The sequence below is a fragment of the Pieris napi genome, chromosome 21 (assembly GCF_905475465.1).
Source record: "Pieris napi chromosome 21, ilPieNapi1.2, whole genome shotgun sequence".
Lineage (NCBI taxonomy): Eukaryota > Metazoa > Arthropoda > Insecta > Lepidoptera > Pieridae > Pieris > Pieris napi.
In genome coordinates this window covers 3,517,321-3,661,499 of record NC_062254.1, presented here as the reverse complement: position 1 = coordinate 3,661,499, position 144,179 = coordinate 3,517,321, and the positions used below count along the sequence as shown (strand labels likewise).

Here is a 144,179-nt window from a genome sequence, read left to right as displayed (position 1 = left end):
GGTGTGTATAAATGTTAATTTTTGTAGTAATCTTTTAGTCCATTGCAATTTGAGAACCTAACTGAACATTTGTTAGAGGACGTAATTTTATTTATGGAACATGTAGGGGGGGTCAATACAAGCTTAACCTCAAGTTTGTGGGGTTGCTTGTCCCCTGGCCGCCATCTTGGATAAAGGGGTGCAAAAAACACGTTTTTGGCTATATCTCCTAAACTATCCATCGTACATAAAATTTGGAAAGACACATTTTGTAGCAAATCACTGTGCCTACAATTATGTCTCTGTAACTTTTTATCATAAATCCAACATTCAAAAAGTTATAAGTAAAAAGTAAGCAAATGTAACATTTCAATGGACTATTTGTACAGACGAAATATCAACCATCCACAAGTTTGTGGTACCTACTCGTAGACAGCAACATCACCAGCCTAAAACTAATCGCTGGCAGAATTTAACTACGATGATTTTTCTTTATCAAATTATATCATAGTAAATATTTAATACATATTTGCGGCGATTATACCCGGGTGCATCTATGCGAATATCCGGTTCCACTCGTTTGGCGGCACATTAATTACCCGGCCACTTAAACCGTATGGTGCCACAAGCCGACTGCTTATAATGGACGAGAAAGCTATTATCAATTTGCTATTTTCATATTTCAATGTACTTATAAAAGGGATAAAAACTGAATATATAATTTATTATTTCTCTAAGGGTAAGTATCAGAATAGAGACTTAATGCTAAGTATGACTGTCATATGACTTCCTAAGAGCAGTGTTAGGCTCAAGCTTAAGGTTGTGTGTTTGAATCATGGCTGAGGTTAAATCAATGGTTTTATTTCTTTTTGCGCAATAAACACTTGCTAGAGTGCGAAGGAAAACACCCTGTTACCTAATTATTTAAATTTCATTTTATTGGCTAAAAATTTAGTAATCGAATACTCGTTTAATAATAATAATTTGTTTTCTCCCATATAACATTTACAATTTTGTTAATGTTATATGTTTTATTCGACGACTCATTGGTCTAGTAGTTAGTACCCCTGACTGCGAATCCATGGGTCCCGGGTTCGATCCCCGGCTGAGACGAACATCGATGTGATGAGCATTTGGTGTTGTGCTTAGGTCTTGGGTGTTTAAATATGTATTTATATGTCTATCTATCTATAATATGTATGTATATCCGTTGCCCACCCATAACACCCATTACACCATTTATTATTACCCATAACACAAGCTTCCCCAGCTTAGCATCGGACTAGGTCAATTGGTGTGAATTGTCTTGAAAAAAAAACATTTACAACAAACAATAAGATTACAGTTGAGAAGGTATTGGGGGACTGGTTTCCAAACTAGGTAAGAACCTGTGATATAGATTACCAAGCTTCCATTCCACAGCAAAGTCATATTGAGTGGTAACAAAAAGTACATACATATGTGGGTAGGCAAACAAATTTAACGTTTTAAATAAGGAAAGAAAAACAAAACAAAACTGTCAAATAGTTAGAAGTTAGTAGAAATAAAGTTGTATGGGTGTATGTGAGGGTGTGTTAGGTATGTGATAGTGGGAGTGGGATATTAACAATTATTTAACTTTACACTTAGTATGCAGTGTGTTATCTTCTAGTAAATGATGTAGATTTAATTCATACAATTAATTTACTTTTCTTAAAAATATAATTACTCTCTTGTGAGATCTAGTTCAAATATTGTTTTGAATCACATGATAAACGCGATGAATTGTAAACCTTCCTTTTTGAAGTCGATTTAAAAAAAATCCACGTGTTATAGGACGCGTTTATTAAGCAAACAATATATCGAGTTAATAAATTTCACTTAACAATGTTACATCATCAGATATAGTAAGACGTGCATCATTTCGCATAGAACAAATCGTTTATAATCAAGGTTCTGATTCGTGACGTCATCAACAACTGTCTGTGGCCCGACACGTAATTTCCCGGGCGTCAATTGTCAAGACGAGTCGCGGTCGAGGGGCCTACTGTCAAGACCTTGATAGCGCTCTGTTATTAACATAAATTCTGGCTTAAATACTATCAGAGAACTAAGCAATGAGACCACTAAATATCAATCCAGTCATTTTATTATTCATATGGCAATTTCGCTGCAAAGTTTAAGCTGATACAAATTCATCTACACTCATACATTCACAATAAAGCGTATATTCGTAACGTTATGTATGTGTGAGTAGCTTATTCAGACAGATAGGTACACCAAAGGATGTGAATTGCCACACTGCTTGCAATTTCCACCCTCGGCCTACGACTTATTGATTCATACAACTTCGACCCAACAGTCTCCTTTTTCACCTTATAAACTCCATTTATTGTTAAATCGGCACGTACCAATCAATCAATCAAAATCATTTATTCATATAGGTATAGGTATGTTAACTAAAGCTGGCGGCTTCAACACATTTACACTTTGTGCTTTGGTAGTGTCTGTGAATAAGCGCGAGACGTGATGTCAAACTGAAATACATTCATAAATACATCATGAATAGACTGTCCGTCGTGTATGAGTGGACTAAAATGTATAGCATGGCAAAAAAATCATATTTTGAAACATACTGTTTGTGAAATTGCATTAGTGTGAGTACTGTGAACCCGCCAGCTTTCGATAACCGACCTATAACACAATGTACACTTATGAACGCCATAAAAGAAATACATACTAAATGCTCTAACTTTACATTTACTGCCAGTTCTCAAATCAAGGGCGTAGAACGAAAGAATTTATGTACCAGGAATGTATATTGTTAAGAGAACTATTCAGTGTATATCCTGTACGAAACACTAAGTCATTTTCCTTAATAGCATAACGTCGTTTGAGTAAGATGAAAGGCCGCGCAGCATAACTAAGGTGGTAGCTTTAACCGGGTAACTGGCGGATAATCAATTATCTGTTGACCGGCTGCATCCGGCTGGGACGAAACTATGATGGAACAGATAACTCGGAAATCTCATATAGCTTGTTCTATTGTGTATTCATTTCATTTTTGATTAAATCTATATAAGTTGATACAGCAATAATTAGCTAGTGTCTATTACAATGAATGCCTCCGTAGCTTAGTGGTTAATTTAGTTGACGTGTAACTGGATACCCAGGGTTCGATTCATAGCGATCAAAATTAAGATATAGAAAGCCTTTATATGTAAACTTTCTCAGAAATGCCACCTACATAAATCATCATTATTATTGCAGATTAATTAAATTCAAGGTTTCCATGAAGGAAATCTCGTTCCTTTTCCTTAAATAGTACATTAAATAGGTATTGCAGGACAACAGCCGAACGCAACTAATAATAATACCTAAATAATAATATCCTCAAAAGCATATCTTCGAAGGAAATAAGCAAAATGAAAAAACGCACACACACACTTTCACATTGCATACTGCCACACACACCTCAACCAGCAAATTATTAAAACATTGTATTTGTCAGTACTTAATCTTTGTCGTATAAGGTGTAACCCGTCTTTAATTTAAACATTGTAAATATATAACCTATAACAAAGTTATTGGTTATAAACAAAATTAATAAATAAACGACAAACCATTTTTAAAGACCAAATCCTATACATCAAGTTCAAATAGTTGGCCAATCCCGAGACACTAATATATTGGCAAACTTAGGGCTTCGAGGCGGGCAATCACGATAAAACAACCACAGAAACTGACACCAACAAATCTCTTGCCCCTTATCTTTCAATCCGAGCCCGTAGGAATTTAACCCGAATGATTTCCGTGTCATTAACCCTCGCCCTCACTAAGCAAGACAGACAACATCAGATTTAGATCGCTATCGAGAAATTCTTGCAACTCAAAGATCAACCCAACACTGAAATCGAGTTATCAACCACGGACGCGAAGAAATCGTGCTATCTCTCAGTAATGCAGGCTTAAAGGCTCCAATCAAACTAAATAAAGCCTTTTAATCGCGTTTCCATTGTGTATCTACATCTGTGGAGTTTCGTGAGTGGGATTACTCTTCAGACTACTTACTGTCTCGTTACCTCAAATGACTCCAAATGTGAGATTGCTTAATCTGCACTATCGTTACAATCTATTTAGCTTTTCTTGGTCGTTTGTTTAATGTGTTTGAAGTAGTATTTTGAAAACTGTAGTTTTGGGTGGTCTTCTCAACATTAAACCATTAAGCCAAACAGTAAAAAGAAACATATAAATAATGTTTTAATATTCGGTTGATTTTTTTTTATAAAAATTAAGATCAAGCATTTTAAGAGAACTAAAAGTGAAACTTCTTTGGCGCATGAGGGTAATTTTTACGTAAACGTCACGAAGATGTGCAGCGTTTTCGTCGAAGAAAAGGGAGAGAGCTATTGAGACCGATTGAGAGAGAGTGAGAAGGGCGAATTACCTTATAGAAATTATATTTTTAAAATTAAAATTTCGTGAAGAGAATTTATGAAATATTAGTATTTTAAAGTTTATGCAAAATAATTTATTGAAATCTCAAATGACGACGAATTGTAAATTAAAATGTCACGTGTTTTTACTATCGAAGAAATAAATTAAACAAATTAAATTTATAATTTGTATTAATTTTCAACACTTAATATTTTAATGACAATTAGTTTGCCAAAGAAGTTTTACTTCTGACATGTGTACTTTGAACGCACGCACTTCTTTTTTATAATTTATTTTGATTTATTTTAATTTCTTGACGTTAGTTTACAATAGGAATGAGTTGACCGGTTGCTTTAATTAAATAATTAATAATATATTTCTCGCGTTGACTAAAGTCAAATAACTAAAGTGTTATTTAGTCAAATGTTCCATTTTCAAATGCCATAAGGTGTTGGCCATAATATTACAGCTAATGTATAAGTTCGTTCAGTTATAACTGTGCAATACTCCGTTTCACAAAAAACTAATACCGTATTATCTGATTGCGACAGTTTTCTTACAAGGCGTATCTAAAGAACTCATCTTTATGGATCAAGCTCCGAAGAACTAGACAGAAAACGTAAAAATAAGTAACATCTCGACGCTTACTTAACAGATTGAGACAAAACAAAGTAAGATTTTTATTCTTGAAATTTGTATAATAACTGCCAAGATTTTTTTGCATGAAACTTTTGTATAAAACTATTACAACTTTATCTCTTATATTTACATAGATTACTTTTATCGCATTCACTGTTTATAAGTATACTAGCTGACCCGCTAAACGTTGTTTTGCCATGTATATTATGTCTAGGAAACATTTTTTTAGTTCAATAAAAAGAACTATCTGCAATAACAAAAATTTGGGTTGATCGTAGAGGGGTGAAAATTAGGGGTTGTATGTACTTCTGTATGCTGTATCATAAAAAAACTGTCTACAAAAATTAAAAATAACATTTTTAGGTGGACACTCCTTATCACTAATATCACTTAGGGGTTTGAAATATAGATAGTCGCCGATTCTCAGACTTACTGAATATGCATAAAAAATTTCATAAGAATCGGTCGAGCCGTTTCAGAGGAGTATGGGAACGAACATTGTGACACGAGAATTTTATATATTAGATATATTTACTAACAAATATTTTAAATCTTATAATAGAGAATTACACTAATTGCATCTGGACTTTATACTCAAAACAATTAATTATTGTTACTGCCAACGTTCCTATTTATCTTAAGTTCCCCGCTTCATTTACACATCTATTCATAAATACACTTCAAGCATTTATTAAGCTTTGTAATATGAATTTATTAATATAAAAGTGCATATCCATTATAATACTTTCAATTAGAATCACTGTATAATATTAATTATAACTTTGTTTAATTACTCGCAGTTTGAAAGAGGTTCTACACATTAATTATCTCTGGCCGTCTTAAAACTGACACGAGCTTAACAAATATCGAAGCGGTCTCTGTAAGGATTCTCTGCCGGGGTTAGTGCTTAGTCATTGCAGAAAACAAAAGACAACTTCGAACACCAAAACAATTAAGGCAACTTATGAGAAATTTAGTTAGAAAGCTTAGAAGCCGTATGCCTGATATTTCACGTCGGCAATCCTTTAAGCAAAACTATATGACGTATTTTTATTCCATGAATAAAATTTTATATTTTGTTGTTGTGGCCGTTTTTTGAAGTATTGTATGTACATAAATAATAGCATATTAAATCATTGCTTGGTTAAGCGTGTATGGAGAACTGAAAAACTTTAAATTGTTTTTCTGAATGTCGTTTACAATGAATAATTAATTACCAAGAATTTATAAGATTTCCTTTGACTAATATTTCATATTTTATATAGTAAATATTGTCATATGTATGTATTGAAGCGTGAGCAGTGTTGGCCTAGTGACTTCAGCGTGCGACACTCATACCTGAAGTCGTAGGTTCGATCCCCGGCTGTGCACCAATGGACTTTCTTTCTATGTGCGAATTTAACATGAAAGTCGGTGAAGGAAAACATTGTGAGGAAACCGACATGTCTTAAACCCAAGAAGTCGACGGGGTATGTCAGGCACTGGAGGCTGATCATCTACTTGCCTATTAGATTTAAAAAAATGATCATGAAACAGATTTAGAAATCTGAGGCCAAGACTTAAAGAGGTTGTAGCGCCTAAAAGCAATAAACCTATTGTGGAGAAAGCTTTTACTCGGTTTTAATCCTTAAATAATATCCTTTACATATACCATATAACAGCCTTCTAATATTATTCTCATCCATCATTAAACTAACACGTATATTAAAAAAGTCGGTGAAAATCGCTCTTTGGAAAGTTAAACCGCGGATCAAAGTTTTCTCGTGGGACATGAAACTTGACTCGAATGATAAGATTAAAATATTACATCGGCTACAGAAACTTCCTCTGGTATCGTTTGACACAGTTACACTGCAGAGGCTAATATTAAACTATAATATTAAATAAATAATTTATAAGGCTTAAACGTTTTCTATTATTATTATTATATTATAACATCAATTTATCATTGTCAAACTATTAAAAAAACAAGATATTCGTAAGTGCTATGAAAACAGTACACATGACGTCTAACACAGAATTTCATAGATCTATGGAATAACTTTATCAGTAAATAACTATTAGTAACTTTATCAGCCCTGCGATTCTGTAACTCACTTCACGAACTCACACAGCGGTTTTCGCATCAGCGGTCGCTCTCAAATCAGTCGTGAAGCAGTCATTTTATGATTTGGCATTCTGATAAACAATAAACTACAAGCTCCCACCTTTTCAGAATGCCAAATCATAAAATGACTGCTTCACGACTGATTTGAGAGCGACCGCCGATGCGAAAACCGCTGTGTGAGTTCGTGAAGTGAGTTACAGAATCGCAGGGCAGTAAGTAAAGTATAAAGATTTTATAACTTTAAACTCTCGTAATACATTAAGTGTTATACCAGATGAACAGCCCTGCGATTCTGTAACTCACTTTTCGAACTCACACAGCGGTTTTCGCATCGGCGGTCGCTCCCAAATCAGTTGTGAAGCAGTCATTTTATGATTTGGCATTCTGAAAAGGTGGGAGCTTGTAGTTTATTGTTTACAGAATCGCAGGGCTGTTACCAAATAAATATACATATAAATAATATAAACATGGGTGATATAAAGATCGCAAATAAATAGTCACTTTTTAAACTTCACTGTCGTACGATCAGTGCACCATCTTACCTCACTATTACTATTGTAATGTTAGTTTGTTTTTATAATTGTTAAAACACAAGTAGCAAAAACCGACACATAACTGTCAAATTGGTAGCACTAAGGTATAACTGCTAAGATAGTTGTATAAAATGAAATTTTTTACACAGCTTTTCTTTAATAAATTTCTTAAATTTATTTTATATTGCAGAGAGCAAGAGCCTCTGGGATTTTATTAAATAAGAGTATCCCTTTTACCAAAAAAGAATTACTAACTTTAGATAGTCTAGTACGGGGAAATTGCAGCCTGCGTTTGTTCCGAGTATTAACATTGTGCGTATGTTCTATTCTAGTAAACTTATCACTATTTTTGTATACATACATAATAATTGCGAAGAAAGGTAAGTATATTAATTTCCTTGAATTTAACTCCCAGAGATTCCCTACATTTTAAATTATAGATTGCACGAGTAGCCCATCTATATAGATGGTAATAAATAAATAAAATCTTTTTGTAAAATAGTTTTGACGCGTACACTTAAAAACCATGTAAAATTGGAGGTTAACATAGTATATTAGAGGAATAATAGAACTAATTTGGCCGAGTGGAAGAGATGAGCATAGAAAGCTGAGCAGCGGCCCCCAGGCGTCATCTAATGAGCATCCTGAACCTCACAATGTACCGAGATGATATTCCTCGGTACCCGCCGTCTATTATAATATTGCGAACGCCTCTGGCGCACTTGCAAGCCTTTTCTACTATGTTTCGCAATATTCGTGGGTAAAAGTTAACTACTAATTCCTAAGCAAGCCCTCTTAAATCATTCGGGATTCAGCGAAATAACGCGCGATATATTACATAATGGCTTTATTCAGTGTTTAGTTTGGAGCACCTTGTTTGGAATACCTAACATTCTAACACGGATACATGTTATTTCCAAAGTTTAGTTGCCTTTATACGAATATTGCTTGTGCATTATATCTAAATCTTGTATCTTCAGTACAGCGTACTTAATTTGACAGTAATGGACAATTAAAAGTGATTTTATACAATAATCTTAATATGTACAATTTTTTTATCACAAGTAGTACATATTATGGAGCAGTGTTGGCCTAGTAGCTTCAGCATGCGACTCTCATCCCTGAGGGCATAGGTTCCATCCCCGATCCACCAATAGACTTTCTTTGTGCGCATTTAACATTCGCTCGAACGGTGAAGGAAAACATCGTGAAGAAACCAACATTTCTTAGACCCAAAAAGTCGACGGCGTGTGTCACACTGGAGGCTAATCACCTACTTGCCTATTAGATTTAAAAATGATCATGAGATCATAAATCTGAGGCCAAGACCTAAAAGAGGTTTATTATTTGATTATACTAATAAATAGTATTTGTTTTTAATTTTGTTTCTAAATTGGTTGTTACATATCCATTGCACTCCTTTTGCCCCGCATACCCAATACTAGTACCCCTCTTACGCAACTACGTTATATAAGGAAACGGACAACAGAGACCAGAAGCTTTTGATCGGATATCTCATATCGGACCGGTCAATTCTCATCTAGTTAAGTTTATAATATAGATTATTTGTCGTGCACCTAATATCGGGCCGATTAAATACATAGTTGTATTTAGTTAAGTCATTATTGTAAAAGTAATAATTAATTAAAGTAATTTCAACACATTTTGGTTTTTTTTGGGATTCACCGCTAGCCCTCACTTAATTTGGTTGTAAATCTTTTGACGGCATTGTCTTTATATATAAAAACCCAAATAAATAAAAGATTCAATTGGTATTGGATATGCTTTATTGCGTCTTTCAATTTAAAAACACACTATTCTATATATAATCTTAATAAAATGCTTACCACCATTAAGTATATATTTTGAGAAATGGTAGCTGTGTCCCTGCATCTCCATACATTCAGTGAATACCAGTGCTTCACCTAAATCCGACCTAATCTCGGCTTACGAGAGATCTCAGGAATCGTTACCTCTACCGTGATAACGTTTTCCATTTACTGTATTTTATACGTATTATAAAAGGTATTTATAAAATACATTTGCCAATGTTTTTAATGCTTATAAAAGTGTAATAGTTTCTTTAATTAAAAAATAACCAGCGGTACAACCTTAGTCTTGATCATATATATGTTTTGTAGTGTATTAATTGTTCTTAATAGGCATGTTGGTGATGACCGTTCTGTGCCTGAATTGATTTATTTGGCCTAAGGCCGGTTTGATCACGATGTTTTCCTTCACTGTCGAGTGAGTGTTAAATCAGCCTAGAAAAAACGTCTATGCACCGTCGAACCTACGGATTCAGAATCACACGCTCAAGCTATTAGGTAATTTACTAATTACTCACTTTAATAATTACTTATAAGATACATATCTCTGAACTCCTTTAAAAATATATTGGATAGTTTCTCCAAATCTCAAAATACACGCGCATCAGCTTATTAAGCTGCTAGTGTGTTTATATACATAATAGTAATACATATACTATTGTGGGACTGTCCAGCACTGTGTCTAAATGGTCAATGCACCTGGCATATAGCCTGGTGGATGCGATTCCCGATAGACTTTTTATGTGTGCAAGTATTTGTTGTGGGATTCGAGGTCGCAGCAGTGCCGTAATTATGTCATTATAGTTTGACAGTCCCTTGATACTTGATAAATTAAAAATGTATAATTTATTTGAATCAATCAAATAACGCTCAGCAAGTTCGCATAACCGCTATTGCCACAGATTTATTATTTTTATTGCAATAACAATTTTTAAAGATCAATCGTTTCTTTAGTTTTCAGTAAAAATATTAATGTTAAATGTATATATGTATAATGTATATATGTATAATGTATATATGTATAATGTATATATGTATAATATATATATAATATGTCTTATGTAGTTGCGTCCATCAAAACAAAGAATAAACACGTTACGGAAGAAAATTGTCAATTTGAAATGTGAATGTAAAAAGTAATTGTATCGGAGTATTGGAAATCCAGGATTCGACACGGCTCCACATTTTCCATCTTGCAACTTGATGGAGAAATAAGCTCTTGAAAGACAAATAACTTCACAATATTGTTAGAAAAATTCAGACATAATTCAATTAAAAATGTTTTGTTAAGTATGGTTTTAAATATACATTAAAAGATTTTTTGTTTCGAATTGCAGCTTCATGAAATCGCGATTCGATTCCTAAGCTCAGGTCCTTGCTTGTGCTTTATTCAAGAAGTTTTAAGTTTGAATCCCGAGGAAACAAAAATTAAAATATGTATGCTCCCGACGTAACAATTATTGTTTCAGAAGAATACAAAGAAATAGGCCATGCTTTTTCAGTCGTTACTATAAAACGATATATATTGCTTCATTCGAAGCTTTCATAAAAGTTCTGAAGACAACTTTCAAGGATTATTACTTTAAATCAATAATTCAACGTTGGATTCCATTCTCTATAAAATTGTCCGGGAAGCCAATAAGACTATCGAAAACAAAAAGTTTTCTAACTTTGTTCCGAGTGTCAACTAAACTTCCACAAACGAGAAAAGGGAACATGAAAAATATTTTTGCCCTGTGATTACACCAGACATATACGAGTGATTCAATTGAAACATATTGAAAGGAGTCTCAAGCAAAATTTTAACAGTTAAACGTGCCTTGTATAATAATATAATAATAATAAAATCTTTATTTATTTCTCACAAAAACTTAGCACATAAACAAGTGACAGTTATTATAAATAAATAATTGTCTTACTTCTGTTTAGGGAAAAAGCTAGTTTGTGTGAGACTGATGCGTGCTAAAGGTAAGAGTACCTGTGTTACAGGTCATCAGGCCTCCACCACTTCGGATCGACAGAAGGTCTTATACAATACAATACAATATATAGTAGAGAAAAATCTAGTGAGAATAAGCAATCATTATTGCAATACTTATAGGAATACATTTATAATACGTGTATATGTTGTATAATTGAATAGTTACTGTCTAAAAACAAATGAATAGCCACTTGAAATGATAATTCCTTTCGTTAAAAACACTGTCGTTTAGTTTACGGACAACTCATGAGGAGAAATAAGAAATATCTACTAATGTAACATCGTGTAATTGTTTGTCTTTATAGTATACTAGCAGACCGGCCAAGCGTTGCTGTGGCTAAGGTTTTAGTTATATTACATAGTTACCTATTCAAGGGAAACGGTAGGAGAACACCAGTCATGGGGACCACCATGCTTTTTTGGTGGTAATGCCATTAAATTGTAGCTTATTTGAAACGTTGGTACTTTCAACACAGCGCCATCTGTTAGAATTGTGACTATCAGATAATTAACAAATATTTTGCAATAAAATAATATCGCGGGTATAAATTGAGATGTAAGCTAGTTCTTTTAAGTTAGATCAAACTGCACACGGTGTGCAAATTTGATTGAAATCGGTTCGGTAGTTTAGGAGTCCATAGCGGACAAACAACGTGACACGTAATTTATATATATTAAGATAACTAATTGCATTGCGGTCACAATTAATTTAATACAGATAGCTTACGTATTCTTGTTTCGGATAAGTAAGCAAGTATGAATTCCAGACTAAAATAATAATGTTGACATAGCATTAGCGCGTCTGTACGCTTAGGGTGAGATTCAAAGTCGAGACATAGCGCTAAGCAAAAAGTATTTATGTCAAAAACGTATTGACTTTGCCATAAATATTACAACAATACTTTGGCAGTTATGTTGTAGCTGTGAGATAAACGTTTAATGACATAAACAAATTTTGTATATTTATAAGATATTCCTAATAAATTATTTGATGTGTTTAAATAAATTATACAATGTAAGTCTTCTTGAGAATTTCTCAGGCTAGTAATTAGCTACTTATAGTTGAATTACGCTACATTTAACGTCTGTACGCTTATGGTGAGATTCAAAGTCGAGACATAGCGCTAATAGACCACAAGCCCATGAACAAAAAATACCTGTGAAATGACCCAACGTGAATTACGCTTAGAAGGCTGTTACTATATCTGAAAATAGCTCTGAGCACTATGCCGTCATTTCTGAGCGGTACATGTGAGTACGTGAGTGAATGGACTTTCTCAGGTACAATGGGGGAATTTCGACTAATTATTAATGTACGGCTTTGTTATAAGTGTATAGATGATTAAAAATAAATGTCAAAAAACCTAGTGCCGTACAAAAGTGATGGTGCCGGAAGTCGGTGCAAATTTTTAATTCGACGACAGTTGCAGAAGCAATATAGGTCATTTATTACTGTACGGCATTTGTGTGATTCCTTTTGGACACATATACAGATACTTTACCTGTAAACGCCGTACATATTCCCAGCGGAGCGGTCGATAGCCAAGGTTCGCAACATATGTCTGATTAGCATATAGGTGATGATGATATGAATCAACATAAAATTAAATGATTTTGAGAGTACTTCACAAATAGATAACATTTTCCAGCATGCCGTACATTTTTTGTGGAACACATAGGTGTATGGGGTAAATTACTTTTCTCAGAAAAGAGTCATTTTCCGGTGACTTTTATCTGTACGGCAATAACACAGGTTATTAATACTTTAGACAATCTTCAATAAAAGATAAATGCCGTACACTTTCGATAGTCCGCTACCACCGCCTACCAATACAGGGCGTCCCAAAGTTATGGGAAATGAAGGGAAAGTACCTTAAATATCGTAGATAGGGTATTTTACTAAAAGAAGACTTTAAGTTATTTTTAAAAGTTATTAATTCTGCATTCAAAGATTTTTAAAAAATTACTTGCCTCGTCTGGGCATCGAACTGACTTAAATGTAAAAAAAAACACCCCTACTTTTATGATGCCAATCGAAAGAATGGCCAAAAACTAATAACTCTTCTTAAGTAACATAGTATTTTAAAAGAAAGGAACAGCGTGAATATATCTTTTTAATCAAATTAAAAACATTATCTATCGTATTCGGCCTAAAAAAATCCCCTACGAGTCTGTTACTTTAGAAAAGTTATTAGGTTTTGGCCATTCTTTCGATTGGCATCATAAAAGTAGGGGTGTTTTTTTTTTAATTTAAGCCAGTTCGATTTCCAGACGAGGCAAGTAGTTTTAAAAAAATCTTTGAATGCAGAATTACTAACTTTTATAAATAACATAAAGTCTTCTTTTAGTAAAATACCCTATCTGCGATATTTAAGGTACTTTCCCTTCATGTCTCATAACTTTGGGACGCCCTGTATTATATATATTTTTGTTAAAAATATTTTTCCTTTACCTCTCTGCTGGTACGATAAGGCTGTAAATATACTTTACAGCCTTATGGTAGTATACTCAGATATGTACAGTTATTAATGACCTTAAGGGACACCTCAAACGTCGTCGAAGTTTTTATCAGCTGTAAAGAATAATCTGGAGTAAAATGTACGGCATCTGGTTTTTTTTGTTTATTTATATTTGTTACATATAAAATAACAATAATCTTTGAAAATATTACTCCCCATATTACTCTAGGAGCATTTGAAAAGTCATCTAAATTTCGGAAATTTCATATATTTTTTATCATAATATTTTTATTTGTTACCATTTATAATGAACGGCTATAATGTACAACGGTAATATTTAGTAACATTATGTAAAAAAACAAGTTGCCGTACATTATTCTCTGATCTTACAGCAGTAAGAACTTGGTAAATCCTGAAATTTCGATAAATATTTAATTACACAAATATTAACTATAATATTTGGACGGCATAATTATAAAACATTATTGTCCGTGTTAAATAATATTTTGAACATGTTGCCGTACATTTTACAATGACCTTAGGGTATATGGGTGTAGGGGTAGGGTTCCGACCCTTGGCTTTCGACCGCTCCGCTGGAAATATGTACGGCGTTTACGGGTAAAGTATCTGTATATGTGTCCAAAAGGAATGACACAAATGCCGTACAGTAATAAATGACCTATATTGCTTCTGCAACTGTCGTCGAATTAAAAATTTGCACCGACTTCCGGCACCATCACTTTTGTACGGCACTAGGTTTTTCGACATTTATTTTTAATCATCTATACACTTATAACAAAGCCGTACATTAATAATTAGTCGAAATTCCCCCATTGTACATGAGAAAGTCCATTCACTCACGTACTCACATGTACCGCTCAGAAATGACGGCATAGTGCTCAGAGCTATTTTCAGATATAGTAACAGCCTTCTAAGCGTAATTCAGGTTGGGTCATTTCACAGGTATTTTTTGTTCATGGGCTTGTGGTCTATAAGCGAAAAGTATTTATGTCAAAAACGTATTGACTTTGACATAAATATTACAACAATACTTTGGCAGTTATGTTGTAGCTGCGAGATAAACGTTTAATGACATAAACAAACTTCAAAACCTTTGTAATTCGTAATCTAAGTCTGAAACCTGGGAACGCTTGATTGTATTGTACAGGCTGTGAGTCGCTTTCACGCCGGGTCTAAGCGGGACCATTTCATGAACTAATCCGCTCCAGAGAGGCATTAGCGAAGCCGAGCCAATGCATTGTCATGCTCTTATTCTGACGCTTTTAGACTTTACAGTTTAAGATACTTTACGATGCCGATAATATAAGGAAAGAGTTTAGCAAAGTTTGATTAGCAATGAAGTTTAGCTTACGAAACATCGACCCTTTTGTTAAATTTAAAAACTATATTTTTTTTTAAAGACAATTCACACCAATTGACCTAGTCCCATGGTAAGCTGGTGAAGCTTGTGTTATGGGTACTAGGCAACGGATATACATACATATTATAAATAGATAGACATATAAATACATATTTAAACGCCCAAGACCTAAGCACAACACCAAATGCTCATCACATCGATGTTCGTCTCAGCCGGGGATCGAACCCGGGACCCATGGATTCGCAGTCAGGGGTACTAACCACTAGACCAATGAGTCGTCAAATAAAATAATGCATGAGAAATTATTACATGTAGCGGAACATTTGGATTTGAGAATTTATGGTAATAAAATATTTATTTTTGTTATAACTTTAAAAAAAATTAAACAGAACATGTTTAGTATATTAAGTTTTGAATGTCGATGTAAAAAATAATATAATTTGTATTTATTGCATTTCAAAGTTCTTCTTATTTTAAAGTTATGAACTTAAGTTCATCTTGGGGACAGAGTCGAGATTTAATAAAAAGCTTACTTCCGTATGTCTGAATACGTTTTTGAGTGAAAGGAATCAAACTTAGTCCTAGATTTTGACTATATTTTATCTATGTACTTCTTAACCAAACGAAATACTGTTATCAATATTATAAAATATAAAGATACAATCTTTTATAACTATTAATAGAACTATATCTTGCATCTGAGTCGACAGAATGACAAGGTAGGTATTAAAAAATGTTTTCTTGATATTAATACTTTATCATTTTAGTTTATTTTGGGAGTGACATTCCCAATAAGAATCCCCAAGTCCAATTCCCAAGAAGAAGAAATTATGACATTTTAGGAGTTTTTTTTTTTGTATGACCCACAGATCATACATATATGACAGTATCTTTGCATAGCTCTATATAGCCCTTAGGCTGGGGTAGCAAGAGGCATAATCCCGCCTCTTGGCTCTGAAGTACGTACAGCGTTAGACAGTACAAAACTTTTACTCGGAAACACTTAGCTTAGTGAGGCTTATCCAACTTGTTTAATACTTTAGAACGCTTCAAATTGGACGAAAAGAGATTCATAGTAAATGTGTGAAGCCCCACTAAATGTAAAATGTAATTTATTTTGTTGATTCACAAGCTATCAGCTTCTTTAACACGATTCAATTATTGTTATACTGAAAAGCCAAGTTCTCTCTTGTTATGTGATGTAGCGACTAATTCATGTAGACGCTATCGAAATTAAGTTTTGTAAATTTATATCATATTCCTAATGAATTATTTAATGTGTTTAATTAAATTACACAATGTGAATCTTCTTGAGAATTTTTCAGGTTAGTAATTAGCTACTTATATATATAAATTACGCTACATTTATCCTAACATTAACATTTACTTTACTTTTTCTTTTAGTGTAGTATTGTATAATTCTAGTGTTACATGTAATGTTTTTTAATTTAGTTATGCAGTTCTTGTACTTAAGCTTTAGCAGGTACTACTTTTTATTTCTCCACACAAGGGTTGCCCGGCAAAAATCACTTCTTATCGGTAAGGGCGCCCGTTGCATATGTTTTTCAAACGAGCAGGGGCAACCATCGCAAGATATGTCCGGCGTCTTTGAGGGGGAAGTATGCTCTTTTCTAAACAATTTAATTTAAGTAACCTTTTTACCTAACAATCATTAATAAATAAATTTAAAGGAATTTAAAATATCCAATGCACTCCGGGAATTATAATGAGCCACGCACGATATCCATATTTATTTATATGCACAGTTTTAATTGTTTGCGAGGTTTGAAACTTGTATACAGACGCAATCATTATGAGCCATGTGCAATCCCTTAAAAGCCTCCATTGTCTAGGATAGATTGATACCCACTGCCCATTGCCCACATATTGAAAGTATGTTCATGTTTAATATGGAAAATAGCATGCTTTTTGCATATTAAAACAAAACATACATTTTTATTCGCGTCTCCTTTCTCCCATTGTGATCCATATATGCCTTGAGATAAAGTAAATACATTCCTACAGGATACAATTTTGTTTTTATTTTACTCTATTGTCAAAAGTGATTAAGCTTTATAGCACAGAGATTTATGCCCGTGCCCTTTAATTGGAACCCATTCAAAGCAGATATTGGTATAAATTGGAGTGGGTCATTTCAATTTTAGTGAAATATTGGGAAATACGAGATTAATTTGAAAACCAGAATTTGATTTCACTGGCTAACCTTGTCAGGACCAACAAATTTAAAATATGACTCGTTATATATGTGTGTTGTGTATGCTGTGAATGTGTTTTATGTGATACGTGATACTTTTAAGATAGATGCTTCATTTATTTTATTTATTCATATTAAAAAAAACAGTGGCGTAACAAGTACTTTCAAGCCATCGACTTTTTGGGTCTAAGGCAATCCGGATTCCTCACGATCTTTTTCGTCACCTTACTAGAGAATGTTAAATGCTCATATAGAAAGAAAGTCCATTGGTGCACAGCCGGACGAACCTTGGGAATGAGAGTCGCATGCTGAAGCCACTAGGCCAATACTGCGCTTTTTTTTAAATATCTATGTAATAAGAGGCTATAGAAGTATGAGTATTTCTGTCCACCAGGACCTTGAACAAAACTACTATTTCACAACGATGATATGGTCTTCAGGTAACACAAAATTGTAGGCACTACAAAGGAACACCAATCCATTGAGAATTACTACTGCTAAACTACTTAGCTGATGCAAAAAACATGATAAAAGCGAAGCGATTATTTTTCTATAGTTGCATATACAATTTAAACCTTCAGTCAATTAATGTAGGTTGGATGTTCCTGGTTACCTTCTATTTGTGTAATAAAAAAATATAGGTACATAATTACTTTTTTATTGCGCACGCGGAGCACGTCCGACGCTACCCATTGTACGCTGGTTATAAATACACTTTTAAGTATACCTACAAACGATCATAATTCACACTTTCGAATAGTTATAGTTATACCTTAATTTAAAATTTTGCTTTTATTGTGTGAATATATAATATATCGATACACGTAAGATATATAAGATATTATCCCATATATTAAAAAACTGTAATTTGAGACTTTAAAAACGTTGATTATACCTCCATTAACAATTGACTATTTCGTCCTAATGTATTTGAGGCAAAATATTTTTTATCTAAAAACATCTAGTTACCTGCCCTGCGATTCTGTAACTCACCTTTCGAACTCACACAGCGGTTTTCCCATCGGCGGTCGCTCTCAAATCAGTCGTGAAGCAGTCATTTTATGATTTGGCATTCTGAAAAGGTGGGAGCTTGTAGTTTATTGTTTATTAGAATGCCAAATCATAAAATGACTGCTTCACGACTGATTTGAGAGCGACCGCCGATGCGAAAACCGCTGTGTGAGTTCGAAAAGTGAGTTACAGAATCGCAGGGTTGGTAGCGTATAAGAAATTTGTGTCTTAATTTGGTAATATCTTAACGATTATTAGAATGCACGCATTATTCCTAGCTTCACACTAGACTACTCCTTATTTAGTACGAAAGCGTTGGTATTTTTAGTTTGCACGAACACTACGAGCGTTATCAATAACGTTTATGATAAGATTCCCTATTTCATAAGACCCACAATTCCCCAGTTCAGTCTGGAATGAAAGGCTTGTGATAGTGGTCTGAAGATGTAGCAATGTAGTATTGAGTTCACAATGGGGCCAATCACGCCACCAACTTCCAACGCCCCTGGAGGCACGTCCTCACTTCCGAGTTGAACCATAGTTGCGTTCCTAAGGTTGTTACAAACTTTGTCATTTTAGAAATGGGTAAATTATTTGATTTACTTTCGCTATCCTGATTGCTTTCAGTTTTGTTTACATACATTATATATTATTAAAATTATATATACGTATTACCTTCTGGTCTTAAGTGTGGGAATAAAACATATATATAATGTAATATGTAATATTTATATGTACGTCAATAAAATTATACGAATACTAGCTGATCCGGCAGACGTCGGTTTGCCATGTATATCATTTGTAATAAGAAATAGGGGTTGATCGTAGAGGGGTGAAAATTAGGGGTTGTATGTATTTTTTAATGTGGTATCATAAAAAAATAAAAAATAAAGAATTTATCTAAAAAATTAAAAAAAAAATTAAGGGGTGGACTACCCTTAAAATTTAGGGGGATGAAAAAAAGATGTTGTCCGATTCTCAGACATACCCAATATGCACACAAAATTTTATGAGAATCGGTCAAGCCGTTTCGGAGGAGTTTAACTACAAACACCGCGACACGAGAATTTTATATATTAGATGCTACTTTTAATTTTTGAGTTCGAAAATGTACCTCAATTACTAAGGATTGCTTCGAGCGTCAGTATAAGATAAATAATTCAGACAATACACAAGTAAATCTCAAGTGATATGTTTAAATATACGAAAGTGGATTCAACATAATGTCAAAACATTATAGAACAATGTTAATAAATATAACCTTATTTTAAGCTATTCACTAATAAAGTAGAAAATTAAACCATAATTATTGTATAGGTTAGATTGTAATTCATATAAAGTCGCACTCTATTTTGTGAACCTTAAAAAAAACATTGAAAGTTATTGCTTTTACCCTATTCCACAGGGGGTTTACCCCTTCTATAGGGGTGATATTTTCAAAAACCTTTCCTTTCAATAGGCCGAAATACATAAACAAGAACATGCCTTTCATAAATTATAATATAAAAGGAAACTTTCTATTAAGGGAACTTGCAAAACAGATGAAACGCAATTTATTTTTATAGTCTTTGTGTTATATTCAATAAAGAAGCTTAATTTTAGTTTGGTTTTATGTCAATATTTTATTAATTTACCATTTGCCAATTCTGTGTGAAACGTTGCGTCTTCATCAATATATTATAAATATATACAGAGTGGTCAAAAAGTCGTGGATCAAACGCAAATAGGGGATAGATGAGGTCATCAGCTGCAAAAAGTTGTTCTACGGGAGGTCTCTAAGCTCAACCCCTGCAGAGTTATAATTTATTTTGCGTTTTTATAAGAAAATTGACTTTTTTTACTAATTCTTATTAAAATTCGAAAAAAATCTACATTCTGTATCTTTTTCATAATATCCACTTGATTGGTACTGATGAGTTCTTGAGCTAGACATACTATTTTTAGTTGTTTATTGAGTGCATTGAAGACAATATTAAGTTATACGATATAAAAAATTTTCAAATCATAACTTTTTGTGTACATTTAAAAGGAATTCTGAAAAGGTATTATATCCCCTATTTGCGTTTGATCCACGACTTCTTGGCCACCCTGTACATTTACATTATAACCACATTACATGACTAGGTAAGCAAGGCACCTCGTTAGTACGTACATTGTCAAAGTATCGGCTAAATCTATAAGATAGTGCTAGCACAAAGTTAGCGCACGGGGTACAATCCAATGCTCTGTTGTAAATAGGTCGGCTACGTGCCTTCAATTTAACTTTATATTATATTGACATTGCAAACGTTTGAAATTTCGATAGAATGGATTAATCACCAAATTCTATATTCTATCCGTTCAGTTACAAGTATTTTTGATATCAATAAAACAGTCCTATAATAGCAATATAGAATACGTAATTATACATTTACGAATATACGAATCGAAAATTGAACTACGAGTCCCGTATGGCAAAAACGTATTGGTTTTTTATATGCAGCGGTTCGCGATAGGTGTTGACTTTAAATTTTAACGTTACAGTATAGGTATTGGTTAAAGTATAAGGGCCTCCCAATTTATATACATGCTATAGCTCGATTGAAAGACACTAGTGCGGCGAACCGATTCTCTTAATATTGCAATATTATCAAAGGGAGTGCGTTTTGTATCGTTTTTTTTTATATTACAGTAATGCAAATCTGGGAAATTCCGATATTAATTACAGCTTTTGTATCTATCTAACACACGTAACACAAATCTAAAAAGTCCCATTTATTCCGATCTTAATCACATACAGAGCACAAATCTCTTCCGTTTTTCCTAACGATAAGAACGTAGCCACATTACGGTCCGATTCACAATCGCATCGATTTTGGGCTGTCGTCGATTATATCGAGTAGATACACATGTCGGTAAACCGATATCGATAGCCAAATAAACTAGCAAACTATTGATTACCTGTCACCAGCAGAATGAGCGCGGTATCCACTAAGACTGGACAACGCAGGGCAATATTTGTTTTATCGTATTTGTGTGATCCAAATTGAAATAAGGTTACATTAAAGTTTTGTACAATGGGGAAGGCCTTTGCTCGTAGGCACAAAGAATCGGTTATCGTAGATTCAGAAAAAAAAATTATATAGGTATATGCATATTTTGTATTTCTGATATATAAATAAATAAAAAGATTTGTGTTACTAAAAATTAATAACCAAGTGGCGCTGTTCTCTTGGCTTCAGATCGCAGCCTTGCGATTCTGTAACTCACTTTTCGAACTCACACAGCGGTTTTCGTAGCGGCGGTCGCGCTCAAATCAATCGTGAAGCAGTCATTTTACGATTTGGCATTCTGATGAGGAGGGAGCTTGTAGTTTATTGTTTATACTTTGAGCTTGTAGTACCTATATTATGCTTCACGATTGATTCGATCGCCGCTGCGAAAACCGCAGTGTGAGTTCGAAAAGTGAGTTACAGAATCGCAAGGCTGTTGTTGGATTCATTATGACGTCTCCTTTCACCGTACAAGTGGCATTGGTACAAAGCCGGAGTTCGATAAACGAACACAGGGCTAAGGGGGAGAATGAGAATCGAGTCTTAGCGCGAAGAATGACTGGGAAGTCATAGACTCCCCGTATGTCATAATCCAATAACATTTTCGAAGTACGGGTCAAGTACAAGGTCAGACTTAGTGCTAAACCTCGTTTCTGATTCTTATTCCAAGACTCGCACGTTGGACCGCTGAATATTTATAAAAGTGCTTCTTACAGTGTTTTTGTAATAAAGTTTGCGTAAGCTGCACCTTCCTATTAAGTTGTGTTTTATATATAGACATTTAAAATACAATAGCTTTCAGTTAAAGACTCGTTTGTGAACAGGCTGTAATATGAAACTAATATTAGAATGAAAATGAAATAGAGTTAATGCTTTTGAATTAAATAGTTCGTTTTTTTTATTGTAATATTAAATCAAATCCAATATATTTAGCTAATGTTACGTTTACGAAACAAGTTTACAGCTCTACCCAAAAACATTTATAATTTGTAACATTTATAAGTTCCAAGTTCAAATTTTAGTCTGTGGTAATTGAAATAAAATTAAAAATGCGTTAAGCGTAGATAATTACAGAACACAAAAGATATTTGAGATGAAAGTTTTCCACAGTTTTTAATAAGAAGGCTATTCACTGCATACTTTCGCTCGGACTGGGGAGGGGTGAAAAGGACGCCTTATCGCAATAACTCGTGACACCAGAAAATTAAAAGTGCCCTGTCATGATTCGGCTATCTAAGGAAACAGGGTGACTGAGCTCTTATAAAGCTTAATTAATTGGCGTTTTGGCGCAGATGGACATCTTACACTAACTTTGCGGGCAAAGAAATGCAAGTCGATTGTCATACAGGCCGAAATTGAATGCATGTTTAACCACTCAAAACAATAATAATTATTTTACCAACACGTCTTGTTTTCAATAGAACCTGTGACCAGGTTTAGCAAGAGCCAGAAGACATTGGTTAGTTGAGAGCTCTACGCCGCTGAGGTGATAACTGATGTTTTGTCTTTATTTAGCTTAAGATAGTTCTGTTCTTATAATAATGCAGTAGAAATAAAGGCGTTTCGTTTAAATATTTTTATGTATGTATTAATACATGTTCATTGAATTTTATTAACTAAAAAGGCACTATCAGTTACTTTAGTTAGTAAGTAGAAAGAACATATGTTTATTTGTAAGTATTTTTCTGTAACCGCGTGAAAATGATCTTTTTCTTGCAGCTTAATTCCCTGGCGATGCGTATTTTATGGACTCTCAATAACTTTGTCTATTTTAAATAGTTCATACAGGTTGATCTTCTAACCCGTTTTGCATAGAATTTGAATATTACTTATATACATAAAAACATTGTAGTACTATTAGAATGCTGGCATTAGCAAAGATCGAAATAATACCGTCATACTTTCTGGTGTCACAATTTAATTTAAACATTATTATACGAGTATTATAAAAATATTAAACACCTTTAAGTGGAATCCGAATGCTTTAAGGTGGGAACTGACCAACGTAAAGGTGGGAACTGACCAACGTTACGAGGTGTAATGTAACATGTAATGTAATGTTACACAGCGAGCATTCGTGCCGTCAGTACGTCGTGTTACGGGGAAACCAGCGAGCAACGAGCCGCTCGTTGCTCGCTTTGATGCTCCACCTGGCTGTCGGTTTTTTGGCGAATCCTTTGAGTGTTACGCGGTTCGGTTAGTACGCTCTTTGTCAAAAGTCGTCCCGAGCGCACGCGCGTCGCGAGTAATCACACGTCAATCAATCAATCAATCAAACATGGAGTGGAACAAAGAAAAATCTCTGTATTTTTCTATACAATGGAAGAAAAGAGGAAGTGTTGTGGAAACCAGCTCATCAGAGCAAATAAATTCAACAGTTCTTCAAAATCTATCGGAGACATGCGTACAAAGTTTTTATACTGTCCAGTAATCATTTGGTTTTTCAAAGTTGCTATCAATGACAAACCACCACATACGCCTCTGTTTTTAAATTAGTTTGATCTCCAGTAACGTTTTTTCTTCTTCTTAATTTGGATGAAACAATAATTAAGTAGAATCAAAGATACCAACGCGTCCTCGCTGTCGGCCATCTCGTGAACACTGGCGGCGAAAGCGGAGCACAGACGTTTGACGAGCAGTTACCCCGATTTTAAAACACAGCGTAACATGCTCGATGCGTTAAGGTGGGAACTGACCAAAGTTACGATGTGTAATGTAGCATTCGCATCGAGCGTGTAACGCATCGAGCATGTTACGCTGTGTTTTAAAATCGGCGTAACATGCTCGTCAAACGTCTGTGCTCCGCTTTCGCTGCCAGTGTTCACGAGATGGCTGACAGCGAGTACGCTTTGGTATCTTTGATTCTACTTAATTATTGTTTCATCCAAATTAAGAAGAAGAAAAAACGTTACTGGACATTAAACTTATTTAAAAACAGAGGCGTATGTGGTGGTTTGTCATTGATAGCAACTTTGAAAAACCAAATGATTACTAGACAGTATAAAAACTTTGTACGCATGTCTCCGATCGATTTTGAAGAACTGTTGAATTTATTTGCTCTGGATGAGCTGGGTTCCACAACACTTCCTCTTCTCTGTATTTTATAGAAAAATATATATTTTTCTTTGTCCCACTCCATGTTTGATTGATTGATTGATTGACGTGTAATTACTCGCTACGCGCGTGCGCTCGGGACGACTTTTGACAAAGAGCGTACTGACCGAACCGCGTAACACTCAAAGGATTCGCCAAAAAACCGACAGCCGGGTGGAGCACTCAAAGCGAGCAACGAGCGGCTCGTTGCTCGCTGGTTTCCCCGTAACACGACGTACTGACTGCACGAATGCTCGCTGTGTAACATTACATTACATGTTACATTACACCTCGTAACTTTGGTCAGTTCCCACCTTTACACGCTAGATGTGAATGCTACATTACACATCGTAACTTTGGTCAGTGTTACACAGCGAGCATTCGTGCAATCAGTACGTCGTGTTACGAGGAAACCAGCGAGCAACGAGCCGCTCGTTGCTCGCTTTGAGTGCTCCACCCGGCTGTCGGTTTTTTGGCGAATCCTTTGACTGTTACGCGGTTCAGTAATTACGCGTCGCACGTCGCGAGTGATCATAATTATGATTTTCTATAAATTGTGTCTTTTTTAAGTACTTTTGGTCCAATTAAATTCAACAGTTCTACAAAATCGAGTCCTGCGTACAAGTTTTTATACTGTCAGTAATCATTTGGTTTTTAATATTGCAATCAATAACACACCATTTCATACGCCTGTGTTTTTTAAATAAGTTTTATGTCCAGTAACATTTTTTCTTCTTCTTAATTTGGATGAAAAAATAATTAAATAGAATTAAAGATATCAACATTATCACTATCACATCTCGTGAACACTGGCGGCGAAAGTGGAGCACAGAGTTTTAACGAGCATGTTACGCCGATTTTAGAACACAGCGTAACACGATCGATGCGAATGCTACATTACACCTCGTAACTTTGGTCAGTTCCCACCTTTAGAAACAGACCCGCGTATTTGCTTCTACGTGTCCTGGTATCATTAGGTACTTCATTCTATTATTATTGATACTATCTCTGGAACCATTTTCATAAATAAAATCATTAAATTGGAACGTACATAACTGGTGAGTCCCTTGTCCATTGAAAAGCGTACTTCTGCCACGGGATTTCGTACTAAAAAAAGATAATTTCTAAAAAATCTGTTATTGCGTCTTATAGCGGAGGTTGAAATCTACCACGAAAGCTTTTTGAAGGACTGGGCAGTGGGCACTCTCTTCTGACCCGTGAATTGAAAACCGATATACATAATAATTATTGTTAAATAAGATTATCATATTCCTTCTGTGTAATATATTATATAAAAATATACTTCACTGCGCCTATTACCAATAATTTGAACCATACAATATTAAGAAAATATTTCGATGTATGCAACACCAACTGTTTGAAATAATAATAATACTGTCATGGTCAAGCATGACAATGTCGCTGCCATCCGTCGAAATCTAGACTGGCAGTTGTCAGATTGGCGTGCCCATGTTTTTTTATTATTAATTGGAATTGGATTTTGTAAAAGGGTCATTAAAGTTATAAAAAATAAAACAAAACGCAAATTCCTTCAAATTAGCTAGTATACAGGTTATATAGTTATGCTTAATTTACCTTTAAAATCGAAAGTTTATCATGTAATGTGCTGTTAAGATATTAGTAAACAAAATGGAGCAACAATTCTCATTGTCTTGGAATAATTTTCACGGAAACTTGAGCAAGGGTTTCGCAGGACTGTTGGGTAATGGTGAATTCGTTGATGTGACGATTGCTGTTGACGGTCACTTGCTGCAAGCTCACAAAGTTATTCTGTCAATATGTTCACCTTACTTCAAGAAAATGTTTCAATTAAATCCATGTCAACATCCAATTGGTAAAGAGTTTTATTTATGTATTTTGGTTCGTAGGTACATTTTTTTATTGCATTAATTTTTGCAGTTTTTAAATTTTAATAATTGTTGTCAATTAATGTCCAGTCTTGGAAGTGTAGTATTATTATTTAGTTCCATTTATTACACTGTCAAGAATTCTTTTGAAATTAAGTTTAGCAGTTTCTATTAATAGATAGGCAGTAAGTATTACATTTAAAATACTAACAACAAAAATAATTTTCAGTTGTTTTGAGGGATGTCACACACAAAGCTATGAGAGATTTGTTACAATTTATGTATCATGGTGAAGTTAGTGTTAAGAGAGAAGATCTCACTAGTTTTATTGGGACAGCTGAAATTTTGCAAATCAAAGGATTAACCAATAAAGAGGTTAGTAGAATTGAAGTTTAACCAATAATTTTTTTGTTTAATAAAATTTCCGAGTTTAATAAACATTTGTTATTTGATTTTAGACTGAAGATGTTTTAGAGACTGACAAGGAACCTAAAACAAATTTAGATACTCATAATGATAATCCTAACTCCGAATCATGTGCCTCAGATATGTATGATTCATCTCCAAATGATACCCCAGAAACTTATGATATAGATATATTTAAACAAAGAAATTTACTTGGTAAACTGCAGCAAATCAGTGAATTAAAAAGAAAATCAGAAGAGCTTTTAAGAACAAACTATTATGGTGATATACTTAATGCAGAAAAGAGACAAAAGTTGAATGAAATCTCTACACGAAGTATAGCTTTTGAAAAGAATTTGAAAAAAATTTATGATGAGAATCCTGTTGACATAACCACTTCAATAAATCCAAATATACAAAGCCCAAATAAAAATACGATTGAACGAAATAATACTCAAAATGTTCCAGATAATTCTGTTGAGCTTAAGACTGAATGTGATGACAGTGATATTATAGTATCAGATCCAGCTGTTTGCACATCCCATGATACATCGGAAACAAAGAAAAACTTGATGATGCCATTAGACTTGCAGACACCACAAGACAGTAAGTATTTTTAAATCTGGTTAAAATGGCACATTTCAGGCCGATTTCATGTACATACATATCATTTCATGGGTTTCTGGGACTTTTAATTCTAATATTTATATTTTACCAAAACAAAATAATCATCTCTCTCTGCCCTTAACCCGTTACATGATATTAACTTATACATTTACTTTTCATCTTTATTGCTTCTGTAAATAGATTGTGTTGAAAATGCAATTAATTTTTTTCATTAAATGTGTTGCATTATTTTCTTTTTTGCAAATCTTTCATTGAAAACACGATGGCATTTTCAACATCATCAAATATTATTAATATAAAGTCATTTGAAAATGCCCATCGTGATTTCAGATTGTGCCGGTCTCAGTGCATTTTTTATGGATCTTAGACATTTAGTGAATGGGAAAGTATCAAAATCAATGGTAAAACCTGTTTATGAAGAGTATGCAAGGCCAGGGCTAGACCACCATCTTGTAACGATACCCCAAAAAGAAGATGGGAAGAAGAAATATCCACAGCGGTCTTGTCGTCTTTGTTGGCGTATAGGAAAACGTCGAGACACAAGATTCATGTGTAGTGCTTGTGAACTACCATTTTGTAAATCACCATGCTTTGAAATTCATATGAATGATGTTTATAAAGTATCAAAATTTCCAGGAGATTATTATGCTAATTGATGCAATTACTCATTAAATTTACTATTTTTTATAAGAGAAGCTTATTAACAAGTGTTACAAAAGCACATATAAAGAATCAAAGATTCAATATATTTGGGACCAAATTAAATCATAAATATATATTTTCATACAACCATTTATAAATTCATTTACAAAGTACATTATATACACATAAGATTAAGTACATATACATTAAATGTAAACCTATAAGCTATTTAAATAAGCTGTGATATAAGACGGCTTTTGTGTGCCAATATACATACATACCTTTTTAGTTGGTGCCATTCCTTTGCCATATTTTCATGAGACTTTCTTTTTGCTCATATTCTAGTCTTAATTTTTGTATCATATTTTTCTTGTATTATTCGACTATGTGTGAGTTGTGTGAGCCTATACATTTAGATCTCCAATTCGGATTATTTGGCAATTTGTGATTGCGTTTTAAAAAATAACATTCCATGAAATTAGTATTTTAAAAATTTATGTGAGCTAAGCTATTTGTGTGATTTTTATACTTTTTGATGTGTTTTATATCCATATTTTGATAAATAAAAAATTAAAGATATTTGAGTAATTTTTTTTAATCCTCAATTTATTCACGGTTCATATTTTTTTTTAAATCTGCTGCATGTTTATCTTACAGATGCATTATCTCTAGTAGTCAATGGATCTGACAGTCAACTTCCAGTGCGATATAAATACATTTACAGTAGAAAAGGACACAAACAATTAGTGCATATGAATTTTGTGTATACAAAACATTCAACGACTCATGGAAAAACTTCATGGAGATGTGTGCAATACTTTTCACTAAATAGATGTCCAGCTACAGTTGAAACTATAGATGCCATGATATATGCAGTGAATCATCATCATAACCATGAAGATTGTTACGAAAAACTCGTAAGAAATAATGTCTATGAAATGGATACTGCGAAATAGTAGTTTTGATACTTTTGTAGTTTTTTTTATTGTATTCGTACCATATTTAAAACATTGGTATTAAGAAAATATAACCTTTTTGTTTACATATAAAGCGAAACAAATAGAATAAGATTTTGAATTAGTTTTTTTATTAAAAACGTATACAGACTAAACATTAAAACTTCAATCTATTGTTTAATACAATTTTAAATGTGTAAAGTTCCTACTTTGATTCTAAGCTGTATATACTTACTATAAGAATAATGTATAACTTCAGGATCATATTATTTTTAACACAACTCGGAGCTAATTAGTGAAAACTAATTATGCTTGTTAATTTTTATTAAAAAAACCTATCTCCAAAGTATTATTTGTAATTCCAACATACTGTATAACAAGTTAAGAATATTGTATTACATTGTAAGTTAATTCTCTATACAGGTGTATTTAGTACTAGTCCATGCTGCATATCGAATTTGTTGCGTAGAATTACCTTGTTTGGCCAGTCCATAATATTTTTATAAAAATAGGTTATAATTCTAATCTACCAAATCTTCCATTACCGTCGTTATCAAATTAAAATACGGTTTATCAATCGTGACAAAGTCAAATATTCTTATTATTTTTGCTTGGATATTTCCTGGGACTACACCTGTATACCATTTCTAGTCTCAAACCTATTTGTTATATTATTTCCCACTAATTAAGTCTACTTATGTAAAATGAAACAATTGGATTTATATAAACATTGTTTTATTTACAGTAACAACATACAGTTCACTTTTTTAGTTTCTCTGGAACAATGGTAGTTGCCGCCTTTCTTTTCCTTGGTCTATGCTTTTTACTAAAACCAACACCTGTAAAAGTAAATGGCATAAGTTAAAAATGTAGACCACTTCACTAACGACTAATAAATTAATACAAGTAGCAAAAACAAATTCGGAATAAGTTAATCTTCCCCGGTTTAAGCGGCACTTCTCGATGGCGACCGTAAGTTAACTATTTACACTAAAGAACCCAATTAAGCTTAAACTCAAAATAACTTTATTCATATAGGTAAACAAGTACACTTATGAACGTCAACAGAAAAGATGTTAAATTTACATATAAGTTCGCAAGTCAAGGGCGTAGAGCGGGCGTAAACTCTCTGCAACTCTTTTTAAGCGCTAAGTTTTGAGTCATACAAATTGTTTGAACTGGAGAAAATCAATCCCAAGGATTAGGATCATTGAAATATTCATCAAATTCGATCGTTTCGTTTAACGAAAGCTTTGAATTTATTTAGTGATAATTCTCTAATTTCGCTTGGGAGAAAAATGAATACAATTTCCATATAAGGAGTAGTTTATCTTCTGGAGCCAGGGGTCTTAATTTATGAATTAAAATAAATAAAAATCACTTTATTTGACGAAAAAAACAATAACATTTTGTACTTACATTCTAAAGGTTATAAACATACAATATGCAACGAATCGTTGTGTTCTCACTATTAATTTTGGTTAATCTCGTACATAAAATAATTATATGTGCACTAGCGTTTAAACTAGGCCTAGCCTGTATCTTAAACGCTAGTTCCTTCCAGAACAAAGAAGAATGAATGACGCCTTTATTTCAAACAACAAAGTTCTTACACCTAATAACTAAATCTTAAGGTGGCGACTGAAATTGAATTTTCGCTTGCTGTGAGCACGTTACAAGTCGAATATTCGGGATGGTACACTCGGCTGTTGGTTTTTTGGCAATCTAGATTAGTCGGCAAATATAGTCAAAGCCATTCTCATAGTTTTTATATTGACCGATGATTTCTTGATTTCTTAGAATACATAACAAGTTCAATCTACCACTTTCATGTCTCATTCTGAATAAATGTATTGTCTATACACGCTTTCTCTTGCTTCTTAATTTTAATAACAGTAACCACCACAACGAGCAATTAATATTATATTTCCATATTTAATATTATAATTAATCGACTAATTTTTTTGACGACTCATTGGTCTAGTGGTTAGTACCCCTGACTGCGAATCCATGGGTCCCGGGTTCGATCCCCGGCTGAGACGAACATCGATGTGATGAGCATTTGGTGTTATGCTTAGGTCTTGGGTGTTTAAATATGTATTTATATGTCTATCTATCTATAATATGTATGTATATCCATAACACAAGCTTCACCAGCTTAGCATGGGACTAGGTCAATTGGTGTGAATTGTCTTTAAAAAAAAAAAAACTACTCAATCTTCTCGGTGTTTGCTTGTCTTCCGCCATAGGCCTCCTCCAGATTATTCCATAGTAATACGTCTCGGGCAGTTCTTCTCCATAGTGGGCCTGCTACTTTTTTAAGATCGTCTTCCCATCGGATCAATGGTCTTCCTCGGTTTCTTTTGCCTTGTCTTGGATACCATTCTATAATATCTTTGGTCCATTTACCTGTATTATCTCTTAGCGTATGGCCTGCCCATCGCCATTTTAATTGTTTCACACTGTATTCTATATTTTCTAGTGTCGGCCTATTTCTTATTTTCACTAGACTTACTCTTTCCCGTCTTTTGATTTTTAACATGCTTCGTTCAATCCCTTGCTGGCACACTCTCAATTTTTGTATATTTTTTTGTGCTATTGACCATGTTTGGCATCCGTAAGTCAGGCAAGGTTTAATGCATATATCAAAAACTTTGATTCTAAGTCTCTGAGGTATTTCGTCATTTTTCATAATACCTTTTAGGGACCAGTATCTTTTCCATGTACTTGCTACTCTTTGTTCTACTTCTTTATCCGTCATGTTCTTGGGGGATATAATTTGTCCTAGATATGTATATTCAGTTACGTATTCGATTACTTTTTGATCTACTTCTATCTTTTCATGCGCCCTGTTACTTATTATTTTAGTTTCATTTGTGTCTATTTTTAAGCCCACCACTGCACTTTCTTGGGCTAAATCTTGAAACATTTTTTGTAATGTTATCGGATCTTCAGCTGTTATGATTAGGTTAGCCGAAAATCTTAGGTGATGTAGACGTCGCCCATTGATGTTCATGCCTTGCGTGTCCCAATCTAATTTACGGAAGATTTGTTCCAACACTGCGGAAAATAGTTTCGGTGATAGTGGATCTCCTTGTCTCACACCTTTATTTACTTGGAATTCTTCCCCTACTCTTTCCAGTTTTACTTTTGCAGTAATATTTTTGTAGATTTGTTTAATAATATTTATATATTTGTTATTGATTCCCTGTTCTTTCAGTGCAATCCAGAGATATTCATGTTTGATCGAGTCCAATGCTTTCATGTAGTCTACGAAACCTATATAATATGGTTGGTTGTATTCGATACATTTTTCAACAAGTTGTTTTATTACATGTATGTGGTCTAATGATGAGAAGTTTTTTCGAAATCCAGCTTGTTCTCTTGGTTGTGATTCATTTAATTTATGTGTGATTCTACTCAGAATAATTTTTGAAAATATTTTATATAAGTTTGGCATTTGGTTGATTGGCCTGTAGTTTTCGATTAAATGTGTATCTCCTTTTTTATGTCTCAGCGTAATAGTACTCTTTGTCCATTGTTGTGGTATTTGTTCTGTCTCTATAATTTCGTTATATATTTTTGTTATTATTGGTAATATTTTTGGCATAGTTCCCTTAATTACTTTGTTATCTATGTTACCTTCCTCTGATGCATTAGAGTCTTTTTGTGTTTTTATAGCTTTCTCCACTTCACTTGGTAGTATTAGGGGTATTTGTTCTTCTTCCCGTTTGGTTTCATTTTGGTAGTATATTGTTTCTGTTTCTTGATCTTGATACAAGTTTTTAAAAAAATCCGTTGCGGTCTCTATTATGTTCCTTCTTACCGTATTGTACTTTCCAGTCTTTATGTTTTTTAATTTAGGGATCCATTTTTTTTCAAGTTTCAAAGTTTTCTGTGCGTTTTTCACACTTCCTGTTCTTTCTATGTGTTCTATTATAATAACCGAACTAATCTTTTTTTTATGTTTTCTAATGCTTTCACTTATTTTTTTACTTATGTCTTGTATTTCTTTATTGTAATTTTTGCGATCTAATAATAGCCCTTTCCTTATATTCAATAGCTTTATCGTTTCGTTACCAAGATTTCTTCTTTGTTTATGGTATTTTAAGTTATCCTGTAATTCTACTAGGTGTTTTTCTAATATATTGTATTTACTTTGTATATCTTCATTTTCATTGTTTTCTATTTCCGTTTTTAATTTCTCCCCAAAATCTTCTAATACATTTTCAGGAATGGAGAGTGGTATCTCCCAGTTTCTTAATTTTATGAAATGTCTTTTTTTCGTTGATTTTATAATCCCTCTTAGAATTCGATGATCTGAATTAAAATTAAAGGTATTTATTACATGTACATTTTTAAATACACGTGGTTTGTTTGTAAGAATGAAATCTATTTCGTTATAGGTTTTAGCATCAGGAGATACCCAAGTCCATTTTCTGTTTTTGTTTTTTTTAAATAAAGTGTTTGTAATAGTTAGATTAAATTCAAATGCAAAGTTTATTAATCTATTTCCATTCTCATTCCTTTTACCAAAGCTATGTGGGCCCATGATTCCTTTTTCTTTTTCAGTGTATTTTCCGAGTTGACTATTAAAATCTCCCATTATTATTAGATTACTATATTTAATATTTACTAATGTAGAGGTAAGTGTTTCGTAGAACAAATTTTTATCCTGTTCGTTTGTTAGTTCATGTGGTGCGTATATTTGGACTATTGTCCAGTCCTTTTTGTATCCTGGTAATTTTATAACTAATATAGCTATTCTATCGGAAATGCCTATAAATTGCTTAACTTTGTTTTTTAGTCCCATTTTTACTATAAACCCAACTCCATTCCTTCCCTTCCCCAAGCCCTTGTTAAAGTGTATATATCTATTATCAATTTCCTTTATGTATTCTTCTTCCCTTCTAGTTTCGCAAATTCCAATTATATCCCAGTTTATTTTTTCTACTGCTTGTTCTAGCTCTATAAGTCGCTCTGTTGATTTTAGGCTTCTGACATTAAGTGTGGCAATAAAGAGTTTTGAGTTTTGTTTTCTTCTTTTGTTTTTTCGTTTTTCAGTGGTTTTTTGTTTTTCCTTGACATCTTGATTTTTCTTGGTTTTTTGTTCTGGATCAAACAAGAAGGATAAAATTAACTATAAAAAAAATATATTGACGAATTTTCCACTAACAACTGTTACCGGGAAATATTTGATGTCTTTTGTCTTTTTAGAAATCAAAAATTATTGTGACTTGGTTGTCATATAAATGCCTTCAGAAATTTGTGTTTCATAGCTGTAATTAGTATGAGGTCCGGTATTTTGTATTAAGTTTGACACAAATTTAAGTTGTTGATACAAAGTTAACCGGGTCATCTAGTTATAATATAAAGCTAAGACAGCCATGATGCGATACAGTGCAACAAAACGTAATCTTTCCCTTCCATCGGCATCCGAAGTATTTATATAGCGATTAAGAGTGGCGGAGAGTTTATTGCCAGTTTGCCAGCATTTAATGTATATTTCTTTTTTGACGTTCATAAGTGTAAAATTCTCGTGTCACAATGTTAGTTACCATATTCCTCCGAAACGGCTTGACCGATTTTTATCAAATTTTATATATTTATAATGTGCCATTAAAAAATACATACAACCCTTAATTTTTACCCCTCTACATTCAACCCCTATTTTTTATTATAGTAGATAGTTATTTTTATTGAACTAAAAAAATGTTCCCTACAAATAATATACATGGAAAAACAACGTTTGCCGGGTCAGCTAGTATTTGTATAAATTTTAAGGATACATACGGATATCAACGTCTGGTTTCTCCTTAAGACCGAAAGATCTGGCGACTGCGTCCATATCCATACTAAGTAAGTTAAAAACATGTTTTAACTTTTTCACTTCAAATGCCCTTATGTACCCCTGAAATGCTTCCACCGCCATTTTGTGAAAATCTGGATCTTGTAATGCTTCGTTCAGCTGAAATCATTAAAAATTAGTTAATATATTTACAGTTTTCCTAGTAAGAATGAAAGACTACAAACATATAAAGTCCATAAACACCAGCGACAAGTACCAAGAAAATGGTTTTTTTTTTTGTGTCCAATTTACAATACACAATTTTTGAAGTGAAACTTGGGGGTTGGAAAAAAATTTAGTGTAACATTTTTTCGTTACGCGTCACATTTTTCCGTTACGCGCCATCTTTTGAAGTGAAACTTCTTTATCGACGTATGGGAGAAATTTTGTAGCAGGTTACGCGCCATGTTGCTTTTTGAAGTCAAACTTCTTTATCGGCGTTGGAAAAAAATTTACACACATTTGTCACATTTTTCGGTTACGCGCCATCTTTTTCTTGTCCCTACCACGGTTGATCCGAAGAGATTCGAAGCCATTAGTAACAAAAATATATAATTACGATAACAATGATAGTAATACTAATAATTCTATTACAATTAATGAAATTCTGCAATAATCTTAGTACTACATAGTAGTACAGTAATAAGTTAAAATGAAATAATTGTATTTGTATTCATGTCTATGATAATAAAAGCCTTTTGTTAAACTTTATCTAATTTAACTTTATTTAACCCATTTCTGTAAAGTTGCATATAGTAGATCATTTTTCGAAAATAAGGTCATAAAGAAGTTTCACTTCTTACGTGTGTACACCTAGTACACGCACACATTTTTATTTTTTTTCAACAAAAGTTATCAAACTGATATAACAACATCGCCTAAACAAAGAAACTCCCTATTTTATATTTCGTTAAACTCAAACTCAAAATATCTTTATTCATGTAGGTAAGAAAGTACACTTATGAATTGTCAGAAAGTTAAATTAATTGTAAATTTAGATTTACTACCAGTTCGTAAGTCAAGGGCGTAGAGCGGGTAAGAAGAACTGGCAAGAAACTTTCTGCCACTATTTTTAATCGCCAAGTATTGTCATACAAATTGTTTGAACTGGAGCAAATCAATCCCAAGGATTAGGTTCATTTAAGTATTCCTCAAATTTATAAAAAGCTTTATTTTTAAGTTGTAATGTGTCTAAATAAAAGATGGGATAAAAATACAAACCTTTGGTTGTAAATTACTAAATTTGTCCCATGTTTCGTATTTGTCTAAAAAGACTTTCGCTTCTTTGAGATATTCTATGAATTCTTTTTCCTCTGGTCTCAATAATAACACGGCTCGGCCTTCAGCGCCTAAACCTCTAGCTGTCCTTCCCACTCGGTGAATGTATTCCTAAAATATATACAATTTTCGTGGTCGTTGGTTCAATTCCCGGCTGGTAATTGTTTCGACAAAGTCAGATACTTTTCACCCTACTGGCTCAAAAGGAAAAAATACAGACATAAATTAGTTCACTAGCAATTTTCTAGAAATAAAAAACAGGAGCTTAAACAAGTTGCAGGAAACATTTTTTTTAATTTATTGTTTAACTAAATAACTAAATTAATTAAGGCATCAAAAACCCACTCAGTGGTTGAACGTTGGTCCTGAAGAGCCACTCAACACTACACATTCAATTAATACAAAAAATTACAGACTTAAGAAAATAATAATTGAATGAATACAAAAATAAATATACAGATTCAACAGAAAAAAATAAAAGTAACCATAATAATTACATAAGGATCAACAATAAAACATAACTTGCAATCTTTAAAATTATAAATGTTACGCAAGATTCCAATTTGAATTAAAAATATTTATGGATATATGTACATTGTTAAAAACTAAATTATAATCACTAGGTCAGTCAGGCCATAGAATAAAAAAGTAAAATGCCGGCAACGCACTCGTGAGCCCTCTGGCATTGAGATTTGAGAGTGTCTATGCGCGGCGGTATCACTTAACATCAGGTGAGCCCATTTGCTCCCTGTTCTATAAAAAAGAACATTTTTAATACTTTAATACTCACATTAGTATCAGCCGGAGGATCAAACTGGACTATCCAGTCAACAGCTGGTATATCTAGACCTCTGGCGGCCAAATCTGTGCAGAATAATGCCATTTTATCAGCACAGTAGAACTCCGAGATCACACTTGTCCTATCTGCTTGGTTCATTTTACCCTATAAATATTATCAATAAACGAAAGTGTATAATGTTTTAGTCAAAATTCATATGTGAATAACAAATCTATTCGGAATATTACAATCATAATTCTCTTCATGAAAGTATTTTTGATCATGTTTATTATTCATTACTAATACAGTTTTATTACGTATAAATGGCGCCAAATCGCGAAACGTTTTAACTGATTACCGCGCATGTGCATATACCACAGATAATTTCAAATTGCCGTATGCCATACATGCTATAAGCAAAATGTATTTATTTATTTATTAACAGTTAGTTGCATTACAATATATAATTTAACATAATTAAATTAAAAGGAGGGCAACTGACGGCCTTGTCGCTTTCAAGCGATCTCTTCCAGGCAGCCACTGTGAGAAAAAAAAAACAAACAAAAAAATAGGTAGTAGGTTGTCATCTCAGGAATAAAATTTTGTGTCGATTCTTTTTAAAATTACTTTTTATAATTTTACCTTTATGATGATTATAAGTTTATGTTTATTATAAACTATGGAATTTAACACAAAATTAACTTACATGTATACAAAGAACGGACATGTTGCAATATTTCGACAAGAAGTCATGATGAAACACAACCGATTTACAGCTTGAAAAAAACACCATTATTTTTTGATTTAGCGTCTTCTTCAACAATTTATGTAACCAATAAAGTCTATACTCTGTTTCACATATTGCATACCTGAAATTAACCAGTTTTCTTTACTAATCTAAATTTAAGTATTTTTATACACATACCTTGCCTGCCAATCTATATTTGTGAGAAACATAATTATACCAAATTCATGCAGTAGGTTTAGACAGATTTCTGAAGATTGGCCATTTTTTGTTTCTGATTGATAGATTGGGTGGGTAAAATCTATATGTAAAATTGTAAATAGCGTTAAGTAGTAATCTATCTCGCGAGATTCGTAACTGTCAAAACGGCATATGCCTTGCGCCACCATATTTGTTTGTTAATTCGTTTGTTGTTGAATGTATGCCGTTCAACCAATCAGCGTGCGAGGTGCGTTCCGTTTCACAATTTGACGGATTCACTTCGATAGATTACAATCTACCGAATAATAATACCATCAATTGTAAGCAGTATGTTGAGGTTCACAATCTTTCGACGGTTCACAATCTCGCGACATAGATTACAACCTAACGGTATTTACAATTTTACGGTAACATATACAACCGTCTATAATAATGTAACATCAGTCTTGCCAGGAGCAATACAAATGAGTAGAAAAATACTTTTGTATTATATATCTATATTGATATTTACTACAAATAACTGAAATAGATGCAGAAATTTGTCAACCCCCTATTATATAATAACCTACCCTTGTTTAAGTCCTTCTACTGTAGCCCTATCATTGTCTTCATCTGTGTTAATAGAGTAATAATCTTCTTTCATAGCAGATTTAATTAAGGCCTCAGTTGTATCAGACAGAGTAGCACTGAATAGCATAGTTTGTCTATTCTCTGAAATAAAATTTTGAAATTGTAATCTATGTTAATACTACAATGATTTTGAAAACCAAACATGTATATTAGCCCGTTGAGACAGATACATTAATTTATTTTTTCTTTTTCAATCTAAAATATTACTGTATTATAACACTATAACTTTAATTTAAAATGTCACACTACCTAGTGTAATACTAGTAATTTTCCTCCATATATCTCGCCATTTATTTATATGTCAAAAACATTTTAACATATTAATAAATAATACATGATGGGATTGGATTTTTATGTACCAAAAGTTGTTGCAACTCCTATCTTAAAAAGATTATTTACTCCAACATATAAATAAAACATCGCCTGCATATCCAAGTAAATACTTATGGAATATGTTTTTATGAAAATGTAATAATAATAATTTAAACTTACTCGGGAGTCTATTAATAATTTGTTTTAAATCCTCTTCAAAGCCATATTGAAATATCTTATCTGCCTCATCTAATATAAGACAGGAGACATTTTTATAATCAAATTCTTTTGTTCTCATGTGATCAAAGAGTCTACCCGGTGTAGCTACTACTATATGTACATCTGAAACACATCATTTTTACATCTTTAACCAAAAGTATTTACACAAAAAATAAAATAAAGATTTGGGAATCTTTAAAATTAAGAAAAGTGTTTTTGCTGCCTAAGTTCTCAGATTTTACATGTCTTGTTTATACTATTTAACTTAACTTAATATTATTATGTTTTTCTGTATGTACTTTAAATATAACTACTTACTGTCAGCTAAAAGTATGCTCTGTGCTTTTCTATTTTCTCCACCTATTATTAAGGCAGAAGTAATTCCTTCATGAAAACAGATAAGATCTTGTAAAACATTATATGTTTGTGTTGCCAATTCTCTAGTAGGTGATACAATAATACAGTAGGTTGATGGTGCTGAAAATTAAAAAAACAGATCTAATATATTTTTGTAAGTTAAGGAGCTTTTAAGTTTTATGTGCTAATCCTAGAAAGTACTGGTTTTAATTTAACTTTTTGTTTTCATTCACCATTGTTGGAGCGAATGATAAATGTGCACATAATAAAGTCCAATGGTGCACAGCCAGGGATCAAACCTACAACCTCACGGATGAGAAATGCTGAAGCCATTAGACCAACTGTGGTCGGCTTGCTTTTGATCCAACAAAACGGCAAGTGTCAGCGACAGGAGGCTGAGCACCTACTTGCCTATAAGACAAATGATCATGAAACAGACTTAGAAATCTGAGGCCTTAAAAGGTTGTAGCGCCACTGATGTATTTATAGTTCCGTTAACTTTTATATACACATTACCTTCATTTAAAAGCTTGGATACTAATTCCACAGCAGGAATTAGGAATGATAGAGTTTTCCCAGAACCAGTTTTCGCAGTTGCTACAATATCAGTTCCATCTAATGCTTTGGGTAAAACTTCAGCTTGAATTTCTGTCACATATTTAAAACCTACATTTTTAATAGCTTTATATGTTTCTTTGGTTAGATTTAATTCTTTAAACTTTGTATTTTTGTTTGGTTCACTCATTACGGAGCCAAGGTTATGTTTACCAAGAAATACAATATTTATTACATAAATCTGCCTATATAAGCAATGCTAAATAATACTTAATTTAAACATTAAAAATCTACAATTGGATCACTTTATTGAATTTCTTGAATAATTAATAAACAAAAACAATGTATCATGTATGTATAATTTTTAATTTTTTCGCCCATGGCGCAGGCTATAGTGTTTCGACCATACTAATATATATATTATGGCGCGTCTAAACGGGTCATGTTTTGCTGCAATTGATGGCTGCACTGTTGGCAACTAATTGTCCGGCCATTAGAAAAATATTTTAATGCAGCTGATGGCCGAACAATCTATGGCTGGGCAATGTGTTGCAATATGTCTGCAATAGTATGGCCCATGATGCAGACTCCTAAACGGGCTACACAAACCGGCAACAATGGCTGACGAAATCACACTTGTCCCAGCAGCTTATATTGTTTTAAAAAAGAAACAGAAAAGAAGAGATTGTGGATTCGACCTTATTAAATAGGCGTGAAACTGTAGACAATTTGAGTCTAGAAATAAGTCTTGATAATAAATTATTCAAGAACTAGAATGTCAAAAGCAGTAATTTTTACGTAGTAATCTAACGTCAAATACAGCTGATCGCAAAACACAGAATATAGCAACAGGCACACTTCACTCATAGCAAACGTCATGTCGCGTAGAAAAGGATACACTGTGCCATAACAAAGAGAGTGACTGAAACAACTATAGAACTGGCTGTGCAATATTGCAGTTGAATTCGATAGCCTAGCGATCGTCCGGCCACCCATTGGGGCAATATCGGCCATATATGGCTATACAAAACATGTTTGGCTATATGGCCGGGACATTACTGCAATATTGCATAGTGTGGCTGCTATTGTTTGCAATGTTGCCGGCCACAGTGTTGCAGCCATCAATTGCAGCAAAACATGGCCCGTTTAGACGCGCCATTATGCATAGATATAGTAGGTGATGAGCTTATTTAATTTTCTTTACATAGTTTAAAGTAATTGTCTATTGTCATTAACTTCAAACCTATGCTGGCTTTGTCTCGTTACTATATTCTACTAAATTTGTATGAAAACTTTTCGACACGAACTATCATTTCCATACAAATTTAGTTTTCGACTTTCTACATAGTTCACTACTGTTAAGGCATCTGTGATCTGGTTTAAGGCCCCAGGGCAAAAAAAAATAAAAAAAAAACAAACCTTTGCTTCAAACTTCAAAGTCAAGATCAAAATTCAAAGTTAAACCCTTGAAAAAACGCGGGAAACCTTCGAATTTGGCGGACGCGGTTTTTGTTTGAATTTGTTGTAAAATAATATTTTTAATCAATTAGGTGATCAGAATAGTTCAAACTTGTATATATTTGTAGTTTGTATTATTATTTATATTTTCTTCTACTTTCTTCGAGTTGGGGTAAGCTTTTCGGATTTTTATGAATGAGCCTCCGGACCCGGGGGGCACGGCGCCCCCCGCGGTTGCATTTATCACGATTTCTAATGAATCTGGTATGGATTCTGACTGCTCTTTGGTTTCTAAAAGGAAGCTGAAGCGCAGCCATCTCCACAAAGTTTGTAAGCATTGTAACAAAAAAAAACGAAAAAGTAGTACTGAAAGTAGTAAACACTCAGACTGTCAATGTAAAGATGTATTTCCTGAGAGCACTGTTAATTTGCCTGCTATTCCTTGCACTGATACTACTTCAATGCCTGTTCCTCCCACCAGCAATTCTCCTAAAACCCCCACACAAATTGGTAGGGCTTGTTATGATGCCAATGACCATGGCCCGTTTGTGGTACATGTGCAGAAAATACAACGTGATGATAATGATAGTACAACTTTACACCCAGTTGTGTTTGGCAGATTTTTAAAAAATTATCTTTTTAAAAATATTGTAAATGGAAGCTTAAAACGTATTGGTAGAAATAAAATGACACTATCTTTTCATAATTACACAGACGCTAACAGCTTTATCACTTCAAACTGCTTACCTGCTAACAACATGAAGGCTTTTATCCCAACTTTTAATATTACAAGGATGGGTTTAGTTAAGGGAGTCCCAACCGAGTGGTCTCCTGAGGATATTATGGAGAACACTAACGTACCCATTGGGTGTGGAGAAATTCTGAAACTCAGGCGACTTAACTATAAAGTCATGGTAAACAACACACCTACATGGAAACCTTCGCAAACAGTTGTGTTTACATTTGATGGACAAGTTTTGCCTAAACGTGTATTTATGTGTTACAACTCTATGCCCGTTAATTTATATATATATCCGACTATTCAATGTTTTAATTGCTGCCGCTTTGGGCACACTAAGGTCCAATGCAGATCAAAGCCTAGGTGTTACAAGTGTGGTCAGGGCCACACTGGAAATACTTGTAATGTGGAGGAAGACCACGGTTCTTGCTGCTCATGCTCTGGGCTGCACTTTGCTTCAAGCAAAAAGTGCCCAGAGTATGTGAGACAAACCAACATTAAACTATCAATGGCAGAGAATAGCCTGTCCTATGTTGAAGCATCAAAACTACATCCCCCCATATCTAAGTCATTTGCAGATATAGTATCCTCTATCCCAAATAAATCTCTTCCTGGTGGAAATACAGTTTTGCCTGGTTCACCACCTCCACGTACACTATCTTACAAAAAAACTTTTTTTACTAAACCTAGAACCCCTCCTCAACAAAGTAAAGGTTACGATCATGTTGCACATGAGTCTCTTGTAAGAGACTATAATATGCCAGAGCCATCTAATGGTTGTGCATATCCATCATCCTCTAATGTAAACTCACAGACAATAGCAGAGCTAATTACTACATTAATCAAATTACTTTCACAACCCAATTTATCTATACCGTCCCACGCTGCTAATTTAATTCATACCTACACTCATATTAATAATGGCCAACATGGACAGGCTAGTTCAATGGAACTGCCGCAGTATAATTAACAAAAAACATGAAATTATACATATTATAAATACTTTTAATCCTTTTATTTTTTCTCTATCTGAAACCTGGTTAAAGCCAGATCATGTATTTAAAATCCCTGGTTATTTATGCTTAAGAGAAGACAGGGCTGATGGGTATGGTGGTGTATGCCTGCTCATCAGAAACTCTAGCACCTTTTCTTCCTTCCCTCTTCCTTCACATAGTGACAGCTTTTCTATTATTGCAGCTATTGTTGATGATATCTGTTTTGTCTCTATCTATGTCCCTCACCCCTCCTTGAAAATTTTCAATGAAATTAAAAACTTAATTTCAGTGCTTCCTCAGCCTTTCATGATTCTGGGTGATTTTAACTCTCATCACACATCCTGGGGTAGCTCGGTTTCTAATAGTTATGGGTATGCATTATTGGATATCTTAGACATGTATAACCTGTGCATTTTAAACTCGGGTTCTCCTACTCGCCTCACAAAACCTGGTGAAGCAATTAGTGCCATTGACCTGTCCATTTGTACTCCCAATTTAGCATCTTCTCTATCTTGGTCTACTTTGTGTTCATCTTACAATAGTGATCATTATCCAATAATCATTTCATTTCCCTGTAAAAAAAATAGTAACATGTTTATTCATAACTCTCGCCTCAAACACAAAATCATTGACTCTAAATGGAGTCAATACACTTTATTAGTAGAAGAGAAAATTAATACTTGCTCAGAAATTAATGTCACAGATAGTAATTATTTCAAAACTGTTTTATTAGAATCAGCTGATAATGTTTTTCCAAAGAAAAAGCCGCGTAGTAATAAGTTGCCATCTCCACCATGGTGGGATGAAGAGTGTACCACAAGTATTAAAAAACGCAAGGCAGCTGAGCATAATTATCGCAATGATATGTCTATGGAAAACTACGAGACCTTAATGACTGTGATGAAAGAAGTTAAAAAGCTATTTAAAACAAAGAAATCTGAGGGGTGGAGGAAATATTGTAGCACCTTATCACCTGGAACACATTCAACTGTCATTTGGCGAAATATCAAAAGATTTAGGTCAGCTGTCAATCCTTCTAACACGTCGTTACTTCCTATAGAGTTAGCTGATCAATTCCTTGATCGCTTGGCTCCTCCTTCTGCTCCACTTAGAGATTTTATCCACTCTTCTAAACAAAATAACTCTGATGCCGCCCCTTCCTCTCTAAATCTACCTTTCACGTTAGTGGAATTAAAAGGTGTATTAAATTACGTCAGTGACAGTGCACCTGGGGAAGATGGGATCCCATATTCATTTCTGTCTCACCTTGGTGAAAATGGATTAAATTTCTTTTTAAATTTAATAAATAAAGTTCTATTGACAAATGACATACCGCCATCTTGGCGAAGTCAAATAGTGCTGCCATTTTTAAAACCGTCTAAGGTACGATCTGATATTAAATCATATCGTCCGATTGTCTTGTCATCGGTGATAACAAAAGTTGTTGAACATTTAATTAAAAATCGGCTTGAATGGTATATAGAAAATAACGAATATCTGTCCCCAACTCAGTTTGGATTTCGAAAAGGTAAAAGTGTATGTGACAATTTAGGCATATTAGTTACGGACATTCGTAATGCTTTCACAGATAAAAAGTCAGTAGTCGCTGCTTTCTTGGATATTAATTCGGCTTATGATAACGTTTTGTTACATATTCTTAAAAGTAAATTAAATAAATTAAAGGTTCCTTATTTTTTAACTAATTTCATTGTAAATCTTCTTTCGGAGAGGAAAATTATTTTAGATGTTGGCGGCCCTTATATGCCTAGTAGGTTGGTATGGAGGGGCTTGCCACAAGGGTCTGTTCTGAGCCCTTTATTGTACAATATTTATACATATGACCTAGAAGATTCAATTGGAGATTCAGTTAGTTTATTACAATATGCCGATGACTTAGTTATTTATGCCTCTGATATGTGTGTAAGTATTGCTGAACAACATGTTTCCTCTTCTTTATCTTTGCTAAAATCCTGGATGGATGCAAATGGCCTAGATCTGTCTCCCTCAAAAAGTTCCGTTGTACTTTTCACTAAATCCCGAACTCCTCCCTCACCTACTATAACATATGATCGTCATATATTACCCGTTTATAATCAAGTAAAGTTCTTAGGAGTTATACTTGATTCTAAACTAACAGGTCAACCACACTGCGAATTTGTAGTTGGTAAATGTGAGCGACACTTGAACATGCTGAGATGTCTCAGTGGAGTTTGGTGGGGTGCTCACCCAGCCACATTGAGGTTGGTGTATAATGCTGTTATTAGAAGTGTACTGGATTTTGGGACCTTTTTCTTAGATCCAGGTAATGTAGCTGGCTTTAGAAAACTAGACCTCATACAGTCTAGGGCTTTAAGGATTGTTTCAGGTGCCATGAAATCAAGCCCGGTTAATGCTTTGCAAATAGAATGTTGTGACCCTCCATTAAACTTAAGACGTCAATATCTGTCAGATAGATTCATTTTTAGAATTGTCCAGTTCCATCATCCCCTCATCTCCAAACTGGAGTCTCTTTCTCTAAAATTACCCTCTTCACATAAACCTATACCTTGTCTATTAAAAAGCTTCCTGAAATTCAAACAATTACAAGCCCCAACTCATTCCTTTAATGTACTTCCTCTATTTAGCTCTTCTTATGATTCTCTTCTTCTTTCTCCAGAGATTTGCTTTTCTCTTGGCATTGAAAAATCTGATTTTAATGCCAATGCAATTTTTAATTGCAATGTCAATAGCAAATGGCCTAACTGGCATCAAATGTACACAGATTCATCTAAACACTCCAATGGGTGTGTTGGTGTTGGAGTGTTTCACAAACAATACAACATAGTTCAGAAAATTAAATTACCTCCGGAATCATCGGTCTTTACCGGTGAATGTTTTGGACTACTAAAAGCTCTTGAATATGTGTTGTGTTTCAAACTCAATAAAACCGTTATATTTACCGATTCCTTAAGTGCTTTACAGAGCTTAGCAAAATTTTCACTAAAACTTAACCCATTTTTTCATGTAATATTTGAATGTAAGAGAAAGCTGTTACACTGCCAATTACACAACTATTTAGTTTCATTCTGTTGGATACCTAGTCACTGTGGTATCTCTGGAAATGTAAAAGCTGACAGTTTGGCTAACAGTGCTACTGAGACCGGTGACGTACACCCGTACAAGAATTTTGGCCATGATCTTGCTGCTTTGCCCGGCATATATCTCCACAAATCGTGGAATATGTGTTGGGAAGAGAAAGGCCGGATTAAGGGTCGTTTCTTGTATGCTATACAGTCTTCCGTTCCCAGGAAGCCATGGTTTGCCAAATTGTCGCTTGGTAAAACCACCACTTCTACTATAATCCGTATGCGTCTGGGACATAACAGCCTTCCAGTTCATTTGCACAAACTTGGTATCGTAACTAGTACCGCCTGTGAGTGTGGCGAGAGCTATTCTGACCTGAATCATGTTTTCTTTTCTTGTCCTAAATATGACCATTCTTCCTTATACACTTCTTTAGTATCTCTCTCTGTTCCCCTTCCTACCAATATTTCTTTACTTCTTCGAGATTTAAATCCCCTTGTATATAGTATTATAAGTATATTTATTGTAAATAATAACATTAAACTATAATTTTGATTAATTTTTCCCCTTATGTAACTATTCTGATTTTGTTGTAAATTTAATGCGTTTTCAATCATCTATGTTATGTCGCGATTAGTTTCCTTCGTTTTTTATTATTCATAAACTGTAAATAATTAAAACAGCGACTTATAAAAATCTTATACCTACTTGACACTGGCTAATGCACAAACCGTGCCAGAGCCATAAAGGAAAAAAAAAAAAAAAAAAAAAAAAAAGTTAAACCCACGTGTGACGTGAATATATCAACACGGTTATTGTTAACAATTTACAATACTTTTTTAATATATAGCACATGGTTATCTCTATTCCGTCTTTTAATTTCTTTAAGTGTGTAATCAATACAGATTTAAGATGCCCATGCCAGATAAAATCTTAATGAGGAAAATTAAAAAAAGGGAAAAGAAGAAGGTGAAACTTAATGCAAAAAAATCAAATAACGACATTACAAAAGGTAACCTAAGCAATAAGTATTATTTTTCGTCATAAAAATATTTTGTTATACCGATCAAGTAGACCTATATAAATATATAAATATTGTATGTAAATTATGCTTGCTATCTTGTAATTTAGTGGGGTTAGTGACCACACTTCTCAAGTTTTATTAAGAGTTATAAATTACTGTTTTTAGAAGTAATACCAGATGAATCACCTATTGAAGCCGTCAAAAGATCCTTGGAAACACCATCAAACAATTCTGAATCAATACCAAAAAGTAAGTGTGTAAAATGAAGCTGGTTAAACTTTTCATATATTAATATATTATATTTTTATAAATTCTGACTCTAAAATTAAAAGGAAATATAAGGGTTATGTAAAAACTTATTGAAGCAAGTACTCCTTGGAATTCTTTCCATAAAAACCTATATTATTATTCTTAGCAATATTATATTAAAATTATATAACCCTCTTTTAATTATTTGTTATAGAAAAAAAGAAAAATAAGCAAAAGGATGAAATTAAAACAGAAACAAATGAAGTAGAAATAAAAGAAGAACAGTCAGATATTGATTCAGACAATGAAGTTAATAATAGTGTAGGAAATGATGACAAGAAAAATGAGGAGAGTCAGTGTAAGTTTTACAACTTGTTTGTTGACTAAAAAGACTATTGTAAACACCATAGACAATATTGTATATGTTATTTTAATTCAATAACCTAACCATAATTTCAAGAAGCAAAACTGGTGGTGCAATGCCATCTCGCCTAGGCTTCTTTAGCATTCGTCTATTTGACTTGACTGTCTTTACATCCCACCAGTCTGTACAACATACCATACTTGTCGAAATGTTTTCTAAATGATAATTATAATTCTTAAATGATAAAAATACACCTGTTAAACAATTTTGGTTAATTACCTAATGAAAAATGGTTAACACTAAGTTGCATACCATTCCTGGAATACATTGTTAGAAATGTAAAAAAAAACTATAACTAAAAGAATTAAAATAAATACTAAACTAAACCACATTTAAGTTTTGTTGCACATGCAATTTGTATTTTATAAATAAATTAGTCCACTAATAATTTCAGTACCAGGCTCCAGCTTATGTTTGGGGATATTATCAGATCAAAAGTTTACATCCTTAGAGGATAAAGTTTGTGAACCAACACTTATGGGGATCAAAGATATGGGATTTACAACTATGACAGAAATTCAGGCTAAAGCAATTCCTCCGTTATTAGAAGGAAGAGATTTAGTAGGAGCGGCCAGAACAGGATCAGGAAAAACACTGGCATTCTTGATACCAGTAATTGAATTAATATACAAATTGAAGTTTAAACCCAGGAATGGTAAGACAGAAGACATTTCAGTTCTATTATAAACTTGCCTAGGATGTTTAATGCTAACATAAAAGTTGCCCATTGTTAGAAGACTTGGAATCAAAGATCAACCAGCAGATTCAGTTATGATAATACTTCTTAAAATGAAGTTTGTATATACTTATGATGATAAAAAGGCGAATGTGAAAAATTTACTCCATGCTCCCTCTATTGAAACAATAATATTTGCGCTTCCAGTCAACTGTTGAGGCACTTTTAGTATTGTTTTAATAGACAAGAGTTTGTCAGAGTCATTTTATGAACACAGAATGGATATCTGATTTTTCATTTTTTTAAATCGGACAGTTATTTTAGTTTCACTTTCTCAATGTAGTAATTTTTAAGGTACTGGAGTAATTATTTTATCACCAACAAGAGAGTTATCAATGCAAACTTTTGGTGTTCTAATGGAATTAATGAAATACCATCATCATACTTATGGTTTGGTTATGGGCGGAGCCAATAGAAGTACGGAAGCACAAAAACTTTCAAAGGGTAAAATTCTTACAATAGATGAACATTTTCACTGACATCAATATTTCCTAGAGAATTTCATAATTCATTATTAATACAATTCTTTTTGTATTTATTATTGTATACTGTATGTACTAGTGTGTTTAAAGAATATTATTTGTAACAAAATACATTGTTACACTTGTCTGTTTTATTTGGTGTTATTAAAAAAGTTGTCCATTTTGCCTCAGGTAGATCCTCCAATTATAATAATATTGTCTTGGCTTACGCAACTACACATATTTTACATATCTGTTAACGTTTTCTTTGTAATAAACATTATAACATAGTGTAATATTTATTATTATACTATGTTATAATGTTTTGAGTGCTTTTCACCAATTGACTCACTTGCTGTCCATTTCTCCATAATGTTATTAAGTGGCTTACAGTTAACCATATTCTAGAATGTTTATCTAAATACTAGTTTCGAGGAATGTCAAACTATTTTTTCTATTAAAGTTTGGGAACTGGATAAAATTGTGTCATGAGATACACATGTGAGTAATCATACAAATTTTTCAGGAATAAACATTTTGGTAGCAACACCTGGTAGATTATTGGATCATTTACAAAACACTCCTGACTTCTTGTACAAAAATTTGCAATGTCTTGTTATCGATGAAGCTGATAGAATACTTGAGATTGGATTTGAAGAGGAAGTTAAACAAATTATTAGACTTTTACCGAGTAAGTCATTTATATGTTTTTACTATGAATACAGATCACTTTGAAAAATTTATTGTTTTTCAAAAAGTGTTGCCCTGTATAAAATGTTATTTAATCTGGGTACATGTTAATATTTTAAAAGAAATATCAGAAGAAAATATTGAAATATACAATTTAGGTTCTCGAACATATAATACCAACATTTAAACAGTAACCAATTAATTATTATTATTGTTTTGTCACTAAATATTAAACAATTTAGAAGATTTTCACATGTAATATCTAATAGCAAAATTGAATTTAATTGAGTCTAATAACACAAACCATGTTTGTATTCTCATATCCCATAGGGACAATAAATAATTCAATCTAAGCGATTTTAGCTATGATTTCTTAACATAATAACTTGTCTTATGGCTATGTCTCCCTCTTACATTATACAAAAATTACTGTATAACCATAAATATTAAATATAGTACATATATACATAAATATTCGACGATAATCAATCGTTCTTAGTTATATAATAAGCTATTGGTTTAACTAATAATTTTTGTTAGAACGCCGTCAAACAATGCTGTTTAGTGCAACACAAACAAAGAAAACGGAAGCTCTGACAGCACTTGCTGTCAAACATGAGCCGGTGTACGTAGGAGTGGATGATCATAGGGAACAGGCCACTGTTGATTCATTAGAACAGGGGTAAGTCTAATAATCTATGAGATTAATTATTATTAGTATTTTTAGAAATGTACAAATCATTAAGAATGTTTTGTGTTTAATGTCTGTGTATTTAATTATCACAAACTGATGTTGATATTTATTATTGACTATAGAACCTACACAAATTGCAATTCTATTTAGGCTTTACAAATTCATAATTTCAAAAACCCGCCAAAATTTAACGTAAAATTGTAACTATAATTTAGTAATTATTCACAAGTTATTTTACCTATTAATAGCTTTTAAACCAGAATACTCTCAATAATACTTAATTTTTCATATTTTCAAATAACCCATTACATATTTAACATTTTAACCCGAACTTGTAATTTTTTTATTTATTATTTAGTTTATCTAAATATTATAAATATAAATTAAAAATATGCCAACATGCGCCACTCACTTCATTCTGTTAATTTTGTGTCACGGTGCGCGCGCATCGTAAAATTTCACTCTCATACATTTTTCATAACGCGCCTAAACAAGTATTACTTCAATTAGTGGGCAACTTCATTCTGTTAATTTTGTGTCACGGTGCGCGCCCATCGTAAAATTTCACTTTCATCAATTTTTCATAACGCGCCTAAAGAAGTATAACTTCAAAAAATATCCATGTAAAAAGCTAGTCTCAGTTAAGATAATATGCTATAGCAAAGTTGGCCTGAATTATAAAAACATACTAAATATTGATTCAACAAAATTTCAGTTACATAGTGTGTCCATCGGAGAGGCGTATGATGGTGCTGTTTACATTCTTAAAGAAGAATAGAAAGAAGAAGGTGATGGTATTCTTCTCCACCTGTATGGCTGTCAAGTACCATCACGAGCTGTTCAATTACATAGATTTACCTGTTCTGTCTATACATGTGAGTATTTTATAGAACAACTCCTCATTATGAAGTATTGATCAACGTATGTGTTGAAGTTTATAAGGTTAATTCATTTTCAAGCTTAATGCTGGTTCCATTGATGGTTAAAATTATTATTTGCATAATTAAAAAAATATATATTGTTTAAAGCGAGTTCTTCGTTCTCTGCGTAGTTAATACCTTTTGATTGGCTTTTTTGTGTTTGTGTTATTAATAATTGTGTACTTAGTAGGTAAATATATAAATATAAATGAAAAAAAACTTGTGGCACTCTGGGACTGCCGCGGTAAAGCTATAAAAATTGCAACGCAATTTTTATGAACTTACGCAATTATAATAATTATTTATTTATGCAGTATTTTTTTTCTTTGATATTAATTCAATCTACCACTCTACCAGACTCAGACTAACACGCCTATATAGTCTGTCTCACTTTAACGCGTACCGGCTGCACAGGTCGCGCTTACGCTACGTTACAGATCTAGTCAGAGACATGTGAATACGCAGTATGCGTTCTGTCCCACTCAAACGCACCTGCGCTATGTCACCGATCACGCCAGACCGATTTGAGACGCAGTATGCGTTCTATCCCGCTCTAACGCGTATTGGCCGCACCTATATTACGTCATCGTGTGTTAGTTTTTTATTTCCGTTACGGAATTCCTTGATTCGTTCGCCGCGTTCAAAACCCGCGATAAAAGATATACAATAGCTTAAAATTTCGAGAGAGTTATACGGCATGTCCGTTAAATTTTTATTATAAACAATTGTTCCAAAATCCTAATACTATGCTTGTGTGTGTTTTCCTCTCTTTCCCTCATATTGCGAGATTAAATAACCATCGTGTTTACTAATCACGATTTAATTTAAAAAAAATATTGCAGGGTAAACAACAGCAATCGAAGCGTACAACCACATTCTTCCAGTTTTGCAACGCGGAGACCGGTATTCTGCTGTGTACCGATGTCGCTGCTAGAGGACTGGATATTCCAGCCGTTGATTGGATCGTACAATACGACCCACCGGATGATCCTAAGGTATGCGAGGGGTTTAAAAAAAAGTTAGCAGCCGCCGTATAAAAACTAGTACAATTCTTATTTTTGATGACATCAGTAGGGAAATCTATACTCTGATTTTTAATTCCGTAGAATACTGACAGCTTTCATTTTTCGACATGTCAGAGATTACAAACCTTTTTGGCTGGGCACATTTTTCTATTTCAATACGAGTCATCATTTGACTCTATACAAACATTTTATTTGTGAGTAAGGTGCTCAACATTAAAAGTGGTTTTACGGTGACTGATAATTACGTCCCTTTTCATCACAAACAGTAAAAAACGCACAAAGACAACATTAAAAAAAAAAAACGTTTACTAAACCTGGAATTAGTAGGCAGTGATGCCAGCTAAAGAATAAAATAAAGTAATTAAAGTTAATTCGATATATTGTTCCTGATATTGAAATATTTGTTATTTTTGTATTAGGTCACTTGAGTAAGTAAATATTCAGATTCACCTTTGTGTAAGCAAAACATAAAAAATACGTAGCATTTTATTTTATTGCCCTAAAAGGGGTCAAATTTGTCAATGTAAAACAATAAACTACAAGATCCCTCCTTATCAAAATGCCAAATCGTAAAATGACGGCTTTACGACTGATTAGAGCACGACTGCCGCTGTGAGTTCGAAAAGTGAGTTACAGAATCGCAAGGCTGTAGTGATTCGAACGCACGAAGAATGATTTTTGTATATTAGTAATTCTTTTTATGCTATTTTTAAGGAATACATCCATCGCGTCGGTCGTACGGCCCGTGGTCTCGGTACGAGTGGGCACGCCCTCTTATTCCTTAGACCCGAAGAGTTGGGTTTCCTGCGTTTCTTGAAGCAGGCTAAGGTCACACTCAACGAGTTTGAGTTCTCCTGGAATAAAGTCGCTGATATACAGCTACAGGTAATATATATTTTTAAATAAATCTAGTTGGCGCTAATTACTAACAGTTTTTTGAAGTGAAACTTCTTTATCGACTGGCTTCATCAGGCTTACCGCAACGTACTGTTATTTATATTGGATAATTTTTTCACGTTATATTTAATAAATATTGCAGTATTTAATTTAGTTATAAATAGAAATTATGCTTTTAAATCATTATTATTTATGTCAAAAACCGTGTAGTGCGTTCATAAAATGTATAAAATTTATATTAATAACAAAAATATATAATAACGATAACAATGATAGTAATAATTGTATTACAATTAATGAAATTCTGTAATAATCTTGTTTTCATGTCTATAATAATAAAAGCCTTTTGTTAAACGTTATGTAATTTAACTTTATTTAACCAATTTCTGTAAAGTTGCATATTACAGTAGATCATTTTTCGAAAAATAAGGTTATAAAGAGGTTTCACTTCTTACGTGTGTAAAAAAAATGTGTGCACTAGACACGCACACATTTTTTTTAAATCGTATACAGGACAGGGTAATTTAAAGTAAGTCGGAGACAATAAATTATAAAACAATTATCAATTAAGAAAGTACTTATGTAACAATTTTTTTTTTCAGCTTGAGAAATTGATATCCAGAAATTACTTCCTGAATCAATCAGCGAAAGAAGCCTTCAAAAGCTACCTCCGAGCCTACGACTCGCATCACCTGAAAACAATTTTCGATATTGATACTATTGACTTGGCTAAAGTATCAAAATCGTTTGGTTTCACTGTTCCTCCCGCCGTTGAATTGAAAGTTGCCCCTAAGAGCGGACCGACGCATAAAAGGAAGGGCGGAGGCGGGTTTGGGTACTTTAAGAGTTTGAACGCTCCTGCCCATAAAAAGGACGAGAAAACTAAAATCTATAGGCAAAAGGGCAATAATAAACGACCCATACGTTGATTTTAAGTCATGTTCAAATATGTAATTGCTGTATGATATACATGTTCTTATGTGTAACTAATTTAAATATATAATTTACAAACAGCTCGACTTTTATTTACTTAATTTTAGTAGACGTTAAAAAGAAGTTTTTTTAAATATAACTAACTTTCCTCGATTCACAGAGAACAAAAATTATTTAATAAGAAACCAAGACTAAGTCGAAATTTAGCAGGAAATATTTCATTCGTATGTTGTTTGTACTACCCAGTCAGTTATTAGATAGCCTAACGTTAACAAACATAACAAGTAAGCTGATAAACTACTTTTATATGCATTTGTCGCGTTCCTAAACAAGACTGCTATGGTTACATTAATACAAACCACAGCGGTTTTCTAATGTAACATTGTAATTTTATTTAATGATCTGTGCAATAAATAAATAAAAAATGCAATCATGCATTTTATGAATAGAAAAATAAAACAGCAATTTAATTACAATATTTATTATTAGTATTTTCTTATAATTAGATGTAGCTTAACTTAAAATTAGAATAATCCAGTTATTTTCCTTTCTTATTCTTCTTCCTGTTATTTACTGATATCTGATGCTAAGAAAACATATTTTCAACAAATTATGTAACGCAATACTTTTTTTCATTCAAACGATTTCTTACTTAATAACTTAATTACTGTTGGTTAGATTTTAATGACCCTATTATAAAACGTGACGTTTTTACGGTATTTGTTACCACTGAAAATATTGTTAAAAGGTCAAACTCCGGTAGTCAGAAACGCTTCATTTCAAACTTTGTGAAGTTTCTGGTTTCTGTAGTTTTTGGTATTTGTGTTATCTGTTAAACACTACATCATTAATTATAATCTGTATTTTAATTTATATTCGTGTTTGCCGGTTTTAAAATTCAATCCATGTCTTTTTCTATAACTAGATCGGCCCAAGTTTGACTTGGAGCATTAAAATTTGACATAATTTAGAAGGGAGACTACTATATCTACATATTATATGGAAATAACATCGTAGTAACACAGTACTTAATTTATTATATGTCTGTAACAATTAATTTATCATTTAAATGTATAAGAAAGGATACGAAAGTCTACGTGAGGTTGTTCCAGAAATCCAAAAGCTCGGGCTGCCAATTTCAAGTCCAATTTCTTAATATTAAAAACTGTATTTAGTGAATGTTTATTGTAACATCTGAGGGACGATAAGTACGCCTTTCGAGCCAAGGTTTTCATAACTCCATTCTTTTGTATGAGATCTTCCAACTAAATAAAATATTAGTTGTTTGTAAAGTAGGTTTACGATCGAGATGTTTACGTGATAACGTCTTATTGGTGATATAAGTTTTTGGGAAGTAAGGAATTAATGAAGATAACAATTTTTTCAAATTTTAAATTACATCTATCGTTTTATTCACACTTTTGATGATAAATTTCGGGTGTAAAATGACAAGTTTACTTATTCGACTATGATATACATTTTTCTTCATACATTCACGGAATGACTGGCAGCGCTCGAGATGAGACGGGAGATCGGTCCGTCTCTCTCTCGTTATACCTGCGATCGCGCTCGTGAGGTTTTGGTGTGACACAAGTTTCTAAACATGTCACCCGACTAAAACGATTTTAAAGACGTTATCACGTCAAAAAAATATGTTTTTTCAAATTTTTAATAATTTATTTGTGAGTATTCGCCGACTTGCACTTTATATACAGGGTGGCCAAAAAGTCGTGGATCAAACGCAAAAAAGGGAAAGACGAAGTCATCAGCTGCACAAAATTGTTCTACGGGAGGTCTCTAAGCTCAACTCCTGCAGAGTTATAATTTATTTTGCGTTTTTATAAAAAATTCACTTTTTTTACTAATTCTTATTAAAAGTCGAAAATATCTACACCTGTATATTTTTCATAATATCCACTAGATTTGTACTGATGAGTTCTTGCGTTAGACATACTATTGTGTGTACTTGTTTATTGAGTGTATTAAAGATAATATTAAGTTATATGATATAATTTTTTTTCAAATCATAACTTTTTGTTTACTTCGGACCCCACTGTGAAAAAAATCACTCACCATTTTTTGAACCCCATTTTGAGGTGAATCAAATGTGTATTTATCCAAATAGATCTTTTCCTTTTCTAAATATTGAGTAAAAACTTCCTCTTCCGGTCGGAGTAGGATTACAGCATTTCCAGTGTTATTCAGACCTCTCGCTGTACGGCCTACTCTATGTATGTATTCCTAGAAAAAATAAATGTAGTTTGTAGCGTAGATTTTAGGATTTTATTGGGTACTAATTGTTATCGAAAATACACCAAAATACGCAGCGCGGGACACAAACGTTAACTGAATTACCAATCACGCGATCGACACGTAACTCTATATTATTATTCTATATATTATGTGCACATCTAAAATCTACGGCTGGTATTTTGGCTCTATATTTTTTTTTCAACAATCCGCTATATATATTTTTTAATTCTAGATCATTAACGCATCAAGCCGTATAATATGTATTATCTTTATAAATATAATTCTACTGTACTGTATGTAACTAAAATGCACATAAACGGCTGGACCGACTTGAATGAATTTTTTTGTATGGTACATATACTCTGTAGTCAGCACTTTCATACTTTGTTCAATATTCTTATCGCTTTAAACATCATGTAGGACAACGTCTGTCGGTCCGCTAGTATGTATTACCTTAACATCTGTGGGTGGGTCAAACTGAACAACCCAGTCAACTGCTGGAATATCCAATCCCCTTGCAGCTACATCAGTACATAATAAAACACCATTTTTCGCTTCGACGAAACTTTGAAATGCTTCCTTTCGTTGACATTGACTTAATTTACCCTAGAAATGCGAAACTAATGTTATTTTATCTATATATATATATATTACAAAACTACAGGTTTTGAAAATTAGGGTTATTAAATCAGAACCTGGAGGCCTCATAGCCTAGCGGTCTTATTAAGTGGCAGCTAGGTGAGGGGTACCAGGTTTGATTCCCGGTTCGAGGGAAAGTTTTAATTTAATTTAAATTTGTTCTCGGCCTTTAGGAGGGTTGTGCGGTACCGGGCGAGTGCCTAAACCGTACGTGGAGGACATGGTCGAATTTCTAAGGCAAAAAGCACGTTTAAAAAAATTATAAAAATCTTATACTTGACGCTGGCTAATGCACAAGCAGTGCCAGAGCCATAATAAAAAAAAATCAGAACCTAATTTTTTTTACCTCCAACAGCTTAATATTTACCGAAGTAAATTAGATCAAATCATAATATTTTTTTAATTATTGTCTTCTATTTTAAAATTTATAAGAAATCTGGACTTATAATAAATAGGTTATACAGAAATGAAGTCGTTTAACCCAAGTAAACATTTTAACTGAAGTAGACAATCAGTTCTTTAGATTGAGAATTCCAATTTGAAACAATTTTGTTTTGTCGAGAATCAAACCCAGTGCCATTTATTAAACACATTAAATACAACAAGGCATAACTCTTACTTACATGTATCCTTATAACGGGAGCTTTACAATACATAAAGAACTCATAATGAAAATCAACAGAATTACATGATGAAAAGAATACTAGTACTTTTAATTTCTTTGCTTTTTTCAACATTTTGTAAAGCCATGGTATTCTCTCTTCAACTGGACAAATGAAGTAACTGGAAATTAAATAATTAAATTTAAAAAAAAACAGTGGTGCTACAACCTTTTTAGGTCTGGGCCTCAGATTTTTTAATCTGTTTCATGATCATGTCTTATGGCGGTTTCCTCACGATGTTTTTTTTCACCATTCGAATGAATGTTAAATGCGCACATAAAAAGTCCATTGATGCACAGCCGGGGATTGAACCTTAGACCTCAGGGATGAGAGTCGCAAGCTGAAGCCGCTAGGCCAACACTGCTCTATAGGGAAATTAAATAGTATATAATAATTCAATATTTTCTATAATTTTATTTGTTTCAAATAAGCAAAACTATATTTTCAAGGCACTTAAGTCTTCTATTTCTTTTCTTACATGGATTAATTAAAGTATAAATGAAATAGTACCCTTGTTTGAGACCAACAACTGTAGATTGCTTTTCATCTGTGAGTGCAACTAACACTGGCTTTTCCTTTAAGGCAAGACGAGCCAAATTTTTTACTTTATCATCTATGGTAGCACTAAATAAACCAGTTTGTCTCTTTTCTGAAAATTAAATTATTTTTTTGTATGGATTTTTCAATACTTCACATTTCTTAGAAATATGTAATTTATAATAAAAGTATCTGTTTCATTGATATATAATATAATAGATATCATATAAGATTTGGTAATCTGTTTCCACAGGGTATCCCTAGCTAGTCCTATCATAGGCACCAACCTATCAAAAATATATATCTGCATAGTGTATACTTATAAAGTATGTTATACAAAGAATAAAAAATAAATGTTTTACTTCATTGATATAAACGGCAATTAAGATATGACTATGAAAAATAGCTTGTAAGTTTTATAACACATTTGGTTAGCAAGAGACTACCACTGTAAAACAATCAGATTTATAATAAGATTTAATTTAAATCTTTAGTACTCAAGTAACCTGAAATGATTATAGCTATACTTACGAGGTAATTCTTTGATTATGCCTGCAATGTGTTTTTGAAATCCTGCTTCAAGTAATTTGTCAGCTTCGTCTAATATTAGGCATTTTAAGTTATGACTATTGAATTCCTTGGTATTCTTTAAATGATCTAATATTCTTCCAGGTGTACCAACAACTATATTGACACCTGATTGACAAATATAACAGGCATATATGTATAATTATGCATTGGTAATCATGAGTGTATTAGTGCACAGTTGGAGCTCAAACATATATATATATACTCACAGCTCTTAAATAATATGATTTAAATATTAAGTAGTTATGAAAATGGATTTCATTTATAACGACAAAAAATAGATACTAACCATACCTTTTTTAAGAGCTAATAGTTCTTTTGATTTCTTAACACCTCCTACAATTAAGGCATGTGACAGATTTATGTTGTTAAGTAATTTACCAAGTATTTCAAAAGTTTGTAATGCAAGTTCTCTTGTTGGAGAAATTATGATACAGCCAGTACCTGAAACATTTAATATGAGCACATTAATATCTGTAAGTCAACAGAATAAAATAAAATATTAATTTAGACTGGAACATACATAGAACATGTATCATCTTTTATTAACATTCTCACTCATATATTTTTATAGGGGACATACTTTATTATGGAACTAGTTAAGGCTACTTGAGATTCTTACCAAGAGATTTAGTAAATTTATGCTTCAATAAACATTCAATAGCTGGAATTAGAAATGCAAGTGTTTTTCCACTGCCAGTTTTGGCAGCTGCAATAACATCTTCACCAAGTAACATGTGAGGCAAAACCTTTACTTGAATTTCTGTAGGTTTCTCAAATCCTAATATGTTTATGGATTTAAGAATTCGATTGTCAAGTTTTCCTTCCAACATAGAAAATGTAGAAGAGCTTAAAACACTGTCCATTTTAAAATATTTATTTAATTGGTATTTTCATTAGTTTAAAGGTTAATATTTAAAAAATATATATATAGAGCTATGAAACTTTTTATAGTTCTTCTACAATAATTAAATATCGTTATACATATCGTCTCCAATCATGCAGTCTCGTATTATCAGAATAATTATTGTTTTCATAACCAAACAACGTTTAATTTGTAAATATTATAAATAATTAAATTTGGTGACAAATGACAATTGACAAATTCAAAATTATGTGGGACCGGCCGACTGGGATCAATCATGATGGTGATGATGATATTAAATTATCCCTAATGGGAACAGTCAACAGTCTTGTTCTTGGGAAGTTGGGATCAATCATCATTGGATGACAGTTGTGAGCTGATAGGCGATAGCATAGAGCTAAGAGCACATAGCTGATAGCTATATGAGATCAAAGAGCAGAAATTAAAGTGGTTTGAGATCGAGACGCAATGTTGGAGTTAAGGGTTACGATAGACTAGATTTAGGAACTTGTACTCAATATTAAGCTGTAAAAGTTCCTGAAATATAGTTAAAACATTTTTTTATAATATTCTGTAGCAATTAATTATTATTACAAAGTATATTTTTGAATACAGTACCTACCTAAAAAACAATAACTTTTGGAGTATTGAGTGTTGAGTTTTCATTATAATATCGTTTGGTATGGGTAAATCTTATAATAGTATATTGTTACATAACTTAAACTGACTTAAAAATTATAATTTTAAATTTGCAACTACAGAATACCTTCACAACTCATCATTTCATTAATTTTAATATTCTCATGACTGTTTTGAAAGTGCGCTAACTTCTACCTCTCAGTGTCTACGGTCTCTTAAATCAATCCAGATTAAATAGGCTGTGTGTTAAATTTACTTATATTTTTTCAATAACGACGCAGCTAACACGTTACCTTACCAATAATGTTTTCTTTAAAACTTGCTTTTTAAATAAAATATTAGAATTTAAATCCTATACCTGGGGTTTGGAAGTAGATATATACTGCAGTTCAGTGGCAACTGGCAAGTAATGTTATTGAAACATTTGTCAAAACGTCATTCGCCAAGAGTCAGCCGCTGTTCGTCGGCACTTAGCTGTCATTTAACATTTTTATTAGAATCTACCGTTCTCATTTCGTTCTACAAAACATAGTTATTTAGCTGTAATATTAAGTGGGCGATCGGTGAATATTTAAAAATTAATCATGATTTATTCTAATTGGCTAAGTAAGCTGCAGTCATTTGTTTTAGTTACCTCTTCACTTGTAATTTTCGTTCTCTCGGACGTGCCGCGGCCTCGCGGCGTTTCTTTATCGAAAGCATCACTTTATTCACCTTCAAAGGATTTTACATGTTTTGATGGTACAAATACGATTCCATTTAGCTACGTTAATGATGATTATTGCGATTGCTTCGATGGAAGTGATGAACCCGGTACATCGGCGTGTCTTAATAGTGTTTTTCACTGCACAAACGCAGGACATCGACCGCAAAATATTCCAAGTTCACGAGTAAATGATGGAATTTGTGACTGTTGTGATGGAACTGATGAGTATGCTGCACCCAACACGTGTTCTAACACTTGCGACGAGCTCGGGCGCGAAGCCAGGGCTCAAGCTCAACAATTGGCTGAACTGCATAAAGCGGGTAACTCTCTTAGACTAGAACTAATCGAAAAAGGTAATATAAAACGCAGTGAAATGGGAGAACAGTTATCTCAATTAGAAAAAGATAAAATAGAAGCTTTGAAAATTAAGGAAGAGAAAGAAGCCTTAAAAAGTGACATAGAGGCAAAGGAAAATGAAGCACTTAAAGTGTACAGAGAAGCTGAGGAAAAAGAAAAGGAAAGAAAAGCTGAGTTAGAAAAAGAAGAGCTTCTTAAAGAAGCAACAGAGCAATTCAATAAGTATGATTCTGATAAAGATGGCCTTCTCAGTGTTAATGAAATAAGAGTTGTTAATGTATTTGATAAAAATAAGGATGGGGAAGTGGATCAAGAAGAGATTCAGTACTTCTTTGGAGACAATGAAAATGTTGATAAAGATACATTTGTGTCATCTGTATGGTCTTTATTGAAACCATTGTTAATGATGGAAGAGGGTATGTTCCGTCCAGAACAAGATGATCAAGAGGAGCATGATGAGGAGCTTCCTCATGAAGAAGAACAACACGAACAAGATCAAGAAGGTGAAGAAGAGACTGAAGACAATGAACAGCATGACCTTAACATTGATGATCAAATTAATGATCAAGCAAAGACTTATGATGATGAAACGAAGAGATTAATGGATGAAGCATCAGAAGCTCGTAGACTATACAATGATGCTGAGCGTGCTGTTAGAGAGATTGAATCCAATATAAGAACAATCCAACAAAACTTAGAGAAGGATTATGGTTTAAACCAGGAATATGCAACAATGGATGGAGAATGTCTAGAACACGAAGACAAAGAGTATGTATACAGGCTTTGTTTGTTTGATAGAGTTACACAAAAGTCAAGAAATGGTGGTGGGGAAGTTGGATTAGGGAACTGGGGAGAATGGGGAGGAGATGGTGACAACAAATATTCCATTATGAAATATACCAATGGAGTAACATGCTGGAATGGACCAGCCCGAACGACCACTGTCCATATCACCTGTGGCTTAGAAACAAAATTAACATCTGTAACTGAGCCTTATCGCTGTGAATATAAAATAGACTTGACTTCCCCAGCTGCATGTGATGATTCACACTTCATACAGCAACAACAAAAGAAGGAATCGCATGACGAGTTGTAAAATTCTTTCCTAGTTGATATATTTCAGGGTGATATCATGTTAATTTAAGATCAATCGTTCTTGTTTTCTTGTTTCCAATAAGGCAAAGTGATACATGCAGCCCAGTTGCATTTTGTTTATATATTCCAGTTATTTATTGCTACAGATAATGTTTTTATGAGATTTCTGAGACCTATTTGATTTATAGGCTATCTCTTGTTTTTCATAATTTACAAACAGCTTATTTTTAACATTTCATGATAAAATAAAATTTCACTATTATAAGTTATGCATTTCATTTTCAAGTATACTTTTTTATTATTATTATAATATATCAAGACTGAGTTACTAACATTTTTGGTGATAAAATATGAAGAAGGCTAGCAAGAAAATATGTATCTATAGTATTTATATATTGCTTAAACTTTATATATAAGTTTGAAGTCAGAAATATATTGTAACAACAATGTCTAATGCTGCCAATATTCTATTTTTCACATTCCTTGATATAAGGCTGTATTAGGCAATTTAGTTGTAGAAAATTTAATAAAGTGAACAAAAGCTGTAAATTTAGTGATCAATAAAATAATTTTAAATTATATTTTTATTATTTCGTACCTATTATCCAACTATGCACCGAAAGCACTTGTAATAATCTAGTTATATATCTGAATAATACAAGTGAAATACTAGTTATTAAAGGACAAATATGAAATTAAGAAACAAAATTCAGATGTTTATTAACATAATATATTAATCTTAAAGGAGTCCTTGACGTTTCAAATCCTCATAGGTTTTGCGATTAACGACATTTCCTTGAGAATCCTCAAATTCTTCGTCGTTTTCAGCAACAAACCTCTCACCTTCCTTTTGATTTTTAATTTTCTCCCACACTAAAACAGATTATACTATAGTTATAGCAAATAATGAACAAATTATACTATTATTATAATATTGTGTTTCACGATGCAATAAAAGAGACAGTAACATAATTTGAAACAACCAATCGTAGCCGCGCGTCAAGTCTGAAACTATTTCATTCCTTTTGTGGCTTAGTTATGAATGTAAACCACAGATTCAGAGACAGCGCTAAGGGTGACTTCTGTACGACAAGAATGTATTCTTTCTTTTCTTTTCTTTTAAAAGACAATTCACACCAATTGACCAAGTCCCATGCTAAGCTGGTGAAGCTTGTGTTATGGGTACTAGGCAACGGATATACATACATATTATAGATATTTAAACACCCAAGACCTAAGAACAACACCAAATGCTCATCACATCGATGTTCGCCTCAGCTGGGGATCGAACCCGGGACCCATGGATTCGCAATCAGGGGTACTAACCACTAGACCAATGAGTCGACCAATGAGTGAATATATATATAATAATAGATATATATAATGAATGATTTTGAAATAAGTTTCTATTAAGTATACATACAAGCAAGGGCATCTTCAATTTGGGTGACATTAGCAAAATGAGCTGTATTGGGTATTCCAAGGCATCTCATTCCGTGAGCGTGTCTCCATTCCGCGAAATGGCGTTGGAATGCCTTCGGCCCTTTGTACGTGTAGTTTCCACATATCTCGCACGAGTAGCTGATGTTCAATCCATGAAGTTTGTATAACCAGTATGGGATAGGCTGAAAAAAAGGGAAAATAAAATCGAAACTACAAATATGCAAGATTTTAAGAAATTTTTAAGTAATATGCATTGATATACAAAAAACCCAAGATGCACACTCAACGTCAAAAAAACGTCCTCAAAAAATGAGCGCAACATTCTAAATTGTGCGCTCATTTCAAATAGTCTCGCGTCTAATAAGTGGAGTCGATGTTATTTATTTGTGTTTTTTTTTATAAATAAATTTATGTACTTTTGAACTTTTTTGTGTGTAGTTTTTGACAAATATATTTACGCTATATAAAGTGTAGGTTTTTTTTAATTTAAAGAAAAAACTTTTTAACCGGATTAAAGTTATGTATTATTATAAATTTACAACTATTTAACATGCAACACCTTTAGTCTTCAGTCACCGTGACCACGCACGCTGTAAAGCACCCGAAAAGTCGGATAAATTTAAAATTATGTTAAATAGTTGTAAATAAAAAAGTCATGTTCGACTCCACTAAATACCTTGTCCTACCGACCACGGTCGGTCGTAAAATTTTATTGCTTTAAGTACGTATACACTGCGTTGTAATAACAACTTTAAGCAATTCGCGTAAGGTTGATTTTGCAATAATATATGCTTGTAACATATACTGTTATAGAAAGGGACAGAAATAGTGTTTCAAGACACTTTCAAGCGTTACTTTTATTCGAGACTGTGCATCTTTGGTTTTTTGTATATCAATGGTAATATGTAAATACAGGCAATTATATCCTAGGCTGATTCGGTTAGAACGCGGATTTTAAGTAGTGCAGACAATTCTCTATTGCATAACTTTAAGATCTCAGAAGACGGCTTAACGGGCTCATCCGATGAAAAAAAAATTGTTTAAAATATGACTAACTTAATATGTATATATAAATTACGTGTCACATTCTTTGTCCGCTATGGACTCCTAAACTACTTAACCGATTTCAATCAAATTTGCATACCGTGTGCAGTTTGAACTTAAAAGATAGGATAGCTTACATCTTAATTTATACTCGCAATATTATTTTATTGCAAATTATTTGTTTATTTTTTGACAGTCACACTTCTAACAGATGGCGCTGTGTTGAAAGTACCAACGTTTCACATAAGCTACAATTTTATGACATAACCAAAAAAGCATGGTCCCCATGACTGGTGTTCTCCTACCATTTCCCTTGAATAGTTTACTACTAATATGTAACATAACAAAAACTTAAGCCACAGCAAAGCTTGGCCGAGTCTGCTAGTATACATATATAGATTAAAATTTATTTTTAAATATTATCGTTAGTACTCGATTGATCAATATACAATAATTGCTTCATTCATGAAACTTGTAAGTTGCCTTGGTGATTACAAAGTATAAATAGTACTAGAATGTAATTAATTTTACGATATAATAGGCCTCATTGACCTTATGGTCTTATAGGTCCGTGACTAGTTCAAGTGATTGGTTCATTCAAATTTGTCCGAGATGATACCTACTCATATTCTACTTAGTCTGGCCATAAATACTGTCACAATTAAAAATAAACAAAATATTACATTTGAATTTGGAATCTGTCATTTTTATATGAATGTTAATTGGGTTTTCTCATTTTGGCGCCAATTTTACAATATTTTGCGATATTAAAATGGAGTGAGGTGATAAAGAGAACAGAATCGCTGTGATTGCATTACACAAAGTAGGTATGGAGCCAAATGCAATTGTTAAAACTCTCCCTACGCTTGGTATAAGTAAAATATGTCAGTAGGTACATGGCTATTAATAGATACAGTGAGACCTCCTCTGTTTGTGACAGAAAAAATTCTGCCCGTCCACGTAGTGTTCGTACGGAAAAGGTGGCCAAAGCAGGAAGGGAAAGAATTCGAAGAAATCCTGACCGAAATCAAAAGATGTTATCTCTAATTTTTTTTCTTTGTTTCAGTATTTATGGCAAAACTAAAACAAATGAATATCATTTTCTGGGAATTAACAACTTCATCTCATCAAATCATTTTCAGGTTTAAAAGGCTCGAGTAATCATGACGCACGACATACATTGAATTTTGAAACACTTAGATTTATTCAAGTTGGTTAAATAAACCAGAAATGAGACTTCGTTTAAAAAAATACGAGAAGCAAGCCTAAACAGATTTTACTTTCAAAATGGGTTTCCGTTCTAGGACTCCGGTTGTTTTAAGTGCTAAATCTCGACTCTGATTCTATCCTAAGTCAGTCAAGACGGATTATCTAATTAGACGCTATAAATTAATATGGTCGGGTGAGGGAATTCACTTGGAACAATAACAACTCATTATATCAGTTAAAATGCATAAAAGATAATTATAATAATTACGATCCATTAATGAGATTCTATGGGTTATCAAGACGTAAATTCTTCAACTACGCATGAGGTAAAAGTTAAAATAAATGCGCATTTCCACCAAGATAAATAAAATAGACACAGAAATCCATATTTATCGCATAGTCAATGGTATAATCTTAATATATATAAATTACGTGTCACGTTGTTTGTCCGCTATGGACTCCCTAAACTACCGAACCGATATCAATCAAATTTTCACACCGTGTGCAGTTTGATCTAACTTAAAAGACAGGATAGCTTACATCTCAATTTATAGTTTAATGGTTGCAGCTCCTTACAAACGTTGTGTAAAAAAAAAACATGGCGATTAAAAAGAGTGGCGGAGAGTTTATTGCCAGTTCTTCTCTTCCGTTCTACGCCCTTGATTTGAGAACTGGCACTAAATGTAAAATTAGAAGCATTAATATGTATTTCTTTACTGACACGTCATAAGTGTACAATGTGTTACCTACATGATTAAATGATTTTTGATTGATTGATTATACCCACAATATTATTTTATTGCAAAATATTTGTTTATTATTGGATAGCCACAATTCAAACAGATGGCGCTGTGTTGAAAGTGACTGATGTTCTCCTACCGTTTCCCTTGAATAGTTTACTACTATGTAATATAACAAAAACCTTAGCCACAGCAACGCTTGGCCGTTCTGCTAGTAGAATTATATATACATATTTCGTTTACACGTTTCTGTGTATATTTTATTTTATTAGGGACCTAAATCCTTGGTTAATAAACCAACGGGACGATTTAACGGTCCCATTTAATACAGAAAAACGTATTTTAAACATTTTAAACGTTCAGAGGGCGAGAACATACTTTTTTATATAGAAGATAGTCATATAGAAATAATCCAATTGAATATATCTTAGTCAAAATTATTTAGTAACATATCTTGAAATAATATTAAGATTGATAACTAGTTATATTTTAAATAGCTGAGAATGTGTAGCCATAAATATCATTACAAGCAGGAAATCGCATTCAATAATTAACGCTTAATATTTGGACATAGAAAATTTAAAAAAATATTTCTACATGTAGCAATTACTAGTTATTTTGTTGTATATATAGATTCATGCTTAATGTAACGAAAATCGTGGTATTACTTAATCTTTTACATGTAACGTATGTGAAACAACTCCATGTATTAACGTTGCCATGACAACCGCTAATAGTGTTAATGGATTTGAAATTATCACTTTAGTATCTGTGCATAGATGTAATTGAAAAGAGGTGAACAGTTTTAAATATTACTAGCAGGCCAAGCGTTGCTGTGGCTAAGGTTTTTGTTATATTACATAGTAGTAAACTATTCAAGGGAAACGGTAGGAGAACTTATGTCAAAGGATGTTAATTTTAACACAGCGCCATCTGTTACAATTGTATCAAATAATAAACAAATATTGCGGGTATAAATTGAGATGTAAGCTATCCTATCTTTTAAGTTAGATCAAACTACACACGGTGTGCAAATTTGATTGATATCGGTTCGGTAGTTTAGGAGGCCATAGTGGACAAACAACGTGACACGTAATTTATATATATTAAGATATAGCCTTTTCTAGGTACTTCTACGCGCAAAGAATATAATATACAAGGTATTGTTTTGATTTTAATATCAATGTTTATGGAAGTTCCGGTATCTATATTGCGCAGCCCAGGCCTTATATTGAGTCAAATTGACGTAATCGTTACTAGTTTTGTTGTCAATTTTTTTTAAATATTCCAGAAATATTTATTATACGAAGGTTTTTATGTAAGCAAAAACAATTGATTCAAATCAGAACAAACGTCAATAAAGTAAATCTATTTGTGCTTTAGTCTGTGAATTGTCAACTATCTGTCAAATATTTAAGTTACCACAAGGAATTTCTCCGAGTGACCTGCATTTTGCCGATATTTAACTAAACACATTTTAAATTTTACATACCTTGCCATCCCATCCTAACGGCAGATTCTTGGGGTTGTATGGAACCTCATCATCATCAGAGTCGATGTCAGCGACGACAGATGTGTCACTGTCATCGTCACTTTCATCCCGCCTTTCGCCGGCAGCGCGCGCTGCTCTACGCGTCACATTCTCTATGGTCGCGGCGCGCGTACTGCTAACTATAGTAGCGAACCTGGAATATGTATTAGGGACATTTTTATTATTTAAAAGAATATTTATTACGTTGTTAATCTACTAACTCTAAACTGGTTAACATTTTTTAAATATTTAAACCTCACTGTAATTAATAAACGGTGTATTGTGATTATTTTTGAAGTGAAACTTCTTTAGGCGCATGAGGGTATATTATTACGATAACGTCACGAAGGTGTGCAGCGTTTTTGTCGAAGAAAAGGGAGAGAGCGATTGTGACCGATGAGAGAGAGGGAGAAGAGCAAATCCCCTTATGAAATAGTTTTTTTCAAAATTAAAAGTTATTTCTTAAAGAGAATTTATGGAATATTAGTATTTTATATTTTATGCAAAATAATTTATTGAAACCTCAAATGCCGAATTGTAATTTAAATTTATAATTTGTATTATTTTCGACACTTAATATTTTAATGACAATTAAATTCCTAACATATCTTCCTTTTTCCCTCCCAAGTCTCGGAAATCTAAAGTTTTAGTTTTTTATAAATATGAACAAGACTTAAAAATTAGTTCGCCAAAGAAGCTTCACTTCTGACATGTGTACTTTGCACGCACACACTTGTTTTTATTTTGTTCTGGGATGCATAAATCAATATATCTATAACATTTGGTGCCTTCAAAAAGCATTCCAACATGCAAAGAATAAAAACATGCGTATGCGAACAAATTAACTATGTATTACTTTTACAATTTGTCAAACACAAATAATGTTTAAGTGTTGGTATAACAAAAAAAAAAAATTGTGTGCAAAAGATATAACAGCAGAATATTATTTTAATCACTGAATAAAATATTATATTTGCTTTTTGGTCAGACACGTGAAAATATATCCAAAATAGTTTCCTTAAGAATGAAATTGTTCTAAATAAGATAGAAAAGGCAAACAATTTAAAAGTACCCTCATTTTTTAATTTGCAAAGAAAATACCTGTACGCTTGAGCTTCAATAGCCGCGATATCCTTGTGTCTTTGGTGAGCTGATGCTTTTGCCTTGTTACCTCCCTTTTTGGCGACTAGGGATTTATCCAAGGCCGTCTGACCCTTCGTACTAAATAACCTAGGAAGTTTAGATGTTTATTAACTGATGTTACTTTTAACTGAAGAAAGAAGAATTTTCAAAGAAGAAAGAGGAATTTTCAAACATTGCAAAATATTGCCTATATCAGAAAAAGTTAATAAATGTCTTCTTGTCGAGCACTTTTTTCGAGATGACATAAAAAAAAGAGTGGAGCATGACGTACAGACCCGAGCGGTAACGCAAGTTCGGCTCTGTACATCGAGAGCAAACAACGTATATGGCGAGAGAACGTTGAGGTAATTGTTACCGCGGCTAATAAATGGTCTACCAAATAACATAATAGATTGCCTAACGCCAACCAACATAAACAGCAAATTAAAAAACTACTTTTATATGCATTTGTCGCGCTCCTAAACAAGACTGCTATGGTTACATTAATACAAATCACAGCGGTTTTCAAATGTAACTTATTATTATTGTATTATATTTTTTTTGTAAAATAAAGAAAAAAAAAAAAAACTATGTAGTATTAATTTTAAAAAATATGACTTATTAAGTAAATGAATGACGATCTGTTTTGTGATGGAATTATGCGATGCAATTAGATGTTAAAAGTGTATTATAACTATGGAGACTACTTTTGAGAACTGTCTTTGGTTATTTGCCTACCATACCTATCACCGAAAGAGAATTTATGAACTAAGTTTTACACGGAAAAGAATTGTCAGTAACCATCAATATCTATCGATACAAACATGAACTTATTTTTAGACTGTAACACCGAACATAAATAAATAAAACTTCAACAAAATTAAGATTGCAAAATTATTTAACATAATTTCTTTCATTGATCAAAATTTTTACCATTATTTTTATTTTTAACAATGATAAAATTAACACTGTTTTGAGCTTATTAATGAAAAATGATTTTTTATTTAAAGATAAACTTCATACCTCTGTGCTCTCTCTTCCAATGTACCACCACACTTAAGCCCCAAAGCCATGAGAGCTGATTTCAATCTATCCAAGCCCAAAGACGCCAATTCCTCCCACGAGGAGAACGCGGACAAGTCCAAGTGAGCGCCTACGTTGGTTAACGCACCGCCCGTTTCTTTCTGATAACGAATAATAATGTTTTAAATACTTCTATATATATTTTTTTTAATGGCTCTGGCACGATTTGTGCACTAGCCAGCGTCAAGTATAGGATTTTTTATAATTCGTGCTTGTCTTTACAAATTCGACCGTGTCCTCCATGTACGGTTTAGGCACTCGCCCGGTAACGCACAACCCTCCCAAAGGCCGAGAACAAATTTAAATTAAAGTTTACGGGAATCGAACCCGGTACCCCTCACCTAGCTGCCGCTTAATAAGACCGCTAGGCTATGAGGCCCCCAAAATACTTCTATTATTACATTTATATATATTTTTCTTTATAAATTTACGTCAGATAGTAAACCTCCTTTGGGATTTTTGAAGTTTAATAGACAAGCAGTAAGCATTCTAAATTTGAAATAAAGACAAATTAATTCAAATGTTAAAAGGAGTCACTTTGATACCGAATAATGCAAACATGTATTTCTATGAAAATTTTTGTTTAGTTATTAACATCTTCTTGTTTCTCTCTTCTGTTATTTTGAATACTCACTGGCCATCCAGGAAATGTTCCAGCCTCCCATTGCTTCACGAATTCCTGGTGAGCTAACGCCATTTCTTGTGCTTGATCCAATAAAGGTTTCACACGGCTGACAAAATCCTTCAAATATGTCAAAAGTGCACGAATATAGTTTCTATAATCGCTATTCTTACGCTCCCTTGGTATATCAAACAGATGATCGAAAATACTTAAGTATGTTATGTAGTCCACTTTCTGAAATTAAATATAATTTACAACATAATATTAAAAATTAAATAAACCATTATAACTTTTCATACAAGGTAGTGAAGGACTAAAAAACTTACTTGAAACCCTGGAGAAGAGTTTCTAATATGTATTAAAATTGCCTACTGATTTGGGCAAAGAAAAAATATTGAAGCAATGAGTATATATGAGCGCAACATGAAGTAATTAATATGAGCTCATTGCTCATTGTAATGCCAAATTTACACTTTATAAAATTCTACAAAGTAGTTCTTCAGATAAACTAAAACTTAAACTTCAGATATGAAGCTGTTTATTAAAGTGTTGATTAAACATACCTCAATTCCTTTCAGATTGATATATTTATCATAACATTCATGTAGATCCAAATATTTTCCATAACCTTCTTCATCAGTGAATTCCACAGGTGCTATAAAAATATATACAGAACATGAATTTATCTATCTAAAAAAATAATTATCTATAAAAAATCTGCCACACTTCTTGTTCATATTCTAAGTTTTAATATGAGATATGAGTCAAGATTATTCTAAGATGCAATTTGATTATAATGTAAGTTAAAGTATATTTAATATTTTTTTAATAAAATGACCAGATGTTATCACGATGTATACATCTTAATAATAGTATGAATGGTAAAGTATATATATATTTAATTTGTTTTTGCCACACAGCATGTAATGCAGTCAATTTATTCTTTAAATATAAAACAAAGTCATGTTAGTGGAAGATCAAATCTCAATTTAAACTAGTTTTAGCAGATGAACACACTATATATTTATGAATAAACTAGCTACTTGAGTAGAAATATGATATCAAATGACAGCAAATATTTTTAATAATGCTTATAGTACTTTCCTACTAGCTTGGATTGCTAAATTAAATGATATTTATTTTATTTTTTTATTGTATTACATATAATAATTACTGGTACTGGCTCATGGGCTCCTTATAATGTCTCAAGAATATACAACACCCTAACTTATTGAGGCTCATATTATAAAAAGTATAAGCCAAATCATTTCATACTTGTAAAATCCTCAGCAGGGTTCTCTCTCAACTTGCCAAGCTCTTCAAACTCAACCGACATTGGTACACAAATCTGAAATTTTAGAATAAGTCTGTTTTCTGTCTTAAAGCAAAAATAATTAAATATTATTTTTGCTTTAAGACAGATGTAAATCTAATATGTCTTCCAACAAATGTGACCCAATGAAGCAATGTCATTTTACCTACATTAGCTTTAACTACTATGAAAATAAAGTAAACAATTTAATTTGTTGAACATCATTGCAAACCCTTGGTATCACTTAAAATAAAAAACGATTACTTGAGTTACTTAATAATTTATAGGTTGATATTGGATATTGTTCTAGTATATATTTCACTTAAGTACAATTGATGGAATGAAAGTGATGTTTACCTCATTAGGATGTTTTCTATGAAATTCTTTAATTTGTTTAAGTCTTGAATAAAATTCTGAGAACTCATTTGGACCAGACAAAGCAGCAATTTCTTCTTTTCTTAACCCATCTTTGTCCTCATATAGATCTTTAAGCCTTATAGTTGACTCAATATATCTCTGTAATTGTATGTATAATTATGGATTTAATATTGTGAAATTTGGTTTGGATAAGTGTGCACTTAAATTGTTAATGTAGTAAACAGTGCTTGATGCTTGATGATAGGATTGAATTATTATGTTAAACACAAACTATGGAAAAATACTTGCATCATGTAAATTCTTCAGTCGATGATCTGCATTGATAGTTTCTCGATGCTAAAAAATAAAGTTTATAATTTTATCTTAAATTTTAGTTCATATTTTTTATTAAATAAAAGGACATAAACAAAACACCAAATATAACTTACTCCTGTCTTTTTCTGCAAAATCTCCTTAACCATAGCATCCATAGTCCGTTCTCTTTCCTCATGATAGCTTCTTTGTTGTTCTAAAATAGTTTCCATAATAGAAAATCTATTTATTTATACCATAAAATGCAATAAACTGTTAAAATGCGGATTATATTTAGATAATATAAATAACCTAATGTGTAACTAAACTGCCTCCTCACAGAATATAATAAACAGTCGCTTAGGGCACAGACTATTCGAAGAACAAGGACAATAATTAAACAAAATTTCATAAACAGTTGTCAAACTGACATGTATATATTGGGTCTGTCAAAATGACAGTGACATACCATTTGAAAACATTGCCCATGCCACTTGCTACTGAGTACTGCTAGTTTCACATTTCCATATTTTCATATTTTGCCTTGGGTCATGTGTTTATTATTTTTATAACAAATTTTTTTTAACGTTCAAAGAAACCTGTGATTGCGTGCCAGTGTAATATGCTTATTTAGAAATTTTACAAAAATGACGGAAGATAAATCCACCAGTCAAATATTTACCGGCGCACGGGTACTAGGTTATGTTAGTACACATGTACCTTTTGTAGCTAGATTTATAAAAAGACGAGGTGAAACTTTGGTTTGTACCAGCGTTGGAAAATGGTTTCATACATATGGTTGCGATAAATTTCGCCTGTTAAGCGTAAGTGGCGAACATCCAGGACCTATAACTTGCATGGCTGGAGATGGTTTTCATATTTACACAGCCAGTGAAAATAATATTTACGCGTGGCGACGTGGATGTGAACTAAAACATGTTTACAGAGGCCACGAAGCTGCTGTTCATAAATTACTACCTTTTGGAATACATTTAATATCCATAGATAAAAATAATGTTCTAAAAATATTTGATATTAAGGAAGAGGCAGAGTTTTTGGAATTGAAATTTGAAAAATCATTTAAAATATCAACAATATGTCACCCTCCCACTTACCTAAATAAAATATTACTTGGAAGTAAAAAAGGCACACTTCAGTTATGGAACATTCGAACATCAAAACTTGTTTATACTTTTAACCGGTGGAATTCTGCTGTAACGGTTACTGAGCCTGCTCCAGCAGTTGATGTTGTAGCCATCGCTCTAGAAAATGGAAAGATATATTTACATAATATAAAGTATGATGAAGTAGTAATGGAATTTGTTAATGATTGGGGTAGAGTAAGCGCTCTTTCATTTAGAATGGATGGAGTACCTGTAATGGTAACTGGTAGTGATAATGGACACATTGTAACATGGGATTTAGAAGAAAAAGTTGTTATATCACAAATACAACAAGCACACTCAGCAAAAATTGCTGGCTTACAGTGCTTAATGTCTGAACCACTCATGATTACTAATTCTAGGGACAATTCACTGAAAATGTGGATATTCGATATGCCTGATGGAGGAGCCAGACTTTTAAAGAAGAGGTATGCTTATATTTTCAGTGTTATATAATGTGAATACTACATTACGTTAAGTTTATTTACTTCTAATTTTTACAAAACAAGTACAATTATTATTTACAAAGCTTAATAAAATGTGTTTGTATACTTGTATCTTACAGAGAAGGACATGCAAAACCACCTCATTTAGTAAGATATTGTGAACCCACCGGGGAAAATATTTTGGCTGCTGGAGGAGACAGTTCATTACATATAATGAACACAGTTACTGAAACATTTAACAAAAGTTTGGGAAAGGCCTCCATCAATAGAAACAATTCAAAGAAAAAAAGTAAGTGATGGCTAGCTAGATATATTTGGAGATAATATTTTGTAAAATATATAAACCACATTCTTAGTCATCTAACAAAATAATTAATGTTTGAATATTTCTACCATCCATACCAGTTTTATCAGTATTGCGACTAATCAATGAAGGTGGTTTGTAGAGTATTATTGATGACTGTTTGACAATTGATTTTAAAATCCACTATAGATTATCTATTGGACATACACAAACTGTTATTTCAAAATTTCAAGAACATGCCAAAATTTGTCTCTAGGCAAAATGCTGTTATTACAAGAGGCATGGTACCATTTCGTCAATTCGATGTATCCGTAAACATTGTGTCATATTCAAATGTTATAGATTTTTTTATAATTAAATGATTATTGTACTCTTTATTTTATATAGATTACTCTCAATTACACTTTATTTTTCATACTGTCGAATTGCACAACATAATAATCATTATGGCCAATATTTTTCACCAAATCCATTTCCATCCATTTCAACATATGGCAAAAGCAATAAGTATAGTGAAACTGATATTGATTTAAAAAACATATTAATTTAATGTTTTCTTACTTACAGAAAGACTCCAAAAAGATACAAATATAATAGAGCCAATATCACATTTGAGTTCATGTATGCAGAGAGATAAACAGTGGGACAGTATTGCTTCCTTGCATCAACATATGAAAACGGCAACAACATGGTCATACAACAAACTCTGTATGGGCAAACATAAGTTAAAACCTCCAGTCTTTGAGAAAAAGGTTAAAGCTACATGTATTACAGTCACACATTGTGGAAACTTTGCTTTAATAGGTAAGTTCTATCAGTTTTAAAATCCAGGATTGTATAAACTAGCTATGTTACAAAAGTGTCTCTTTATAATCTAATTTAATAGAAAAATATTCCTTTTACTGATTTAAAACAAGTTTCAAAGATCACAGTAGAGGGTAAAACTTTAAATGCATTATTATTATAAACATCTGTTAATTACTTATAAAATACCTTTGTGTGTAATATCTTATTAATAATAGGAGCGATATTAAGTTCTTACGATCAATGCTAAATTATAACATTTATCCTGTTATTTAATTTTACTTTAAGAACTACTTAGGTTCGGTTTAGAGTTACAGTTTGGGATTAAAGAAATTACATACGTATTTTCTCCTTTTATAATTTCTTATTTGATGGTTATCGTTATGGTTTGTGGACTCAGTTTCCGCATTTAGACTCTCAGTAGGTCCGTTGTGCGTAAAGTCCTGGCTCCTTCCAGAAGCACAGAAGTCTCCTGGGCATTTCTTATATGATAAACAATTTCAGGTTACAGTAATGGTCAAGTACACAAATTTAATATGCAATCAGGATTGTACAGAGGCCACTATGGAAATGATAAGTTACAGGCACACAAGGGTGCCGTGAGAGGTGTGGAGACGGATCTCTGCAATCAGAGAACAATGACAGTTGGAGCTGATGAGAAATTGAAGTTTTGGCGTTTTAAGTCTGGTTTGTATTTTCTAATTCTATACAAATTTAAAGTCAAAGTCAAATCATTTATTTCAATTAGACCACTTAAAATGGCACTTTTGAACGTCAAATAAAATATAAAGAAGATTCTAGTTGCCCCTTTCAAAAGGTAGTTTCGTGTGGAGAAGAATGGGCAAGAAACTCCACACTTACTCTTTTAAAATAGGTTTACAATATTTTGTTTACATTAGTTTAATAATTATATGTGAAGACAATGTACTCTTAGAATAAAACTACTATACTAAAAAAGTTAGTATGTATAATAAAAATAATATAAAACAAACACAATAAAACAGTGTGTGAGATAAAATAAAATAATTACATTTTGTAGTATTATAAATTAAATACATCCTTCCATCTTTTTACTTGTATTTTTTGAAGAATGAAATATTACAAATCAGTAGTCAATCATATTGGCAGCCACAACATTTATTTTTTAGTTCATTCTTTTAGACCATACATTCATTATGGATGTAATTCCATGTTGAATGTGTTACGCGTCTTTCATTTTCAAACACTTGTTGTTAACCAAGTATCAAACTCCCAGTTGGTTATAAACAGCTTATAAAATATTGTTCTTTTATTTATGAGGAATTTATTACAGGTTTATTAAATATTTATTTTATAACATTTTATATTCTTTAGAGACAAATCCATACCATGTCATGAGATTGGATAGTGCTGTAGCGATGACAAAATGCCACAGGGAAAGTGGTTTACTGGCGTTAGCACATGAAGACTTTACAATAACTCTTGTAGATATTGATACTATGAATATTGTCAGAACATTTGAGGGTCATGCCGGAAAAATAAATGATATTGATTTTGATTCTCAGAGCAGGTAATTTATTTTAATATTGTACATATAATTGTTGTTGTTTTGTTTTTATTTGTGAACTCGAAAATAATTATACTATATATTTGAGGATAATTTAGTTCTATAAATATTTATTTACATTTAACATATTTTAAATTTAAACATTAAATGCTACTTTTAATAGTTGAAAATAATTAGCAGTTTTGTATGTATTCCTTAAAAATATGTAAAAAGGTCTATGTTTTTTATTTGCATGTTCGTTTGTGTATGAACATTTTGATTCTGCGAAAAAATATTTTATACTAAATATACTTATCATTTATATATTTTCCAGATGGCTTATAAGTACATCAATGGACTGTACAATTTGCACTTGGGATATTCCTAGTGCACAGTTAGTGGATATATTTTCAGTGAGTATATCATGTAAAATTATTATTGCTTTTTGACTTCAATAAAAAAAAATACATGCTGATTGGGTTTTAGAGTTGGGGAAAAACGGGCATTTTTATTGTATTGTTTTCGATGGTTTCACTGAAGATACCTTGAGTTAAATTACCGCATTTTTTCCTTCATTATTTACTGAGAAAAATTAGTTTAAAAATAGGTAAAGTCGCAACTCTGAATTGCAAGTTGTTTTTTTACTTATAGATTATATGTTATGTTGTCAAATAGCAGAACTATATCTGTGTTCAATTTCACATCCGGACTTGGGTGTCAGCCCTATTTTGCCATAATATTTAAAATTTGCGACATGAGACATACATAAAATTGAAATGCAACAGAAAATACAGTGTATTCGACTTTTGTTTATCATATATTTAATATTGAATTATTATCTATAGAATCTACTCAAATTTTTTAGAAAGTATGGTTTTAGGCTTTTATACTTATAACCATAGATTATGGTTATTTATTGTACTTTATTGAATATTTCTTACAATTGTCAAAGAAATTCTATAATTGCCTATTTTAAAAAGAAATATTTCTTTACGTATCTTTCACGGTATCAGTTCAGTATTCATGATTATCCTTTCTGTAAATATTTTGGGCCTAAATTATGTTTAGCTACGATCTACGCTATAAACAATAACGGTATTTTTGATCTGTGGTCTACAATTATGATAAGCGCCATCTTTTGTACCGGTCGTCAATAACTTTTTTTTAACGTTTAATTTATAGGTTCAGATAATGTATAAAACTGTTTTTGGAATATATTTATCTACTATTAAATATATATATATTTAAAGTAACTAATTATTTATAGGTAGAAGAGCCGTGTACATCTTTAAGCATGTCCCCGACGAATGATTACTTGGCGACCAGTCACGTGGGAGAATTGGGCGTTTTTCTTTGGGCCAATAAACTATTATACGAGAGGATTTTCCTCAAACCGGTTGACAGGAAGGCTGCTATTGTACCTAAACTGAGTAAGTTTCAGTCCAGATTTAAATAGTATTAATTAGATTACCGTACAGGTAGACCTGGTGCTCCTAGGATCGATTTCCAACGAAACAATATTTTATCGAGATTGTACGCACAAACCTTAAACATACCAATGAAAGAGGTGAAATGTTTTTGCTAGGCTAAACATAAATGGGGTACCCCAATCGCTTACCAAGTTCATTAAAAGCAACATTTCTATTAATTTTCTTTTCTTCTTATAAATTTATCAACTAAAAAACCAATACCGATTTATAGAAATGATCTATCAAACTAATTTTTAATTAATAATTACATTAAAAAATTCAGTAGTTTAGGGAGCGTTCAAGTATTACGTCACGCCCCATGTAACGCGCCGTAACGTTTTTCTGTACCCAAGTATAGTAAAACGTTTCGTGATCACCTAGTGAATCTTTATACCTAAAAGTTACCATTATGTGGTGTAAAGTCGAAAATAATATTAACAATAACGCGTAATTCAATCCCCGCCCCGCATCGTAACGTTTTACAAAAGGACCCCCCCCCCTCCAAAATTCGTTACGTAATACTTGAACGCTCCCTTAGTACGACTTTTAAGATATATTTTTTGGTAGCCACAAACAATAATTAGTACATAAGATACAAATCTTTTTTGCTCCGACAATAGGTTTATAATGAAATATTCATTTTTAGAATTACCAACGACGGTATCTGAAAAGCCAGACCTAGAAGATTTAGGAACAATAGACTTAGGCGAGCCCGAATATAAGTCGCCGGAACAAATCAGCGAAGAACTCTTAACACTTTCGGGTCAATCGACATCGCGCTGGCTTAATTTGCTCAACTTAGATATTGTTAAGAAGAGAAATAGAGCGAAAGTGGTGCAAGTGCCAAAATCAGCACCGTTCTTCCTTCCAACTATACCTAGTTTAGAAATGGCGTTTGATATCGGAAAAGACGAGAATACCAAGCTCCTTATACCCGATTCTTTATCAACATTAACGCCATTTGCAAAGAAATTAGATGCGTGCGAAAGTGAAGATGATTTTGAAGTTTGTGTCATGAAGTTAAAAGAGATGTCGCCAGCTGCTATCGAAGCGGAAGTGTCAAATATGGCGCCGGATGTTGGAGGGTCGTTTGATGTAATGAAACAATTTGTTCTTTTAATCAATAGTATGATTAAGAGTAATAAAGATTTTGAATTGGCGCAGGCCTATTTGGGTCTGTTTTTGAAAATGCACACGAAAGTTATATCGCAGAATGTGGAGTTAAAAAGTGCTTTGCAGGCTGTGGAGGAGGCAAACGCGGCGTCATGGTCGCGTTTGCAAAACAGTCTGCTGTATAGTATATGTATTGTTAAAGCATTAAAGGATATGTAATTTTTGATCTGTGTTTTATTTTTACCTATTTGTTTTTGAATGCCCGTAGACAAATATATTGGCGTGACCCATTAACGCTTGTTTAGGAATGGTCACGTGACCAAGCCGGAGGTAATGTCATTTTCATATCCTAATATATATAAATTACGTGTCACGTTGTTTGTCCGCTATGGACTCCTAAACTACCGAACCGATATCAATCAAATTTGCACACCGTGTGTAGTTTGATCTAACTTAAAAGATAGGATAGCTTACATCTCAATTTATACCGACAATGTAAATTTTTTGCAAATAATTTGTTTATTATTTGACACAATTTTAACAGATGGCGCTGTGTTGAAAGTACCAACGTTTCACGAGTTAATGGCATAACCACCAAGAAGCATGGTGGTCCCCATGACTGGTGTTCTCCTACCGTTTCCCTTGAATACTTTGCTACTATGTAATATAACAAAACCCTTAGCCACAGCAACGCTTGGCCGGTCTGCTAGTTGTTCTATATTATTCTGAATTTGTGTCAGTTTTGCTTGACATAAACTTTTTCTTCACGTCTACAAACTGAGTTTCGAAAGACCAAGGACTCCTAAATACTTGAAGGATTTTGAATAGCTCTTGATAAAAGTATAATAATTTTTCCGAACAATAAATTAAAGGATCATAATAATTTTACAAATTAGTTTCATTCCAAAAAATGGGGGCAACAAAATACTTCGATACATAAAATAATAACAAACTAACTTCAGTTAACAACAAAAACTTGAAAGAGGAAGAGCGCGCTGTCAATTAGTAGCTAGATCAAGCCGCTCGATTGGTCGTCGACGATTCGAACCGATCTTCTTAAATAGGCTCAAGGGGCTGGTACTGGGGCGCTCTCTCAGAGGTGGGAACAGTAATCTCTGTGGGGCCAAATTTGCGCTTTATACGGCAAGCGCTGACACGGAGTGAAGTACCGTCTTGCATTGCTGAGTACTCCACGCTTCGTGGAGGCTAAATTGAGGGTGTTGCGCACTCTCATGTTAACTTTTCAGTACCTTAGGGAGCGTTCAAGTTTTGACCCCCCCCCCCCCCCCCGTGTAACGCGCCGTAATGTTTATATAGGTCTATAATAAAACGTTTCGTGACCACCCAGTGACTCTTTACCTAAAAGTTACACCATCATGTGGTGTAAAGTACTGGAAAGTCCAAAATAATAATAAAAATAACGCGTGATTCAATCCCCGCCCCGCATCGTAACGTTTTACAAAAGGAGCCCCCCCCCCCTCCCAAAATTCGTTACGTAATACTTGAACGCTCCCTTACGTAACAAAATTACAAATGCATTTTAGAAAGTCGGAGTTGCATTTAGATTACAGCTACAGATAACGTGGCTTTTATATGCCAATAACAATAAAATGAAATCACCTTACTCTGATCGCATTTGGAATTTCTTATTAAGCTTTTTACCTCATTAACTTTTTGCTTGCGCTGATCAGGTCCGTTGAGATTTACATTTTGAATCTGAACGCTTTTTAATATTGCAATAAACAACGCGAAATTACAGCCAATGTAATGTTTTGGATTACCAATTAATGACGATGTTAATGGATAACTACAGAATCTGTCATAATATTTTCAATATATAGATAATTTGTTATACCACGACAGATCTGATTAAACAAACAGCTATAGACATATTTAAATGATTATATAGGATACTAGTGGACCCCACAGACGTTGTCCTGCATGATATTTCAAGCTATTAGGATATTAAAGTATGAAAGTACCGACTGCAGCGCCATCTGGCGGGCTGATTTGTGAATCTAAACCATTCCCAGATCCCCTTGAACACACACAAAAAATTTCATCAAAATCGGTCCAGTCGTTTGAGAGAAGTTCAGTGACATACACACTCACAGAAGAATTATATATATAAAGACTAGTGGACCCGACAGACGTTGTCCTGCATGATATTTCAAGCGATTAGTAAAGCAAAGTATGAAAGTACCGACTGCAGCGCCATCTGGCGGGCTGATTTGTGAATCTAAACCATTCCCAGATCCCCTTGAACACACACAAAAAATTTCATCAAAATCGGTCCAGTCGTTTGAGAGAAGTTCAGTGACATACACACTCACAGAAGAATTATATATATATAAAGATAAAGCTTCAACGATTTGGCCAAACGCAGATTGAAACATTAAACGTTGATTCAATTATATGGCAATTTTTAGCGGGCCACGACATAAAGTGATCAATCCTACGCTCGGAGCACGCTTTTCGTTACCGAGTGGTTTAGTTATCAAAACTATAAATAATTGAAAATCGAAATACGAGAGCCGGTTCTCCGTAACTGCTAATTACGATAGCTTTTAAGGATATTGCGAGAACTATATTGCATTGCAAAAACGTAATAATTATCACTATTAGAAGTTGCAGAGTACCTATTGGCGCAAGGCTCGAACCAAAAGTGTATCACAAATTGTATTAGAAGGTGCACAATTTCCAAATGATTATTCTAAACTATTGTGTAACTAATAGTCCGGTCAATTTAGACATCCAAGGTTACAATAATTCGCACTTGGCTGAATATTGGTAGGATTGCTCAATACACGAATATAAAGGAAATGTGAAAAGTCCTCATCGATCCGGCACGTGCAAAAAAATTTACTCCGGGTCAAAGATCACAAAAATGGGTTTTTCGCGATTTTCCGCAAAATGGTAAGTTTTATCATAAAATTAGTTTCGACAAAAATTGTAGATCAGATAATTATCTATAAAAAATGTCCAAATACTTTTTTCCTAAGAGCCACCGTTTTTGAGATATAACGATTCAAAAAGTTGAAAGAGTTGTAATCGATGAGGACTTTTCACATTTCCTTTATAATAGTGTATTGAGCAATCCTACCAATATTCAGCCAAGTGCGAATTATTGTAACCTTACCCCTATTTTTTAGTCTAATTTGACCGGATTATAAGTTGCTTTGTTATCTATCCTATAATGAAATTCACGATCGGCAAATTCTACTGTAGTAGGGGTCTCCTTTATTAATTAGAGGTAGCGAACGTGATATCTTCGTAAAAGTCAGGTTTCGGAGGCATTTGTATGCCGCGTACATCTATGTGCTATCAAGTTATCTACCTTATCAGACATGAATATTGGTTATACGTGTAATAGAGAGGTGTGTTATATAGCATTGCTTTAGTCTAAATATTATGAGCCTATTTATTCAGAACTACATGTCATACTTAACATCTTCATTAAAGATCTGCAAAACCTGTGTATTATTGATTAAAAGCCGTTTAGTATGATTATCATAAACTATGAAAATGAAAATAAACAATCGAAGAATTAATTGTTTTTCGTATTTAGTTATTGTTTTCTATTTAAATAAGTACATTCGTCATCTAAAACATTATATGTTTTTTGATACTGTGCCAAATCGGTGTCAGCTAAAGAAGGATGACAATTGTCAATTTTGATTTGACACACGAACCCGAAATGGTAGGTGGTGTTCCGGCGTAAGGGCGCAAGGATAAGTTAGAAAATTAATCGTTGTCGGGTGCAAACGCGTAGTATTTTACCGAGGGAAACGAGCATCCTGGACGTAGACTAACAGAAAAACGATTTTTCGGCCGGCCTCACCCGCCTAATAGAAAACTGTTAGGAACGAGATTAGCTCACGCTTATCAATTTGCCAACTACGTTATAGCTTTCTAAATTGTTTTTAGTTACATTTGGAATCAAATATTGTACAAAGCTACTGAGATTATTTAAAAACGTGAGTTAGGCTTAATTCTGCAGGTATGTGTTTACCTGATAAACCCTTACAGTACTTTACGGGCAAGTACTTTAAAGACTCTTGACAGAGTTTCAAGTAGAAAGTACCTATTAGTTCGGGTATAGATAGAAAAAGCTATATAATTCTGTATACTCAGGTTTGAATTCAGGACTTCAGACTTCAGCTTAGAATACGCTTAGCCACTAGGCTAATACGAGAAGTGGTATCACTGTCAACGTAAAATTGTAAAAACCGTTAGATTGTAATCTATCTCGCGAGATTGTAAAGTGTCGAAAAATTGTGAACTCAACGTACTGCTTACAATTTAACGTGTTATTATTCGGTAGATAATAATCTATCGAAGTGAAATCGTCATATTGTGACACGGTACGCACCTCGCGCGCTGATTTATAATAATACATAACTTCAATCCGGTTAAACAGTTTTTTCTTTAATACGTTAAATTGTAAGCAGTACCTTGAGTTCACAATCTTTCGACAGTTTATAATCTCGCGAGATAGATTACAATCTAACGGTATTTACAATTTTACGTTAACATCACTAACTCTGAGAAGTGGTACATTTTTTAAATAGACACTAGTGACATTTCAAATCAAATAACAACTTTTACATTTCTAAATTCATTCAACGCATTAACTTCTTAGACTTTTAGCACTTAAAACTTTCCCGTACCCGTGTTGTTAGATTATATCGTTCCACATTCCGACGTATTGTTGTTCTGAGGACAACTTTAAACAACGAATTAAATCTTAGCGAAGTTTAATTTTATTTCATTTCAAAACTTTGATGCTAGTCGATAAATTGTTGGCGGTATTTTATACAAAAAGAGCAGGATTTATATTAAAGGATGTCTTATCGTGATATAATGAAAGCTTATGAATTTACTGTAGTATTTAAACTATACAAATTACGTCTGTGATGAAAGAACTTATATAATTACTAGCTGACCCGGCAAACGTCGTTTTGCCATGTATATTATTTCTAGGACTTTTTTAGTTCAATATAAATAACTATCTACTATAATAAAAAATAGGGGTTGATCGTATAGGGGTGACAATTAAGGATTGTATGTATTTTTGTATGCTGTATCATAAAAAAACAAAAACAAAAAGTTTTGTCTAAAAATAAAAATAAAAATTTAGGAGTGAGAGCACCCTTAACATTTAGGGGGATTCAAAATAGATGTCCGATTCTGAGACACTGAATCAGTCGAGCCGTTTCGGAGGAGCATGGGAACGAACATTGTGACATGATAATTTTTATACTTGAACTTGAACTTATATATGTATTATTATAATTTTTTAAAATTTTTAGATTATGTTCTTCTGTTCTCTCTTATGTTCTAATGTAATTGATGTGTATGTGTGTTAAATTTGTGATGTCATATTTTCTTCTATTTTTAGGCATAGGTACACATTGTTTTAGGACTTAAAAATAAATAAATATATTAGATGTTAATAATTAAAGATGCCATGCCATGTCTATTACTGATTGAAAACCATTTAGTATTATTATCATATAGAAAATAACAAATGAATAATTAACATTGTTTTACGTAGTAAACTTGTAGTAAAAACGCTATGTTCAATAACCATCGTCGTTGGCTCCTTATTTATGGGATTGTATACAAAGGCGGACAAATATAAAATAAAAGGCTTCCTAAGAAGTTGTGGGCTCGGAAAGTTTTCCAATTGATAATAATTTTCATTGTATGCAGCACAAAGAGGAGCAGAAAAGTATGAAGTTGTGAAATAAATTCTTAATTTAAGAGCTGACTGAACGTCGGCTAAAAGAAAAGTCAGGATTAGATGAACAAAGAGTGCACTCAGGCGCTTGCGATTGTTTTTTTTATCCGCATTACGATTTCCCATTTTCGTATAAATTGGAATTTAAGCTTCTGCCTCTGTTGCTTAGTTGGTCAGGTAGATTACCCAAGCTGTTCTAGCTAGAAAGCGTTTTACTCTGGTATTTTATAAGGTATATATTCTACTAAGCATATAATTACATGACCCTTTGGGTACTTGTCATTGCTTGTGGCGGCGTCGGCGGCGGCGATGGCGAGGGGGCCGATGGCTGGCCATGCGTCATACTCGTGAACGGGTGCTATTGTGACTTGAAACGGTGACTTGAATTCATGTATGATGTTAGTTATTTCGACTATGTATTTGCTTGTTGTTCCCACGAGAATGTAAGTGCGTGCTCCTATTTCACCATGTCCCCTACTAGAGGGCAAATCTTTGTTTTTAATTTATTTTATTATGATTAACTATCTATTGATTACTTAAGATGTGACATGGAACATGGTGTAACGGTTACAGCTCCTTAAAAACATAGTATAAAACAAAAAACTTTGCGATTAAAAAAAGTGGCGGAGAGTTTATTGCTAGTTCTTCTCTTCCGTTCTACGCCCTTGATTTGAGAACTGGCAGTAAATATAAATTAGAAGCATATATATTTCTTTTTGACGTTCATAATTGTACATTGTGTTACCTATATGAAGAAATGATTTTGAATTGCTTTTAAACAAAATGTAATAATAATTTAATAGCACTACAACCTACTCAAATTGAATCTATTTATTTGATTGTATTTAGAATGGGCATATGTATGGCTAACACATGCCATCTTTGGGTATAAGACTTGCTGGGTTCCTCAGGATGTTTATTTTCATAGTAGTAGTTGGGCACTTATAAAGAAAATCCATTGGTGCACCGAGCATGCAACGCACGACCTCGGGGTTGTACACAATTAAACCACTAGGGACATAAAATAATAATTATGAAATAAAGGCTCAAATTAGTTTTTTACGCAATGAAAATAATTGGCATATTTTTAGCCAATATTTGCAAATAAAACCTCGCGATATTTACACCACAACATATAGTTGTCACCGTAAAATTGTAAACACCGTTAGATTGTAATATATCTCGCGAGATTGTAAACTGTCGAAAGATTGTGAACCTCAACGAACTGCTTACAATTTAAGGTATTATTATTCGGTAGTTATATGAAATTGTTGGGAAGTAAAATTAATCTGTAATTGACCAAAGAAGTTTGAATGATAACTATGTTAGTGTAGTACAATCTACCGAATAATAATACGTTAAATTGTAAGCAGTACGCTGAGGTTCACAATCTTTCGACAGTTTATAATCTCCCGAGATAGATTAGAATCTAACGGTTTTTACAATTTTACGTTAACATAGTCAACACAGAGTATTAATTATTGTATCCATTATTTTATACGCAAATTAGTTTGTCAAGAGTTTCCATATAACAATATCATAATATTAATACAAAGTTACGACTCGTATCCTAATTACCAAGCCATTGTAAAAGTCTTTAAAAGTTTCAAAAATTCGTATCAAAGCTAGGAAATTAGGAAGCGTAATTATTTGTTATATTATATTTTAATTAGAAATCTGCGGCTCGTAATTTTGTATGTATCGTTTTTTATATAAATAATTATATCGCTACCTATCAACAGAGTTCCAGAGTATCACCGCTCGAACGCATAGATTTTAAATATATCATCATCAACATCAACATTGATAATTTTATTTAAGTTAGCCCATTGCTTGAATATTATAATAAATACAAAAAAATTCAGCTAGAAAAGCCTAACGCGTTTTACATAATGTTAAATGTATATTCGCGTAAATATATGTATAAGACTACAACTTGCTTTATGTATTTTTTATATCCCTCTGGAACTTCTTGAAACATGAGCAGATTAGCTACTATTCAAGTTTCCCATGCAAACATTGTGAATTCTGTTTTAGTATTGTTCGTGTAAAAAAAATCATTTTACAAATTGCGTTTACGTTCGCTAGTTACAATTTCATTTCGACGTTCTGTGACTTCGCTGGCCTGGGATTACCACGTCGATAATTAAACGCCATTGCAATACATCGCAGTGAGCGTTTATGCGGTACATTTTGTGGAATGATAACTTACCTTTCGTAATTTTTCGCTTATTTTTTCGTTTATTTTTCGAAATATGTTAAGTTGATTAGCAAATCCAGATCGATAGAAGTTAAGGAATTGATATATTTAACTCTTGAAACAGAACCTACTTTTAGAAATACGGAAAGTTGATCAAGGAAATAAAAATGTTTTCTTTCCTTCAGAGTGCGACTATCATCCCTGAGGTCGTAGGTTCGATCCCCGGCTGTGCACCAATGGACTTTCTTTCTATGTGCGCATGTAACATTTGCTCAAACGGTGAAGGAAACCATCGTGAGGAAACCGGCTTGCCTTAGACCCAAAAAAGTCGAGGTAGTGTGTCAGGCACAGAAGGCTGATCACCAACTTGCCTATTAGATAAACAAATAATCATGGAAAAGATACAGAAACCTGAGGCCCTGACCTAAAAAGGTTGTAACGCCATTGATTTATTTTATTTTTTATAATAATACTGTAGAGAAAGGATCAGCGTTTCCTGCGACCTACGGGTTCCTGGACGAGTCTAACAAATGAGGCCCAAAGGTTTTAGCGGCTAAAGTCAAGAAGTTGTATATTGGGAGTTACATTGGCATAACCGAAGTATGCGGACGTAATAAATGTGGGCTTAACCTTAGCATTAACTCTGTATGTAGTTATAATTATCTTTTTATTTAAACATATTATAAATGTTAACTCTATTACAGTAATATAAGTAATAGAAACCCTTAAACTTGTATTGTATAATTTTATTTTTAAGTAATTATATTTACCTTTCTTAAACTGAGACTCTTAAAACTAAAATCATCACTTGCTCTGTATAATTTATTACAATTAAAAAATTGTATTGTAACAATTTTTTTAATATAATAGGGGGGCAAACGAGCTTGCGGTACGCCTAAAAAGGGCAGTCATCAGCCCATAGACACCCATTTTTACTGGGTTGCCGGCCTTTGAGGGGCCATTTAAAATTAAGAACTTTCGTCCATGTGACAATCTATAAAACTGCAAGGAACGAAAAAGGTATCAAATAGCCACTTCTTCCGTGTGTGTTTATCCTTCCGTGTAACATAATTGTTTAGCTTATAAGATTAACAAAACACAAACGCCACGCCATTAAAAAAAGGGGTTCAACTACGACAAGCCTGGGAATGCTCCCAGAGGACAGTATACCTGTATTTGTAAATAAAAATAAGATCTTTATTAAAACCCCTCTGCTTGGATCACGAATCTATACTAACTAGGGTCAGAATAACTCTATTACCTCGATCGCGTATGACGTCACGTCATCGTAGCTATTCGTAGCTCGAGGTGTCGCTAATAGACTATACTAGTTTGTGTTAACAATTTACTAGTAAATGAAATGTCTATTTATTTGTTTATTTATTTATTTAGGAATAAAATAAAAACTAAAACATATAATTATAATAATGGGATATATCCACAAAAAGTTTCACTAATAAAAAAAAACAAAGGAAAACATGACACCAGAATGAGCTAAGTATGTCTACACAAATTCTGTGTTGTATGTCAATACATCGTGACAACGTATCATACTAGTTGATAAAGAAGAAAGATAAATGGCTTAGGACAATAATAGCTGTTTTAGCTTATTCTTAAATGAAGCAGCTGGGGAGTGTGAAGGTCGATATTAGTGGCAGAATCCAAAGTAGAACATTCTGTGAAGAGGCTCGCGGAACCCAATGTTGGTTCACTATTGAATATACAGGAGTTAACACATACATACGAGAAAACACAATAACATTATGTTGGACGACTCATTGGTCTAGTGGTTAGTACCCCTGACTGCGAATCCATGGGTCCCAAGTTCGATCCCCGGCTGAGACGAACATCGGTGTGATGAGCATTTGGTGTTGTGCTTAGATCTTGGGTGTTTAAATATGTATTTATATGTCTATCTATCTATAATATGTATGTATATCCGTTGCCTAGTACCCATAACACAAGCTTCACCAGCTTAGCATGGGACTAGGTCAATTGGTGTGAATTGTCTTGAAAAAAAAAGAAAAAAATTATTACACACTGGACTTTGCACCGTCTTTAAAACTTATTAAAAATATATTTTATAAGGTTCAATCGATTTTCTCTTTTTCTATTTACCTACTCTTTTTCAAAGTAAGCTTCACAATAGCGAGTTCTAGGAAATTATTCCTGGAACGATTTAGAATTCTTGAGCGTTGAAAGGTATCTTCGACTTCCAGAATGATCAGTTGATTATAGTTAAATATCTCTTATATTATAAATTACGACAAAAACTATTGTACGACGACAGAGCTAAGGAAGCGTCGTCGCTACCAAAATTTGCCAATAAGCTACTCTGAGGGTAAGATTCAGAGTTGAAACTCACGGACTTCGAATCTCTACTATTCTTCTGTCACCTTTGTTTGAACCTATGTTGAGTACTTGGGCGTAGAACGTAACACACGAGTAGCGCATACAATTGCAGGTCATAGGATATACAATGATTGTACAATTTCTGTTTTTAGAAATGGTAGGGGAGCCCAAGCGGGGATTTCGGGATTTACTAAAGCGCGGCAGATTAATATACAGGGGGATACCTTGTACCCGGTTAAGTACCTCCACAAAACATGAGGCCCATATATAAGGCCGCCCGTGAAGGATACAGGATCAGATTAGTAAAAAAAATTGACCATCAGAAATTCTCGAGCGCGTCAGATTAAGAAAGTAGAAAGAACAAAGTACAACATATATTTGCATAATAAGTCGAATATATAATCGTCGCAATTCTTCGTTTGAATTCGAGGGGTTAAACAGAATATCCGCATTCTAATTTCAAATTGTAAAATCAAGATTAAAAATGCACGCCAGGACTGTTGGCCTAAATTATTCACACCAATTAGGTTAATTCTATCTGTGGGAAATGCAAAATTGTTATCACACAGTACTATTTGCGAGTGTGGGTTGCAAAAGGCTTCAAATCTCTTATGAGGCGTGTATCTTGATGGTGAACGTAATCAACAAATGGGATGCGGTTTGAGGGCTATCGCTTGTAGGTTCCAGCCTGGCCATAAATAAGAGAAATGAAATGGGCATTGCAATTACTTAGAGTTAGAAACAACGTACAAAGTTAGGCTATTTTGTAGCTAAATAAAATCACTCTAAATGTATATATACAGAATAGAAATGCGAATACTATACAGAATCTTACACAAACTTACGTTTTATACGTAAGAAGCAACACGGGTTTGACCCAATAATTCTATTATAAGTTCTCTAAATATTTTTATATACATTAATGTTATAAGACAATAATTATACCTATAGTCAGTTTAAAATATATACATATAGTATTTATAATTTTCTTAACCTACATAGTACCTAAGAAATATAATTAAAAAAAAATAAAAAGAAAATTAAAACAAATTTAAAAAGTTTGGTCCATGTGGCAGTGTACCTTTAAGCTGGCAGCATTTTTCCGCTGTATTGCGATACTTATTCGTTGAGCGAGAAAAGCACCAGCTCTGGTGTCACCGGTACTATCTACCAGGCGTCAAGTTAAATCTTTAATTAGCGCCTGTGCACTTGAACCCCACGGCCCAAGAGTCTCTACTCCAAAGGGAACAAAATCGAAGTTCGAGAAAATACTCTCTCTCTAAGTTATTCATGCTGCTAGTCATCACCGCGAATAATCTTTTTAAATTCATAAATACTATTGTGAAATCAACATGAGAGCACACAGAATTATAATACTTGCACATTCTAGCGAGCGGACCATTCTGGGATACATTGTTGTTACTTGTGGGTATCATAAATTGTTGTGGGTTACGCACAGAACGCGTCGGTACCTTGATGTCAAGTTTATCCAAAAGATAGATAATACCTATAGTCATAAATTAATTTGTCAATACTAAATTTTAAATTCCCATCAGCGTAAAACGAAAACTATGACATGATGGCAAGTAGATCAGTCAACGTTGCCTACAACATCGATGTATTGTTTTGTCGTAATTCACGGCCACCTCAAAGGGCTCTACGGAAATATATTTATTACTTAAACTCATGTAACATTTCGTCATACATACATTATCACGAAACATACAATTTAATTTTATCACATGACCCTTCACGAACCTTGATGAAAATACACAGAATTAATCACACCGGTCCCTTGTAAATCGAAAAGAAAAAGGTTTCATCAGCGGTATGCTAATTACAAAAAGCAAAATACCTACAACCCTTTCAAACTCCATTTCTGCGCGAATATTTTATTAAGGTCATGGTGGCTCCTAAAAGCTTTGTTTTTACCTCCATAACACACAGTCCATGGAATACGAAATCATGTTGGTAATAAATATTATAACTGGCGTTTGGTTACTACAACAGTGGTTTTAAGAGGCTCCGTTTCTTTATAGTAATATATAAAGTATCTAATATAGATAAATTACGTGTCACGTTGTTTGTCCGCTATGGACTCCTAAACTACTTACCCGATTTCAATCAAATTTGCATACCGTGTGCAGTTTGAACTTAAAAGATAGGATAGCTTACATCTTCATTTATACCTGTAAAATTTTATTGCAAATTATTTGTTTACAGACAGTCACAATTCTAACAGATGTGTTGAAAGTACCAACGTTTCACATAAGCTACAGTTTAATGGCATAACCACCAAAAAAGCATGGTCCCTATGGGTCCCCATGACTGGTGTTCACCTACCGTTTCCCTTGAATAGTTTGCTACTATGTAATATAACAAAAACCTTAGCCACAGCAACGCTTGGCCGAGTCTGCTAGTAGTTTTATATATTACTTACTACACACCAACGGAACGGAACGCACCAAATACTTGAGTATTAGTAACAATCTCAACCATTATTATGTTCATAATTATGTTGTTCTTAATAAATAATAAATGAATCCAAATGTCTAGCATAAAATAAATAAATTCCCAAAAATAAGGACTTTATGTGTGTGATGTCTCAAGAAAACTTCTACATATAAATATTATTTCTATGCCCGCGACTTTCGGGTAAAATTAACCTTCTTTGACTTGTTGAACTGTGAACTGTGTGAACTTATCGGAATACAAAGATATTGAAGTTAGCAGAGATATAATAAAAAAAACTATTTGTTGTAACAGTAAATGCAATTTCGTAGTCAACATTTTTAATTACTCCGAAGTCGTCTATAAATGGCATTTTCTTTAAAAGACTGAGAGGATGTATTAGTGATCTTTATAGCCAATAACTTTTTCCTGTTGGTTGTAAAAAATGCTTTAAATCCATGTATTATTAAAGGAAAGCTTGTATATATACAAATGTATTCTAAAACTCTTAACGCTCACAGAGTTTTGAAGATTTTTTTATTTAACCGACACTTTGATAAAAAATAAATCAGTGGCGCTACAACCTTTATAGGTCTTGGCCTCAGGTGTCTGAATCTGTTTCATGATCATTTTTAAATCTAATAGGTAAGTAGGTGATCGGCCTCCAGTGCCTGACACACGCCGTCGATTTTTTGGATCTGACATGTCGGTTTCCTCACGATGTTTTCCTTCACCGTTCGAGCAAATGTTAAATGCGCACATAGAAAGTAAGTCCATTGGTGCACAGCCGGGGATCGCCCCCACGACCTCAGGTATGAGAGTCGCACGCTGAAGCCACTAGGCCAACACTGCTCTCCGACACTTTGAAACCGGTTCATTATGTATACGAGTATATGGAAGTGTTTTTAGGTTTTTATTAATATATCTGTTAATCACGAAAGGCTTTGAGTAAACAAGGTTTTATTTACATCGGGCTTGTCTACGTCTGACTTTGACTCAAATTAAAATAAAAACCACATTATGTGTTCTTTCCTAATTTAAATGAGTTTTCATGCTCCTTTACTTTCATTTGTTTTATAGTACGAGACAACACCATCAATCTGAGCTAAAATGAATACGTGTAGTTTATTATGTATCTATGGAAATGATGTAACATTAAATTTTTTGTGTGTGTGTTGTGTTTTGTATGTTATGTATTTTAAATATGAGTTTTACATTCACTAACATGTTAAGTCGCCTTCATCTTTATTATTGCATATAACGCAAAAACCAAAAATTTTGGATTGAGATTTTTATTTAGTTGGCGCGCACAAAAAAATATCGACCGGCCAGTACCAAACAAGTTGTCAAAGCCATAACCATAGAGTCAATACAACACAGATTAAAAAGAGAACTTATCCTTAAATACTTTTAACTTGGCAGAATATATTTTAAGTTGGATGAGCTAGTGCACTTCGCTACGGCTAGTTATCTTTAGTTCATTTAAATATTATCAGTTTTATCGGTCGGTCGTGACAACGCTAACCGGATTAACTCCCCTTTAATGCGACTTTGGGTTGGAACTTTTAACTTTTAGTTTTTGCGTATTGTTTTTGTATGAACTTTTGTATCAGCACGTGTGAATCGTCGCAAATTTTCGAAATAAAATTGTTTAAAGAATTTCTTAAATACAAATTCAAAATTGTTTACTAAATTGTTTACTGCCAGTTCTCAAATCAAGGGCGTAGACGGTAGAACGGACGAGAAGAACTGGCAATAACCTCTCCGCCACTCTTTTTAATTGTATATATGACTAAATATTTCCTTAGCTAACATTACTCCCTCATGTAAAAAGTACCTTAAAACCAATAAGAGTATAGACTTTATTATTATTTACTTAAGTAGACGTTTCATGAGACAGTTAGTAAGGGTTTATACAACGGAGGGAAGACGGGCAGAAGGCTCATCTGATGTAAAGTGATACCGCCCGCCCATGGACACTAACACTTCCAAAAGGCCCGCAATACGTTCTCAGCTTTTAGAATTGGTACGCTCTTATTTTGAAGGACCCAAACAAAACATCTAGTTATGTAATGTGCTTGAGTCGGGTTTACATACGTAAAGGTTTATTTAAATGTGTAGTTATCGCAAAGACCGTGGCCATCGGAGCCATGATTTCAACAGCTAATCGCGTGGCGTGATTCAGACAAGGCTACTGTGTCCGTGTCCTGCCTCGGGCGATTGCTGGTAGGGCTAGGTGGTTTTAGTGGATATGCACAGAAGCGAGTCCCACATATCCCTCCACCACAAGGCAGTCGTGTCAATCAATCAAATCAACCTATCAAAATACGTTTACTCAGTTTAGATGCGTCTTAGGGCATGCTTATGAATATCAAAAACGTTTACAAAATTCGCGAAAGAGCAAGACTACGCCATCCGTTCGCAAAACTACCAGGAGGCCTTGTTCTGAGAAGAAAGGGCAAGAAACTCAGCAAAACTCACGGGAGGGTATGCGTAACGAATTCCTCACGAATAAAAAAAGACGGTAGTACAAATTTGAAAGGTCTATTTGTTATTAGACATTCGTATAAAAGGTACCGCCTTGGCAATATTGGTAAATAATCATCATCTACGTTACGGTTCAGGATACATTAATTCAAAAACAAACGGCCCGTATAGCCGGCTGAATTAATGTCAAAGCGAAAACTACTACGGAATTGCCTCTTGACTCTGGTTTAACTTTGAATTTCCATTTATAATCACCATAAGTCCCGCTCGTCGAAGTTATCAGAGTATTTCACTTTATCACGTAACTGCATATACCTGCCAATTTCGGATTAACCTTAGCGTTTCATGATTATTCCTGTTCAAATTGTTTTTAATTAGCCGATTATTTAAAGGTATGTAATAATGTAATAGAAGTGTTGTAATAATATTATGTTGGCTTCCTAATAAAAGCCATTTTGCTTAATCTTTTGAGATATAAATTGATTGTTTTGACAAGAAACTATCCCTAATGGGAAAGGCCTATAAACTATGATATTTGCACGGATTCGACCACTGACAAAACAACTGAAACTACATTTGACACCACCTGATAACGATTTGACATAACTTAAAAGTTAAAACATGGATTTGAAAAGAAATTGAAATTTGCATAATGAATCTAATATATAAATAAAGGAAAAATTCTACGAAAGACTAGGCAGTATGGACGAAAGACTATAGCCTACGCCATGGGCGAAAAAAAAAACAAACAAGAAACGTTATTGACGTCTTGTTGCAAGAACTATTATTGTAATTTATGAATGAACTCACCTTTTCCGCTGGGGCAGTGACACTACGAGACTGGAACCTTCGTTGATCCTCCTTCAGTAGACTCATGCTTCTTGCCAATAAGAGCGCAAGTCCATCTACACAACGCCAAACCAGTGATTATTGTTATTCAACATGGCTTTGGGATCTTCCGCTCATCCAAAATTCTTTATGATTAAATCGCTGGTCTTTATCTTCACCCTTGGTGCTTCCTTCAGAGAGAGCGCAACAAAAATGTATGCTATAATAAATTTATTTATTTCGTACATGCTATTCTCGGACCTGCCTTGCGATTCTGTAACTCACTTTTCAAACTCACACAGCGGTTTTCGCTAATAAACAATAAACTACAAGCTCCCACCTTTTCAGAATTCCAAATCATAAAATGACTGCTTCACGACTGATTGGAGAACGACCGCCGATGCGAAAACCGCTGTGTGAGTTCGGAAAGTGAGTTACAGAATCGCAGGGCTCGTATTCCAAATATCATTTGTACCGTACAGGGATTCTTGTAACTGGACTCACTCGACCAGTTGGGGAAGTCTCTTATTATGATTGTACATGAATATCGCGAACATTAAAAAAGGGAAAATTCCAAACAAAACATGACGGACGAAAACTCTTTCGTATTTAACGTACCTATTATAATTCGTAAATTCACGTTACAAACCTCAGTTTTGAATTTAGAACATTAGTGGAATTATTTACTTTTTAGTTTGACCTACTAATAAATAATGCGGCTATTAGAATGCAGTGTTCCCCGTACTATAGCTATAAAAATGTGCTGAGGTAGGCGTCTTAGTGATTACTTAACAAGAAATAGTCACTTAGTATTCCGTAAAACAGACCAGTTAGAAAATATTACTCTATCTAAACACATTTCTAATTGTAATTGCGAGCCTGAGTTTCTACTTCATTCCAATTTGTTTTCCGAACTTATCGGCAGAGTTGCTGTTGATTTAAACAGGTCTAATTCAAATGTTAATTTGTTGTTGTCATTAATATTAAGGGAACGGAAATATCAAAGTAATTCAAGTTTTGTTCTCTTAGTGAAATAGGTAAATAGATTTCAAGTAGAATTACACTTTATTTTGGTCATACGGTTACATTTTAATATAAGTGTCAAATCCTAGTGAAACATTGTACCTTTGTAATTTTTACAGAAGCTCACCTGGCACGATATGGTTCCGAAATACTTCAGTGGGCAGCTGGTTCCACATAGTGGTGTGGCAAAAAGTGCTCTAAAACCGCGAAGTTTTTTTTTATAGAACTGGTTAAGTTGATGAAGTTAAGTGACACCGCCCCCCATGGACACGTTAAAAGCCAGAGGGATGGCGAGTGCGTTGCCGGCCTTTTAAGAATTGGTACGCTGTTTTCTTGAAGGACCCTAAGTTGTGGTGCTTATGTTATATAGGTAATGAAAAAGTACGTAGCCTTCAAGATAATCCACATATTTCCACATTAGTTATTTTATTGGTAAATTAAATCTTTATTTAAAAGAATCGAAGATCACAACAGAGGAAACAGAAAATCTTGCTATTGCTTTAATAGTGTCAAAATTATATATGTACTAGCTGATCCGGCAAACGTCGTTTTGCCATGTTTATCATTGATAATAAGAAATAGGGGTTGATCGTAGAGTGGTGAAAATTAGGGGTTTTATGTATTTTTTATATTGTATCATAAAAAAATAAAAATATTTTTTTTTAGCTAAAAATAAAAAAATAAAAATTAGGGGTGGACTACCCTTAACATTAAGGGGATGAAAAATTAATGTTGTCCGATTATCAGACATACCCAATATGCACACAAAATTTCATGAGAATCGGTCGAGCCGTTTCGGAGGAGTTTAACCACAAACACCGCGACACGAGAATTTTGTATATTGGATTATATATGTGGGGCCCTCATCCCTGAGGTCTTACGTGCGAAACACGGCTATCCACCAATGGAATTTTCTATCTATGTGTGCAATTAGCACTAGCTCCTACCTTAAAGGCAAACGGCATGCCTTAAAACCAAATATCGATGACATATGTCAGACACAGTAGTCTGATCTACTTGTCTATAGAATACAAATTATCGAAAACGGATGCAATCTGTGGCTATGACTTATTTAGGGTTGTAACACCACTGGATTATAATTATTAATAGTTAAATATGTAATGAGGTTTTATTGACCTCACTTTTAAAAGGTTAATAGGTAATGGTTAGGTTAAAAACAACTATTAATTTTGTATCCAAACACTAAATGAACTATTAAACTAGCGTTTAAGATACAGGCTAGGCCTAGTTAAAACGCATTGTATTATTTTATGTACGAGGTTAACCAAAATGAATAGTGTAATACTCAAAATGTGTATGTTTATAACTTTTCGAATGTAAGTACGAAATGTAATTGTTTTTCCGTCAAATAAAGTATTTTTGAAGTTATACTTCTTTAGGCGCGTTATGAAAAATTTATGAGTGAAATTTGACAATGCGCGCGCACCTGTGACACAAAATTAGGAGTGTGATTACAGCGTGCGCGAGCGAGATAGGAATAAGACAATCTACAAGTAAAAAGAAATAGAATATGCGTGAAATTGATGCCAAGAATTTTGAATGACCATAATGACATTTGTCATTTACCTTTTAAACAAATAAAGGAGTTTTAATTATTTTTTCAAAGAAATTTAGCAATGCTTTTTGAATTATAATCAGAAGTGATTTAAATTGAATATTTAAACCAATACTAATGAATATTTGTGAAAAAACTGTGCTCATCAACCTTCCTAAGTGCTTCAATACAATTGAGGTTAACTATCCGTATGTATTATTATTATCGAGTAATGTTTTGATTAAAAAAATGACCACATTGTTTAATCAAAACATGTATTTTTTCTGATTTAATCTAGCAAATATAAGGACAAGAGACAAAAAACAATTGATGAATCAGTGTAAGTGCACTAAATTGAATACAAAAAAGAGTTGTCATCTTATCGCTGTGAAACATCAAAAACTGGAGGTGGAACAAAGCCAAACTATTTTTAATAATGCCAAAGAAGTATAACTTCTTACGCGCGTACATAAGTACACGCACCCTTTTTTTTACTATACCTTCAGATATAGGATCAAGTTAAAAACTAAATACTTATTTTAAGTATTTAGAATACATTAAGACAATATTCGTTTTTGAATAATGAATTTTATATTCGTAATAAGGCATTTAATCTCAACGGAAATTGGTAAAATTCAAGATAGATTTTCATAAAATGAATAAAGCACAATCAGATTTTCATTGCAGACATCTCGCGTTCGGCGGCAAAGTAGAAATGAATACTTATTGCGAAGCGAGCGATTAATGAACGTTTGCTCCGCTTAAGCGATCGGCCACGATTTAATTCGCATCGAAAAATATTCAATAAATGCTTCAAAGACACTCGGATCATCGGCAAATAGACTCCAAAGGTTTTATATGATTCTTTTAGTCCCGTTTTATGAATATAAGGCTTATTCTAAAAGCTATGTATTCATTTTTGAATAACATTTAAATTTCCCAGTAGTTCTTTATTAATTAAAGCAGTTTTCAAAGCAAGAATAGGAGTTTATGTCCTTTTTCTTGTATTAATTTTGCAGTCTCTGTGAATTCTATTCACTAAGTTAAACTTATAATACGCTTGAATAAATGTAGCTTTTTACATTTAAATGTTTATGTTTTACTTTATCCGATCTTTACGACCACGGCCATTCAATTTTTCGCTTTTGTTAGAATGTATTTAGCCCACGCGAAAGAAAGATAAAAATTAGGAGCCCTGAGGTGGTGCAGAGTGTTTTTATCAAAGGTTCAGAACAAAGGGTTGTTGAATGGAGGTATTAGTGGAAAGTCAGGATAAATTCGCGATCGTTACTGAGGTCTTTGTCGGGGCTGTATTGTCCCGTAGAGCCACTCAATGCTCCAAACTTTCATTGAATGCCAACAGTATTTATTTCATTAAGGCTATTGATTCACAATCGTCAGCTAAAATGCCAATTTGGAATGTATTTAAAATATTGTTTAGATATCTGTTAGAGTTCGTAAGCTTGTTATTTGTTATATACGAAAAACCTACATAGAAAAAACAAACAATATAACTCAGTAGGTTACTAATATCACCATTCCATATAATTTCAATTACGGAAAGTGATTGTTTTTTGTTTTAAAACAAAAGTCAAACATTCAAAAATAGAATGCAATATTTTTTTTTAATCAGGTTCGAAATTTAAAAATAATGTGCCAGTGTCAGAACTTTGGGGCCAACTACGCATAAAATGGTATTTTTTGTTTCTAATCAGAAACACCAAATTGAATCAATCCATTAAGAAAGTTAAAAGTTCATATCTGATACACAAACATAATATACAGTGAGTCTACGATCAGCTTCATAGGAAAAGCAATATATTTCAACATGTATAAATAAATAATTTAAAAAGAAAATAGTGGAGTTTAGGTAATATTTGGCCAATTTATTATGGAAATAATTCCATACATAAACTGTCAGCATTTAAGCTGGTAATACGTGGGATGTTTATTCTAACTGCGTTTAATTATCGACCTCTATTTCCGGGTACAAGTCGATACAGGAACCGGTTGTAATTGAACTAAGCACGGATTGTAATAGGAAATTTACGGTTCAAACGGTTTAGTTTACATATAATATAGAATATGCCTAAATTTAAAATATAAATGTCAATTGTCAATGTCACCAGTATTCGTATGCGCCTTAGTAATTGCGATCTAATCGGATTTTTTATTCCATAGCTAAACTATGTGACTTCACATGATATAAATAAACCAAATGACACTACAACCCTTGATCTTATTACTTAATATCATATTTTCCTGTGCCTGACGCAGGCCCTCGACTTTTTGGGATGTTTTCCTTCACCGTTCCAGCGAATGTTAAATGCGCACTAAGAAAGAAAGTCCATTGGTGCACAGCCGTGGAACGAACCTACGACCTCAGAGATGAGAGTCACGCTGAAGCCACTAGGCCAACACTGCTCTTTTCGCATTTTATTCAACAATATTCTGAACTCTGTCAATTATTACGTTTATCAATGTGAAGCGTACAATTGGTAGCGTCTTTGTATATGCGATTGTCTTTAATTTCCTACACACTCCTTCGACCGCAACATATGCAACACCTAAACTCTATTTAAAAGCTACGTCAAAGCAGTGTAAGGTTTACTTTTTATTAGTAAGCTTAACATAGGATAAAACATTTACTTTGTGGTACAAGCAAAGCTCATATTAACGTATTCTCATAAAGCTAAAAGGCTATGTTACATAGACTACCAGAATAATTGTCGAGTGAAATGAATTTATTACGTTTCCGACGTACATTTTTCGCAAGAGCTCTCCGAAGTTTGCATGAAACATTTCTAGAAAGCTGCGATGCAAAAGTTGTAATTTGATTTGCAACAAACCACTTACTTCAGCCGTCTCATTTCGAACTGTTATTGATGCTTTCAATTAATACATTTTGTTCTTTGTTTTTTCTTTAATTTTCATATTAAGTAGCAGTGACGATTCATACGAGACACAAACATTGAGCTTTAAAAAAATAATGAATATAAATAAAATCACAAAATTGATTAACAAAGCGAAAGGTGAGGTTGGATCCGGCTAATCGCGTATGTTTCTGCTGTGAATCTGTACTGGACTCAATATCAGGAGTGGGTAGATAAAAAGCCATAACAGTATTATAATTTAATAATAATAACTTATTGCAATATTATGGTACAAAAATGTGTAAGGTGGTACAATCGTAAGTTCGCATATTCTGCCACACACAATGGCGCGCAAATTTGTCTTTAAAGGAATTTTACATTTTACATAATTTACATTTCTTATATTATTTGTATCGTACATATCATATATTATTAAATTTATATCAACTACAGTGTCTCACGCAAATAATCATTTATTGGATAATAAATTTTTCCCAAAATTAATACACCAAGTCGATTTTTAAAGGAAACAAAGAGCAGAGTACCTATTATCTTCCGTTGGATTTATTTAGATTTTTACATAACCTTTATCACTTAATGAAAGACAACGAGGTAAGGTAAAGAGTATCTTAAACGTGAAGTAATGTTAACGATCCTATTTTTATTGCGAAACTAACAGAAACACAGTAGAAACAAAAAAAATGTTGGAATTGTGTAAGTGTCCTAAACCTGTTTCACAGATAACAAAGTAAAAAAAAAAGAAGAAAAAATCATTTAATCATGTAGGTAACATAATGAACACTTATGACTCGTCAGTAAAGAAATACATATTAATGCTTCTAATTTTACATTTACTGCCAGTTCTCAAATCAAGGGCGTAGAACGGAAGAGAAGAACTGGCAATAAACTCTCCGCCACTCTTTTTAATCGCCATTTTTTTTACACAATGTTTGTAAAGAGCTGCAACCATTACACCATGTCCCACATGACATATCAAGTAATTAATAATAATAACACAAATTAAAAAAAAAAACAAAGACTTGTCCTCTATCAGCAGGAGGCATGGTGAAATAGGAGCACGAACTTACATTCTCGTGGAAACAACACGCAAACACATAGTCGAAATAAGCAACTTCACCGCATACACGAATTCAAATACGACCACAAGCAGCACCCGTTTACGAGCATGACGCATGGCCATTGGCCAGCTATCGGCCCCCTCGCCATATTTAGGGAGAGAGACATCCCGACGCATGGACGCCACCGCAACAAAAATAATAATTATACAAACATGACAGCAGAAGACAATATATCGAATGCATTCCAATTGTTTCATACATCTTAAGACAATAATCAGTATAAACAGTATTCGAAATACTTCGCGTTTGTGTGCTATACATTACAGTACAGGCAGATAGCCTTCCACGCTTTAAAAGGGTAGTATGGTGTGATTTTCAGTGCTTTGCGCGGAGAAAATAATAACATCGTTAATGGATTGTGCATCAGAGTACAGACACGATTTATGCATTAGCTTACAATGGGCATCCCTGTCATTTTGCTCCAAAGATCAATGTTGACATGACCCGTATAGAAATACTTCCTCGTATTGAAACTTCACATCCATTTTATTAGGGATTTTAAATTCAGTTAAAACTAAATCTTGAAATGTAAATTGAATTGCCATTTCTTTGGGATCTTTTTGAAATCGTTAAACCATTTTGTAATGTGTATTACATAGAATGGAATGCATTAGTGTGGTATTGCAGATATTGATGTTTTGAGTTATTAATACCAATACTTTAAATTAAAAGAACTATATCGTAGTGATTAATAACAAAAACCTTGTGTGATCGAATTTCATGTTTTTGTTTTTTGTCAATACATAAATATAATTTAAAAAAAAATCAGTGGCGCTACAACCTCATTAGGTCTTGGCCTCAGATTTTCAAATCATTTTCATGATCATTTTTAAATGTAATAGGCAAGTAGGTGATTAGCCTCCAGTGCCTGACAGACGCCGTCGAATTTTTGGGTCTAAGACATGTCGGTTTCCTCACGATGTTTTCCTTCAGCGTTCGAACAAATGTTAAATGCGCACATAGAAAGAAAGTTCCATTGGTGCACAGCCGGGGATCGAACCTACGACCTCAGGTATGAGAGTCGCACGCTGAAGCCACAAGGTCAACACTACTCTATAATAAATATAATAATAATTTTATTTATTGCCAAAAAACAGGTTACATAACAGACACGTATTCCAGGCAAGTGTGACTATTTCAGATGCCTACGTGTTGCAATATCTAAAATAATAACAATAATTTAATTAAATATAAAAGTAAATAATGAACCAAATTAAATTATATTATGATAAGGTAAGTTAATATACGTTTACAGTATTTTAATTTCAGGAAAAGAGCGTACTCATTCTTAAAAGACCGGCAACGCACTCGCGAGCCTGCCATTGAGTGTCTATGGGCGGCTGTATCGCTTAACATAAGGACCCGCCTTCCCGTTTGCCCCCTGTTCTATAAATAAAAACTTATTCCATACAATTAAGAAGATTTCTCACAATGTCATAGTTATATTGAAAGCCAGTCATGAATTACAAATTTCATATTTCTTTTGCAAGTAACTTAAAAATTTGTGATTTCGGCGTCATGTTAAATCATAAGAATCTTAATAGATTTTCAATTTACAAATAGCTGTAATTGCTTAATAATTTACATCCTAGTGGACTGCCTTGCGATTCTGTAACTCACTTTTCGAACTCGCACAGCGGTTTTCGCAGCGGCGGTCGCACTCAAATCAGTCGTGAAGCAGTCATTTTACGATTTGGCATTCTGATAAGAAGGGAGCTTGTAGTTTATTGTTTGAAAAGTGAGTTACAGAATCACAAGGCTGATCTTCTTGTTATAATATATAAGTATTTTATTTGTAGTCCCTAGTTTTATTATTACTTTCTTTATTTACACCGTTATTATACACTGTTTTAAATAAAGTCGTCTCTTTCTCCCAAAATGTGTTAAAAAGAGACAGATCAAAGCTAAAAAAAATATTAAACTAATTTAGGTTTTGAGAGTAGCAGTTAACTACTCGATACAGTAAAATTAAAAAACATTCAATACGAACACACGACGCGGCGGATGCTTTTTCGCTCGTAAATTCCGTCGACTCTTCCGCTTCCACGCCCTGATTAAATTCTAGAACATTAGCGCAATCATAGGTAAAAAACGTTCAATCAGACTCCATTGAATTAAATATTCTCCTTATTATCCTTTTTTACCTCGCTATCCTGGAATTAATAAATTCTTTGTCGGGTACCTTTATAATAGTTTCGTTGATATCATTTTCAAAGAGATTTTTCAGGTGATTTTACATTTTTACTCCAGGCTTTGATCTATTGAATTATATAGAATCTTTGTTTATATTAAGTTTAAGCCCTTTTAAATGTGATTTGTAATCAATGTATGCTATTTAGATTGTAGAATATTAATTCTAACTTATAGGATTAATATATAATAACGGTCTTCGAAGTATTGTGGTCTCTTGACTTATTGCCAGAAAGTCCGTCTAACTATCGGTTAAATAATAATTTATCACTTTATAAAATATAAAAAAAAATCGGTTGTCTGTAAACTGTAAAGTCGGTTTACTGACGATAGTTGAACGTGACAACGTCATAAGAAAATACTGATGGAATGGCTGCATTTTTCAAAAGAAAATTTTAATTTTATACTTGACGAAAAGATGTAAATTTATTATTGTATAGCAGCTGTCCCCGCGGACGCATCGCTCACTCAAGTAGGAGAGAGACAGATGTCGAACGCAGAGGGCGATTGTGCCTCTTTGTCGCTCGTTCCGCGCTCTCGCTTGCACTTCAAGCCTTAAATGGAACGCCTGCGGGGGTAACGCCGCATGAGTCATGTTTTTTCGTGCGTGCAGCCGGCTCCATCGAATTATAAGACGTTGTCACGTCAAAAATCTTATTAAGGTCGTCTAAAGTGAAAAGAAGCGTTGGCCTAGTGGTTTAAGCGTACGGCCCTCAACCGGGAGATCGATCGAATCACGGCTGTGCGATTGGTTTTTTATGAGACATGCGGAAAATGGTCACTTAGAGTTAAATGCTATCCATGGCATGTCACACATGGATACATATGTCAAATACGCAATTATACGCTCTACATTTGAAGGTCCCTAAGTTGTAATGGGTCGGATGGCACAGCAATAATTGTCTTAAAAAAATTATAATTAACATTTGCTACGGTGAATCGACGACAAGCGTCAGGCACCGGAGGCTGATCAGCCTATAAATTTGAGAAAAACGCCAAGACGATATTAAGTTAAAATGCTAGTGGATTTGTTATTAAAGATCGTCAAAGTTATTACTTAACTCGCCGGTTTAACCAAACGAAATTTAACCATAATCGTTTTTTAGATTTATTAAACTAAAACTTTTATAAAGAAGTGTAAAGTGGGAGCGGAATGTGACCGGTAAACTTTGGCTGGCCCAAAGTTTTAAAATGGGATCGGAGAAAGTGCATTCACTAGTAATGGCTTTGCTATGTACCGTTTATAGTTTGACGGTTTGGTTTTATGCAGATTATTGAACTTTGTTATTAAGGAAAGATTTTTTAATTGGTACATGTAATATATTCAGTGAGAATAAAGCCGGAATTACATTATGAAATTAGTGGCATGCATGGGAAATCTGTTTCACGAAAGTAGTTTCGATATATGCGAAAATAATTTCGTAAAATAATTAGTGTCGTGAAATCTTCAGTATCGGAGGAAACATGGCCTCGAAAATTTTGAATTACACATGAAACTGTTGGTAAAAATAATGTCACGAAATTAATTTCATGCCACTAATTTCGTAATTAAATTTTTAATCGGCTTTAACAAGAGAAATTACTTTGGTAACATATATTGGTGAGAATTGTAAATAAATCATAAATTAGCCTTGAGATGGATGAATTACAAAACACTGCACAGTCAGGTCTATAAAATGCATGAAAATGTCAAAATATAATTTAAAAAATTCATGTTATTTATTACGTGGCAGAGAAAGAATGAAAGTCGATTAAATGCCGTGAAAATGAGAGCGTTAAGAAAATGATATCAATAATTTAATTGATCACTGAGTAAAACAAAATCAGTGATTGAGTCGTAAATTTTTCGACCATCAATAGGTAAGTTAATAATATATTTTTGTAAAACGTTACGATGCGGGGCGGGAATTGAATTACGCGTCATTTTTAATATTATTTTCGACTTTCCTGTGCTTTACACCACATAATGGTAACTCTTAGGTATAAAGAGTCACTAGGTGGTCACGAAACGTTTTACTATACTTGGTTACAGTACTGTACTTGGGTACAGAAAAACGTTACAGCGCGTTACACGGGGGGAGGGGGGTCAATAATCTCCAAAAATTGCGTGACGTAATACATGAACGCTCCCTAATTCAGTAGAAAACACTTTAAACAAAACACCTGTAACTAAAACAGTAGCTGTCAAAAATACACTGTAAAACATTGTACAAGACAACAGACGGTTGCAACTGACCACAAATCAGAGGTAAATCAGATTCCGACCGAGCTCGTGATTGCAAACGAATCGGGTTGTGCCCAGCCCGAGCCCACTAACAATGTAAACGCGCACTTTAAATCGAGTGTTCTATTCGGGTGTGCTATTTTCAAAAATTAGATTATTTTCTAAATTGTTACAATTACATTAATGTATCGCTAGATGGCGCGATTAATTTTAAAACGCACTATTGACTATTATCTGTCAACAGCACGATAATGTCTACAATTGCTACTCAGCCAAAAACGTCTAGAACAGGTAGCGCACTGCCATTTTTTTAAATGGCGTAATGTGATACATATATCTTAATCCGCGTAGTTAAGTCGTTTATACTGGATATATTCAAAGATTATTAAGGAATAAAGATATTTAAATAACAATTGCTATAAGATACACAAATACTTTAAATATTTGTGTGTCTAATTTATATTGAATATGCAATCTAAAGTATTTTTTTAACTAAACTGTTCGCTTTCCTAGCTAATAGTTTTAATTTTATTACATGATACAGTTAATTTATGTTTAAATATTAATGTTTAGTTCTTTTTGTATTATTTACGCCTTCAAAAATATCATTTTCGAATATCAAAGATTATTTCGCAAACCCACTTGTTTAGGAAATTCGAAATACTTCCACAATACAAGTTAAATGAATATAAGACGGACATCTCTAGAATAATGTCATACTGCAATTAAATAGATGTATCTATTCACAGTCAGCAAGTAGCAGATACGAAATTGTGTACGGACTAAGCTGTATTCTATCTTAAACCTAGGTTTCAGCAAATGCATCGTCACGTTCCTTAGACATTGAATTAAACAGATACGTACAAATCAATGAGCGGATTAAATTAAATATATATACGAATTTTGAACATTTTGGCGTAGTGGTTTCAACATGCGACTCACATCTGGGGTCGTTCATTCGATCCCCGGCTGAGCACCTATGGACTTACTGTTTATATGCGCATTTAACACTCTCTCGTACGGTGAAGGAAAATATCGTGAGGAAACCCAAAAACTTAGACCCAAAAAGTTGATGTCACGCATCGAAGGTTGATCACCTTATTGCCTCATAAAAATGGATACAGATACAGAAATCTAAAAGACCTATAATGTTGCAGCGCCATTTTTATGTATGTATGTATATTTACGAATTTCACAGATAAGTCCGGTTTTTTAATTAGTATTGGCTTACGGTCTTACTAATAAAGATTTATTCACATCGTATAAGCCAGTTATAAGAAAAATGTTACTAATAATTTATGAATTTGATGTTCATTCAGTCCATTCAGCTTATAATCAAAGTTTGATGTATACGGCTGTTATAACAAGTGTCTGGTTTGTATGAATTCTTGTACAATGCTTATACAACGCAAATGCCTAGTTTAACGGGTGTATAAGACAAAAATGGTGTCATTTGATCTGATTTCGCGTTTAACAGAATTTTTTGACTGTTCCGTTCAAGGAAAGATTTAGGTTAGTAGGTATTTGTGTTTGTCGAAAATGGATTTAATAGATCAAATGGAAGATTTAGATAATATTGATATGAAGCTAATACATAGTGTTTAGAGTCTGGCGTTTCTGTTCCGGACAGCATCCGTTCTTTCAGTTACTAATCTTTTCCATCTATCATCACTGACTCATCGTCATGCCCTGGTCTTCGGCGTACGCTCCAAGTAGCCTGCCCATATCAGTTACTGGGTTTTGCAGAATCTGCCTAAATTTTTCATCTATTTTATGTATTTTATATTTCCCATCGTTTTCCTTGACGGGCCAAAATATCCTTCTCAGAACTTTCCTTTCAAGTATTTCCGGCCATCCCTTTGCGTTAGCGTCCACGTCGTCACACGTATAAGTAACTATGGCCCTGAGGATAGTGCGATAAATAGTTATGACGCATCGCTAAGCATTTTCGAACCCAAGACATTGTTGCAAAAAGCATTTGTTTCCACAGATTATCTTCACCTTGGTGTCATCTTCAGTCTTATTAACTGTTAGCAGTCATTCCAAATACCTAAAACTCATTCCAAATACCTAAAACTCTCCACATCTTCAAACTCATTACAGCAAGTACCTATATTGCGTCTTGGACCGAGTCTACTGAGTTTATAGCTCCTTCTCTATCTTCCTTTAAATCTCTACTGTACAAACATTACCTGTCCACATCGTATTCCTAACTTTCGTACTAACTGATGTGAGACTGATCTAAAATTATCGTGATTCATGAGCACTTTTTCTTTTTCATGTGTCCCTTTTTAGTTTAGTTTTGTCTAAACAACTATATGTATTATGTATTTTTGCACTTCTTCCTTACCTTATCTAATTTTTTTATTCACAGCCTGAAAGAGATCGCTCGAAGCTTTTCATTTCATTATGTCAGTTGTTTCTGCAACGAAGTGTTAATAAATAAATAAATATATGCAACCCGTAACAAACAGAGACTTAAGAAGTGGTTGATCATACCAGTATGGGGTCTGTTAGTAATTATTGAAGAAGATTTTTATGACACAGATAAAAGCACCACAATTATCATTGCGATAGACCCTTTTAAAAAAGTTTACTGGTAAAACTATTTTGAAGGACATTTTAATATAGGGGATGTATAAATCGCAAAAGCGTACATAAAAATATAGGGTTAAAATTCCTATGCATGAACGATTTAGTATAAAACATAAAATAAATGATGTTATTGTGTTGGCCGACACATTGAAAGCCTATACATGTCGTCAGGGAATAAACAAGGATCGCGTGCCTTATTTTTACACAATATACGACTAATATGAATCACTTTATGTTAACACGTTACTAGGTTTAAATCTCATTTTAAAATTTAATGTGTAGCTCTACAATAATACATATATTACAAATATGCACGCCATTGACTGGAATATTCTGTTACAGTGCGTGCAAATAATTTTGTAAAATTCCTCATCTTAAAATGTATGTCATGGTTAAATGAAGTAAGTAAAATGCGATCAATGTATGAAACTTGGTAATTCAGCTTAAAATACAATATATATATAGCAAAGCGAGGTAAAAGACGAAAAAAAAAAACACAAAATATAATCCTTTTATTATTTTCTTTCTGATTTCACTAATCCTAATCCTAATCTTGTTCCTGTTTCTATTCCTTGATTTCCATTCCATAAGGCGATGAATGTATGAAACGTGTCAATTGAATATGCAGCCATTGCATATTCCTTTATTGGAAGATAGAAGAACTTCTGTAGATACACTCTATTTTTCAAACTACAAGAACTATGGACTGTAATTTAACATTTATATTTTCAATTCAATCAAACACACGTATTAGGCTTCCCAAAAAAAAAACTAATTTTTCCATTTAATTTTATAATCAACATGTACATGAATGAACAATGAACATTCAGATACTACAAAGGAGATAAAACAGGAAGTACAGTCATCATTATGGCTTCGAGATTCATTCATTTTTTAGATCTGTTAGAAAGGTTTAGCTTTAATAATTGTACCCAGAGTCATTCAATGAAAAGCTTAAGTATATTTATAACCTACCACAGATCGAAAAATAAGTAATTTATTTAATATTAACAAAGTAGTACTGCCCTACGATTCTGTAACTCACTTCACGAACTCACACAGCGGTTTTCGCATCGGCGGTCGCTCTCAAATCAGTCGTGAAGCAGTCATTTTATGATTTGGCATTCTGATAAACAATAAAGTACAAGCTCCCACCTTTTCAGAATGCCAAATCATAAAATGACTGCTTCACGACTGATCTGAGAGCGACCGCCGATGCGAAAACCGCTGTGTGAGTTCGTGAAGTGAGTTACAGAATCGCAGGGCTGCTCTAAAAAGTGTGAAATAATAATGTTTCTTACCCGAATACCATTTACGTGGTATGTTATGAGAATTATATAATTTGGATATCACTGCATATGTAATACAATTACTTCCTAGGTTTTTCAAATCATATAATTCCTAACTAACATAGCATTAAATACCGTAGCATAGTTACGGGATAACGTATATTTTCTTTAAGTAAAAAGCTAAGTTATCGCAAAATTTAACTTTAAATGTAGCATTAAAAATGTTAATTCAAGTAGCTGTTAACTTTGTAACGAAGACTCGTTCCTCATTTACTTTTTACAAAAGTGACGTAAACTTTAAAAATTGCGAAGAAACTGTCGTGCAAGTTACAAGTGAGTTGTAGATTTGCAATGCAGTATTTACGTCGGATTGTTTGCATTTCATTAACTCCGGTCAACAACGGTCTAATTTATCCGTTAGTACTTTACGATTGCTGTATTTTACGTTCGCAAAATTGTTGCCTATTTACAAGTAATTTACGTGTGTGATTGTTATTTGAAATATACTTAAGTTTAAAGAAAAACGCTTTTTACCGGATTAAAGTTATGTATTATTATAAATTTACAACTATAAATACTTAAGTTTACAAAATAAACCAAATATTTTTTTAAAGGATTTTCTATTAGAGTTTCGTTATTAACATGCCCGTGCCCGTAAGAGTGGTACATTTTACTATTATTAAAAAATAAATCATTAACATAACATGTTTTTTTAATAAGAATAAATGACTTTAAATCTAAAAACGTGGTACTCAAATACAAATTTTTGTTTTTAAAAAAAATCCTATAATATATATGTCTTTATATGAATTAAATCAGTGGTGCTCCCAACCCTTTTAGGTTTGGGCCTCAGATTTCTATATCTGTTTCATGATCATGTGTAAATAGACAAGGAGTTGATCAATCTCCTGTGCCTGACACACGCCGTCGAATTTTTGGGTCTAAGTCAAGCCGGTTTCTTCACGATGTTTTCCGTCCATTGGTGTACAGTCGGGGATCGAACCTACGACCTCAGGGATGAGTGTCGCACGCCAATAAACCAACACTGATATAAAAAAATATTAATATTAGTAGACAACAAAATAATATACATTTTGTGCTACAGCGAGTCGAACCGCTAGTGGAGCTTGCCAGCCAGTGGAATGTAAAATGTGTATTTAAAGTTATATGTAATAAATGTCAGGAGTATCTGTATAGTAGATGATGTGTACCAGCAAGCTGTACTAGATAACTAAATATATGAGAGGATGAGACCTGAGAATCTATCAACCCTACGGATCCCTGAGCCCTACAGATTTCCCCTTACACATAGTAGTAAATATATAAATATTTAAGGCGTGCACCAAGAGTAAAATCAGAGGCAGACTTACTACAAATATTAAGGGTTTAAAGGAATCTTCGCCACTTTGAGAAGAAGCGAGAAATGAATAAGACAAATCAATATTCAAATCTAATTCATTGTTACACAACAACATCTTAAATACTACTTACACCTATTCCCACATACATAATGTTATCCTCGTGAGCTGTCAGTGAATCGCGCACCTTCAGCTGCTAAAATTTGGAACAACCACGTCAGCAGTTGGTCGACGTTCAAGTGAAGTCTGAACAGATAGTGAGATACCTTGACAAATGATCAAACTTCTATACTCAATTCTTTTCAATCCCAAAACCCCTTATTATCTTAAAAATCACTTCAAATTCACAGGTCCTTCTAACTATATGTTACGCTCTTCCAATAGATGTTTATTGGAAATTACATCCCACAGTTCATCCTTCTTAGGCAATTCGTTTAGGATCTCCGCAATTAAGTTGTGGAATAGGCTGCCCGACTCCATACGCTACCTCTCTATCATCTTTTAAAACTCTTCTGTATAAACATTTCTTAACCTTATCCTATCCTGATCAATCGTGACTTGTGTAATTCTTGTGTTTCCTTTACTTTTGTATTGCATCACTATTCGTCGTTCATGAATCTGTAAGATTAGATTTTAAGTTTTAGTTTGTTTCTATTTTTTTGTATTACTTTAGATTATGTTTCTATATTTTTTTATATAACATTTGGTTCTGCACTTCTTGCACTCATTCTGTATCTTTATAAACTAGAAAAAAAATTCTCTTACTAGGGTTGCCTGGAAGAGATCGCTTTTTAGCGATAAGGCCGCCCGTTGCATCCCTTATTGTGTTATTTGTGTTTCTTTTATTTTTATTGCAACGAAGTATTATTAAATAAATAAAATTTGTAAAACGCATGATTAGACTTATTTATCAGCGATTATATTTCCAGTATAAAATTATCGTGTGTCTTAAAACGACACTGTAAAAGGCTAGTCTATCGATATTCTCGCTCTATATCACCCTTGACGATAAAAGATTACTCGCTTTGAGTAACAATACGATCAAAGAATCTTGTCTTTGATACACTATATTGTGTGTAAGACACAGTCTGTTGCTTATTTTTCATTCTTGCGAGCATATTAGGTATTTTAATGAATTTGAGTTTAATTTACTGTGATTACATAACCAAGTGTGAGCTATGTTATTAATACGCTTTATTGTAGTAAGTAATGGCTTTATTAAACATATTTCATATTTACAATCAAGTATACAGTATGTAGAATTTTCTTAACCTACAAAGTAGTAATAAAAAAAACTTTAGAGGTGTCAAGGGACACCCGGATAATATATGTTAATTGGTATCATAACAGTATGATAGATTTTCTCGACACCAATCTTACGACGAAAAAAAAAAGCCAACATCACGAGGTGTTCCCAGGCGGTCACCCATCCAAGTACTGACCTCGCCCGACGTTGCTTAACTTCGGTGATCGGACGAGAACCGGTGGCTGATGTTGGCTTTTTTTTTCGTCGTAAGATTGGTGTCGAGAAAATCTATCATACTGTTATGATACCAATTAACATATAAATTAATCGAAAGGAATTTCGTTCCATCCGGGTGTCCCTTGACACCTCTAAAGTTTTTATTTTTCTTTTTTTTGGTTAAAGGTAGTAGGCAAACCGAAATAATTATGGTTTCGTCAGAAACCGAACAGTGCCTGTACTCTGTAACTTCCAATCGAGACAGGGTTCGATAGTGCAAGTTACAGGCTGTTAAATCCCTTATCGGGCTACTAAATAATGCGGCAATCATAGTTGAATGTGACTAGATTCTACAATGAGAGCGATGATCCGGGAATGAGACTGTAAAACAAAAGATGAAATTATGGTTTATTTTAACTGAATGAAATGAAACAAACAGTTTTTTTTTGTCGTCAGATAAAAACCCAAAATCGGGAAAAACTAACGAATTTTTGTATGTAGATATGTTAACGTAAAATTGTAAACACCGTTAGATTGTAATCTATCTCGCGAGATTATAAACTGTCGAAAGATTGTGAACCTCAGCTTACTGCTTACAATTTAACGTATTATTATTCGGGAGATTGTACTACACTAACTTAGTTATCATTCAAACTTCTTTGGTCAATTACAGATTAATTTTACTTCCCAACAATTTCCTATAATTACCGAATAATAATACGTTAAATTGTAAGCAGTTCGTTGAGGTTCACAATCTTTCGACAGTTTATAATCTCGCGAGATAGATTACAATCTAACGGTTTTTACAATTTTACAGTGACATATATACCATAAAACATGTTTATTATAATTATTCATTGGAACATAATTACTAAGTAACTATTTTAATAGAATATGAATTTACTAGAGTGCCATGCATACTTTTTTAAACTATACAATTAGTATTAGGCATTTAAATATTAACATACTTTTACGGTTGTTCAGTGCATGTGTTGCAATGTTCAAACACCCTAGGTTTGATTGCCGGCGAAACGGAAAAATGGTTATGGTCTAAGATCCCGCTATACAACGACCTTCACCGAGATGCTTATTTAATGAAACTTATTTTATATATAATTTAATATGTCAATAAATATAATCCATATGGGTTGCCTAGCAAATTTCAGTCCAGAGTATTTTTAATTAATTTAAAAAAAAAAAAATATTTTTTTAAACATTTCACCGATATGATTATTAGATAAATTCTATACCAATCGAAAGTATCAAGCCCATAGAATATGCAAAAGTTAGGTTGTTTTTAATCAATTAATTATTTATGTGTATATTTTTTATGTGGCACTAAAGTATATATACATCTTTAGTATAAAAGAAGGTTATAGTGATACATATATAATACTACCCTGATTAAAAATATTGATTGAAAAAAGTTCAAAAAATTTACTACATGCAAATTATAAAAAAAAAATTTTTTTTAAATATTAATTAAACATACTCTGGACTGAAATTTGCTAGGCAACCCATATGGATTATATTTATTGACATATTAAATTAAATATAAAATAAGTTTCATTAAATAAGCATCTCGGTGAAGGTCGTTGTATAGCGGGATCTTATACTATTACGGTTTGCTAGGGCTTATATTTATAACATTCTAATCCCCATTGTCCCTAAGAAACGGAAATACCTCATTAAGCGTTAGGAAAAATTTGACTTCATTTAAATTACAATTTAGCATTAGTTTTTCCTTTCTTATTAACTTCGTAATAAGAATAAAGTTGAAAATTCTAATTCAGTTGTATAAGACTGAAGAAAATGCTTCGAGGTTACCAGCCTTTAAGCTCCTAAGACCAGATACTGCGAAAGCGTCCATTCCCATTTTAAGCCGATAAACAAGGATTGTGTTATTACAATATAATAGTTGTCTAAGTAGAATAAACTGGGTTTTATTTTAACGACAATAAGAGAAGTTCAATAATCTACAATAGTTATCTATGCTATACCTACCAATTAAAATGTTCGTATCTTTAGTTAATGAAAGACTGACATTAAATAAATAAAAATTATACATTTATAATAACGATATTCTCGCATTTATACTTAGTCTGGCCATAAATACTGTTAAAATTAAAAATAAACAAAATATTACATTTGAATTTGGAACCTGTCATTTTCTTATTGTTCATGGTGTTTTCTTATTTTTGGCGCCATTACATTGTACAATATTTTGCGATATTAAAATGGAGTGGGGTGATAAAGAGAACCGAATCGCTGTGATTGCATTACACTACACTTAAGCTTTTTATATTTTGAATTGTTTTATATTTATGTATTAAACTGATACACTGTAAAGTAATAATAGTTATTTGCAATAGAAAAAAACATTTTTTGTCTCTGTTTCAGTATTTATGGCAAGGCTAGGTATATAATTATCATATAAGTCAATAAAATTAGAGAGAATAACAACTCTATAAGGTTCTTTATTACACATTTCAATTGTAGCTATGACTAGTTGTCTATGAAGGCGGCGGTAAGGGGATGCTATGCTGACCTTAGCCCGTACCAATATCGTTCTTGTGCCATATCTAACTGTTGTGGTCTCGCAGAATGACCAGCACTGTGGTAGCACGTCTGCTCCACAGCATAATGCTGAGGGCCAGTTACAACCACAACACACACGCATTACACACATTTTACCTTGTGAAAAGAAAAAAAATTGTTATTTTTCATTCTTTTTGATTAATTTTATTACTATTTTGAGTGTTTCTGTGTGTGTGTTTCGTTAGTAATAAATGTTATGTTATGTTAAGGAGTATGTTATATCTCCCGATTTTCTGGTTGTCTCGGGCACATTCGTCAAGCTATGAGAATTACTGGGTTTAATTCAATATCTCCCATACTGATCAGTGAGCATCCACCGTAAAACATGAGCCTGATTGGTCCTAGGCTGCTCTTTTGACATCATCCGTGTCTGGCTAGTCTGAATATACGTTAGATTAGCCAATGTGACTGAACCGGTCTAAAGTATATTCAATGAAACGATTTTTGTATTGATAAATATTTAAGGACTTTGAACATCGGTGCCGCTTTTATAAATATTATTCATATAAGTAAGACCTAGAAAACTATTTTTAAAAACATAAAACAGCAGGGTTTTATCATTAAAGAGGAATAATATGGAGCATTTTTTAAAGATGTCCCAATAGCGTTTTTAATTAAACGGAACTCGTTGCTTTGTGCCTTAATTGTCCAGTACTGAGTTCTTCCTTTCAAAGATAGAAGGATACGATGTGTTCATATATTCTTATGTCGATTTAATGAGGTTGCATTACAACTTTCACCTTTTCTTCGTTACCCTTAATCCGATGAGGTCAAAATTGATTTGTTTGTCTAATGGTTCGGCAGTTTCGGCAGCTCGTGAAGCTTTGGGTTCACATATGTAATTTTCATCGTAACTTAAAATACGCAACCACGATTTTTCAAAATAATTTATTAACATAGTGCACTTGTGTGTTTGCGCACATGATAGAAAAATGAGAAAATTGGAGGTTTTAATGTCTAATTCGATACTGTATTAGGGTCTGTCCTGAATGTCCTGTCTAAATTAAAAAAAAAGAGTTATGAAGAGGAGAATGGACTTGTGTTTCTGCACATATGGCCAGTATCATTATTGTTTAACGCTTTCAATCCTTCAAAAGTCAAAAATCATTTATTCATGTAATACAACGTACACTTATGAACGTCAAAAAATAAATATAGATTAAATGCTTCTAATTTTACATTTACTGCCAGTTCTCAAATCAAGGGCGTAGAACGAAAGAGAAGAACTGGCAATAAACTCCGCCACTCTTTTTAATCACCAAGTTTTTTGTTTTACTCAACGTTTGTAAGGAGCTGCAACCATTACACCATGTTCCACATGACATCTTAAGTAATAAATAATAATAAAAAAATTAGGAGCACGCATTTACATTCTCGTGGTCTTCATATACTTGTCTTCAGAGTTCAGTAGAAAATGCACTTAAGCGTGCATTAATAACTATAACGTTAATTATCCCACCGGTGTTGCCATGTGTCTTACCATCCGAAGGATATTCATAAAGCTACATCGAAATTGGGCTTCGTCTGAAGGTCATAATTATTTATTATTATTAAGTCAATAACTGGAAATTTATATCCTAGAGTATCCCTGCTGAACTGGCACAAAGTTTTCGTTAGGCAAATACCACGTAATGTTTCATTTCCCATATTTGGTAGGTACTTTATACTTCACATATCCGAACGATGTATTTTAATACTTCTATTGAATTCTATACGGTCAAGAATTATTTATGTTAATAATAAAAATATTGTTTAGGGTAGCTTTTCAACATATTTTGTTAAAGCTAAGCTAAGCTTAAGCGGTGCTGTGTTTTTCGTCGCGATAATTCAAATGTTATCGATACATCCAATATTAAACAAAACTTCAATGTAGTTCTAGAGAATAGCTATTTTAACCAACCTAACTGTATGAGATCGCTCCGAAGCATTAACATCCGTTGCCCTCCTTATTATTTATAATAATTTGTACTGATTTTTGCGACGAAGTGTTGAATAAATAAATAGTGTATCTGATGATTATTAGTATAAGAGTTATCGCAAATCGAATCAAACTGTTCATGGATTAACGAGTACACATACATGTTTGTGAACATTGAGTACATTAAGTGCAGTAAAATTGTTCATGAAAAGTGTATGGGCTGCATGGAGCTTGTTGACAAGAGGTTAATTGAAAGCAAACATTTTACAGTTTACTTTGGCCATCGCCGCTCGAACTATCTGTTTCTATTCGACTAAATTATTTCCATTGTTTTGTCATAATTACTGCTAGGAATAAAACATAATCATGAAGACATGTAATAAACGTTTAGTTTGAAAAAATATCCTTTTTGAATTATCTTTTTTTTAAATATAATATCTCTTCTCTGAGATATCATGGAACATTATTAAGCCTAACTTAATACTAATATGTAATTTAACTCTAACCTAATTTACTTATAAGGTAATTTAACATAATAAGAATTTGAATTTGAATATAAGCTACAATAATACTTTCGGAATCCATAGCTTGTAGGAATATGTTAAGATTAAAAACGATATTTTTTATAGGCAACTAGTGATCTGGCATCCGTGACACACGCCGACGATAGCTAGATCTTACTGCTAGTTTCATATTTTTGTGCCGTATTAATTGTGCATATAAAATTCATATAAATATACAGGTGTAGAGCATACAACTGAGTTGACTGTGTATAGCCACTAGTGTTGGTTTGTAATTTTCGAAGGCGCCAGACGCCAGTTCAATGACGGCTTATAATATTTGATATTAAAATAAAAAAAAACGTGTGTTAGCTTAACGTGTACATGCGTTAGAAGTTATACTTCTTTGGCGGTAAAATTTTATCTTTTCCCTTATTCTAAAATTATTATTTGTAGAAAAAAAGACACTAACAATAGAAAAATTTACTCTCATCATTTTTCCTAACGCGCCAAAGGAAGTATAACTTCAAAAACAGTTTAGTAGTTGCTTGAGAAACTTCGTGCCCTTGGAACCGGAACACCACACCATACCACAGTTTATAAATACGCACCTAAAACAGTTTTGCTCTAGTGAATCATTTTATATCGGTTATATACGTAGAGTTTTACGATATATGTAATTCAACACTTGCTCGTACGGTGATAGAATCATCAAAACGATGACCCAAAAATGAAGGGCGCAGAAAAATAATAAACGACTTGGCGAAAAAAAATTTTTTGTTATTTCAATACGAAATTATTTTATCTTATATACCTATTACCACGAAAAATGTACAGAAATCTGAGGCCAAGAATATTTTATTATCAAATAAAACCTTTAATTACAGAAATAAAACGAACTTAATCATATTTCCTTTAAAGTATTCCGAGCACAAAGGGACGGCTCTCAGATTGCGATCGGGAATCAGATTTTATTTAAATTCCCTTCTAAAACTAGTTTCTGAATCTATAAGTTCAGGACCATTCCAAGATGCAAAAGTCAAGAGTTTCGACCTAAGGGAGAACCGTTGAAATAACCTTCTGCCTGCCACATCCTCTTGAGAAATGTGTACAAAGAACTTTATTACCTAAGTTACGTTACACTTGTTTATTGGTTTTGACTACAAATAAACGGGTTTAAATGTTTCGTTGTTAATTTTAGAGATAATTTTCTTACATACATTTTAGAATCTATATTTTTAAGCTAATGCATAGATTTTATCGCGAGCGAATCAAGAAATTCCGTAACGAAAACTTAATACACCATGACGCGGTATAGGTGCGGGCAAAACGCGTTAGAGCGGGATAGAACGCATACTGCGTCTCACATCTGTCTGGCGTGATCGGTGACGTAGCGCAGGTGCGTTAGAGTGGGACAGGACGCATACGGCGTATTCACATCTCTCTGACGACATCGGTGACGTAGCGCAAGCGCGGCCGGTGCAGCCGGTACGCGTTAGAGTGAGACACACTATATAGGCGTGTTAGTCTGACTCTGGTAGTGGTGTGGTTTGAATTAATAACAAAGAAAAAACTCGAATTAATATCAAAGAAAATACATATTGCATAAATAAAAAATTGATAAATAATTGTAATTGCAGAAGTTTATAAAAAATGCTATGCAATAGCTTCCCCGAGCAGTCCCCGAGTGCCACACGTTTTTTTTCTATAGGCATCCACTGACTGTGTACACCTAAGTACGGTTTATTATAATTAGTACCGTACTCAAGGGCGTCGCCTGCCAAAGGGGGTTGTCAATAGGTCAGGGTTGAAGTAGTCGTTTTATGTCTGTACAATACAGTACTAGCTACAACCTATTCTCATTACTAAATATATATAAACGCTCATAAAATTGGTCGTGACGCGACAATATAATATTTTTGTTTTTAGTTGTTTTTAATTTTTACTTAAATTTTATATGTAATTTCTTTGTTATAATAATTACATTTTGTCTTGTATTTCTAAGCAATTATGTTGTTTAAGGACTGTTTGTTAAGAAATATATAGCATCTTCAAATATGTAATCATGAATTAGGACAATATACGACTTACAATATAAATAATATTAAAATGTAACAGTAATAATAGGTAAACAGGCAGGAGGCCTCACCTGATGTTAAGTGGTACCGCCGCCCATGGACACTCACATTGCCAGAAGGCTCGCAAGTGCGTTGCCGGCCTTTTAAGAATTGGTACTTGAAGGAGCCTAAGTCGAATTGGTTCGGAAATACATACGTGGGCAGCTAGTTCTATATAGTGGTGCGTGCGAACTTAAATCATCTATCAAAATAAATATGAAATAATCTCTAACATAAACGAAATATCTTGATTACAAACAGCGCCTTAGAAGTACTTTTGTTTTAGCAAGCCGACCGGAATAATATCCACCGTTGCCATGACGACAAATGATTTGATGGGCTTCATTTTACTCAGATAATATTTCGCGATCTCACAACTAAATGCTTTAGCTTTGGAAACACGATATATAGATTGCAATATCGTTATTTCTCTTTAGCCGGACTCTGAATAGTCGGCCAGTTCCTTTGATGGTATTGAAAAGGAAAATTCTTATCGCACCATCACGAGTAAATAGTGGAATGGGTATGCTCCGAAAACACACTTATCCTTTCTACTTAAACTGTTTTCGCGACCCTTCTCAATACATTGAAACTATTCACTTGAGTTTTTGCCCTAAGTGGGGCCTTCTGTGTATGGTAAATTAATGTTCCAGAGGTCATGTTTCATCCCGAAAATCATTATTGAAATTATAATTCTTATCAATACCACTTTATGCTCACCCTGAGATTGAAAAAGTTAATGGTTTGGAACAATCCAGGCGTTTAAAATAAATCGGCGGCATTCCATTTCCTACGAAAGTAATGCGTTTTCATGGATTCGTTATGTTAAAATTGTTTTTATTCGATTGAACCTCACCAAGTTAAGATTAATTCCTGCTGAGATACAGTAATTCTTCTGAGATGAGATAATTTTTTTTTCTGTTTACAATTCACACCAATTGACCGAGTCCCATGCTAAGCTGATGAAGCTTGTGTTATGGGTACTAGGTAACGGATATACATACATATTATAGATAGATAGACGTATTTAAACACCCAAGACCTAAGCACAACACCAAATGCTCATCACACCGATGTTCGTCTCAGCCGGGGATCGAACCCGGGACCCATGGATTCGCAGTCAGGTATACTAACCACTAGACCAATGAGTCGTCAATTCATTAATATTAAGAAACTCGATTTAGATAAGTGAGTATAATTATAAATGTATTTATTTATATGCCTATAAATACGGGTTGGAGAATTGTTGGCCTAATGGCTACAGCGTGCGACACTCGTCCCTGAGGTCATAGGTTCGATTCCCTGCACACATGGACTTTCTTTCTATGTGCGCATTTAACTTGAATTTTTTTTTAGCTTGAACGGTAAAGGAAAACATCGTGAGCAAAATCGGATTGCCTTCGCCCCAAAAGGTCAACGGCGTATCAACAGGAAGCTGATCACCTACTTGCCTATTAGATTGAAACATAATCATGAAACAGATACAGAAATCTGAGGTCCAGACCTAAAAAAGGTTGTAGAGTCACTGATTCATTTTATTTTACATATATAACATTTTAATAATAATGGGCGTATATAGAATTACAGATATAAAAATATTATTTAGGACAATAAATATATTGTAAAATAAAATATTAAAAAAAATATATGATGACTATATACGATATAAATATATAACTCAGTTTTTATTCGATGATTGTAATCTTGTCCACAGAGTATAAAATACTTCCAAACAATTTAAGACCCTTTTGCTCATTCTGTGTCATCTCCTATCCGACGTGGTACATAGAAAGTCTAATTGCGCTTTAACTAACAACGTAACCACAGTTTGACAAACAGAAGCAAATAGTACCAGTAAATGAAAACAAAAAATATACTTATTTAGTTAATGAATAAATAAAATCTAACTGATCTAACTGAAATTATTGTGATTCATGTGTCCTTTTCATTGTCTACTTATGTTTTAATTGCTTTGTTTTCTTCCATTATTTGTGTTTAATTATATTATCTTATTAGTTTTGCAGTTCTTGCTCTCACCTTATCTAATTTAATTTTTTTCCTTAAGGCCTATTTACATTATCTTAGTGTTTAGGAGAGTGCTTTAGTACAACTTGAAAGGCAAGTTCTTTAGCGTAGCGTTTACTAAAGCAAGTAGCGTTTACATGTTTCAACTAAAGTACTATCCTAAAGCACTCTCCTAAACACTAAGATAATGTAAATCGGCCTTTACAGTGGTTGCCTAGGAGAGAACTCTAAAGGCCGCCAGTTGCCCTCCTTTTATTTAACTATTTTATTTGTACTGTATTAACGAAGTGTACGTAAGTAATATAAATAAATATATGTTAATGAATAACACAATCTGTTACCTACACAACGTTTACATTGAAGATAGCTTTAACATATACAAGATAATACAATTTGTCTTTGTACACAAATGGTTCTAGTAATCAGTTAAGCTTCTTTGACGTGCCAGTCTCCTGCTGTGTTCTAATAGCGTTGTTCCTGGAATTATAATTGAAATGTTTATGCACTTACGAGGCTGAAACGCGGATAGTGAATACTCGGGCTTCCTCGGAACTATTTTTCTCAAAAACTTAATTTGAAAAATCAATATTACAGTCATTAATCACCTAATATCTTGATATATATAAATTACGCGTCACGTTGTTTGTCCGCTATAGACTCTAAAACTACTTAACCGATTTCAATCAAATTTGTACACTGTGTGCAGTTTGCACTAACTTAAAAGATAGGATAGCTTAAATCTCAATTTATACCCGCAATATTAATTTATTGCAAATTTTTTGAGACTCACAAATCTAACAGATGGCGCTGTGTTGAAAGCGCCAAAGTTTCACATAAGCTACAATTAAATGACATAACCGCCAAAAAGCATTACTGGTGTTCACATACCGTTTCTCTTGAATAGCTTATGGTATGGGAGCCCACGATGCTAAATGGGGATTTACTCGAGCGTCGTAGAGACCTATTGGGATGCAAAGCTTAGATAATAAGAAGAAAAAAATGTTATATGATATATACCTTTTCATCGGTGGGGGAAGCGGCTATAGATTGTTAAATATGTAAAAAAAAACTGTTGCATGGACATCCTCGAGCGCGTCAGATATTGATAGCATCAATGCCGTACGTATTTTTGTAATGTACGTATGTTAATCTGATCGTTTGCATGATGCGGGTGGTTGTATTTAAGGGTTGAAAATGAAAAAAAAATAAAAATTATCGAGCGCGTCAGATTTTCTAAGGGAGTGTTAAGTGCACCAAAAAAAAGCTCTCATTCACTAATCTGACGATTTCGATGGGACCCAAACCCACGGCCATTTTCATAATTTGCAAAAAAAAAATCGCAATTTTGAAATACTCAAGCGCGTCAGATTAAGATATATGTGGTTCATCTTTATGTTCTAAACGTACTGTCTCATAATCTGACGATTATCTAGAGGGATTCGCCTGATCTGACAAAATAAATTTAGAAAAACGGTTCACCTAAAGGGCCATCCCTGCAACTTCCCGCTAATTCCATTCCTGGGCGCTTAAAATTGATATTTTGAGCTCGCTGAGTTCAAAGAAATAACATGTCTATGCATTTGAGCTCTCCCAGCTCGAAAGTCTGATAGAAGTTTCATAGAACACTATTTTTGGAATTTTAAAACCGCAATAACTTTTGAATGGATCAAGCAATTTTCACGCGGTTGGCGGCATTCGACGCAGTTGTATCATCCTCATAAGTAATTTGAATTGATCGAACCACAAATTTCGCAGTAATCCCGAAAAAACACTTTTTCGGGTTTCTTTCGTTCACGATATCTCTCGAACTAATCAACCGCTTTTGACCAGCTTGGTGGCGATCGACGTGGTTTTTCAAGCTCAAAAGCGGATTAGTTTTTGAAGTTGATTGCTAAAGAAACCACTTAAAAAAAAATATTTCTTATTTTTTTAAGATTTTTCAAAATTTCTCAAAATCTATTGGTCCGAATCGGTTCAAATTCACAGGAAATGTAATTTTGAAATGTAGGCATCACGCAGCTGCACGCATTTAACTTTATCGACGAATTTTTGTTATTTCGGCTTGCGGAAATCGTCAGATTATATATTTTTCATTATTCTTGAATTATTTCCTTCAAAATAAAAAAAAAATTAGCTACGTTCGAGAATGTCGAGATGACGTTTTTTTTTACAACTTTGTTGCCCTCCCCTTTTTTTCCGTCACTCTCAAATTGTCAGATTAGTGGAATATACACTTTTTAGGATGTAATTAACTCACCCTACCTTAATCTGACGCGCTCGGGAATTTCTGATGGTCAATTTTTTTTTACTAATCTGATCCTGTCTCCTTCACGGGCGGCCTTATATATGGGCCTCATATTTTGTGGAGGTACTTAACCGGGTACATGGTATCCCCCTATATATTAATCTGCCGCGCTTTAGTAAATCCCGAAATCCCCTCTTGGGCTCCCCTACCATTACTACTATGTAATATAACAACCATAGCCACAGCAACGCTTGTCCGAGTCTGCTAGTATTACGTATATATAGTTGATCATTCTTATTAAAGTGTTTCTATTTTAATACATGATATCCAAAGTGCGCTCCGCTTTGATAGTCGCAGCATTTTTCTTAATCTCATAGATTTCGATGCCCGATGTATATTTTTGGAGATGGTGGATTTTCATTGCGTGTATTATTTTGTGATTTTTTTACTAGATGTATGAACGCCGTATTACGGTGCGGCATTTTGTATGCCCAAGGGTTACACATGTTTTAGGATGACAGGTGTATATCAAAATCCACCAGTTACTTTCATATTTCTATTCAGAGACACTCGAAGTCACACTACGTTAAGTTCGGTTAGTCTACGCCAAGTTTACGCTAAGTAATGTTGTATCTTGAATATCCTTAAGTCCTAAACTTACCTTAAAATAGGACTTCCCGTGCTCCAAGAATTTTTACAAATTTAGTACTTTTACATGACATGTTGCGTTTGTTCTTGTGCACGAGTTGTTTACACTTTCTCTCACATTGTGACATTATACGAGTATATACGTCTTGTTTTTGGACGTCGTTCGTATTATAATGAAAAAGCATCTTGGGAGAATTAATTTCAGAAAACCAGTTTCAGTTCTTAGAAGTTGAAAATGTAATACCAATTTCTCTAGTTTACTTAAACTTCTGTTACATAATATGATAATAACTAGCCAGCCTGAATTTCGTTGATTTTTTCTTAGATAAATTTATGCTAAAGAGGAATATCGTATTAAAGAAAAATAGTCTCGTTATTTCGTATAACTTTCGCGAACTTTATTTGCTTTTGGAAACCTTAATAAAACCAGTGGCGCTACAACCTTTTAGGTTTGGGCCTCAGATTTCTATATCTGTTTCGTAATCATTTGTATTTTCTAATAGGCAATATCACCCTTATGTTCTTTACACACTAGGACCTTTTTAGGTTTAGGGTATGCCGGATTCCACGCGATGTTGTTGTGCCATGCGCCATGTCCATGTGCGCATTTAACACTCGCTTTTATGAATGACAGAGTCTTGCTTTCAAGTCGACTTTTTGGGAAGGCAATCCGATTTCCTCACCATTTTTCCTTCACCGTTCGAGCGAATGTTAAATGCGCACATAGAAAAAAAGAAAGCACAAATCCATTGGTGCACAGCCGGGGATCGAAGCTTCAGGGATGAGAGTCGAGCGCTGAAGCCACTACCAACCAGCCCAACACTATTAAAAACCTTTACGTATTTCCGATACGAAAAGGACAGAAAAGTTACATTTCTTGATTTGTAGACTTGTGGCTAAGCATCTCAGTCTGAATCGCTGGAATATAATACAACACCTACATTATTTATAAAAATATCAATGAAACATTCAGTTACGGGACTTCAAACAATAACAAGATGTGTGACAAGATAGATTGGAGCTTAGTGTAGATCTCGCACAGATACCTACACAGATAGCTAAATTACCTACACAGATAAATAAATTGGTATTATTAACAAATATATTCTGTAGCATCTCAACATGATGACAAGCCCGGAATACGGAAGTGTCTGCTAATGTGATGTCAAAATGATTAATAACAACCTTATTATCACTTGACTGTAGCTAAGTACCTACTTGTTGGTATTATAATGGCGTGAATTTATGTGTATTATCTAAGTAAGAATATCGGAGAATATTTTCAATACTATATAAAAATAGATTCATAGTTAATCAATAATAAAACTAAATCTAGATAACATTTTAATATTGTGTTAAGTTACATTTTAATATTAATAGCTTTTTATTGTATTAGTATTAAGTAAAAAAATAATATACTTACATTGAAATAAATAACGAAACTTAACATAAACTAAAATATATACTGGCAGCATTCCCCCTTTGAATCGCTAGACTAATTCTTTGTCTGGGGTAGCTGCCAGATCTTCGGTCTCCTGTGATGGCGACTAAAAAAAATATATTCACGTATATAAAAACTTAAAATATGTCATATAACTTTTTACAATTTTTGTTGTATGACTGTTTTTAACTTAAATTTGAAAAACATGGTGAAGAGTTTTCAAATCGTTTTGACTGGCTTTTGTCTATCGTATTCATGGCACGAACTAAAAGTTACCGTCATTCAAAAATACTGGAAAAAGAAAATATAATAAAAGTGCCTCGAAATTGATTGCCTGAAAGAGATTCTTTAGTAAGGGCAGTTGAACTCAGTAACTTCTATCTTCGAGATTATTTTTTTGTGTCATTAGGTGCATGTATATGATAGGTGCAGGTATATAAGTGTAAGAGTGTCCAATAGGCTGCTTATTTGTTCTGCGTACAGTAAAAGTATACCATTACAATCAGTGCACTATGGTACACCTTAGCTAGCCAGATACCGTCTCACTATATTAACCATGAGTTGAAACTTCAGATAGTGGTTATTTATTTTATTTATTTATTTATTTATTGGAAACTCAACAGATACATCACTACAGAAAAATAAAATAAATGTAAAACATAAAATAAATACACATTGGACATATCCTCAAAAAAAAGTTTCACTAATAAAAAATACAATACTAAGTAAGACAAGACAAAACATGACAGCAAAATTTAACACCAAACTAGACACAAAGCTTAACATATTAAGAGTTTTAACTTATTCTTTAATGAAGCAGTAGAGGAGTGCGAAAAAGGGTCTATGTTAGTGATGGAATCCAAGGTGGAACACATCCTGTGAAGAGGCTTGTAAATAAGTAAAAGTTTTTAATAAAAAAAAAGATGATTTTTGCCAGCTCCTGCGAGGAACATTTTTGCAATTAATTGCAATATTTAAGTCGATGATAATATATCATGGTAGCTTACTTAAGTTGAATATCTATTTCGTCTTAATTGTATTGAAAAACATTCTGGTTCTAAATAAATAAATCTTCTCGTTTCTAATAATTTCAACCACTTTTTACACATAGAATTTTTTTTTATTTTATTGGCTTAATTGACACGTTTGCTATGTAGCAATAGTCGTTAGCGAGAGACTGTCCATCGTCATTATTTCACTGTGTCCATGCAAATTCGTTTTTCTATCTCTTAAAGCCGGGTTCAAGATCTGTTTCGTTTCGTGAACTATTAAAATAAGCAAGTAGGTAATCAGCCTTCTGCACTTCACGCACCGTTGAATTTTAGGTCTAAGTTAAGGCAATTTCCCTTCACCGCGCGAGCGCGATGGATCGTCCGGTGTGGATGCGCTATTGGGCACATAGAAAGAAAACTCCATAAGTCCACGGGTCTGATTAGCCGGATCCACACCAGAGCATGTTCCTACTACATCGAACATAGCTCTGGTTTGAGGCCGACGTTCCAGCAACTCAGCCAACACTGTGTAAAGCAAAGATAATTTAATTTGAAATTTTATAAAATTCAGCATCAAAGACGAAAGGTACGTGGGTAAAATAAAATTTTCAACATCCTCGTGTTTCTATGTTATTTAGCTAATTGATTCAAAAACTTTATCTCGGAATACATGAAGATGTTTTATCAAAGTTTCTTTGTAATTACAACTTTTATTATTCGCAAAAAGTTTCATGGTCTCAAATAACATCAATGTTTAACTGGCATTAATTGTTCAAAGCAATTTGATATAATTTTGTCATAGAATATAAATTAAATAAAGACATAAAATTGCTGAGAACTTCTCGAACAGGTTTTAAAACAAAAACCACGTCGTAAAAACCTTTCACTTTTTTGAAGTCAGTTAATAAATGTATAATTTATTATTAATATTATTTTTAAGTATAATAAAACTACTGGTTTTCTCCTTCAAGTGTGTGATATATATATATCAATGGCGCTACAACCATTTTAGTTTTGGATCTCAGATTTTTGTATCATTTTCATGATCATTTTTTATCTAATAGGCAAGTAGGTGATCAGGCACGTTCGAGCGAATGTTAAATGCGCACATAGAAAGAAAGTCCAGTGGTACACAGCCGGGGATTGAACCTACGACCTTAGGGATGAGAGTCGCATGGAAGCCACTAGGCCAACACTGCTCATGCATGATATTATTAGTGTATGTATTATTACATTATTAATCAGTATATTGGTCTAAATTAACTACACTACTAATCAATAAACGACTATCAGTTAATGCTTAACGAGGTGGGCTAAAATTCCAACCCTACCATACACTAGCGTCACTTGCATCAAAAACAAACTAATACTCCCTCTAGTAATATCGCGATCCGCTCGCCAGTCGCCAGTAAGTATTTTCTTTTTATTGTACTAAGACAATAAGAAATTATTGTTTCTTTGATATTTTTTTATAGATAAGTAAATATTCTGTGCCTGACACATGTTATCGATATTTGTGATCTAAAATTGGTATGGGTTTCCTAATGGTGTTTGCCGTAATTCTTCTTCTCGACCACGTTTAACTGTAACCTAACACACATAGTCCGAACCAATAGTAAAATTAACAATACTGATGGTCTAACACCTACTATTATTTAGTAATAAAAGTTTTATCTAAACTAAATATACATACTCCTATTACTCAGGATTGTTAGAAAGTATATATGTATTTTTTTTTAATTAAGATAACTTACAGCTGCACATATACATTTTATAAAAGAAAACACTTAAAGCCAAAACAGATTACATTGTTAAACAAAATAAACGAAACAGAAAACATAAGTCAAATAAGTATATATTCCAAAAAGAAAAATGAAATTATATATAAACCACAAACTACAACTTAATATTTTTACCTTTAACTTAATTTTTATTTACCTTTTGTATTCTATTCTAATTTAATAGAGAAAAATAACAAAATAGTATGCAAAGGAAGCGCACTCCTTTTTACTTATAAAGTTTAGCTGGGATATCTTTTTCGCGTTTAACGTTCCACTTATAGAAAGAAACTCAAGCTTTCAAAGGATTTTCCGATACAAAGCATTGAACAATTCAAGTTTTTACCGTGCACTTAGAGTCCGACTAAATGTATAAATTTTAGTGAAATTGCAGCAGACGATAAGTATTGATTTTAAACAACTGCACGGTTTACTCTTGACAGTTTGGTCAAAATGAATTCAATTAATGACGGGTAAGGTATAATCTGTATGCGTAATAATATGTTCTATGGCGTAGAAATTTGGACACTGACAGAAATTATGAAACCATTGACAAGGACAGGAATTATGAAACTGGAAGTGCTCTTTGGTTTACAGAAGTAGGTTTGCGGTAGCGGATATAAAGAATGGATAAGTACAAGAAATACGACTTTAGATGTTAAGAAAGAGTTCATTTTGTTTGTATAAAATATCAAAATATAAATGAAAGTAAAAACCAGGTGATGATGATGATTTTGTTGTTGCTGCTGTTATTGTTGTGTTGTCTCTTTGAATCGAATTCAAATAGGCCGCGCATAATTTATGAGAACTATGCGCATTGATACTGCGCATGCGCAAAAACATTTAATTAAGATTTATAAAAAAAAGTTAATTATTATTAAATACAGGATAATGAAAGCCGAACAGTTGTTTATTTTGAACGAACAGTTATTGAATAGTTCTAAACTATTAGAAAAAAAAAATATCAAAATATCTATAGTTCGTGCCAAATTGAGGGTCAATTTTTTTATAATTAAAACGAACAAAAATTTTTTTTGATAGAACAATGAAGAACAGTTAACGAACAGTTGATAGAGCCAAAAAAAAGTGCAAAAAATTAATTTCCCCCCGCCAGCTTAAGGTTCCCGTTTGCGGAAAATATCTCATAGACAATGAAGAATGAAGAAACGATAATGACGGTTAAAGGAATCTATAAAATTTCTTGTCAATGGTTTTGATAAAGCTCCAAATGATTGTTCAGAAGCGCAGCAGCTAAAATAAGTAACCACCATGGTCGCCAATCTTCGAAAGAAGAGAGAACCATAAAAATGAATATTAGTTGAAATTAATTTTTTTGGTATTGAACCTTTTTTTAGCCGGTATACTACACAAAGAATATAAATCCTGTTTTTCAAATCGTTTAAACCCACATTAATACAATTAATTAAAGGAGAAATATTCAAATTCCATAATCCAAGTAAGACGAGTCTATCATTCCGTCTAATGTGTCTGTTTTTCCGTCTCTAACGACACTTGCTGAGAAGTCCTTATCGTTAAGTCCCGAGACGACAAGTGACAGATAAAATGCAGTCTGTGATTTATTGATGGGATCTCGGGTATTACCGCTCGCGGCTGTCAAACTTACCCGCGCTAAATATCGATTTAATCTGTGTCCCACACTTAAGTTTTACATAATCTGTAATTTCATTGTTTTTTTAATTATTTACGTTTTCTATTGTCTATTGCGTTAACATTATTGGCATAATTAGAAAAATTAACGAACATAAAGTTAAAACTATTGCCATAATATTAAAAAAGAAAAAAATTAACGAAAACATTATTTATTTATCTCGCAACTTCGCGATCAGTCATTACCGTAAATATTAACTTAATTATTTTAACAATATTTTTTTTTTATAATTAATTATTGTAACAACGGAAATGTCAAGTTATGTAAAAAAATATTGGATTCGCACTTTTATTCAATAATATTGTTTTATTTAAATATAATAATGGCCAGCGATATTCGACTTAGCTCTAGAACAAAGCAAAGATGTGACGATATTATGGTCGCACCCCTAACATTGGCAAAGATTAATACTATGGCGCGAATTAAGAAGCCCATTCATAATAAATCCATGACATTAAACTAAAAACCTTGATTGGAATTCCTTTATTATTGTTTGCCAATATATTCAAACGCGAGGAAACCATTATAATGAATGATAGTTTATATTACAATGAGTTTTGATTACAAATACATATTATGAAAATTTAGAATCGAAGATAATTATTGTAATAATTAAATATTATTAAAATGTGGTGCGTTTATTGTGACCATTGATATACATATTGAGATGTTTTATTATTTGGTCGAATTTTTGACACAATGATCGGTATTCTATGATGTTTAATAGCGATCCGGACCTTTTGGTATGTGCAATTTTGATGTATGTATTTATGAATCCGTAATGCTGATGTTCAACCATAAAAAAAAATTCAACATTAAAGTAAGGATCGTATTAGATATGATCGATTGCGAACATGCAATATACTTAAAGTCACAGAGTACCGCTTCTGAGGGAAGGTTTAAGGTAGGTAAGGGATTTTGTGTTACTTTACTCAATTGCTAGATTTACTATAAAAAAAAATATTTTTGAACATAATATATTTTTTATTCCTTTGATATACATATGGATTTTGTTGGCTTTAATCAAATTTTTCAATCATTTTTGTTAGAAACATTTTTTCCTATAGATATCATAAAATAACACATTAGGTATTTCCGATACGATTCGATGATTCATAGAGAATTATCTAAAATCTTTGAATTTCATTCATTTGTTTTACACTGTAAACATGGCATGATAAATTAGATTGCCACAAAGAACTTGCCATAGTAACATGGAGCGTAATCGAAGTGCAACCAATTAATCAACTCGCTATAACAAGTTTAAACAATCCTCAATCATGGGAAATTGCACGTTCACAGCGATTCAGTGCAGGTCGGGGGCTAAGTAAACAACCGAACATCCGCCCATGAATAAAAACCACACTGTAATGGAAACAAAATGTAATTATAGCACGTTTCTATCAATTTGTTTTCTGCACTATGGTTACGTTATTATCGTGATGTTTTTCTTTTCTTATTATCTGTGTTCTATTTTCTATTTTCTGTGTTCTATTTTCAAAATATGTGCGCATTTAACATTGGCTCGAACGGTGAAGAAAACATCGTGAGGAAACCGACATGTCTTAGACCCAAAATGTCAACGGCGTGTGTCAGGCACTGGAGGCTGATCACCTACTTGACTATTAGATTTAAAAATGGTCTTGAAACAGATTCAGAAATCTGAGGGCAATACCTAAAGAGGTTGTAGCGCCACTGATTTATTTTTTTATCGTTCCAAAGCGAATATATTGTAACTCTTTATCGACAAGAACACATGCTAGATCAGCTTCATCAGCTTATTTGTAATATTAATAGTTTTAAAGATATATAACGTAAAATGTGGTCATAATAAAAGTATTAACATTTCCCAAAGTACTCTCATGTGTAATTTCCTCATATATTCTCGTGCGGCTACTGTTTTAGTTTTATTAAAGCCTAGAACTACACAGATGTGTTGGAAGCATAAACCGTCCAAATAATTTACTGTTCACAGCGTGTGGAGTACTCCGTTTATGCATTTTTAGTTTCATCATCTTAAAAGACGTTATTTAACTAAATAATATATTATATTATTTAATTATAAAATTAGAAAATACTAAATTTATTAAATTTTGATTGTGGGCAATTAGAACATTATCTTACCTTAATATATGTAAATTACGTGTCACGTTGTTTGTCCGCTATGGACTCCTAAACTACCAAACCGATATCAATCAAATTTGCACACCGAGTGCAGTTTGATCTAACTTAAAAGATAGGATAGCTTACATCTTCATTTATACCCGTAAAATTATTTTATTGCAGATATTATTTGTTTATTATTTGACAGTCACAATTTTAACAGATGGCGCTGTGTTGAAATTACCAACGTTTCACATAAGCTATAATTTAATGGCATAACCACCAATAAAGCATGCTGTTCCCCAATGACGCAGTTCATAGGAGACTGTTGTTCTCCTATGAACTGCGTCATACCTTGAATAGTTTACTACTATGTAATATAACAAAAACCTTAGCCACAGCATCGCTTGGCCGGTCTGCTAGAAATAAATATAAAAGCCTTTTGTCTTTCTATCTGTATGTATAATTTTATATCCAAAACCTCTAAGCGTTCTGTAGGGTCGATCAATAGAACGTGATTACAAAATTATTTCAGGTTTACCTGATATTAAGTTACCGCCGCTTATAGACATTCACATTTCCAGAGGGTTCGCACACACCAATGCCAGCTATTAAATATATTAATTTATTTAATATTAATTAATTATTTTAATAATTTGTTATAAAGTTAACTCACGATAAGCAAATGATATCTACGCTGTTACCGAGTCCCGCCTCGGGCGATTGCTGGTAATGCCGTGATTTTAGTGGGTATGACTCTCTACCTCAAAGTTTCACCGCGGTATGCAAGTATTATACTGGAATTATTTATACTCTTTAAAAAATAATGATTTATAAATAAAGAAACCCTAGAATATTTATTAAGGGCCGAAAATCAAACGCCTCTGCTCTCGCTAGGTGTATTCCTAAGCCCTTCCTTTGATTACCTAGCGAATTATATAGCTTACATACTAAGGCCAGGTTCACACGGCATTGTCCTGCACGTTTTTTTGCAGTATACGTCTTAACGAATAAATAGTGGCACATGTAAAAAACCATTCACACGGCGTTTGTACTGCAAAATATCGTACACCGTTTATACGTTCAAACAAATATTCAACGGACTTGTCAAGCAAATCGAATGAACTTTAACGTTAATTTGGTGGCTATTCGTATTTTACACGACTGAAAATCATGTGAACACCCGGGTGAAAGTACGTTAAAAAACCAATTCAAAGATAACGTGCAGGACAATGCCGTGTGAACCCAGTCTAAGGGTAACAGAGCGCGTAACGCTTTTCCCCACAAAAAAATGTCTTTAATTATTTCATGGAGCAAGGCGTAGTGATTACAGCTCATTACAATCTAGGAAAACAAAATACTAGACAGTCTGTGCCTTTAGTTATCGCCAATTCTTGTCGTCTATTCTACGTCCTGAACTGGAGAACTGGCAGTAAATTTAAAGATATTTATTTTCTAGTTTTATTCCTCTAGCTGTCTTTATTAGTTTTTTGAGAGCTTGTTTTCATTTCGTAGGGGATAAATATTTTTCTTCGTCGAGGAAAATACGAAACAAGGAAAATTAATTGTTTGTATGGGTTGGCGAACAAAGCAAACGGCGTTGATGATCGATAAATCTATTTCACAAATTTATGAACAAAGGAAATGTTTTGAAAAATTCACTTCCATTTGCTTCGAATCAAATTGTGATTATTGATGCTCAGAAAGATTTCAGAGGAACAGAAAAGTGGAGCAAGAATGTATTAAACTGGTACCGTAAAATAAACGCAAAAGAGGAAGACAATTTAGAAAGTGGATAGACCGGCGTCCATGCGTCGGGTTGTCTCTATCTAAAATATGGCGAGGGGGCCGATGGCTGGCCATGCGTCATACACGTGAACGGGTGCTACTTGTGGTGACTGGTTGGACTTGAATTCGTGTATGCGGTGATGTTAGTTATTTCGACTATGATTTGAGTCTTGTTCCCACGAGAATGTAAGTGCGTGCTCCTATTTCACCATGCCTCCTGCTGATAGAGGACAAATGTTTGTTTTTAACTTTTAATTACTTAAGATCTCATATGATTTTGATATTAAGGAAGCAGCAGGTGGTACATGGCACACAGTGGCACAGTGCAGACAGGAATGACGGAATTTGGAGGAGGAGGTGTCACGGGTTGTAGGGGGTTAAATTTGAATTTTATATTATTTAGACAGTAATAACCGAACGATAAACAACAAAACATGAAAACAAGCAGAACAAACCAGACAAATTGTCAGTGGGCGTTGTTATAGAAGTTTGTATTGATTTACTTTTGTTTTGATTTGCATTTTGATATTTGCGTGAACCCCGATTAACATTATATATGAATGAATGAATGAAGCCTTTAAACAACCAAGTTCTTATACCTAATAAATAATCTTATGAATTTACATATTTTGATATTTAATATTATAATTAATCTACTCAATCTTCCTCGGTGTTTACTTGTCTTTCGCCATAGGCCTCCTCCAGATTATTCCATAGTATTACGTCTTGGGCAGTTCTTCTCCATAGTGGGCCTGCTACTTTTTAAAGATCGTCTTCCCATCGGATCAATGGTCTTCCTCGGTTACTTTTGCGTTGCCTAGGATACCATTGTATATACTTTTGTAAATTTACAATTAGTTTTGGACATAAATTTCGATGATGATTTAACAGTGAACCTAAAAAATTTCTCCTCCTTCAATTCCTCAAGTCAATAACATACGGGATGTTATTATTATTATTAAAGCTTTATTAATCCATACAACAATTAGTTAGTTTGCATTCCTTAATATTAGTATTAGTTGTGTTAGTAAAAATTTATGCTAGATTTATTTTATATTTTTTAGTGGTCTAGTTCTTGTATGCTTTAGGGTAAAAGCCTCCTCCATATTCTTCCATTTCTCTTTGTCTTAAGCAACATTCATCCAGTTTTTCCCCGCTAATTCTATAATGTCATCTGTAGGCTTGTTTTCAAAAACACATGCATTTGTTTTTAGTACTACGCTTGTGTAAGCAGGAAATAGAAACGTGGAAAGACCACCAAATCGATGTGCTGACAATATCATCAAAGGTATCTGGGGAGAGAATCCAGATCCAAATAAGTTCTTTACTAAAATTGGGTCCATTTTGCAGAACAGGAAGTAATGGAAATAACAATAACTAACGTAGACTCAGTGTATAATAACAAAACTAACACCCATCTGATTTGTAATTAGAGTGGCTTTATTATTATTTTACTACACTTTTGTGTTTTGCTAAATTACGTGGCGGTGGGGTGAGAATGTAAAACAAAATAGGAAATTCTAATTCGTTCCGTTCGATTGTGATTGGTTAACAGCATATTATATCCCTTAAACACGACATGATGCATAATGATCTTACTGAATGATATTCCGTATTGACGTAACCTACCCGTTCATAATTTAACTCAAAATTTTAGTGTTACATTTATTACATACCACAAAATAACTATTTTAATTGAATCCAACTTTGCTTCGGTTCCACATCAACTGTCACTTTTTAAAGATTTAAGATGGAGATTTTAGCCTACAGTATAGTACCTATAGTATCGGTGACCCCAGCGCTGGTGTTGTCCTCGATCAACGCAATACTTATCTGAAATACAGCGAGGAAATGCTGTCAACGTTTAAGGTGATTCCACAGAGAATACATTTTTTATGTTTGTTTTAAATTTAAATTATTATTGTAAATTGTTGTACTATTTAGCTTAAAAATATTATAAATACTGTATAATTGTATGGTCAAAATATATTGTTAGTTCATTTAATTGAAGCGAAAATGTTTTAGGATTTCCAACGCCACGAAGGAAAATGAATATTGAGTATTAAAATAGATAATCTAATTTGTTGGACTTTCATTCATGTAAATAAGGGAATTGGAATTATCTCTTGTAGTTTGCTAACATTTTTACGGCGTAGGCCGTAACACGTGTGGGCGTAGGCCGATCTTTGAGGTAAATACTTGCGGTACAACTGAATTTCTTACATTAGGATAACTTTTATTTTATATTGTTATTTATTTGTCGATAGAAAAAAAGCAGTGACGCTACAAACTTATTAAGTCTGCCCTTTAATCATTAGATATAAAAGCATGCCGGTTTCCTGACGATTTTTTCCTTCGCCGTACGAGTGAGAAAGTCTATTGGCACAGCGAATATTTAATTTTTTAGTTTCATTGAACTTAAAGTCCTTTTTTTACGTATTATTATCGCTATAAACGACTCTCGCATGTCAAAGACTCATTGGAATTTGACTTACGGTCAAAATATTTGTTTGTATTTAATAACGCCTTAATGAGTTGAATTAAAGAATTGAAACAAAAAGGTCCAGGCCCTTAGGGAAAATACTTATATGCTTAGTATGCAGTACTTCCTTATAGAGGATAACCGTAAATAATTAATGATAATTAATGCCTTATAATAAATACACGAGAACAATTACCTAAATCACACCACAACGATAAAATACACTCAACTTTCTTCCTATGATTTTGATTTATTAGTAGCAAAATACGGATTTTATATGTCAATGCAGTCATAAAATATTTAATTTATGTATCTATGTCTACATGTCTACTACTACTACTCTATGGTACATATTAGTAGTCTGTGTCAGACATTGAGCACTGAGTGTCCGTCCCTCTTGCATACGAAAAAATAACATAATTAAAATCGCAACGTACAACGTGACATCTTTGTCATTAGCGATCAGATTCATAGCCATAGAAGTACCAAGAATGGGATGTATCATAGAAGAGCACTAAGAATATTTTGCTACAACAAGAGACAACCGGCAGGCATCGTATAGGTTTAACTTTAATCCGGTAAAAAGCGTTTTTATTTAATCGTATAGGTTTTTTAAAGCGTTAGCGGAGCACGTCGCACTAGAACGATACCTAGTCTAGTTCTGTTATACAAGTATATGGAAGTGGCGAAAAACAAAGATGATTGGCTGAAACTAGAGGATAGCCAAGATGTCCAGCCCTACTTTAAAGACCCAACAAAACACTAAACTATGTAATACATTCTAAATTCAGTTTTATATATTCTTTTTTTGTTGTGTGTTAATAATTTATTCGTAAAGTTGAAAATAAAGATACCTACTACTTTTACTTCCAATGTTTACTCGTTGTCGTGCCTATCTTACCATTCCCTTCCATTCCAGATCCCCCTCAGCATTGATTGATGAACCCCTTCCTGGGTTAGGGCCTCCAGCTGACTAATTACTAACCAGTAATCTAATTAATAAAAATCTTCAATCTTTAATTAAATTATCGATAATGCTTAATTAGTAATAGATGTAAGGTCCAACAATAGTCATCAAAAAGAAAGCATCTCAACTCATCTCTACTAAAAGCTCAATTGGCGATTGATTAAAAAAACCCATCAACTGAACGTGCATTTCCAATTAATACTTCATCTAGCATTAATGATACTCGCATCAAATGCAAAGGTTCAATTCATCTATTGTGGTCGTATTTAATGATAAATAGGGGATAGAAAGTATTCTATCAAGCTTTTATGTAACTGCAGTGCGCCAGTAGGCTAAAAAATCTAACGAAACTAGTGAAACCATTAGAGTAATGGAACGCCAACATGCTGTGACCAAAATTTAAAGTTTTTTATGAATTTATAGATTTTCATTTATAGTTCAGGTTCAGGTGTGCACTTTGTATAATTGCGGCAATAGCTAAGTACTTACTTAAAGCTTTAAACTTAAAATACACTAAATGTATTTTAAATTTGAAGCTTTTATTTCCGCTAAAAGTGCCTTAGAGTTTTGATGATCGGTCAGTCAGTGAGTGAGTGAGTGACATAATAAGAAACTTTGACTTTATTCGTCAACTACTGGTTCAAATTGAATGAAATTAGAAATGTAATACCTGCTTAATTACTTTTATTTGTACTTAAAATTCAGGCTTCTAGATTCATTCACAACGAAGTTAAAGGTCAAAAATGGCCTTAACTATTTCGAGAAAAGGTTGGTACGGCAGTCCCGCTTTGTTGCTCGACTTAGCGGATATGTGGGTAGTAAGTATTGGAGTAAGCATATAATGACACTGTACAAAGTAAACATTGTCAGATTATTAATATTAAATAACAATGAAAGTGTTAAAACTCCAAATGTGTCGGAGCTAAGAATTGCAAAAGTTTCTTCGAATATTTTTAGTGTAACAACCTCCTGGGTCACACATGTCAACGATTTTTGTACATGAGACATGTTCCGCATGAAGTTTGCCTTAGTAGGAGTAGGAGCAACTACTAATTAGGCATATATATATGAAAATTCCATTGGTGTACAGTCGTGATTCTTAAGCCACTAGGACAATACAGCTCTTATTATTAATAGTTACCAATTCTAAGTAAACAATAATTATTTTTAAAAATATCATAAATCTACCTAACTGCACTCTTTTAACTTACCTCTGAAAGAGACAGTGGATTTGACTTGTCTTTACAGTAGAACAGTGCAATTGGGCCGATTTTTAGTGTACTTTTACTAACGAAATTATTTCTTTGAATATTAAAAAACTTTAACTCACTCAACACTGCGACACAAAAGTGTCTTGGCCTCCAAAATGAGAAACTTTCTTTTAATATACATCAGTGGGCAAACGGGCAAGACGCTCACCGGTTAAGTGATACCGCCGATATATGAGCTACTTACACTGCCAAAGGTTGCTTAAAGGAAACCGGGAACTTTTTATTGAAGAGCAATTAGAGTGCAATATTTACCTACAATTTACATCAAAGCCATTGCAGCTATACGGACTTAGATACAATTCGATCTATAGGTGTATGCTATAAATTAGCTGCTAATTACTGCTAAGTGTCAGTACCAAAGCCGCAACGTGCAAGTTTGTTCCATAAGTCAACCATTAGATGTTGCTACTAATATTATAACTTAAAACGTTTATCCATTAAAACTGATTTATTAAATGGTTACTTTCTTTTAATTTATTTTATCGCTCTAAATAAAGTAAATGGAATTTATAAAATTGTATTATTTATTTATTTATTTCCTACAACTCTCGGCCCATAGTACATAAGTAGATAAGGATAGTACATTAATAGAAAAAAAATACATCGGTTCATCCATTATAAAAACCAAAGGCAAAAAGTGATTTCAAAGTGTGAAGCAACTATGGATATCCAGGCCTAGCTCCTTTATTAGAATCCTCAATCTGGATATTAGTTATGACCAAAACGCGTTATTCTGAGCAAGGGCAAATGGGATTATGGGATGCCTTATATCTAGAGGGTATATGAAATTTAAATTTATGTAAAAGGTTGGGGCAATCAACCTTATTCATAAATATCTTAAGCGCAAACATCAATTTCCTACGCTTTTTTTTTAATAGAACGGTGGGCAACCGGGCAGGAGGCTCACCTGATGTTAAGTGATACCGCCGCCCATGGACACTCTCAATGCCAGAGGGCTCGCGAGTGCGTTGCCGGCCTTTTAAGAATTGGTACGCTCTTTTGTTGAAGGACCCTAAGTCGATTTGGTTTGGAAATACTTCAGCGGGCAGCTTCCACAAAGTGGTGGTGCGCGGCAAAAACTGCCTTGAAAAACGCTCAGTTGTGGAACGGCGGACGTCGACTGGTGGAATATCGTATTCTGCCTCGACGTCCGATGATGAAACTCAGCTGCAGGTATTAATCCGAACAACTCCAATGACAACATCTGAAAGTGCTTTAGCCTGGTAACGTTAATTGGTTAATTTTCTTTCGAGATGCCACTGGAGGAAAGTGCCACATCAATCTTTTTTATAAACCCTCGAGTCGCATAGGTATACGTAATGCGGCTTCCATACGACTGTACCATGTTCTAGTATGCTGCGCACGAGACTGTTGCATAATATATATATATAAAAAGGTGGTTTAATTGAAATCTCGGAGTGTAATGCTATCGAACAGAGGTTTATGATAAAAATCAGCAATATCAGACATTATTTTGTTGTGTTAAACAGTATTTCAAATTATTTCTTAAGAAACGAGTGAAGGATTCAGTAGTTTTTTCTTAAATGTAGTATATGGATAATTATTATAATCTTAACAAATATCTAATCGTAAATAAAGGATTTTCAATTAGGTTTAAAGAAGTTTAGTCCCATTAACATGAGACACATGAGAAAAATAATAGTTTAAAAACAAACTAGAACACACGCTTTTAAAGCACATCAAACTAAAAAGTGAAAAATAATTCCTAATTTAGGCTGAAAATGGTAATGAACAAAAAATACTGGTATTATTGTGAAAAAGCGTGGGTTGCTCGATAGACGAAAAATATGGCACAGAGTTTAGTTAAAAAATTTTTTATTTTTTTCATTTTTTTTTCGGATTATTGCATTGTCATCGATCTTTGACAGGTGCGCAAAGTTTGAATTAAATCTGTCCGTTAAAAGTGGGTCAAAATCGAGTCCGAAGGAGTCGGTTACATACATACATACATACATAGGTACATACAGGTGAAGCTAATATAAAGCGTGTAAAGATAATATTAAAAATATAAGAATATTAATGCATTCAAAGCCCATCTAACAAAAACCTTCACCGGCGTATTCTGGGTCCACTGCTAATATTTCCCGCATCTCAGGAAGCAAAATATTCTAAAGACTCGTTCCGAAATAAGTTATATTTATGCGACCATATTCGGTTCTGATTTTAGGTAAATTAATGTTATACATTATGTCGGCTACGTATGAATGTAGTTAAATTTAATGCTTGTCTGTAGTGTGGACTCAGTTTTTGTTAAATCCTGGCTAACTCAGCCAGTCTAGCTCCTTCCAGAAGCTCAGAAGTTTCCTGGGCACTTCGCAGGATTCACGAAGTTAAATTTAGACATTTAAAGAGTAAGTGTGGAGGTTCTTTCAAACTCTTCTCCACACTAAATTACCTTTTGGACGGGGCAACTAGAATCATCTTTATACTTTATTTAACGTTCAAATGTGCCTTTTAAGGTGCTCTAATTGGAATAAATGACTTGACTTGACTTGACACGCAGCGATCTCACTGGTCCAAGGTTGCTTGTGTGTTTGTGGTTATTTTTATCTAACTAAGATGCATGTTGTCTATTTGTGCAACTGATTAATGTGCATTAATTTAGTGTCAATGTAAAGTTTGTAAGTAAGGGTTGAACCTGAAGTTGTAAGTTTACTAGTTAAAGCGCTACCCTATACATAATATATTTTATGTATAGGGTAGCGCTTTAACTAGTACATACATTCGAATCCCGGCTATGCTACACTTGACTTTTCACATGCTCGTACGATAAAAAATCTCAAGAGAAAACCTACTAATAAAAAAATCAATGAAACAAATGCAATCAGAGTCCAAGCTTAAAAGTAAAAATCAATGAAACAAATGCAATTAAAGGTTGTATTATGTATATTATTAGTGGTAACCAAAAATTGAAATTAATTTAAAATGAATGTTTCTAAAAAGGAATATTTCAACCGTCAAGCCCTAGTTTTACTATTGATGTACTAATTATTTAAATCAGTTCACTAATGGAGTTGAAATGAGGGTGCCGTTTCTCCCCATTGGTAGTTGGTACCTAGCTCCACGAATACGAACGGTTGACGTTAATCACCCTGTCAGAGTTGATTAAATCTGAAATACGAGTCGCGGCGTCTATTGAGACAAGTAAATAAATCGCCGGCTTCAAAATTGTCGCAACGTGCTAACGGGTCAAATATATCTTTAACTGACAAAAGCGCCTACCTACGAAAACAAAAGAAACAAACGACCGACTTGCTGCGGAATTAATTCAAAGCGAAACGTACATACAATGGCACGCGAAAAATAAAGGTGAAAAATCTTTAACAATTTCCGAGGTCCCTTTAGATAGAGGTCGCAATTACCGATACTAAATTGTCGATACTATGGCTCGGCTCAGCTGTAGACTTATTTAGAAGGACGTTTTAAGGGACGCATACCTACTAGCCTGTTAGTGACATAAATGTTGATAACGGTACACGGGCTTTGTGTAATAGAGACATGAT

At 33.3% G+C, this 144,179-nt stretch overlaps 7 protein-coding genes across 10 annotated transcripts; 4 read left to right on the top strand and 3 right to left on the bottom strand.

The window, feature by feature from the left end:
- The first annotated feature begins 26,129 nt into the window (after window positions 1-26,129).
- On the top strand, window positions 26,130-29,899 carry LOC125060204 (protein bric-a-brac 2-like). Of its 2 annotated transcripts, none has more exons than XM_047664987.1 (4): window positions 26,130-26,530; window positions 26,773-26,918; window positions 27,002-27,554; window positions 28,875-29,899. In XM_047664987.1, exons 1-4 carry the CDS (start codon window positions 26,326-26,328, stop codon window positions 29,171-29,173), a joined length of 1,203 nt encoding a protein of 400 aa, XP_047520943.1. In that variant the 5' UTR covers window positions 26,130-26,325; the 3' UTR covers window positions 29,174-29,899. The 2 variants fall into 2 exon arrangements, with proteins under 2 accessions (XP_047520943.1, XP_047520942.1); XM_047664986.1 differs by lacking the exon at window positions 28,875-29,899 and adding an exon at window positions 27,906-28,792 and having other exon boundaries at window positions 26,133-26,530.
- Window positions 29,894-40,478, bottom strand: LOC125060203 (probable ATP-dependent RNA helicase pitchoune). 3 transcript variants are annotated; one of them, XM_047664984.1, is made up of 10 exons: window positions 40,058-40,473; window positions 39,503-39,661; window positions 39,146-39,307; window positions 38,593-38,734; window positions 37,784-37,946; window positions 37,090-37,242; window positions 36,243-36,410; window positions 34,967-35,141; window positions 33,332-34,285; window positions 29,894-30,012 (listed from the first exon to the last, which is right to left on the bottom strand). In XM_047664984.1, exons 1-10 carry the CDS (start codon window positions 40,284-40,286, stop codon window positions 29,933-29,935), a joined length of 2,385 nt encoding a protein of 794 aa, XP_047520940.1. In that variant the 5' UTR covers window positions 40,287-40,473; the 3' UTR covers window positions 29,894-29,932. The 3 variants fall into 3 exon arrangements, with proteins under 3 accessions (XP_047520940.1, XP_047520941.1, XP_047520939.1); XM_047664985.1 differs by lacking the exon at window positions 33,332-34,285 and having other exon boundaries at window positions 40,058-40,465; XM_047664983.1 differs by lacking the exon at window positions 29,894-30,012 and having other exon boundaries at window positions 31,319-34,285; window positions 40,058-40,478.
- Window positions 40,479-47,123: 6,645 nt separating this feature from the next.
- On the top strand, window positions 47,124-54,484 carry LOC125060191 (probable ATP-dependent RNA helicase pitchoune). The gene is made up of 11 exons (XM_047664959.1): window positions 47,124-47,363; window positions 47,541-47,624; window positions 47,839-47,982; window positions 48,443-48,703; window positions 49,079-49,228; window positions 49,772-49,936; window positions 50,476-50,617; window positions 51,345-51,504; window positions 52,392-52,544; window positions 53,289-53,459; window positions 54,074-54,484. Exons 1-11 carry the CDS (start codon window positions 47,264-47,266, stop codon window positions 54,398-54,400), a joined length of 1,857 nt encoding a protein of 618 aa, XP_047520915.1. The 5' UTR covers window positions 47,124-47,263; the 3' UTR covers window positions 54,401-54,484.
- Window positions 54,485-54,869: 385 nt separating this feature from the next.
- LOC125060194 (ATP-dependent RNA helicase DDX18-like) lies at window positions 54,870-60,476 on the bottom strand. The gene is made up of 9 exons (XM_047664963.1): window positions 59,706-60,476; window positions 59,378-59,527; window positions 59,027-59,191; window positions 58,469-58,607; window positions 57,920-58,079; window positions 57,111-57,263; window positions 56,478-56,645; window positions 55,492-55,669; window positions 54,870-54,977 (listed from the first exon to the last, which is right to left on the bottom strand). Exons 1-9 carry the CDS (start codon window positions 59,947-59,949, stop codon window positions 54,943-54,945), a joined length of 1,392 nt encoding a protein of 463 aa, XP_047520919.1. The 5' UTR covers window positions 59,950-60,476; the 3' UTR covers window positions 54,870-54,942.
- Window positions 60,477-61,020: 544 nt separating this feature from the next.
- LOC125060192 (glucosidase 2 subunit beta) lies at window positions 61,021-63,324 on the top strand. Its single transcript, XM_047664960.1, has one exon. The coding sequence runs from the start codon at window positions 61,172-61,174 to the stop codon at window positions 62,744-62,746; it is 1,575 nt and encodes a 524-aa protein (XP_047520916.1). The 5' UTR covers window positions 61,021-61,171; the 3' UTR covers window positions 62,747-63,324.
- A 116-nt stretch (window positions 63,325-63,440) lies between these two features.
- On the bottom strand, window positions 63,441-73,880 carry LOC125060193 (splicing factor 3A subunit 3). Its single transcript, XM_047664962.1, has 11 exons — window positions 73,658-73,880; window positions 73,518-73,565; window positions 73,209-73,367; window positions 72,815-72,887; window positions 72,103-72,194; window positions 71,552-71,773; window positions 70,858-71,018; window positions 69,814-69,942; window positions 68,674-68,866; window positions 64,169-64,370; window positions 63,441-63,618 (listed from the first exon to the last, which is right to left on the bottom strand). The coding sequence occupies exons 1-11, from the start codon at window positions 73,751-73,753 to the stop codon at window positions 63,485-63,487; spliced, it is 1,509 nt and encodes a 502-aa protein (XP_047520918.1). The 5' UTR covers window positions 73,754-73,880; the 3' UTR covers window positions 63,441-63,484.
- Window positions 73,881-74,017: 137 nt separating this feature from the next.
- LOC125060190 (WD repeat-containing protein 36) lies at window positions 74,018-80,568 on the top strand. The gene is made up of 8 exons (XM_047664958.1): window positions 74,018-75,111; window positions 75,249-75,418; window positions 76,001-76,237; window positions 76,742-76,924; window positions 77,591-77,786; window positions 78,097-78,175; window positions 79,030-79,192; window positions 79,878-80,568. Exons 1-8 carry the CDS (start codon window positions 74,168-74,170, stop codon window positions 80,561-80,563), a joined length of 2,658 nt encoding a protein of 885 aa, XP_047520914.1. The 5' UTR covers window positions 74,018-74,167; the 3' UTR covers window positions 80,564-80,568.
- Window positions 80,569-144,179: the final 63,611 nt, after the last annotated feature.

What these genes read in the sequence shown, in the direction of transcription:
- LOC125060191 (XM_047664959.1), top strand. Translation starts at nt 47,264, where the DNA reads ATGCCCATGCCAGATAAAATCTTAATGAGGAAAATTAAAAAAAGGGAA. An exon ending in TTCTGAATCAATACCAAAAA is followed by an intron (nt 47,625 to 47,838) that starts GTAAGTGTGTAA and finishes TATTTGTTATAG; the next exon opens with AAAAAAAGAAAAATAAGCAA. An exon ending in AATTATTAGACTTTTACCGA is followed by an intron (nt 49,937 to 50,475) that starts GTAAGTCATTTA and finishes AATTTTTGTTAG; the next exon opens with AACGCCGTCAAACAATGCTG.
- LOC125060194 (XM_047664963.1), bottom strand. Translation starts at nt 59,949, where the DNA reads ATGGACAGTGTTTTAAGCTCTTCTACATTTTCTATGTTGGAAGGAAAA. An exon ending in ACTATTAGCTCTTAAAAAAG is followed by an intron (nt 59,192 to 59,377) that starts GTATGGTTAGTA and finishes TTTGTCAATCAG; the next exon opens with GTGTCAATATAGTTGTTGGT. An exon ending in ACAACCTCACGTAGACTTTC is followed by an intron (nt 54,978 to 55,491) that starts GTATCCTTTCTT and finishes ATCAGATATCAG; the next exon opens with TAAATAACAGGAAGAAGAAT.
- LOC125060204 (XM_047664986.1), top strand. Translation starts at nt 26,326, where the DNA reads ATGGAGCAACAATTCTCATTGTCTTGGAATAATTTTCACGGAAACTTG. An exon ending in TCCATGTCAACATCCAATTG is followed by an intron (nt 26,531 to 26,772) that starts GTAAAGAGTTTT and finishes AATAATTTTCAG; the next exon opens with TTGTTTTGAGGGATGTCACA. An exon ending in AAGGATTAACCAATAAAGAG is followed by an intron (nt 26,919 to 27,001) that starts GTTAGTAGAATT and finishes ATTTGATTTTAG; the next exon opens with ACTGAAGATGTTTTAGAGAC.
- LOC125060190 (XM_047664958.1), top strand. Translation starts at nt 74,168, where the DNA reads ATGACGGAAGATAAATCCACCAGTCAAATATTTACCGGCGCACGGGTA. An exon ending in GCCAGACTTTTAAAGAAGAG is followed by an intron (nt 75,112 to 75,248) that starts GTATGCTTATAT and finishes TGTATCTTACAG; the next exon opens with AGAAGGACATGCAAAACCAC. An exon ending in TGGAAACTTTGCTTTAATAG is followed by an intron (nt 76,238 to 76,741) that starts GTAAGTTCTATC and finishes AAACAATTTCAG; the next exon opens with GTTACAGTAATGGTCAAGTA.
- LOC125060193 (XM_047664962.1), bottom strand. Translation starts at nt 73,753, where the DNA reads ATGGAAACTATTTTAGAACAACAAAGAAGCTATCATGAGGAAAGAGAA. An exon ending in CGTTAGGATGGGATGGCAAG is followed by an intron (nt 64,371 to 68,673) that starts GTATGTAAAATT and finishes CCTTTTTTTCAG; the next exon opens with CCTATCCCATACTGGTTATA. An exon ending in AATTGAAGATGCCCTTGCTT is followed by an intron (nt 63,619 to 64,168) that starts GTATGTATACTT and finishes AATCTGTTTTAG; the next exon opens with TGTGGGAGAAAATTAAAAAT.
- LOC125060192 (XM_047664960.1), top strand. Translation starts at nt 61,172, where the DNA reads ATGATTTATTCTAATTGGCTAAGTAAGCTGCAGTCATTTGTTTTAGTT.
- LOC125060203 (XM_047664983.1), bottom strand. Translation starts at nt 40,286, where the DNA reads ATGAGTGAACCAAACAAAAATACAAAGTTTAAAGAATTAAATCTAACC. An exon ending in ATCCAAGCTTTTAAATGAAG is followed by an intron (nt 39,662 to 40,057) that starts GTAATGTGTATA and finishes TTTAATTTTCAG; the next exon opens with CACCATCAACCTACTGTATT. An exon ending in GAAACCAGACGTTGATATCC is followed by an intron (nt 34,286 to 34,966) that starts GTATGTATCCTT and finishes TGTTTGATCCAG; the next exon opens with AACAAAAAACCAAGAAAAAT.